The sequence below is a fragment of the Copadichromis virginalis genome, linkage group LG6, assembly GCF_057382275.1.
Source record: "Copadichromis virginalis isolate Kocher_CV1m ecotype Utaka linkage group LG6, C_Virginalis_male_GT1.1, whole genome shotgun sequence".
Taxonomy (NCBI): domain Eukaryota; kingdom Metazoa; phylum Chordata; class Actinopteri; order Cichliformes; family Cichlidae; genus Copadichromis; species Copadichromis virginalis.
Window position 1 is genome coordinate 29159946 of NC_140623.1, and position 121896 is coordinate 29281841.

The window sequence follows — 121896 nt, forward strand, 5'->3', positions numbered from 1 at the left end:
GTTGTGTAAAGCGCTTTGGGGTCCTTAGGGACTAGTAAAGCGCTATACAAATACAGGCCATTTACCAGGCCATTCATGATGCTTAATCGACGTAATCAACCTTAATTTGATGCAGTGTGAAAAAAAAAATGCACAGAAATCAATTATTTTTCAAGAAATATTAAATAGATTCAACATCTTTCTTCAACAAAATTGCAGACTGCACAGATGGTACCTTCCCAAAGGAAAAAGTACTATAGCTTACTAGGGTATATTTATATATATATATATATTAGACTTAATAGTTACTATATACAGTAATTGACTTCTATTCATTTTACATCAAATTAAAACTTTGGGTGTCAGATAATTATTTATTAAAAGCTCGACATTTTAAATGAGAATAAGAAAGAAAAGTATGTCTTTGTGCCCCCTTTTCCCTGTTAATGCCCTATCGGCCCCCCTGGCTAAACTTTGCTAGATCCGCCCCTGCACAGTTACCAGCCGTCAGCTACGTAGAAAAGATCCTCGAGTAGAAAGTAATATTAAATAAATTCTAACAACAGCTGATCAAGCTTAAACGTGCTGCTGTTGTTCAGCCGCTGGTTTCCTCTTTCTGGTGCAAAATGGGCCAAAAGCAAACTAGAGACAGGACTCGCGACAGAAAAGCCGATCAGCTGATCGTTAAGCAGTTTCATGATTGAAGTAGCAGCAGGAGAGGCAAGTTTTGTGAGGTGCTTTCGTGATATTTAATGGATCGGATTACATTTTTTAGTTTTCTCCGATATCCGATCCAGTAATTTAGGTCAGTATCGGACCAATACCGATACGTAATATCGGATCGGTCCATCTCTAGTACAGGTATGAACATAAATCAGTGCTGATGTGACTTAACTTTCACCCACTGTTGTCAAGGGCTCTAAAGCTCGAAAACAGAGCCTACACTAGGTTTGGGACACTAGTTAAATTCTAATTAATTAAATGGTAATTATGAACTATGTGTTCAGTAATGCCAAAATATTTGCCTACCCAATCTTCAAGCTTTTTAAAGAAAATTTCGATGTCACGCTCCCGCGCTGTAGATTTATTGTGAATTTTCAGCTGCCGGGAATAAATGATCACTGCGATTGTTCAGTCCGAACACTTACTGAAAGCTAAATATCGATGTGCTGCCTTTCTCTGAACTTACAGTATTTTGGAGAAAACAAAAGTACCCTCGAGGCTGAAGGGTATAGGTTGTTGTTCAAATACCCCAATCATGTACATTTGCTTTGTACAAGAGCAGGCAAAATAAAACCAAAAAAATCTACAAGTATGATTTCTTTCAGTCTTCGTGAGGAAAACAAACATCTGAGGATGGATCTGGATAAAGTCAGGCATGCTGTCGTTTATTTACCACAATAGAAATCTATTCTCAAGGTTTTCAAGCTGAGGATGTTGAGGGAGACCATTATCCACAGCATTCACAGTTTGAAGAAAAACTATTGCAGAGTCAAAACAAAAAGTCCAGCCCCCAGCTGCTATAATAAAGATTGTCACAGCAAAGCCCTGCAAACAGTGTTTATCGCCAAATGTGGGAAATCTTACAGAAGAGATTTTTTCCAGTGTTTACATCCTGGTGAGAACATCCAGAGAAGAGAAACTGGGTTCCTTGTAGAAAAAGCAAAGGTCCAATATCTTTCTATGTGGAAACAATTGAAAAACAAAAAAGGGAAGCAGTCTTTGCCGTACAGTAAGAGCAGACTTGATGATAGGTAGCTGGCAACCATTGATCTCTCCAAATCAAATGACCGAAAAGATTGTTTGTGATTGCCCAAAAATCAAAGATGTGACCAGCGATTTATTTTAGGAAGACATTGATGGCTTACAGCTATTACAACAGTTTGGCTCTTTAGCAAAAGAGTCCTGATGCTAGAACTGGCCTTCCTGCAGTCCAAACCAGCATTGTGAAACAAAACCATACAAGCCCCCAAACGGTAAAGCTGCTCAAGTCCTGTCACAGAATAATGGGAAAACATTTTCTTTTTCTAAAGTACAGCAGCTGCTCGGATCAGTTCCCAAACACTTACAGCTCGTATGAAAAGAAGAGGTGATGCAGCACAATGACTAAACTTTTGAAGTCCATTTCTGGAATCAAATTCAAAATTCCCATTTCCCTGTCAAAAAATAATCATATCTCCTTTTGCTTTGTTTTCATGTACTTTTCACACATTATAACTTTGTGGGAAACTAAGTTCTGTATCCACTATGTGTGTACACAACAGGTATTCAAAAAGAAATGGCTTTTATGGCCCCATGCTACTATAGCCAAGGTAGAAGTGCCTCCAAGACCGCAGGAAGGGTGTCACAATGCACATCCCGTGTTGTATTTGCATCTATCTTCAAAGCGTTTCTAATGAACAGATCATGTCACAGCCTTCTGGAGGATTTTATTTCTGTTCACCCATAAGCTTCAAGATATCAAAAGCCACAGTTTAACTTCAGCTGAAACGAAGCTGGAAATTTCCTCTGATGTTACTACACAGTGTGGAAAATCTGAAGCTCACGATCACTGGAAGATTAAAAGAGCCCGAGTGACAGAGTGTGTGACAATGCAAATGTTTTAAGATCACTCAAATCTTCTCTCACATTTAATCTTCTCTCGAGCCACTTTAGTTCAAAAGTATTTCTTTCTTTCTTTCTTTTTCAGCTTTTCGGTGTCAAAACGTCTGTATGTCACCTGCCTCCCCCCCATCTATCTAGCTTATGTACACATATGAAACTTGATCTATTTCCAATGAGTGAAGGACTATTACCCTTAATGTTTTTTTAGTTCATAACCAATACCCTGTGACCTTGCAAATGAATATTTTCAAAGGTAATTACCCTCAATCCCTCGAAGTGTGATTAATCATTACAAATGACCCTGAGGAAGTACTGAAATGAACCCGGTATTCATCACATACATAATGTATGCGATCACATTTTAGTCCCCAGCTGAACTTACAGGCAGAGGTGGCAAAAGTACAGACTTCCTTTCTTTAAGTAGAAGTACAGATACCAGGGTTAAAAAAATAAATACTCCCGTAAAAGTTGAAGTAATGAAGCAACTTTTTTATTCAAGTAAAAGAGAAGAAGTATAGGCTCTGAAATGTACTCAAAGCAAGACAGTAAAAGTAGCTCCTCAAAGGACATTTCTAGTAGCAATCTTTGTACAGAGGTAACTGAACCTTGTGTTATATTAACGTAATAATAAAATATTAATACGTAGGAATATAACAATTATTAAAATTTAAATTCTAATTCAAATGAATGTACTTGAATCTGTTATATAGAACACAAGCAGTGAAGCATAATTTTGAAAAATACCTATTTTCTGTTGCCTGCATTGTAGTGGGTGACTTTGCCTCCACACCTAAACAGTAAAATGAGTACAGTTGAGGTTTACAGTGGGATTCAGCAGGTCGGAAAACCCTAAAATCTCTGTAGTGGCTCAGCAGAGAGAAAATAATCACAACTCACAATAATTTCCAATGTGAGCTTCAGTAGATTTTATTTGTGTATAGACTGTGATCAGCTGGCCTGGTGCACTTTGTAGATTTACACAACTGAATTTAACAAGATGTAAGCCGTTTCACAAGTTATCATGGCTGATGTCCATCCTCTACACTGGCACTATACTGTTTATACTACCTTAATATTAGACAGTATACAGTTGCTATAAAATTGGAATCTAAGCATCCTCAGCTTAAATGCAAATTCACCTCTGCTGCACCTGATGTAACCTAACTCTGACCATAAGCACCACAGCCACTGTGAACCAGAGCTTTAGTGTGAATTCACCACATTAATGCAAGCTAACCTCTTTATCCTGCACAAAACTACCCAGTATTTTCATGCAACATTTGAATAACACAAAGTTAGTATAGCTTTGTTTGTTTTTTTCAGGACATTTCCCAAAGTTAAAATAATTTATCAAAACACATCATAGATAAATGACGTATGTGATTAAAATTATGACATCACATGTAAGCAGTCCTTACATTACAATTTAACGTCTCTTCTTCATCTCCCTTCCTGTCTTTCTCATTTTCTCCATTTCTGAGTGAAGTTAGCGTTTGGCTATGAAAAACAGCACCTGGCTCTTTAGCTAGCGACACACTGTGAGACAAACTGTAGACACAAACAGTTTGTGCGTCTGAAATTACCTTCCACTTAAACAAACGTAACTTCCTAATGCTTCCTCCTCTTCTGTAGCGTTAGCTAGATTCTGAAGTACCGCAAACACAACATGGGGACAGCTGCACTCCACCCACTCCTGAGCATAAACGGTATAAATGTTACAACTAGACCAAAAGTAACGAGCCTGTTTTGAAAGGGTAAGAAGTACAGATATTTGTGTTTAAAATGTAGCGAGTTAAAGTAAAAAGTTGTCTAAACAAATAAAAATAAATACTCAAGTAAAGTATAGATACCTAAAAATTATACTTAAGTACAGTAAGGAAGTATCTTTACTTCATTAGTTCCCACCTCTGCTTACATGTACGTTAATCAAGTCATTAATATTTTCTCTGACTGAACAGATTACCTCAAGGTAACTGCTGCCTGTAACATGTTCTGTGTCATTGAGAAATAGCATCATATCTAAGCTAACTACCTGTTTCATGTATGTATGAATGTGAGCCACAGTAAATAATGACTTCTCATATATTTGTACAGTACATTAGACATGTCCTAAATCTTGCTTTTTGAATAATCCACATCACATAGAGTTATAAGCTCCCGATCAAAATCCACGCACTAAATGTCAGATGTGGGGCCATGACCGAGTCGACTCAGAATCAAATTTAGCAAGCAATCATTTTCAAAATGACCACAAGCACACACATAAGAGAGCCCGAATTTTCTGATTGACACTGAAATAACTTGATGAAAAAGTACTGACCTAGTTTTCTCTAAACTAAAGAGGAGCCCATTGGTGCCAAGGAGTTATTGGTGCCAGCATCTATTTGCTGGCATTCGCTCCTTTCATGTTGGCTTTAGCTTCAAGCCTGGCTGCCAGTTGGAAAGGCGTCAGAGGGTCCACATTGTATCAAACAAAGGCTTTCCAATGTTTTCTGTTTGCCCTTCTTGGTATGTTGTTGTGCCCATTAGTAGTATTCACGTAGATGTTATCCTTTAAACTCTCCCTTTGTCTCATCTGTGGCTTCAGACTGAGGCTAATCACTTGCTTTGATTGGGACTAATGATGCTCATCAGGGCTGTTTATAAAGGTTTGGCCCTGAGCGTCTGTGTGTATGAGTGGGTGTGTTGTTGGTGCTTAATGACATGCGGCTTTTCTGACCTCCAGGGAGCCTTTTGGAAAGAAATGCCAGTTGACCAATTACACACACTCTGACCTCATCAAAAGTAGCAGGGTCACCTTGGTTCAATGTCTAACAACGTAAGCTTCCACAGAGAGAAATGGTCTTTGTGGCATAGATTATATCATTTTGTCTTTGTGCATTGTTTATAAATTGTACTGTTATGAGAACAACTATATAAATATATAAACTTATATTCGTATCTTTTGCAAAACTCAAGTTTTTACACTCAACAGCCATTCTATTAGGCACTTCTTGGTAGTAACAGGTTGGGGACGACTTTTGCCTTCAGATCTGTCTTAATCATTCATGGTAGAGATTCATCAAGCTGTAGGAAGGTGTTGGTGTCCTCGGAGATTTTGATTCTTATTAACATGAAAGCATCACACAGTTGCTGCATATTTCTATGATGCAACTCTCCCATTTTATCACATCACAAAGATGCTCTACTGCAATCAGATCTAATGACTGTGGAGGACATCTGAGTCCAGTAAATGCTGTAAGATGTTCAAGAAATCCCTTTGAGATGATCTGAGGTTTGTAAGATTGTGAGTTATCCTGCTGGAAGAAGCCATCATGACGCAGGCAAAGTTTTTCCAGTCTTGTGTTATGTAAGTTTGGTGGTCTGTGCCTCAGTTTCCTGAAAGGAAAGGCACCCCATGTGGCCTCCCTGCTTCAAGGTTCAACTCGTTGTGCATTTAGTAAAGCTGTTCTGCAAACTTGGTAGTAATCAGTGCTTTTTTTTTGTTTGAGTTACAGCTCAAAGCCATCCTACTCTTTCTCCTTCTGCCATGACTCATTTCAGTGTGTTTCATAAGTATCAGTTTCCTAATAATGTGAATTATTCAGCAGAGTATCCATAGTCTGAATCCCTATAAGTTCTTCTGTGCTTGCATATAGACTTTTGCTTTTGAAGGTTATTCAGTCAGCTATCAGATGGCTACCGTAGAGGGTGTTTGTGTATTTGTATTTATGTGTATAGGTGAGAGAGATGCTGTGCACTGTATAAGCAGGCTGAGGTTAACCAGCATCACAAAGGTCCAGCATGTGGAGCTTCTTATCTCTATTCCGACTGATGCATTTGGCCCAGGGGCCAGAGAACAGTCATGCCCCTCACTCTTTTAACACAAACACGCACACTCAAAAATTAGCACACTCATAAATATACATAATGCGCCTACACACATACCTGCCTCACAAGTGATTATCTTGGCTGTGCCTCACTTGGTCCTCTCAAGGCAGGGGGAAAAACACAAACAGGAGGTAAAGTGTGATTATTTAATTCACAGTCAATCCATTTTACTGGGTGTGTTTTTTCTAATGACCTTTTCACTTCAAGCAAAACACAGTCCTATGAGAAGACAGTGCAATTATCATTTCATCTACCAAAACTTATTAGCATAATTAAGTCATTGTTATGGTGCTCCGCAGTCTCTGAGAGCAAAGCAGAGAAAGAAATGTGCTTATGAGTCAAGCTTCAGATCCATTAAAGATCCATGAGCTCAGAGCATCTCATTTGCACAACATGCTTTCATTTCATTTGACCTCTAGGGATCTATTTTTATAAATCATGGATATATGTTTTGTTTTTTTTGTTTTTTTAAAGCGTCAACGCTCACCTTTGCAATGATAAACATTTCGACTTGTCATGTTAGGGAGAGCGCGGATGCAATTAATGACGGCTGGGTTCCATTAAAGGTGCGAGTTTAAAAATAATTTGAAACACTCTAAATTAACTGAAATTGTCAGCAGAATGTGAGGATTTAACAGCAATGATGTTACAGCAAAGACATCTTCATATTTTGCTGCAGAGATATTCAGTGAAATTAGCATGCTACTATGGCCCTTTATGTCATGACTATAGATGTGCATGACTAGTCTACTAGCTGACTATTTGTCACTGTCATCATTAGTCAGATTAAACGACTATTAAGTCTGATGTCAATTGTTACCTAATGCTGGTAAACTGCTGTGTCCTAAATGTTGTTATAATAATAATAATAATAATAATAATAATAATAATAATAATAATACATTTTATTTAGAGGCGCTTTTCAGACCCTCAAGGTCACCTTACAGTAACACGTAAACAATACCATAAAAAACATAAGAAAATGTATATATAGCAAACATGGTAAGATAAAATTTAGACATAAACAGTCATAAAAGTATAAAAACTGAGCAAGGTAAAGACAGATCAGGTGTATGCAATTCTAAATAGATGAGTTTTGAGACGTGATTTAAAAGTGGTGAGACAGTGTGTGGTCCGGAGAGCAAGTGGAAGTGCATTCCAAAGTCTCGGGGCAGAACAACTAAAGGCTCTGAGTCCCATGGTAGTCAGGCGAGCAGGTGGAACTGACAGAAGGGAAGCTGAAGAAGAGCGGAGTGTACGAAGGGGTGAGTATGTATGGAGAAGATCGGATAGATATGGAGGAGCAAAGTTATGAAGCGCTTTGAAAGTGAGAAGCAGGATCTTGAAATTGACACGGAGGTGAATTGGGAGCCAATAGAGCTGTTTAAGAACAGGTGTTATATGTTTAGTGGATCTAGTTCTGGAAATAATACGAGCAGCTGTATTTTGAACTAACTGCAATTTATGGAGGGATTTATGAGGTAGATCATAGAGAAGAGAATTACAGTAATCCAGACGAGATGTGACAAGAACATTGACAAGTATGGCGGTACTGTGTGGTGTGAGTGAGGGACGAAGACGGTTAATATTACGAAGATGAAAGTAGGAAGACCGAGTGATATTATTTATATGTGCTGTGAAGGACAGAGTGCTATCAAGGATGACACCAAGACTCTTAACCTGAGGGGGAGGGTGTGACAACAGAGTTATCAATAGATAATGAAAGACTGGTTGGAACGGTAGTCAGTTTTGATCTGGTGCCTATTAAAATGAATTCTGTTTTATTGCCATTAAGTTTAAGAAAGTTGTGAGTAAACCAGACCTTGATTTCACTTAAACAGTCAGACATGGATGTGGGTGGGAGAGTAGCTGTGGGTTTGGAGGATAGGTAGAGCTTGGTGTCATCTGCGTAGCAGTGAAACTGGATGTTATGCTTCCTAAAAATATTACCTAGGGGTAGGAGATGGATGATAAAAAGTAAAGGACCCAGGACAGAGCCTTGGGGTACACCGGAATTAACTGGAGTAGATACTGATCTGTGAGGGAGTATTTGAACAAACTGCGAGCGGCCAGAGAGATAAGAAGTAAACCAGGCGAGTACTGTACCATCGATGCCAATAGATGCTAATCTGTGAAGGAGCATGCAGTGGGAGATAGTATCAAAAGCTGCTGTAAGGTCAAGGAGAATGAGGATGGATATAAGTCCAGAATCAGCTGCAAGCAGAAGATCATTGGTGATTTTTACTAGGGCTGTTTCTGTACTGTGACATGAACGGAAGCTGGACTATGTCGTCATCTGCCACCAGATGGCGAATCGTTATTGAGAAACGCCATAAATCTGTTAATAAAAGTGTGGCACTTTTATGTCGCAGTTTATTCGTTTTTAATTTGCTGTATTTTAATGATAAGTTTACATTTTTTGTAGTAGCGTGTTTTCATATCATGTTCAACATTGGCTTGCTTTAAGTGTTTTTCTTCTTCCTTGTCTGTCTGGAACATTGATAATGTTTGATGCATGGTGCCGGACATATAAGGCAAAGTTTCAAATGCCTTTTTTATTCGTTTTTGAGATTTTCCATTAAATGGCTCTCTTTAACTTAATTTAACGTAATATCTGAGTGTTTCTTAGTTTTAGACTACTCAGTCTAATTTTTTTCTACGGTTAGTCTAGTAGGATGTTAGTTGCCAGGATCATCCCTAGTCATGACTTATGCCCAAAATGCTGAATTCAAGTATTTTCATTGTGGGTTCCTGCAACTGTTTGTCGGACTAAAAGGAGCTGCTGCCTCAGAACCTTCTGCTGTCTCTATGAGTCATGCTTTATAAATAATTTATGTTCCATTCATAGTAATTATTTTATAATATTTTGCAGTACTCTGACAATGCATCTTAAAACAGCATTGATGTCAGTTTACATTTCAATAACCTAGATCTTACTTTGTGCTTTTCTCCTGAATATTCACTTCTTATATCTGTCAAATCACCATTATTCATACAGTTTGTCGATTATTGATGATCACATTTTGGAGTGCAGCATTTCTTCCTTTACTTTTTTTTTTTTTACCTCTGCTGGTTTTTGAGATTCCTGAGTGGGTCATTATTCATAATCAATGAGCCAAAATTTGTTGTTGAAAGCCTTGGCTCAGTTGTAAATCTTGCGCTGACCATGAGCCTCTTTACTGCCTACATGTGTAATTTACTGGTTATATTAATTGGCCTGGATTATGGAGACTTAAGGAAGGTTTCTTCCCGTGAAGCATATTTATAGCACTGATGTTAGCAGACGCTTAAAACTAGTGGCATGAAGTCAGCAGTAGTGTAAAGAATGTTTAAATAAATTCAGCAAGTAGGTTTTTAGCATAATTATAGTATGATGCATGTGAAATTTACAACCAATATTTAAATAGTTCTACCTGAATACTGAAAGTATTAATGTTAAATGAGCCAAAGTGTTTATGTCTTTAATTTGACAAACCATAATTTTCCTGTAAATGCAGCACACAGAGAGGACCTAATTGATCCAGTTATATGAGAGAATGGTGCATGCATTATTAAGATTTCTTGCTCAGTGGTGGCAGAAGCATAATACAGTATATATTGCAAAAATAATTCAGTGTATCTCTGGGACATTGTTTAATATAAAATAGATTCTACTTATCAAATTCAAATTCAAATTCAAATTTTATTTGTCACGTACACAGTCATACACAGTACGATATGTAGTGAAATGCTTGGACAACTGCTCGTGACCTAAAGAAAACAAAAAAGGAAAAGGCTATGAATAAGATAGGAAATAAATATGAAAAATTTAAAAAGGTAAATTTAACTAGGAAGGAATAAAATATAAATTAAGGTTAAAAATGAAATAACTGTACAACACAAATTTGAATGAAGGGTAAATTTAACTGGGAAGAATAAGATAAAATATATAAATTAAAGTTGAAAATAAAATAACTGTACAACAAAATACACAATATAGAACTATATAAGAATGTATGAAGAAATATAAATAAATATATACACAATAACAGCAGCTGTACAAGTATTAACTGGAAATTAAGAATATAGTGACCAGTGTTGTGCAATCCACATTATGTCTTGTGCAGTGCAAATATGCTTAAAGTGATTTAAGTGATGAAGTGAAAACAATGTCCAGTGTGTGTGTAAGAATTGTATGTGTGGGTCAGTACTGTGTGGTGGTGTGATTGAGAGACTGTATCGCCTGCGGGAAGAAGCTCCTCCTCAGTCTCTCTGTGTTGGTCTTCAGGGAGCGGAATCGCTTTCCTGACCTCAACAGAGAGAACAGTCTGTTGTTGGGATGGCTGAGGTCCTTCACGATCTTCCTGGCCTTGGTCCAGCACCGCCTGCTGTAGATTGAGTGCAGGTCAGGGAGCTCGGAGCGGATGGTGCGCTCAGCTGATTGCACAACCCTCTGTAGAGCTCGTCTGTCCTGCATGGTGCTGTTCCCGAACCAGGTTAAGATGTTTCCCGTCAGGATGCTCTCTATGGTGCAGGAGTAAAAGTTCCTGAGCACCTTGGAGGGCAGTTGGAAGTCTCTCAAGCGTCTGAGGTGGTAGAGACGCTGACGGGCCTTTTTCACCATGGTGTTAATGTGACAGGACCATGACAGGTCCTGCATGATGTGAACTCCGAGGTATTTGAAGCTGTCCACTCTCTCCACTGGGCACTCGTTGATGACAGGGGTCTGGTAGTTCCTCTCCTGCTTAGTGCTGAAGTCCACTATCAGCTCCTTTGTCTTACTGACGTTTAGAAGGAGGTTGTTCCTCTGGCACCAGTTCTCCAGATTCCTAATCTCCTTCAGGTAGGCCGTCTCGTTGTTATCAGAGATCAGGCCCACCACGACGGTGTCGTCAGCAAACTTGATGATGGTGGTGGTATCAATTTTCTTCTACTTGTCCAATTCAGGCTTGCAGTGGGACTGTGTTGAAGCATAAAGTTGTTCATACAAAATATTTACTTTCAACCTCAGAAACTGAAACTGTTTCTGTTGACCCGTGTTGACCCTATTCACCGTTGTATCGATTTGTCATTCTATTGTTGAAGTGGGCACAGAAAGCAAAATAGAAAGCCTTTAAGGTGTCGCGGATAAATACAACAAAATAAAACTAGTACCGGTACCGAAAAAAGAAGATTTATTCATAACACACGTGAAAAGACCCAGGAAAACCGAGTAAACGATAAAAACGATAACAAAATAACGCTGAAAACCGATAAAAACCCTGAAAATTATACATTTCACACCTGAGCCTCAAGTCTCAGCCCGGTACCAAACGACTCACGGACCGGTACTGGTCCGAGGCCCGGGGTTTGGGGACCGCTGACTTAATGTACTGACTTTGCTGTGTTCTAGTCAGCTGCTGCGTTAATTTGATACAGTGTAATTGAATATACAATATTTATATGTAATGAAATTTGATATTGACCTGGTGGAAACTAAAAATAAAAGAGTTGCCTTGACCCATGGGTAATAATAAAGGATTGTTTTTTCAAATAACTTATTAGTCGATCCCATTTGTAATTCATATCCTGCCCTCAATACATAATTTTACACTGCATTATTTAATGATACATGTCAAACAATGCATAAATAAGCAGTAATGAAACAATATTCAGAGCAGTAGTACAAGGAACTGCATAACGTGCCCAGGTGCTTATCGGTTAAAAAAAACAGCACCGTGGACAAAAACGTGAGCTAGTCAACGACAGAAGACAAAAGAGACAAAAGAGTGAACTGGTATTGAGTTTTAGATGTGCATAACATTCAGCTGGAAGGATCATCATTTTTTATATCAACAAGGGGTAGAATTAGAGGTTATTTATGCAAGTTTTCAACCAATTTCAACCAACTGTGCAGCTCTCCTGACCACCAGGTGGTGTTTTAGCACCATTACTCTAACATTTCTGTGGTGAAACTGCGTTTTTTTTTGTGACTTGCAGTTCAAATAATGTACTTACAAGATTAATTACCTATTTTTACAGTCAGTGAACGTGAAGATAAAGATGGAGTGAATTCAATTGAACCTCGGACATTAACCAGGGAGGCTCCGGAACAACAGACATAACATTGTCCAACAATAAGATCATGGTCCCCTTTAGACCCAGCAACACCCGTTGGTAATGGGTAATGATGTTGTGTGTTGCAGTGAGGATTGTTCCGACCTTTACATAGGAGAGGTCAACGAACCACTCCTTAGGTGCACAACATAGGAGAGACATTTCAGCAAGACTCAGTTGTACATCTACACTCTTTCAAGAATGGTAATGTTCACAGTTAAAAGTGAGTTTTTCCTTTGCCAAGTGCCCGCTCATATAGGGTTGTGTGATTATTGAGGTTTCTTTCTAATATTGCAGGATCTCTACCTTAGAATAGAAAGCTGATATTATCCCAGTCACTCATCATCTTTCCTTGTTCCTTCTTGATGTGTGTTGGCTGGATTTCCTTGTCTTCATTGATCTCTGAAAAGAAAGTACTCTTTTCCAAGCCTGACTGCATGCCCTGGTCTGAGTTTGATTCCAATAAACCTGATCATTCATAATAGTTTTGTCCTGCAAATGATTTTTTTCCCTTTAACTACACTTTGTGTAAGCTGATCACCTCCTTAAAAATAATGTAATTCAGCATACTTTACATAATGAGCCTCAAACAGTTGATTTGTATCTGACCTGATTTTAGGGCTGGGCGATATGACCCGAAATTCATATCTCGATATTTTTTAGCTGGATGGCGATATAAGATATATATCTTGATATTGTTTTAAAGCCATAAAGTAAGAACAAAAAGAGAGTTCTTAGTCAAAGCTGTGTCCCAGATGTCACACAGGCACTTTTATTAACATACAGCACAGATGTACATGAAAAAAACTACTCAAAAATAAATTATGAGCATTTATTAAATAATAATGCTCAGTAAATAAAACAAAACTGTTGTTTTTTTGCATAACAAAAAGCTCACAATTGTGCAGTCAAAATGTAAACTAAAAGACGCTGAGCATAATAACATAGACAGATTTCACAGCTGCTCTGTTCCCAACTTCTACTGCGTGACTGACAGCCTGGAGTTTGAAATCCGCTTCGTAACCATGTCTCTGAACAGGTGCCATTTATGGTCCTTTTAAACAATACTGTAATATTACCTTGAAGCACAATACGTATTACTACATGTAGGAGCCATAATTGAATGTTTTGAATTTTGATGATCACTGGGTTTTTATTTGTTTGGTTGTTATGGGAGTCACGTGGGTGCTAGCGGTGACATAAATGGGCATTGTCAGTCTGTCATTCACTGGTTTTGATTTTGACAGAGAGGAGGGCTGGGTAGCCGTAGTTTTTGTTGACCGCTACATTAGAGCCTGTGACGTTGTAAGAGTCTGAATCAGGAGCCGATGACATTACTCTGTAAACTCTCAAAGCACTTTAATAAACAAGCAAACAATTCCACCTCTCGCCTTATTGCGTAGAGTTGACAGCGCGTCAGGCAAATAGGCAGGCTTCATCTCCGGCCTCTAGCGACTGTGGAAGTCGCTACACTACGCGAGGCTCCTTGGTAGCCGTAATGCTCCGACAATCCATCAAGCGGTGCAGCTCCGTAGCTTGAAAGGATTTTAGGCCGTGCAGCCGTTAGCATGGTTAGCTTGTTAGCGTGGTTAGCTCGTTAACACATTGATGCCGTCCAGCCCCACGCACGGGGCGATGCGCAGTAACTCGTTAATGGAGATTTGCTGTGTCCATCTTGTCGCTGCCTGCAGGTGAAGCGATGGGGGAGGAGGGGGAGTTGTGTTCAGTGAAGGAGAGGCGAGGCCGAGTAACGTTGCGTAAACACAAAAGTGGACGAAAGAGCGGCAAACTTGTGGCTCCACAACTATAATTATAACATAACATAGACTATATCGATATAAAGGATATTGTCACATCTTATATCTCATATAAAAATATATCGATTTTTTTTTTTAAAACTCAATATATTGCCCAGTCCTACCTGATTTTACATTGTCTGTTTACACTCTCACATCATAAAAACTGTATATACAGGGAGTGCAGAATTATTAGGCAAATGAGTATTTTGTCCACATCATCCTCTTCATGCATGTTGTCTTACTCCAAGCTGTATAGGCTCGAAAGCCTACTACCAATTAAGCATATTAGGTGATGTGCATCTCTGTAATGAGAAGGGGTGTGGTCTAATGACATCAACACCCTATATCAGGTGTGCATAATTATTAGGCAACGTCCTTTCCTTTGGCAAAATGGGTCAAAAGAAGGACTTGACAGGCTCAGAAAAGTCAAAAATAGTGAGATATCTTGCAGAGGGATGCAGCAGTCTCAAAATTGCAAAGCTTCTGAAGCGTGATCATCGAACAATCAAGCGTTTCATTCTAAATAGTCAACAGGGTCGCAAGAAGCGTGTGGAAAAACCAAGGCGCAAAATAACTGCCCATGAACTGAGAAAAGTCAAGCGTGCAGCTGCCAAGATGCCACTTGCCACCAGTTTGGCCATATTTCAGAGCTGCAACATCACTGGAGTGCCCAAAAGCACAAGGTGTGCAATACTCAGAGACATGGCCAAGGTAAGAAAGGCTGAAAGACGACCACCACTGAACAAGACACACAAGCTGAAACGTCAAGACTGGGCCAAGAAATATCTCAAGACTGATTTTTCTAAGGTTTTATGGACTGATGAAATGAGAGTGAGTCTTGATGGGCCAGATGGATGGGCCCGTGGCTGGATTGGTAAAGGGCAGAGAGCTCCAGTCCGACTCAGACGCCAGCAAGGTGGAGGTGGAGTACTGGTTTGGGCTGGTATCATCAAAGATGAGCTTGTGGGGCCTTTTCGGGTTGAGGATGGAGTCAAGCTCAACTCCCAGTCCTACTGCCAGTTTCTGGAAGACACCTTCTTCAAGCAGTGGTACAGGAAGAAGTCTGCATCCTTCAAGAAAAACATGATTTTCATGCAGGACAATGCTCCATCACACGCGTCCAAGTACTCCACAGCGTGGCTGGCAAGAAAGGGTATAAAAGAAGAAAAACTAATGACATGGCCACCTTGTTCACCTGATCTGAACCCCATTGAGAACCTGTGGTCCATCATCAAATGTGAGATTTACAAGGAGGGAAAACAGTGCACCTCTCTGAACAGTGTCTGGGAGGCTGTGGTTGCTGCTGCACGCAATGTTGATGGTGAACAGATCAAAACACTGACAGAATCCATGGATGGCAGGCTTTTGAGTGTCCTTGCAAAGAAAGGTGGCTATATTGGTCGCCGATTTGTTTTTGTTTTGTTTTTGAATGTCAGAAATGTATATTTGTGAATGTGGAGATGTTATATTGGTTTCACTGGTAAAAATAAGTAATTGAAATGGGTATATATTTGTTTTTTGTTAAGTTGCCTAATAATTATGCACAGTAATGGTCACCTGCACACACAGATATCCCCCTAAAATAGCTAAAACTAAAAACAAACTAAAAACTACTTCCAAAAACATTCAGCTTTGATATTAATGAGTTTTTTGGGTTCATTGAGAACATGGTTGTTGTTCAATAATAAAATTATTCCTCAAAAATACAACTTGCCTAATAATTCTGCACTCCCTGTAATATAAACCCTGTGAGACTCTGAATATAATCTTTAAAAATTAATTAAACTGTGATGCATTTGTGTATTTATTGATAAAATATTAATTCAACCTCAACATAATGAAAATGGAAAATGAACTTGTGAAATTGTGATTAAAACAGTCATAAAACATAACTTATTGTCAATACTTAATTCTATGAAAATCTAATTATTTAGGGATCAGTTGCTCATACACAAGAGATGAGGTACTACAGTTTAAAACCACTACCTCTTAAGTTGGATGCCATGTTTATTATAGCGAATAAACTGAAATTATTTTTAGAAATATTTTCCTTTCACACATGCATCATTAATTTGTGAAAATGTGCAGTTAGCATGCACATGTGTTATCAAGCAGTAGCAAAAACCCCTCAAGTGTGGCATAGTTTAATGTGCAGTATAACCTTCAGTACAGCAACAACAGAGTGTGATATTTGCTGATATGTGTGCCTTAATCAAGCTTGACTGTGTAATTAGGTTATTTTAGTATGTGGAGCATATAAACACATGCCAAAAGAAACCTATAGTCACATGAGAGGAGGGGTTATATAGCAAACAATCCAGGCAGCTCTGACACTTGATGAGATTACAAGAGTACAACGTCAGCAGAAAAAAAAATACTGACACAACCTCAGCAATACTGGAAACACACCTACTTCGCTGCCTGGCAGTCTGCCAATCATTGGGTTCTCCAGCTGACTCCAGATATGGCAGCAGACCTCAAAGATCAAGTCCAGCTGTCAACCAAAGCCTCCCAGCTCAGTGCAACAAGTCATCCAAATTAAACGACAAAATATGTCGTTGGCCCATGCCCTCCAGGACAACACACAGGAACAGCAGCAGAAATCTGTCCAAATCCTTTGCTAAAGTAAAAGTATGTGAGAAGCTGCCACTTTGTCCCACTGTGAATAGTACAGCAACAAATTAATAGCTAAATAGCTAAATATTTTTAGCATCAGTAAAAAAAAAGGCACTTCTTTTTTTTTTTTATGAAATGTTTTATTGTTTCAATACCTTAATAGTAAACATATTTGTTAAAATAGCTTATGTAATTTCTCAAGAAAAAGAAAGATGTCCCTACGTGACTTTGAGTATTACCCTTGGAAATTAAATATTTCCTTCAATAATTTTTAAACCTCAAATCAAACACCTAAGCCCCTCTGACAGAGAAGGAGTCTAGTGTGCTTCACAATCAAGCCCAGTGTTCATTAACCTCTTAATACCGTCTCTGGGTGATACCTAAAATAATTTCAAAAATGTCTGTTATCATTCAGACAACTGACTGCTGAATCTCTGGATTAACACCAGATAACACAGAGCAGCAGTATTTGATGCTCTAGGATAAAAACATGTTAAGAGTACTGCTTCCAGACCAGTCTAGTTTGAATTGACAACATGCCTTAAGTCTGTTCTTGAAAATTATAATTTAGATACATATCTCGAGGCTACATCATGGTGACAGGTGCCCTTGAGATAGGCCTTTATCAGACAGTGGTTGCACTTGTACTTGCAAATATTGATGAGATTGTGTTTAGCCGAGCTACAGGAAGGGTATAAATGTGTCTTGAAGCAAATAAAGGGAAAGAGTGTAGATGTACAAAAGGAGGCAGATTTTTTGTTGTCATTGTTGTTCTTTTGCTTTTGTTTTGAAATTAGATCAGATTAGACTTCAACTGTTTGCAAGGAAATTTGTTTTAGAGGCTACAATAAAAAATCTTCACACCTCATAAATGAAAATATATAGGTCTTTAAGGGGTTTTTGGCAGTGTTTGCTTCGAAAAGCAATGAAAAAAATGAAAGCAAGGTTAGCTGCTTTTGTAGCTAAATCATCGTTAATGTCCAATATGTGAATGTAGCATCAAATAGAACACTTGCCTTCTGACTGACAGCTGCTGAGGCTGAAAATCCCTTTTTCACATTGCTCTTTTCCTACTGTGTCAACACCGAGCTAATACCTCAGTTTTGTGTGCATCAACCTCATGGTCCACCTCCTGTAGATCTATGTTTTATAGTGAAAAAGAAGCGCTTCTTCGTAGTACCTTTATCCTCTGTTTTTTCAATCTAACTGTGCAGGTAGGTCTTAACAGTAGCAGCAAGCACTGCAGGACTGGGGGTTTTTTTGTGTGTTTTTTTACTAGATAAACTATCCTTTTTAGTCTCTAAAATTCTATTTTACAATTCTATTTCAGTAAACTCTCTTGCTGTTGATCACATACATATAGGTTCTCAATAAAAACAGTAAGTATAAACAAATATGTGCATAAAGCCTGAGTACCCTGAATTTGTTCATTCTCTCCTTTACAAATTTCAATCAATGAAGGTCTAGCTGTCTTACAAAGTTTAAACCCACATCTTTGAATTGAATGCTATTACTGTTACTATAACTACTATTACTAATAACAGAATAGAATAGCCCTTTTTTGTCATTGTACATGTACAGCAAAATTGTATGTGTGATTTGCAGGTTAATTGTAAGGTATTTGTTTTTGTGTAGGGTAAGGGCATTTCAACACGTCTTTATATATATATAAAGCATATATATACACACGAGCACACACACGTGCAAATATTGTCCCAAAAAATTTCTTTTTTTCCTTTTTTGGGCAAAAAAACGCCACAAACGTTTCATCAAACACTTTTCTCCGAGCAAATCATCACTTTATGAACTACTTTTAAGCATCAGCTTTTCACATCAAAGGAAATCAAATTCATTCGCAAATGCCCTCATTTCTACCATGGTTTAATTTCAGGTTTTTAAAAAAAAAAGGAAAGAATGCAGAGCTCAGTGTAGCCTACATTCCCACTAAATCCATCAAATTCCTCTTTCATCTGCAGGTTTTTTACTTATAATACTGGTGGCACTCATAACTGTGTGTGTGTGTGTGTGTGTGTGTGTGTGTGTGTGTGTGTGTGTGTGTGTGTGTGTGTGTGTGTGTGTGTGTGTGTGAATAAAAAGATTTCTGTCCGTGAAATTCAACACTACAGATGGAACAACCTTGGGCTACTTTGGTACACCAGATGGTAAAACTTGGGTTTAGTATGGTACATGGTCACTTACAATTAAAATAAATACAAATAGAATCTCATTTAATTGATAGTCTTGAGTAGTAGTGATATCATTTGCTCATCTGTAGGAGATGGATGATGTCAGAAGCTCATCATCATCTAGAAACTCTCATATCGTGTCTTTGTATAGGTATTAAATTGCTAGCAATCAGAGCAATAATAAACAGTTTATGGGTTTGAATCTGCTTGTTTTTACTTGTGTTTACTTATTATTAACAAACAAGAACACAGAGACAAAGACGAGGTCTATTTTTGGTCCTGCTACTGGTAATCCCACTCATGCGTCCATTCTTCCATGTGCTGTTTGTATGATACTGAAAAGCCGTCCTTTCACCACTGATCACATGATATGACTTTGACTCTAACACAACCCATCGCTGTGATATTGACTCATTCTAAGAAAATAACAAAACAAAACAGGAGGTTCTGAAGTTATGACTTTTTAGTGTGCCAAAAAAGAAGGCTGCACTATGTCCTTGATAAATGTTTTGTCTTTTGGTTGCTGCTTCTCGACGTAGCTCAAGGTGCCAGGGTGAGTGGAATACACTGTTTTTTATGGCCTATTCTTTGTCTTCATTTTAAATTAAACATTCCCGCTCTGCCTTATAAATTTCCCCTCACACGCACCGAAGCACTCATGACTTGTACGGAGTTTGCTCATTCTTTGATTTATTCATGGCTTCCTGCTCCTGCGTGGAAAGAAAGGAATGGAAGTAACATCGTTTTGGCATCATTTTTGTCTCATCCCTTGATTTTAGTATCAGTTTCACTCTACTCAGTTTCCAAACACAGCAATGATTTTAGACAATGTGACTAAGTTTCTCCAACCAAGAATGTCATTTGGAAGAGCTCAGTGCATGCACAGCAGAGACAGACTGTTTTATTGTTTGTTTGGGTTTTTTAACAGAAACAGAAATGTTGACAAATGAAAATCAAGATGCCTGATGCCTATACCAGAATGTCCAGGGCCCAGGTTAACGACAACCACCAACAATGCCATTGATGACCAAAAACAATAAGATACAAGGGATAAGGTGGTGACGATACACTGCCTTTTATTTTTTTTAGATTGTGGGACATGCTCAGGTGTCGTTTACATTTAAATGTACATTATGTGATTGCACTGCAGTGTGTATAAGGAAAAGATGAAACCCTGTCTCTGTTTAAACATGGTCTGTGGTTCCAAGTTAAAATATTCTATGGGTAGAGAGGAGAACTAGATTCATTGTGTTAGCTTAATATAGTCACGAGAGTGGGTTCAATTTTCCCATCATTTTCTGACCCTAATGACTAGTCTAGGTGCATTTCCAAAAATAGTGCCTTTTTGTAATATGAAAGAGTCACACGCTGAATCTGTTTCACACCGGATTGGTTTTCTATCTGCCATCTGAACCATATCAGAGTTACAGAGTTTGACTTCATTTCCTTTATAATAAAAATGTGATGAACTATAGTTTAACTTCTCAAATGATACAAGCTTCTCCAGCAAAGCTTGTATGGTCCTTTGTTGTCTTCACTGAGAACAAAAAAAAAAGATGCTGTGAACCTGTCAGGCAAGACACTCAGAGGAATGAGAAAATTCCAAGGGAATTCCCCACCATAGCTGCATAGGAAGCAGATGGGAGGAGGGTAAGGAAGCTGAGAGGAGTCATTTATCTTCATAAGAAGTGCATTCCAGTGGGGTCGGAACAAGCGGAGAAAGAGAGAGTGGGGAATGCAGGGTGGAGTGAGAGGACAGAGAGAGAGATGTTGGTTATCTGCAAATGCTGCAGACTGACATATCTGTGTTAGTCTGTCTGTCTCTGCTGAAGAAAGGTTGCATTTGTTGTCAGCTTGAGGTGCATTTCAGTGCAGATGGGGAGAAAAGGATGTGTGCTTGTGGGGAATAGATGGCGAGTAGCAGTTCAGAATGGGATGCATGGCTGGGGACAGATGGAGTAGGAGGAGGGGGTTCTGGAGTAAAAGACAAGAAGTGAACTTTACCGTCACAACATGCATGCAGTTTTACACCATCTTGGAATCTTGATATTATGCAGAATTATTTTGATAGTTTACTGAAAGTGTACATGGTTGTTCACACTGTGAAATAGAGAAAAAAAATTGTTAACAGAGAAACTGAAGCTGGGAAACTGAATTTAAAGACAGTAGCTAATCTTGCTAACATCACCATGTTATGCTCATATCGTATAATGACCCCCTATGAGCAATCACTTGGTGACAGTGAGAAAGAAAAACTTACTATTTACAGGAAGAAACCTTCAGCAGAACCAGGTTCAGGTATGGGAAGCCATCTACCATGAAACCAATAAAAAGCCATGGATTACCAAAGCTGATCCAAAGGAAAATGTTAAAACATATATAGAGGTCTCGCCTGATGTCATCCACACATTGCTTGAGAGATGTCTGCCATACTGGATGTGTTGCAACCGCTTCTTGTAAGCGGAAAATATATATTTCCTAACTTGTTTGTGATTGGTTTTTGGAAGTTTGACTGTCGCCAGGTAAAATTATTTGCAAATATGGTGCTGTAACAAAAATCTCCTTAAGATTACTTTGTCAGTGAGACAGATTGTCTGCAAACACTAGCTACAGTCCTCCAACATGTTCCAACTTTTACTTGAAGGCAATTGGTCTCTTTTTCACTACTGCTTGGGCCGTTTGTCTGAATGAAAACTATAGGCAACCCCAACAATCTGGTAGCAATCACAAAGAGGTTTTTGCTGACTTTGGCATGCACAAGGTCTCCCTCACAATTGGTTGTTGCCACATGGGCAGAGACTGGTCTCTAGACCTATGTGACTGGGGCTTATCCAATTGACCTTACAGTGTCGCCGTGACTTGATTAATTAAGGTCACATGGTTAGCTGTCAAATGTCTGCAAAACCTCAATACTACAGTGCACCTCGTAGAATTTCACAAGCACACACTCCCATCACTGATGGCAGATTTCTCATCCAGGTGTTCATCTGCTGTTTGGAGAAACACTGAGATTAGTGTCTTGTTCAAGGACACCAGCAAGTTTACAGTTAATGGGCAACCTGCTCACCACCTGAGCCATGGCCACCAGTGGTCAGAGTGATGGAGTGGCTCAGTGAAGGAGGAGCCTTATCGTGTTATATTAAACAGAAAAATCCAGAAGCAAATTACTGAGAAAGATATTAATAACCAGACAGTAGCATATGGTGCTGAAATGAAATGCTCTAACCAGTATTTCTTGGGAAGATGACTCATTCCCGCCAGCTTACGTTTACATTCTCTATCTCTGCTGTAATGAGTGTGACTGAACCACAGTTAAAAAGCATGTGGCTTAAATCCACTAAAAATCTTTACATAACATCTATTGGTTACAGTGTACCAGCCTGAGCAGCATTTTCTGTCATTTTTTTTCTCGAACCAGCACCAAGTGATCTGTTTTCCAATGTAATTTTCTAAATTTCATGTAAGTGGGTATTAAATATCAAGGGCTAAATCCTATGTGTCCACCCTTACAGCAGCTTTTGAAGAACAAGCTCCCATATTTGTGCCTTTCAAACCCAACACTCCCATATGGGAAATGAAGGATCTAGCAGCCGGCCAAAGGGTAATCCCCACCTCCCAGATGACTGGGATATTTAGGCTTACAAGTCTTGAGGCAGTGCTGCTACTCTACCTGGGAAAAGCTTTTTCCTTGCCTGTCAGTTAGCTGCTGTGAGCCTTAGTGACTGCTAAGAAGGAGGGGGCAGACTAATCAGGAGACCATGGGTGATGGGAGACAAGAGCGTGCTCTGAATAAAACCAGGTTCAAAGCCGCTGTGCTCTGCTGTCACAGTCTGGAGAAAGATAGGAGAGGAAGGCATGAGGGAAAGGGAGTCAGTGAGGTTTAGTAAAGGAAATGAATTGAAAAACCAAGAATGGGGAGGGGGAACGAGTGATATAAACAGAGAAGATAAGGAGCGAGAGTCAGGGCGAGAAGATCCCTCATCAGCTCCACCACCTACTCACAGTCTGTTGATAAGAGTTTAATTAAAGATCAGGGAGGGTGAGCAGGCAAAGGAGATGAAAGTAACAAAACATTCATTAGTCGTGCAGCAGGAAGATTTTCCAATAAAAATCGTTTGATATGGACGTGATCTGTAACCCATGATTGCCTACATAGTTTGCACATTCCTGCCCACGACTAGTCAAAACCCTCCTTTTGGACTTTGAAAACAGCAAGCCGAGTAGTGTTGAGCTTTCACCATGAGGATTCATGGAGCTCTTTTGTGTATCTGCCTATTCAATGGAACGCAATCGAATCTTAAATGGCAAAAGATACTTTTGCTCATATTGTAGCATTTGGCTCCATCTTGTGGAGCATTGGGAAAGAAAACAGTCTCTGCTGTGCATTATCTGCAAAAGCCTCATAGACATTCATGCCATCAAGAAGCAGCCCTGTGTTTGTCTCAGTTCAGGAAAAATTAAAGGACTGTCCAAGTCAGCTTTTTTTTTTTTTTTTTTTTTTATCACCGTTTAAATGTTTTTCAAATCTTTGATTTCAATGTTGTGTGTGTATGGGGTTTTTATTAAACTTCCACAAGAGGGAGAAGTTGCTTCAAGTATTCAAGCAGTTCATGGACTCAGTCGGCCAGGTACCATCTCTTCTCCTCAAAAACCAGAGTCTTGCTCTGTTATGTAACTTTACAATGTTTCAAACTTCACACTTCATTAACACCAGAACCATCTGTCAGTGTCAGATTTCAGATTTAGCACATATTCCATTGCACATTATACTATCACTTTGACGAGGGTAGATGTGGTGTATCCACACTGTATCACCTGAGTTCTCACGCACAGCCTCTGTATCTGTCAAAGATAATCAGTGCATGAGTTTTGTTTTGGTTTTTTGGGTTTGTTTTTTTTTTTTTAAATAACCTTTATTCTTCCACTGTTTTGAGAAAACAGTGTAACGACCCTGTCATCTCCACTTGCACTTTCTCTTCCTGTGTTTTCTTTAAGCCTCAGTTTCATTCTCCCATCTGTATAATTACCTTTAAATTACCTTTTCTATCATGCGCTTCCTTACATATGTCCATATGTGTTTATAAAAGTCTGTGACCTCTGTATCGTGTAATTAGGTTCATGTGACCTTAAAGGTGGTATGGGCAGTAATCCCAGCTGTCTGTTTGTGTGCGAAATACCATGCCACCAGACTGCCATGTACCCCGTCATGGCAGAGCAGACTAGTCAGCGGGGAACTTGCTCACTCCTCCTCTTGAAAAAACAAATTCTCTTACTTCGAAACACCTGTCACCACAAACCTTCACTTCACCGAACACACATAAACACACTTCTCCTGCCACCCTTGTACATAGTTTTAGTCGCTGTTCTTTCCTTTGGATGTTTCCTTATTTTCCCACATCAGCCTTTTCTCATAAAGCTGTCACTCATATTATATATTTTATGTATTGTGCTGCCATTAAAAATGCCGCTCAGCCACATGAGAGAAAAATATATATAACAGTATAGGATCATTCAGCAGCTGACATCACTTTGTTTTTTTAGTGAGTGCACTATACTGCATGTTCTATACATTTCATTATTGTTTTTCCCTCAGGGGCATCGGTTACATATAGTTAGTAATGAGTGGTAACGTAACATTTTGGATTATACTTTGCTTGAGAATTTCTATTTTCCACCACTTAAGATATTTTTTAAAATTAATAACAACAACAACATACTATTTTTGAACACTCTGCACTGTCCCAAAGTCTTGAGGAACCCCTCATTTTTTTTAATTTTTTGCTATGAAAATGGTAGTAGTGATCTCTACAATGATTAATCAAAAATAGAGTTTTTATAATTTTAACAAGCAGTTGAAAGGCAATTTTTGTTATGGCCACTTTTATTAGTCAACACAGCCTGAACTTTCTTGGCAATCTTTCCTGTAAGTTCTTTGAGTAGTCTTCAGGAACGGTTCTCCAGGCTTCTCGATTGACATTCAAAGCTCTTCTTTGGATGTTGACTGCCTTTTGTTCCCTTTTCTGCTTCAGTAATGTTGTTTGGGGCTTTGAGGAGGTCAGTCTATGACTAATAGTGTTCCACTGTGTTTTTCTATCCAGGTTTTACTGCATATCTGGGACCAGTGTGTTTGGGATCATTAGTGTTGGGATCACCATGTTGAGAAATGAAGCTGATGCCAATCCAATGTTTTCAGATGGTATTGCATGATGGATAAAAATTTGATGGTACTTTTCTGGGTCCCCAACACCACTGACTAGAATGCAGCCACAAAGCATGACAGAGCCGACTCTTCTGACCTCTTCCATATGTACTGACAATAATTTCAACCAAAAAGTTCAAATTGAGTTTTTAGGCCTGCTTTTAGGTCTTATTTTCTCCCCCACTTGTCCAGTTTCCTCAAATCTTTTAAGGACACACTATCCCAAGAAATGCCAAGTTTGCAAATAATAGCTCTTTAGGAATCAGGCTCTTTGTGCAACAATACTATTTTAGGAGTTAGGTGCATTTTTTATGTTAGAATGATTCATAGATAAATATTAAGCATTCAGGTACAAGGGATGCACTAAAAAACTTTGAAATATCTTTATAAATCCTGGAGAACTAAAGCTCAAGACCACTTCTGCTCCTTGGAAGTGAAATATAAAGAATTGAGGGATGACTCGACACTTTTGTGCCTTTTATGTCCACTTTTATTGAAAGATCTTGGCATACATACTAAGTAAGGTGCTGAAATGAAACAAAGTTAACATTTCTGTAGTAATCTAATAATAAAAAGGCAATATTCTGTTTGTGAAAGTAACAATTCTTCATTGTGAGTTCTTTAATTTTACACTTGAGTATATTTATTCTCTGATATTGTGTTAGTTACAGTAGTTGGTTTTCATTGCCTTCTCAGAACATTTTATTTAATTTTTATCAAACTCTGGGCAGGCCTTTAATCTATATCAACAGTCCCACCAAATGGAAACAACATTGAGGCCTGTGTGCAACATCAGATTTTGAAAATGTTCCAAACTAAGACAACAAATTTGTGCGCTGCAAATTTTTTTCCATTCTTTTGTCCTCTGGTAATCTTCATACAGCACCTCAAATTTATATGGTGCCCCTTTCTAGGTGCTCAGTCTTTCGCTTGAGAGCCCCCTGGGCTTATGTTACATAACGGTATTTAAAGAATGTCATTATGGTGAAACTGTAGTCCACTTCCTCATTAAATTAGAAGGAAATTTTTCCCAGTAGTCACTTAAACTCTATTTTAATCTCAGCTTGGAGAAAGGTTATTTATATCTCCCACATTAAAGTGTTCTGAGTTAAATGAACATTATAATTCTCTGAAGTAAAGATATTTAGAGGGCTAAAATCCTTCAGATGAACCGCCTTTTTTCAGGGTCACTAAGACACAAATACATAAACAAGCAGAAATCAAATAAAACTATAGAACTACTACAAATCCTAATAAAACTTCTCACAGACAGTTTCCTGCATAAAGTGTTTTCCTGTTTAAAAACAGTCCGATCCCCTTCAGCATTAGCTTTCTACCCTCGTCAAAGTGAAGTGTTCATGCTTCTGATTCTCTCTTATTAGGCATCAGTGGAGACGCTGAGAAAAGAAGTAGTCACAGGACTTTCAGACCTCTCCCTGTACCATGACCACCAGAGGATTAAAATAGATGGGCCATGACTTTGTCTCTCTCGTCATACCATTAGAGCTATGACTGACAGTTTCCGGACGTGGTTTCCTTTTATAAAGCAGGAGCCATGACTCCAGTCAGGAAATTTTAACTGGTGTACTCAATGGAAACACTAGTCCAGTTCTGTCCAGTGTCCACCAGCATCCTTCTTTTTAACACTCCATCTCTCTACAGTGTGTTAACAGTTTAAAATCACAAGTAAGGAAACTGTGCCTGTTCAAGATGATTATTCATTTTCAAGATTCAGTTTGTTGACTTGGTGCACCTATAAGATCTGCAGCTTGGGCTCTATGAACTGCTCAACTGAGTGGTGGCACTTTTCTGGGTTGTCAAGTGGGTGCCATCCTTCTTCCGCGTTTCGCTGATAGGAAACAACATCTCCAGAGGGTTCAGTGTTGAATCCAAATGTCCCAGGATTACTCCCAAAACACCGTCTACCCAGATGAGGTGTGTTTTAATGCCTGTGCTCCATACACGATACAAGATTTTCATTGTTATTCTGAAAAAAAGTATATAATCCTGAGTTAATTTAATAATATAAATAAAATAACATATACTGTAAATCAGGATCAGCAAACTGATTCACAAGGCTGCAATCACCACTGGCCAGAATCTGGAGTTGTTTGAGTCAGTGAGGGTCAGGAGGTCAATGAACAAACTGCTTGCCATCATGGACAATCCATCTAACCTACTCCACTCAGCACTAGTGAGGCAGCAGAGCTCCTTCAATCCTGCTGCCATAAAGAGCGCTTCAGGAAATCATTCCTACCATCCTCTGTGAAATTGTACAATACCTCTTCTTGCTGTGACAGGTGTACACACCTGTTAGGCTTGAGATTCCACACATATATTTCTGTATTATACATTCTTGTAGCTCTTTCTCAGGTTTATAGTGTAAACATTTTTTGTTAATTCAATTTGCATTACTCTGTTCAACAATCTCAGCCTCTTACATTTTCTGTACCTTAACCTATTTTGTATTTGTTGTTTTTATCACTGTTGTATTCAATTAAAAAATCTCAGGATGCACCTGTGGCACTTTTACTTTAACTATGTTGTTTATATATTTTAGATTGTTCTATTTTTCTTATTTATGTTGCTGTTAGACAAGAATTTCTCTCGTGGGATCAATAATGTATCCATCTATCTATCTACAGAGTTAAACTGTTGTTAGAATATCTATCTGAACCACAAAGCTGGTTTCAAGAAACCAAACCAAAGTCATAAAGCTGATCTTAGAAACTCCCATTACTGATTTAAGAGTGGTTTGCCACATGGCTTTGTCAGGACTGAAATCAGCTTAATGAGTCACAAAATTTTGGTCGCAAAATGAGTCACCAGGAAGACTCATGATGGGAAGGAACAGGAAACATGCATATCTTCCTTGTTTTGACTCTTCATGCTGTAGCAACTGGATTAAAACATTAGTTGGGAACCACCAAATAGCCATGAGATGTGCAGCTGTGCTCCCAAACTGAAGAGCATTGCTTGTCAAGTGATTGCAAACAACATCTAATATATGTCACATGGTAGGAGCACACCGTGGGATTAAGCAGAAGGGTGGGCACCTACAGCAGTGCTCAGTTTCCACAGGAAAATTTCAGAAGGAAGTGGGTTATTTCTTATACAAATATATTATGTGCAGAGCAGTGTGCAGTGAGATTGTCAGTTCCCATTTTCATAGATTGTGACTATTGTTGTGTACAACTGTACGGCAGGCAAGGCAAGACCCAGACGCAGGACTCAGACACAGGGGAATAAACGAAAGGAGACAACTTTATTTGCTGTAATAAGATACTTGAAAATGCAAACATACAAAATACAAACCCAACCCAGGAGGAAACCAGGAAGCTAGGGAACTTGGGATAAACAAGGGAAACACTGCAAATAGGAACAACCAGACAACAAGCAGAGGGAGAGGGGGAACTAAAATCCACACAGGAGAACGTGAGGATGGGCAACAGGTGGGAACACGGCGCTAATACAGACTAACAGGACAGGGGAAGCAGAACTGAACATACTGTACGCAGGACAGGAGACTGTCCAAATAAAGCAGGGAGTACAATAAACACGGAGATGAAGACTAAGCCACACAGGCTTGACACAGGGACACAGGGAGAAACAGACATGGAGACATGACTGACTGGGAAGACAGAAAGTAAACTCCAAACACGGAGACAAGAGAAAAACAAACGTGAAGACAAGACACAGGAGAAGACACTAAGGGAAAAAACTCACAAGTCACAAAGAACTAAAGGCTAACAGAAACATATACATGACATAAAAATAACCACGAGGAAGAATCACATTGAATATCTGAAAATAAACAGCATAATGTCCAGAAGCTTGGAAACACGGGGTCATACACCCAGTACCATGACACCTATATGTACAAATGCACTGAGAAATGCATCTTAAATTGATACATAAAAATATATTTTAGGGGGAAAAAGCAAAGAAATTAGTTAAAATGTAAAAGTTATAAAAAATTACATAATAATAATTTTTGAGTTTTGTTATTATTTTTGAAAATTAAAGCACAAAGCTTTCATCCCTTTAGCTGGAGGTAAAAAATATTTTGAGTGAGTAGTGATGGTAACGCAAATTTTAAAAAATTAAATCCTCTTTAAAGCCTAAAATTAAATGAGCCTATAAACCAGAACTTTACAAGAATACTTTGACATTCATAGCAGGATCCTAACTTTCAAAACACCTACCTATCACGTTACTTTCTTCTAAAGAGGTCTCTGTTTTAGGACAGGCGTGGCTGGAAACCTGTGGTTAAAGAAAGAAAAAAAAAGATGGCAGCGAAAGAGGAGACCGACCAACATGTGTTACCCTTAAAAAAAAAAATCTTACTTTTAACCTCAGCTTCACCATTCTTTCCAAGCAATCATATCATCATCATTCCCGTGTCAGCACCATGTGGTTAGAAATAATAGAAACAGGCAGTCCACCTGAATTCACAGCGAAAGCAAAACAATCAAAATCTACACTTAAAAACTTTGGAAACACTTATTCTTAGAACATGATGGACACAGACAAAGTCGAGTATTTTCACTCTGCCCCTCATATTATGTTAATGTTTGTTTAATGCACTCCACTTTAATTTTCTGCCCTGGCTTAGAACAAAAAAAGAAGGAATTCCTCCTGCTCCCTTATTTCCCCAAAGGTGGAGGTCTTATTAATGTTGCATGGCTGTCTGGCTCAGCTGAGTGTGTTTACTCAGTGGTAGCAGGAATGTGCTAAGTGTGACTTGAAAGGAGTTGTTACAATTTCATTTTTAACTCATAAAGCAAACAGAGCGCCCCTGAGATTTTTATCAATGGCTCCATTCATTTCAAAACCCGCCCACCAATCAGCAAACTATCCGCTCGGTAGTTTGGGGGGAAAAAAGGATCTGGGCTGTTACCTGCACGCTGATTGGTTAGAAGTACGGAGAGAGGCGGGGTCTTACGTAGTCCATCGGCTATAAATTAGAGTTTAGCTCCTCACCCCTTTAGAAAAAAAGGATAGAAGTCCGAGCTAATGAGAAAAAGAAACTAGAATCTTCATGTGAAATTAATTAAGATCAATAATATTTCCCTCGATTTCTGCTTGAAATTGTTGTTTTAAAATTACTTGTAGGGTTTTTTTGTTTGTTTTTTAACTTTTAAGGATAATCATGACATTTCTCATCTATCTGACTCTACTGACAACAGTCGTCATCACACAGGTAAGATTAAGTATGTGAGTCTACTTAAAGATTAAAAGTACTTGTGACAGTAAAAGTGCCCTTAAACTTTGAGCTACCGAGTCTGAACAGCAAACACTCCTTCATTGAAACAAATTAATCCTCATGAGCCAGCAGCAGATTTTACTGTACTTTATCTCGGTCATGTTTAAAGTAATTAAAAAGAGAGAGAGAGAATGAGAGAAAAGAAAAGAAAACAAACACAATAAGGGGAAATAGAGTGCAAGTGAGTTTAACAGTGGCACTGCACCCCCACTTATATAATGACGAATGTTTTTTTCTGATGAAGTTTGCCTTTCTGGTAATCAGCTTGTCTACTCATGTCTTAGTTTTTTTTAGAGCATAGTAGCATGCTGATTCCTAAAACACTGGAACAAGTTGGCTCTAGTACTGAGCCATGACTCAAATCATGAGCCAGCAGGGGGCTGAGTACAAACCCTGAGTTGTCTAGACACTCGGAGAAGGCTGACCAGCAGTAACTTGACTTACTGTAGAGATTTACTACAATGCTTCATATCTGGATGAATGACCAACAAAATGATGATCTGTCACAAACCCTGGGGTGTCTACAAGATAATAGAAATTCAAACATACATGTGCCAGAGCACATCCACACAATTTGGTATCGTAAGAAATGCTGAAATTGGTAGATTAACAGCCTGCTGATGACAGGCAGTCAGAGGGGATGTGGGAATTTTCTGTTCCAAGTACCAGGAGACTTCTTTACAATTGGGTTATAGATGCAAGCCTGTGGGGTTTATTGTTTTTATTTTTGACTGTTTTATTTTGATAATAATAATAACAGTAATAATGGAAAATGCTACACACACATATACAAGTCGTGTTCTGAGCTTTGTCTGAATATGTGAATCTTTCAGGTGACTGCTCGCTGCCCAGCGGTGTGTGAGTGCCCCGCAGAGCCTCCGGTCTGCCCTCCAGGCGTGAGCGCCGTCTCAGACAGGTGTGGATGCTGCAAGGTGTGTGCTGCACAGCTTAACCAAGATTGCAGCCCTGCGAGGCCTTGCGACCACCACAAAGGGCTGGAGTGTAATTATGGCAATGACGTGACCATGGCCTGGGGCATATGCCGAGGTGAGAAAACAATGAATGCTGGGAGGGAAGAAATCTCAGAGGAGGGGGGGGGGAAGCTACATCTGAAGTATTAAAATACAAGAAAATGTAGTTTATATACTGAGTGTAAAAGAAAAGCCAAAATGGTGCGACAAAGGTCATAAGAGAAGCTTTCTTAGGTTTGTGATTTAGAAACATGGAACCTTGCACAGCAGGAGACATTTTAATGAGTAGTAGATGTTTTATGACAGCAACAGGGGGTTTCAGGGATAAAAATACTCTTTCCTTCTGCACCATGCCGGTGCTGCCCCACAAACTATGAATAGCTGGTTCTTCCATGCCTACGAGACGGGGGGTCTGACTCTTCCTGCTTCTTTGTATCCACTCACTTTTTGATCTCATTTGTCCTGTGGGATTTTTTTAGTGTCCTGTGTCACTGTTGGTGTTGATGAAGTCAGAAGCAGTGAGTAATATGTGTCTTTTCAGCAAAATCGGAGGGACGCACATGTGAGTACAATGGAAGGATCTACCAGAATGGCGAAAGCTTCCGTGCTGGATGTAAACACCAGTGCACCTGCATTGATGGCGCTGTTGGCTGCGCGCCTCTCTGTAGCAACAAGCTGCCACCAGCTTCACCATCCTGCCCCTACCCACGCTTGGTTAGGATACCTGGGCAGTGCTGCTTCACTGTCGACTGCAATAAGGGCACATGGCGCCTTCCACCTAAGCATCAGGTTTGTTACATTGAGTTTGTAAGGAATTTGTGAAACAGTTTGATGATACTGGAGGTAAAAAATCACTGTGGATGAACTTGTTAATTGTGTATTGAATTAAACAATTTGGCCAAAAACTTTTTAAAAACTCAGTTATCAAAAATTATATTTTCTTATTTTGTTTACTATAATTTGGAGTTGCTTTGGCAAACTAATACAAGCCACTGTAGTAAAGCCTCTGGTGCAAGGATGCCGAAACCTTTCTGATTAACAGTATCTGGTTCGCTTGCTGAGAGCAGGTACTGTTATTAAGTGCTTTAAAACACCTAACCCCTTGAAAATCAGGGGTTACGCCCACTGTGGGGAAAAGCACACGAAAGTCAGACACGGTCATGGCAAAGATGAACTGCAACCATCTAATCTTGCGTATCTCTCTGCGCAGGTGCATCCTCCACAACAACACCCGCACAGACCTCGGCTCCATCCTGTGCCGCGCCACCCTGAAAATGACCTGGTCCTAGCCAACCAGCTTACAGACGTCAAACCCAGCAGCTGGCACAGTGAGCGTGGCTACAAACACTTGCCTGGTATGCAAACTGTTTCTCGCAGTGTAGTTCATATTTTAGTAACTTTAAGTACTGCTTATTTACATTGGTTGTATAATATTAAAGATTCTCTATATAGGTAGTTCAATTGTTCTAGGCTGTGTGAATAAGGTGGTAGAAAGGGCTCTTTCTGTCCTCATGCTGAAATATCTTCAGGCCAGACGGTGGTCATGTTATCCCCGGTGGCAGACCAGCACCTTGCATTACCATTCATGTGCAAATGAATGAATGGGTGAATAAGAGGCAACAATTGAAAAGTGTTTCTTAAATCACAAGGTAAAGTTGTTCCATAATGGCAGTACTTTTACTGTACTCTGAGAATATGAGAACAGAGTTTTTCACAATCACAATGTTAGACACAGATGTGCTCACATTTGCCTTTCACAAGAGCAACACTGCAGGAGATCCCAAATTTATCATCTGCTTTGCTCTGATTTGCTATCAGTTACTTATCTGTATTTATATTCTTGGTGACCTTCTATCTTGCTTTTAACAATGAACAAAAGACAATTGGGTAAATAAACCTGACCAGCAGATAAACTATCACTCAATAGTAGTGCTAGATTCAATTTAATTCAGTTCAGGTTTACTTATATAGCACCATTTCACAAAAACAGCTGCCTTGAGGTACTTTATATTGTAAGGTTACAACCCTACTATATTAGATAGAAAGCCCAACAATCGCACAACTCCCTATGAGCAAGCACTTTGTGACACTGGGAAGATAAAACACCCCCATCTGCCACGACCGGCTGGGGATGAATGGAAAGAGAATGAAAAGCCACTAATCACCAAAGCTGATCCAAAAGTGGGGATGAACGTCTGAACCAAATTTCACGGCAGTTTATCTCATAGACATTGACGAGGTACCTGACCTCCAGATCAAGAATCTCTGCTCTAATTGGTGTCATTTTTCTCCCTGCCTTTCACCCACCCTCCGTAACCCTTATACATTCCTCAGTGTGGAGCCCGCTGAAGGAGAACAAGTGTGCAGTACAGACCACCGACTGGTCCCCGTGCTCTCGCAGCTGTGGGATGGGTGTTTCTTCTCGTCTCACCAACAAGAACCCTCAGTGCAAGATGGAGAGACAGACCAGAATCTGCACCATACGGCCGTGTCACAGCCTGGCGGTCCCAGCTAAGGTGAGATGGACTGAGCGTGATCTGAACGAAGGAATGAGACAGACGCAGACAGGGACCATAGTTCAAACAGCCGTATCACTGCCGAGATAACTTGTAATAGCAACTTATCTCTCACGCAGTACTCTGCTGAATTGTGATAACACTTATTATTTAACCTGTATCTGCGTTTGACTCCTCATGCAAAAACAGTACCTTTAATTTTGCTTGAATGAAAAATTAGATGTTCTGGCACTGAGTAAACATGCTCTTAGTGCTAAAGCCATCTTTATCCAGAGCTTAAGAACAGAGATTATCTTAGCGGTACTTTCGGGAAGCTCCACATCCACTGGGAACTGGGCAGTGCTGATTTACTCAGCAGTGTTTTGGTGGCAGCCCGGCGCCTTTTTAAATATAGTCCCCCACCCTCAGCATTCCTGCCAAGCAACTGTCCATAGCTAGGCTCTGTCTGTGTACTCAAGCCCAGGGAAGTTGTGTGTCTATATTAATCCTACACGTTGGACACGGTAAGAACTCTTTTACTCTGCTCCACTGAGTTAAAAGCTCTGCTGCCAAGAGCTGTCATAGGTGTTGGTGTATTTAACAGCAGAGGACACTCAAATGTTGAATAAATATTTAACCTTAAATATAATCACATTTATCTAAAAATAATCCCTCTCTGATTCCCTGCTTTGGAAGTCTAGTCCTCTTAATGTGAAACAGACTATGAGTGTAAAGCTGCTTTAATCTGCCGCTCTGTAAGGCGCAGATGGGGGTATAAATCAGATCTTGTTAGATTATTTATTTATTCATTTATCTTGATTCCAACTAATAATAATCATTATGACCCAGGTTATAACTCTTATCTCTCTGCTTTCATAACTCGATCACAGAAAGGGAAAAGCTGCTCCCCAACTGAGAAAGTCGCAGAGCCAATCCACCTGTCCTATGGGGAATGTGTGAGCATCCGCCTCTACAGGCCCAACTACTGCGGCGTGTGTACGGATGGACGGTGCTGCTCGCCACGTCGCACCCGCACCGTGCCTGTGACCTTTGCGTGCCCGGATGGTGAGCGGTTTCAGAGGCTGTCCATGTTGATCCAGTCATGTAAATGCAGCAGTGATTGCGGCCACCTTAATGAAGTGGCCCTCCCTCCTCAGCACTGGATGTACGGAGACACTCACAAGTTCACAGACTAGAATTGAATTGAGGGTCTTTTTTTTTTTTTTTCTTGCTTGGCTTTTTTTTTTCCTATTTGACTTTAATGTGACGAGGTTTGTTTTCTTAAAGAAGGAAGCCGCTTGAAGATGAGGAGCCATTTTTTTCCTCACCTGGCTCCAAGTGAATGAAGGCCTCAGGCCACCCGCCTCACTGCAGAGACCATAGGCAGGAAGGACTGCCTTGGTATTATTCATCTTAAAGACAACCCATATTATAATATCTGTGACCCTGTGCTCCTGTTCAAACTGATGTGGGACTTGAATTAGAGCCCCGAAATACTCTGAACTTCCTGCATTTCCTAAGTCCTGCTTCAGGATTTGAGACTCTCCAATCAGCCTGAGAGGACAAATGCTACAAAAGCAACAAAGCACTTTATTTAGCACTGAAACTTTGTGAGCAGTGCACAAGAATCTGACAGGACTGCCTTACCCACAGACGGGTGACAAATGAAAGGGGAGGAAAAAGGTGTTGAGCCACTATGTGCTGCCAGCACAGCTTCACTGTGCCTTGAAGTCTCTAATGGTCTGTTGGAGGGATCTTTCTAATCATTTCCCTCATTTGGTAATGGTGACAGAGAGCCCTGTCATATTGGTCCCAAGCCTCTGATTACAATATTGAGATTTAGTGACTGTAAAGCCATGTTATATCATTCATGCCCTGGATATTGTCAACGGGTTAAAGGTGATCACAAGTTTTTAATTTGACCCTTTGCTGCCAGTTTCTTTCATTGTAGGGGCCAAAGATTATAATTTGTCACCCATTTATTAATCTTTAGCTCAACATACTGTAAATACTTCATATCTCCCAGTGCACTGTGACGACTTGCTGACAACCAGCTGAATTAACTTTTGCAGTTTTATGTAGAAACCTAGAGGATGTTATGCAAATGTGGATGACTTGTTTTATTCAAAACAGAAAATCACCATGGTGTTATAGCTATATCTCTCTATATGGCATGATGCCATGTAAAGCACATGAGTGAATTCCCTTGAAACTCACACTGTTAGATAAGAGACATTATCTTTAACTGATAAGAATTCAGGAAGAACTGAATCAGAGCCAATTGCCTTGGTTTAGCATTTAATACAACTTAGATAAATTTATTAGCCAAATAAATGTTTTCTTGATGTTGGATCACAGTGTATTCTGCAAAACACATTTCTTGATTTTGATCCAAGACTGTATACAATCATGTTCTATTATAGATTAAGACACTGTACAGTGTAGCAGTCACCAGTTTTTTGTTGGTCGATCTATGTGATAAAACTGGCTCCTGTGCTCAAGCTTCATGTGACGTTTTATTTTAATTCAACTTTGACGGTTTCAAATTAAGTTTCTCCACAGTGCAACATCACCAGCTGTTTATCAACAGTGGATACCTCCTCAAACTGTGTGATAGCGCCCTCTGCTTGTGGGTATCAATATCTGCAGATGCCAAGCTATGTCTGGGTCACTCCTGTTATAGTTTTATATGTAATGCTAACATCTGACATGCGTTAAATGTTTAAAGCACACAAAGTGAAGTTCATCACCGTCGAATAAGGTATAAAAGTTTATTTCTTTAACCAAAACAATATATCCACAGATTTTTGCTTCTTTTCTTTTCTTTTTTTTTTTAAACAAGGAACACACTAAAACAAACACTCTGCAGCGAGATGACAAAACACGTTTTATCACTATGAACGTGCCTTCACAAATGGTTGGATGGAAACATTAAAATAAATGTTGAAGGTTTCTTTTCTTCCACCAAAACACAGTAACAACAGGGATCACATGATCTTCACTGGAAGGGCGCTTCATTCATCTGGACTGTTCAACTGCAAAGAGACATGAGGTTAACATGAGGTAGAGAAAATTTCTATAATAACTTTATACAGTAGCTATCACACTTGAGTATTTCTACACAGCAGTGATGTAGTATGTGAACATGGCCTGTTATCTGTACATAATTACAGGCTTTCATTTGCAAATGCATGGCTACTTCTTAGTTTAGTTTTAAAGATGAGCTAAAATCTCAAAATGCATTCAGAATTTTAGCAGTCAAGACAACACAATACATACTAAACAATGTTAATCACCACTTCCTGTAATCAAAAGCGTGATACTACGAAAAGGTTCTCCTAGTGATAAAGAAGAAGAAGTGATGTAGAGTGGTGTGACAACTCCTCAGGGGGTGCCACCAACGGCTATACCTCATAGGGAACTCAGCACACCCATCATGATGACTTTTTACTATGCCTTCCTGGAAAGCATCATGACCTTCTCCATTACCTGCTGGTTGGACTCTGTCAGCCTTCAGAACAGGAACAGACTGCAGCACACTGCATCAGTGTGCTCTAAAATCATTGGCCTGCCTGTCAGAACTCTGGCACAGGTTTTCAGCCAGCCGGCCCTTAGACAGGCAGCCAAATTCATCAATGACCCCTCTCACATTCTTCACCCCACATTTCAATGGCTCCCCTCTGGGCGACGCCTCCGCTGCATTTCCTGCAGGACTGAGAGGAGGAGAGCCACCTTTGTCCCCAAAGCCACCCTGCTTTAACTCCAGCCGATAAGACCATTTCCCACACCAGAAACATAAACTACTCTATAAGGCTGGGCCATATCATACCGTTCACGGTAATACCGGTATAACGTTTGGCAAGGATAAGAAAATGAAATATCGCGATAGAATATGAGTAAAGTGCACATGCGCAGTGCCTTTGTTTTCATACGCACATGGCGGAAAAAGCATGACGGCGACAGAGAATGAGAAGAGCGAAAGTGGATCGTTGAATGAAACGAGTTTGTAAAAATGCTGCAACTTCAGTGGCGTGGAACTGGTTTGGCTTTCGTCCTTCAGATACATAACAAAGCCCTTTTTTTGGTAGAGCATGCTAGCGGGCCGTCGTTATTACCGTGTTTTTTGGAAAATACGGCACACTTCAAATCAATCCTTTGAGTTTTCTGAAAATCGACAGTGCCCCTTATAATCCCATGTGCCTTATGTATGAATTCTGGTTGTGTTTACTGACCTCAAAACGATTTTATGTCGTACATGGCGCTCGAAAATCTGTCAAATGTTTTAGTGCGACTTTGCTAAGCTACGAACCCGCACCGCTTGATAGATTGTCGGAGCATTACAGCTATCGTAGGCAGGAGCCTCGCGGAGTGATACGTACTGTGCTTCAACATAATATTACAGTGTTGTGTGTGTGTGTGTGTGTGTGTGTGTGTGTGTGTGTGTGTGTGTGTGTAACCTCTTTTAAGTTTTGTGGATATTATACATGGTTATGCTGAGGATATGTCGGCCAATTTCCACTGGAAATGCCTTTTGGTTAAACTGTCAGCAAGGAATTTGCATTTGCACTGTTGAATTTTTATATAACTTCATAAAAAACAGCTGCTTCTTTAAGTGAAAATACATTGATGGGCTTTTTTTGCACTAATAAAGTTGTGGAGTTGTAAAGTATTTTGTCTAGTTTCAATTACATCGTCAGTTATTATCGCAAATTTTCAAATGTATATCGTGATAAATATTTTTGGTCATATCGTCCTGCTCTACTACTCTAAACTATTTTTATACTGCTGAGACTTTATTCACTTGTAGTCACTTACAGTTATTTATTCACCTTTAGGTCACTTAAATTTTAAAACTGTGTAATTTTAAAACTGTATATATACTGTATATTCTGTTTGCCTGTTTATGCTCTGTCCTTATCTTCAACGTCATGCTGCTCTATTTATCCCCAAGGGGCAATTAAGATACAACAAAGTCTTTCTGACTCTGATTCTGAAGTTCTCAGTAAACAAATACCTGTTGCAGCTAAGGCCTACAGACCAGTCAGGGAGCTCCTGGAAACCTCCCAACACTAAGAAAAAATGTGCATTCCCTGACCGGTTGGCTAGTGGTTGCTGGCTGTCACTAGGTGAAACTGGTCATAAAGAGGTATACAGTGTGACACCAAAATACTTAGTTAATATTATAATACTTGTATAGTTATTAAATGGGCGTCTTTAAGCCAGGTTCATGACGCCTGCAAGCAACAAGATACTTACTGTAGGAAGAAATATCGATTTCTTCTGGTAGCTCTGCTACATTGACCTCGAAGCGGTCTTGAACCTCATTCAGGGTCTTGGCATCACTCTCGTCTGACACAAAGGTGACGGCCAGGCCTTTAGTCCCAAACCTGCCAGCACGGGCCACCTGAACGATACACAAGAAATTTACTGCTACACATGGCCTCAGCTTTAAAGACCAGAAATGGGAGGTTTGGAAATGAAAATATACCAATGTCTCAAATTAAATATTACTCACTCTGTGAAGGTATGTGTCAGAATCCTCTGGCATGTCATAATTGAAGACAATGTTAACTCGTTCAATGTCCATGCCACGGCCGAACAGGTTGGTTGCCACCAAAATCCGCCGCTGGAAGTCTTTGAACTGCTGATATCGGGATAACCTGGCAGGAGTAGAGAAGCAACAGCATCATGAACTGCAGAACTGAATAAGATTATATCCAAAACTAAGAGTTATTAGTCAGTTGGGTCTAGTTTTAGCCTGTCTTTTACAGGTACTAACACTGTCTACAAGCATTTGAGCCTGGGAAAAAAAAAAACGTACACAATGAGGACAGTCTCACGTGACAATAACAAAAAATATGACAAACTTAAAAAAAGAAAAACACTCTTCTTTCTAAAGTGACGCAGCACCAACCTCTCTTCCTGCGCCATGCCCCTATGGATGGCTATAGCAGGGAAGTTCTGCTCCACCAGTAGCTGGGACAGAGCAACACAGCGAGCTACAGACTTCACAAAGATCACCACCTGCGAGGAATATAAAAGAAACTGCTGAGTCTTGCATATTTTCCGATTTGTACTGGAAAAGGCAGACATGGGAGGGTTTAAGAGAGGACAAGACACACAAGTTATTTTAGAAAATAAATTTAAAAAAATTAAAAAAGGATAAAAAACAAAGCTGCATTTGTTAACAATTAGCAAGGATTTAAAACAAATAAAATGGACATAACAGATTCCAACTCCTTTCAAAAGTATTACCACTGATACCTGGTTGAACTCGAGCACATCGAGCAGGTCGAACAGCTTTCGGTTCTTCTCGCTGTCCTTCAACTTGCAGTAATACTGCTGTAGACCATGAAGTGTCAACTTGGTCTCATCATCCACAAACACTTCCATCGGCTACACAGCAAAGGACAGAATGACCAGCATTAGTCTCTCAGACAGATCTACAGATTACCTGGAAAAGGACAATTCTAAACTGCTGAGAGGTTCAATTTGCCTGCTTTATGAGCAAATATGACAAAGGCACCAACAAATGGCCAAAAATAAAAGGAAACTCGACTATTTTCCATTACATTTCTGACGATGAGAAAAAAAAAAAAAACACTGAACATCATTTTAATACTGCTAGCACTCTGCAGGCAGCAACATTTGTAAGTTTAAGGAAATGGAGGTTTTTTTCCATCCTTTTTCAATAAGCTGCTCTCACTGATGACACATTTACTAATTTGCTGCTGCAATCTTCAAACAAAATGCCAGTGGCAGCATTATAGTGCAATAGTAGTGATACAGCACTGTCACCAATGACTTAGCATAAGTAAAATGTAAGGACAAAAGTAGTCTAGATAGTGTTTTCCCTGGAATTTTTTAAGTGTAGGCTTGCTTTGCTGTAGTGCACACTAAGGAACATAATGTTGCGATAGACATTGATGTTTTTGCCATACATGAAGCTGCACAGATATAACGTGTATGGCCACATGTAAACTCACATCCTGCATGAACTTGCGGCACACGGGGCGGATCTCCTTGCTCAGAGTTGCACTGAACATCATAACTTGCTTCTCATGAGGCGTCAGTCGGAAGATTTCCTGGACATCACGTCTCATGTCTTTTGCAAGGAAATAAATGATACATCCAAAATTATATATATATCTATATATGGTGTAATTTCTTAATGATGACCTTTAATAAGCAAAATGTATGTAATCACCATCAGAATTTATCTCAACAATATTTACTTGACACACTCTATCGCCACTCCTACATACTGGTCAAAAACCTTCACCAAGAGTCGACTATAAACAGCTTGGTTCCTCTCACTTACCCAACTGCTCCAGCATCTTATCACACTCATCAAGCACAAAGTGTTTGATGTTCTTCACACTGAGGGTCTTGTTACGAATGAGGGCCAGTGTACGTCCTGGAGTTCCCACAACAATGTGAGGGCAGTTCTTTTTCAGGACTTCCTCATCCTTCTTGATAGCCATGCCACCAAAGAACACTGACACCTTGACAGTGGGCATGTACTTGGAGAAGCGCTCGTACTCTTTGCTGATCTGGAATGCCAACTCTCGTGTGTGGCACATCACGAGGACAGACACCTGCAAGGAAACAACACAGAGGTTTTATCAACGCTTTCATCTTTATATAGCATGTACATTGTTGTTTATCTCATTTGTGTATAATGCTATTACAATATCACAAACTTCCTTTATAAATCCCCCAAATCATGACTACTTTATAATGTGAAAGAGCAAATTAGAAAATACTTAAAAAGATCTTAAAGGCACCGTGCTGGACTAGAAGCTAAAGACATCGGACATGAACTCAAACGCTTCTGGTTCTCATTCAGACAGAGACGTTTTGATTATCTGATTTCATCAAAGCCTGAGTAATTCCAGATTAAAGTTTGCTAATGCTGAACATAACGTCTGTATTGTTTGTAGTCAAAAACACTGGGTGTGTAACACATGCAAATTACAGTAGATAATCATACACCGAAATGTTAACCAACAACACAATCTATAGCAGGGGTGCCCAATCCCAGTCCTCGAGAGCTACCGTCCTGCAGCTTTTAGACGCATCCTTCTTCTGACACACCTGAATCAACTGAATGGCTTGTTATCAGGCCTTTGCCAAACTTGATGGCATGCTGAAGAGGCAATCACACCATTTGATTCAGCTGTGTTGGAGTAGGGATGCATCTAAAAGCTGCAGGATAGTAGAGCTCGAGGACTGGGATTGGGCACCCCTGATCTATAGGCTTGTCTTGGGAGTTCACTTCTACTATTGTAGAAATGTGTTTGAAAATAAATGTGATCAATCAAAAAAAAAAAATTCATATTGATCTGAAAGAAGCCTTTCTTCTTCCTGAACTGTGCTCCCAGAGCATAACAGAGCTACCTGTTCTTTTCGCTGCAGGGGTTAAGGATTCACATCTTTTCTTTAATTTCTTAGCCAACTATGTAACGTCCCATAACAACGCAGAATTAGAGAGCTTGTAAAACTGTAATGACAAACTCACCTGACCATCCACAGGTTCTATCTGCTGCAAGGTGGCTAGCACAAACACTGCTGTCTTTCCCATACCAGACTTGGCCTGACACAGGATATCCATGCCCAGGATAGCTTGAGGGATGCATTCATGTTGAACTGAAAGTAAAACCAATTGGCAATTATACATTTTTCTTTATATACATACTAAGCATGCAGTTACAACATCATAAGAAATCATTTATTATGTGTGGCTGTAGTTCTATGATCAGGATCATGTCCAGGAGTTTATTTGAACTTTAAATAGCCCTGCTATCCACCTTCTGAGGGATGCTCAAAACCACAGTCAACGATGGCACGGAGCAGCTCTGGTTTGAGGAGAAAGTCTCTGAATCCCGAGCTGTGGATGGATACATATGACCCCTTCACCTCCTTTTTATTTGCTGGGGTCCCACTCTCTGGGACTCCCTGAGGCTCCTCATCCTCTTCATAATCCAGAAGTTCATTATCAAGATTATTCTCTGACATCTGTATAAAAGAATGTACAGCAAGGACATTTGTTATAGTAGAGATTATATCTAAGAACCCTCTTTAATATGTGGATTAATAGTTTATGAGAAAGCCAGGAGGTTTTAAAAGTATGAATAAATAAATCAAATGTATATCTTTATACTTTTTACAATTATTAACCAATAAATAAATCATCATTAGACACGTACCTATATAAATAACAGTGTACATAAATTAACAGATGAACAGTGTTAATAACGAATTGTTGACGTGCTAGGCTGATAGAATAATTAAAAAAAATAAGAATAAAAATGCTCAATTAAGTCAAATCTAATCAGCGAATTTAAGGCTGGGGATAGTCAGAATGGACCTCTGTCTGCTCACTGTTTAATGTCTAGTGTAATACAAAGGATAACTATCTCAAGTCAAAATGCAGGTCAGCGTGTGACCCGGTATAAACAATGGAGTCCTTCCCCTTCATTCATACCGGCTAGTTAGCAAGATGGGTCGGCAAACATTTCCATTTATGTAACTCTAATATTGTTAATTACACGGTATTTAAAATATGTGTCTATTTAGAAACAAAATTATCTATTGCACCTAAAGCTAAGCTGTCTATATTAAATCAAAACTGAATCGGAGCGAAGCTAACATGAATTTGCATAGCATGCTAGCTACCGAAGCAACCTTCAAATCAACAAATTTGAGACGGGTGCAAAGCGTTCAAAGCATTTCTTAGTTTTTAAACACGTCTACGCATTTCAGAATGTAATGCAGAAAAAATATGAAGGAACATCAACGTCACCTTGCTATGAAATTTTACACTCCGCGGATTATCGATCTGCGTGAAACTAACGAGCTAGCTAGGAGCTTCTAACGAGCACACACGTATGCTGCGTTCAGGTACAATCTGGATAATGTTTAGCTTTCTGATTCCATTTCCAACATTAATACTTAAATAAAACACTTCGATGGCTGAATTTTCCGGTTCTTCGCCACCTTAACTCTCACGCATGAGCTTACGTACGGTCTATGTTCTTAAGCCAAAAATCATGGTCTTGTCTTTTATACCTATACTTTTTTTTTCATTATTACGGTATTTGGAAGAACACCTGAATGCATCAGCAGAGGGCCGGTGTTGTGCCAAAAAGTGATTGTCTGCCAGTACCGGTATCGATGCTTGTTTTAGTAAAATTATAAAGAAAATGATTATACATACATTACTCTGAAAAGGTCTTCAGGCCCCCCTTCTTTATATTTTGTTAGGAAAATTGAAAATGGGTGCGTCGATCGATTGAAACAGGTAAACATACATGGAGATACAGTATATAAGTTAAAAAAAAAAAAAAGCTTGTACAATTCTAACAAGATTTAAAGTCTGTATTTTGTAAAACCACTACCATGCCAATCAGGTGCTTCACAGATGGTTATGCATGGTAGATTTGACTGATTAAACCTTTCTGCAGTCATAATTCCGTAGAAGAGAGAATATCTCCATCAGCACTAATTGAAATGCAGTCCCAAACCACGACAGAGCCTTCACCGTGTTTTACAAATGGCTATAGGCACTCACTGTTGTGTCTCTGTCCTGACGTCCTTTGTATGATTTGAACGAAAGAATAAAAATATGTATTCCATCAATCCATGATTTTCTAAATTTCTTAGTCTTGAGCTGGAGCTGGTATACTACTGTCCGAGACCACTTTAAGAAACCATATTAAGCATGGCTCATTGAAAACAAAATATGAAGAAATGCACAATGTCTCCAAAATTTTGTACACCAACATCCATAAATGCCAATAATTAGATTTAAAATTAATAATAAAACAAACAAAAAAACCAGTAGGTATCAGTTAAGCTGTATTTGCTGCTTTGGGTATGGAAAAGTGTAGTATCCAATTTGTCCACTTGATGGCAATAAAGTAATTGTCCAGATGATGCACATTATCAATACTGTGCACAGTAAGTCAGTCACCCTTCAAGCCCTGCCTTTAGAGAGTAAGAAAATAAAAGTCAATTAAAATATATCCTGTTATTAAAACACCATCATCGTTTGTTGTATTGTGGCATGTCTCAATATGTTAGGTCACATTTCCATATATAACTGAAATTCAAGATGTGAATGTGAATTTGGGGGGAATAGAGGACACTGAGACAATATTTGAATCTAAATGTTTATCACTTTACATTTGTACAGTCCAATTAATCATAGTTTAACTATAAAGTGACAGTTTTGTTAGTCTATTAAAAACCGGGTGTCTCTTGGAAGGTAAAAATAACAGAAACTAACAAAAATAAAGAAAAGAATACTGGGATTATTTTGATTACGTATTGTGTGTTTGTTCACTTGAGTGTTTCCCTGGAACCAGGTCTGCCTTTCCATAGGCAATGTGCAGAATCTCACACCATGTAATATAATTATTTTTACTTCATACACTATGTACGGACTTTCTGACCACGTCATGATCCACCTAATCCCCGCGTACAGACAGAGGCTGAAGCTCTCCAAACCTGTCGTGAGGACCAAAAAACTGTGGAGCAACGAGGCTGTGGAGGAGCTTCGCACGTGTTTGGAGACCACAGACTGGGACACAATGAAGGCTGCTTCTAACAGCTTGGACAAGTTTACGGACACTGTCACCTCCTATATCCACTTCTGTGAGGACAGCATTGTGCCATCACGCACCAGGGTGAGTTATAACAATGACAAACCCTGGTTTACTCCTAAACTCAAAAAGCTGTGGCTGGAAAAGAGTAAGGCGTTCAGAAGCGGAGACAGGGACTGCTACAGAGAGGCCAAGTACAGGTTCACTAAAGAAGTGGACATTGCTAAACATCAGCACTCTGAGAAGATGCAGCAGCAGATCTCAGAGAATGACTCGGCCTCTGTGTGGAAAGGTTTTAGGAATATTACAAACTACAAGCCTAAAACCCCCCACTCCACTGATGACTTGCTCTTAGCCAACACCCTCAACGACTTCTACTGTCGTTTTGACGAGCCATCAGGCAGCCTTCACACCTCCAACGACCCCAACAATAGAGGCACTTTGGACACTCATTCCCCCACCTCTCCCCCCTCCATAGAGCCATCACCACCTTCAAACTGTTTACCTGCAACACCCGCCCCCTCACCCCACACAAAAGAGGATTTCACACCACCTCCTCCGACCACAACTCTTCATATTCATGAAGCAGATGTGAGGAAGCAGTTTAAGAACCTGAATGCTCGGAAAGCTCCCGGCCCAGACGGTGTGTCTCCTGCCACCCTCAGACACTGTGCAAACGAGCTGGCCCCAGTGTTTTCTGGCATCTTCAACTCCTCACTGCAGGCATGTCATGTGCCTGCCTGCTTCAAGTCCTCTACCATAATCCCTGTCCCCAAGAAACCTAGGATCACTGGACTAAATGACTACAGACCCGTGGCTCTGACATCTGTGGTCATGAAGTCATTTGAGCGCCTAGTTCTCTCCCATCTCAAGACCCTCACGGCCCCCCTCCTGGACCCCCTGCAGTTTGCATATAGAGCCAACAGGTCTGTAGACGACGCCATCAACATGGCCCTACACTTCATCCTGCAGCATCTGGACTCCCCAGGAACCTACGCCAGGATCCTGTTTGTGGACTTCAGCTCTGCCTTCAACACCATCCTTCCAGACCATCTCCGAGGCAAGCTTTCCCAGATGAATGTGCCTGATCCCATCTGCCGGTGGATCACTGACTTCCTGACGGACAGGAAGCAGCACGTGAGGCTGGGAAAGAATGTCTCGGACTCCCGGACCATCAGCACCGGCTCCCCTCAGGGCTGTGTTCTTTCTCCTCTGCTCTTCTCCCTGTACACCAACTGCTGCACCTCCACCCACCAGTCTGTCAAGCTAATCAAGTTCGCAGATGACACCACCGTCATTGGGCTCATCTCGGACGGGGACGAGTCTGCCTACAGGAGGGAGGTTGAACGTCTGGTGTCTTGGTGCAGCCACAACAACCTGGTGCTGAATGCCCAGAAGACAGTGGAGATTATTGTGGACTTCAGGAAGCACACAGCCCCACTCCCCCCCATCATCCTGACTGACACCCCCATCACCTCTGTGGACTCATTCCGCTTCCTGGGTACCACCATCACCCAGGACCTGAAGTGGGAGCCCACCATCACCTCCGTCATCAAGAAAGCCCAGCAGAGGATGTACTTCCTGAGGCAGCTGAAGAAATTCAACCTGCCAACACGGACGATGGTGCAATTCTACACTGCAATCATCGAGTCCATCCTCACCTCCTCCATCACCGTGTGGTACGCTGGAGCCACTATCAGGGACAAACAGAGACTGCAGCGTGTTGTGCGCTCTGCTGAGAAGGTGATTGGCTGCAGACTCCCATCTCTGCAGGACCTGTACACCTCCAGGACTCTGCGGCGTGCAGCCCGGATCTCAGCTGACCCTTCTCACCCTGGACACAGTCTGTTTGACCTGCTCCCCTCAGGCAGGAGGCTCCGGTCCATTCGCACCAGAACCTCTCGCCACAAGAACAGTTTCTTCCCCTCTGCTGTGGGACACATGAACAATAACCACATGACTGTCCCCGCCACTAACACATGACCCTACGCTGTGTCACTGCATCATTTCATGTCTGGCACTGATCACCACCTGCACTCATGTATATATCTTTCTACGTAGCACTCATAATTCTTACTCTCATGTATATATGTCTGGCACTGATCACCACCTGCACTCATGTATATATCTTCTACGTAGCGCTCATAATTCTTATTCTCATGTACATATCTCATGTATATCTCATGCACATATCTTTCTTTCTACATAGCACTTTAATTCTTATTGTCTGCACTGAAGCACCGCAGCAAATTCCTAATGTTGTAAACCTCAACATCTGGCAATAAACCCATTCTGATTCTGATTCTGATTCTGATGTGAAATGTGCGTGTGTTTTTATTGGCAGCATTGGTAGCAAAGCTGTAGCAGAATTCTCAATGGGGCTATTGTGATTCAAAACTGGCAAGTCTCGGCCAAAGATCTGGCCCAGATGATCTAATCTTGGCTCCTTTTTTCCAGCTTTAAATGCTGTATTACTAACCTCATCTTAAAAGCAACTGCACTTTGATCGCCCCCTTTCTTTACTGAGTTTACATTCTCTAATCAGATCTTGATTGAATCACATCTTGATTGATTAGTTCACATAAGTTCACATTAAACTCAGGAAAGTTAAGGTGTTGTTTCTAGAGAAACAACTAGATGTTTCTCTAGTTGTTATTTAACAGAATAACGTCTCCATACAAATCATTAACATCTCAAATACAAACTAGACTAGTCAATACAATAACTAATAGGTTAGTTTAAATGCTACTTACATATGAGTGATGCATCAGCACTTATAACCTCCAGCACATTTAGTTTTGACAGTTTACATTATACTTATTATACTTATTATTATTATTTTTATTATTATTATGCACTCTCACTATCCAGTAACAGGTAGCTGCTTCTGTCGGTTATAAGATAATCAAAAGTATTACCACAAATTAGTTGAAACAATTACATGTTTTTTATTTTTATTTATTTATTTTTTGTCAGATAATGAATAATATCGTTGCCAAATACCGATAAATCCGTTTAACTGACACCGCTCTGTGACACCTGCGGAGCCCGCCTTCTAACAGAATAAAGCTCCTCGGTGATTGGTTGTATACGTTGTCCTTCCACTGGAATCCCGTAATTCGGCCCTGCCATTGGCTCGTGGCGTGTCGCTCTCGCCTCGTTCCGCTGTTTGATTGGTTCGCCTTACCTCGAGCTCAACCTGAAGCCTAAGAACGCCAGCCATTCTGTGTGATTTACTTGCAATGATTGATGCATCCGTTTATACCACATCCCTGCTGAGCCGTTGACTACATCACACGGCTGTCATGGTTATTTCAGTGGACGCCTCCAGAAATATTTTTCTCCTCTAAATTCGGTTCGCACGCGCACGTCCCCTCTCACCGCATGCGCTGCCTCGCGACCAGCGAGCGAGAGACGCGGCGCTTCCTCCCCGGTCGAACGGCGGCAGGAGGATGGCACTGTGCTGGACGGCGTATTTGTCCTCGGTGGTTTATTAAGATTTTAATTAGCCGGTAACACACGTTTGACGTTTACGACAGACCGGCTTGGGAGCGACGCTAAACACACCGCTCCGATTATGGAAAAGGAGTGCAGGTAAGCGTTAACGAATCTTATTTGTTTATTTGACGGTTTTATATTTAAATTAAACATTAGCGTTTTCACGAGCAGTCAGTTGAAGGGCTTGCGAGCTTATTGGTTTATTAAATGCTATGATAACTGAACGGGCCGACATCAGTAGCAGCCGCTGCTTCCAGGGTCTGCTCCATTTGTATCAGTGAAAAAAATCCACTGTACAACATGCCAGCGGAGACGCGGCCCATTCATTAGCACATAAACCATATTTCTTGCTAATGCTTAGCACGCTGCTGGTGTGCCATGTTTATATCGTCTTTTCCTCAATGTCCCGTCCTCGTTTCGTGTCGTTACACAATCATGTTGCCGTAGGAAGCCGGAACATTTGGTGCCGCAAAGCGAGAGGATGATGTGTCATTTTGGCCACAGATGTTGATCCAGCCGAGCCATGAGCCGACTGCAGAGCATGCAGGCCCCTGTAGTCCAGGCATTCTTAAGCAACAGCAGCAGGCCAGGATAATGAGCTGTCATGTCCAAACAAACCAGGCCAGTAGATTACAGGATCTTGGAGTATGAGTTTGCAAGATGGGATTATAGATAGCAGAGGGACTGCTACAAATATCTCCCTCCAGATGTTTACTGTACTGCTCATGCATGCCCTCTAACTACTCATTATAGGTGAATCCGGTTGTTCTTGCTGTATTTATCTAATCAGAGTGGGGTTAACAACTAAATCCCTTGTAATGTGCTTGACTGGCTTTACTGCTCTTACTACAGGCGAGTTAAATAACTCACTACTGACTCATGAGGGCAGATATACTGTATAATTTTAAAAACCCAACTGTAATAACAAAAATAGAGAAAGGGTGGGTCGTTGCCCTGTACCTGTGCATGTGCAATGACAATAAAGTTGAATTCTATTCTATTCTATTAAATACACCACACGCCTCACTAGTCAAGAAATTAAACAATTCTCCACCCTTCTTCCCCCAAGTACTCTTTCTTATCTTTTTTAAGAGGGCAGACAGTCCAAGGATGCTCCATGAATGAGGGCTTGCACTGAGTAATGGGTGAATAATGGGCTTGTCATGTGTTGATGTGAGATTCAGTGAGATAATGTTTATTTTTACCTGTATAATCCACTCACTGTGCAAAAGCCTTCTCACACATTTTGCTGTCAAGGAAACCGGTATCAGATTCTCACATCCTGGTGACCTTGTTTTTAAGCGCAAAGGCCTGAAACTTCATCTTTATCTGATCCAGCAAAGAAATAGAAACAAGTGACTAGTACTCTGTGACATGCAAACACACCCTAGTTCTTCCCAGCCAATCTTTTCCTTTGCGCTCTGCAACTGACACTGCTTCCTCATTATCTGTGTAAGACTGTGGTGAGCAAAAAGGCTCCGGGCAGTGTCTTAAAGATAAACAATCTCAGAGATGTGTGTACACCTTACATGTGTGCATTTGTTTAATGTGTGTAGCAAGAACAAGAGAAGGGCTATCACCTCACAGCTTTGTCAGTGTACTATACAGATTCTGTACATGCTGCCGTCCAGGGTTATTGTTGTCTGCCACTGTGTGTGGTTGTAGGAGAGGACCATCAGTAATAAACAGGAGCCCCATGTGTGTGTGTCCTCACAAGATGGAAAGATTGATTTATTTTTTTTTTCCTCACGCCTGAAACAAGACTGGTCTTTAATGACTGGTCTCAGTAAAGATGTCTCTTCTTTGAAATCTTACGCTAAAGCAAAACATTTGATCTACTATAGTGTCTTAATGCAACAACAGCAGCATAGATTAATAATAAAATAGTGACATTATGATATTTTTTTTATTTTTTTGTTAACAGTTCTATTCATTGATTCAATGGGGAATCATTATTATCATATATGCGCAGTTTCTCTTCAGATGGACTTAATTTTTTTCATGTACAGGACAATGATGTTTTACTCAGTGTTTTACTCCCAAGGTTTAAATGCAGCTTTTCCTCACACTGTAGATGTTTTGTTCGCTGATTAGGTTAGTATGCGGTGCTGTGCAAAAGTCTTGTGTCACTCCTTATCTCTTTATATTTTGCTGGGTAAATTGGGAAGTGGCTGTGGTGAATAATAGAAACATAAATGAAAATGCAGTATATGTTTGCATAATTCTAACAAACTTGAAAGTTGATATTTGATATGGTCACCTTTGTTCATCAACAATGCCTGAACCCTCATACGCTCTTCTTTTGATGTTGGCTGCCTTTTGTTTTGATGATCCCTCACTGCTTCAGTAATGTTGATTTCTGGGCTCTGAGTCACGTGCTACTCCATACTGCCCTTATTTATGTTAGTTTTTGCGGTCCTTCTTTGTTCTGAGTGCACCTTAATTTACTGTTACACACACACACGTTGCATGCAGGGTGGAGCTGACAGAGACAGATGAAGTGAAGAACTGTTAACACGGCTGGTTACAACATCTTACATTCCTGTAAATGTGGTAAAAGCTTCCAAACACGTACTGCCTCTAAGATACAAATGACAGTGACTTTTCTTTGTCGCCACTGTCTTTTAGTCATACCTGCTCACATTGACCACAGTTGCAGTTAAATTGAAACTACGGCAAACATAAAGAAAAGCTGTTGTTGTAGCCAATGTGAAGGGCCTCCAAACTGCCTTCCTTTGCTGTTAGCTAACTATGCTCTGTTGCCGCTGTGTAGTGTAGTAAACAACATGTAGCTCATCATCACCTATATCCGATCCAGCTTTACAAGTAAGGATTGGACTGGTATGTGATCCAAATATCAGATCACGGCATCCCCAGATGCAATCCATGCAAAATGTGATTAAAGTGTAGATTTATGGTATAGTAATAATAACAGAATAGTGTTCCTTTAAAATACTCTGTTTGGACTGATGCTTGGGGTTCCTGCTTGGTTTGCTGGCTGTCTGTGTTTATGGTTGCCTGGCCATTTGCATGGCACTGCACTTCATTTCTTTTGCTGACACATGGAAACAGGGAGCTGCTTGATGACCTGACTGCTGTGGTTCAAGCTCACTATGACTGCAGCTCCTCCTCAGCCCTCCTCTGTCTGGTTTATTGTTCTCTGCAGATTTGTAACTAGATTTGTGTTACCCTGCAGGTTTCACACAGACTGAATTGTGATCTCATTTTCATACTGCTGCTGCACTTGGGATTTATACCAAAATGTAAATTTGACTTATATACCGTAGGGCCATATTTATCAAGGCTTGTGTACATGAAACTATATTCATTCATTCACCTGTTTGAATAGTAATTTGATGTAGCTTCTTTGGCAAAAAGAATACCAAAAGAATATGTTATTGTTATGTTCATGCCTTTGATTACCAGTATTATTTTTTTAAACATGGGGTTTTTCTGTACAAAAGATTGATGCCTTGCAACTGAACAGTTAATGTTTAGCTGTCATTTAAAATTAACACGAGGGAATGATTTACCATAGTATGAACCTATGAGAGTATGATTAAAAAAAGTGAGATACTGACATATTATGAAATCCATGTCATCACATGGGGCTCTTGCTGTTGTATAAAGTATAAAGTGGCACCGTTTGTATTTAAAGCCTTAAATGGTCTACCTATCAGCATATCTACAGGGTAGAAATAGTTATCCAACACAAGTTTTTAAATTAAACACAGCATGCTGTGTTTAAGTTAAAAATTTGTGTTGGATAACTATTTTGCAAACTCGATAAACAAATATTTAGTCCCTTTACATAAGTAAAAGTTGTAATTCTACCTTAGTATCCTTTAGTGCATCTGTTTTCAAATCAAATATATATTTTAAGTTCCTACAGTAAAAACATTCATTAAGAAAAATGGCCCTTTTCAATCTTTATTAGGGGAGCTGAGCAGTCCTATGCTCCCCCTGAGCTTTATTATATTTCCATTTTCCTGAGAGACTTCAGGCAGTTAAAATTTAATTTGAGAAAATTTAACAAAAAAAAAAAAAAAAAGATCAAACAAATACAAATTTCCAGCAGCAAACAGCAGATGTTTGTAATCAGAATGGGTGATTAAACAGCTCGACAACTGATTAGTGCTTCTGACGGCACTGCTGGGAAAGTATGAAATCTTTAAATAATGTAATGAATGCAACAGGAAAGCAAAAATAAGTCAGCGACTGAAAAAGCTTAACCACCAACTGGCTTTAGGCACGCCGTGCCAAGCCGTAAAAACATGCGTTTCCTTCCACCCCAGCCTCACAGCAGGGATGGTTGTACTGAGCTACACATCTGTGATCCTGTGAATCTTTGCGGGCTGGAGTTCAGCTTCACTCCTGTAGTCTGAAACAACTAGAAGCTTCATTTATTGTTGACTTCACACCTTTTCAGATCTTCTTTAGGCTAATGGACAGCTTTCTCCTGCTTCACAACATTAGTGTCAGAGAGGATTCTTTTGTTGTGAAAGCCTTTGAAAGAAGTCATTAGTTTAGCAATCATTGCCTGATTGTCACTGTTCAGTACATAGCTTTTTGTGTTTACCTGTATGGAGAAGAAATAGAGTTAACCATTCAGTTATTCTCGGTCTTACCATCTTGTAGTTCACTTTTGACATTATGGATGTTTTACTTTTTCTTTTTTTTTTTTTTCCAAAATATTGATTAATCTGACCTGTTCAAATCTGATCATTCAGTGGCACAAAAGAGTCAGCTGTGACTTGAAGTCAACAGTAGGTTGTATGGATGGCCATTTCTAGACAATTTCCTGTCACAATGGCACTCAGGGGAACCAAACCTTCTAGAAAGGGATACTAATTACATTTAGAGCAGGAAACCATCAGTCATAGGAAGTGAGCAGGGTCAGTAGACTTTGTGAAGTCTCAAAACAATATTCATTGGCTTTGTTAGTTCATTTTCCCCAAATGTGTCTCCTCCTCATTTACAGTGGGGCAAAAAAGTATTTAGTCAGCCACCGATTGTGCAAGTTCCCCCACCTAAAATGATGACAGAGGTCAGTAATTTGCACCAGAGGTACACTTCAACTGTGAGAGACAGAATGTGAAAAAAAAAATCCATGAATCCACATGGTAGGATTTGTAAAGAATTTATTCGTAAATCAGGGTGGAAAATAAGTATTTGGTCAATAACAAAAATACAACTCAATACTTTGTAACATAACCTTTGTTGGCAATAACAGAGGTCAAACGTTTACTATAGGTCTTTACCAGGTTTGCACACACAGTAGCTGGTATTTTGGCCCATTCCTCCATGCAGATCTTCTCGAGAGCAGTGATGTTTTGGGGCTGTCGCCGAGCAACACGGACTTTCAACTCCCGCCACAGATTTTCTATGGGGTTGAGGTCTGGAGACTGGCTAGGCCACTCCAGGACTTTCAAATGCTTCTTACGGAGCCACTCCTTTGTTGCCCGGGCGGTGTGTTTTGGATCATTGTCATGTTGGAAGACCCAGCCTCGTTTCATCTTCAAAGTTCTCACTGATGGAAGGAGGTTTTGGCTCAAAATCTCACGATACATGGCCCCATTCATTCTGTCTTTAACACGGATCAGTCGTCCTGTCCCCTTGGCAGAAAAACAGCCCCATAGCATGATGTTTCCACCCCCATGCTTCACAGTAGGTATGGTGTTCTTGGGATGCAACTCAGTATTCTTCCTCCTCCAAACACGACGAGTTGAGTTTATACCAAAAAGTTCTACTTTGGTTTCATCTGGACACATGACATTCTCCCAATCCTCTGCTGTATCATCCATGTGCTCTCTGGCAAACTTCAGACGGGCCTGGACATGCACTGGCTTCAGCAGCGGAGCACGTCTGGCACTGTGGGATTTGATCGAGGGAGATTATCAGTGGTCTTGTATGTCTTCCATTTTCTGATGATTGCTCCCACAGTTGATTTTTTCACACCAAGCTGCTTGCCTATTGTAGATTCACTCTTCCCAGTCTGGTGCAGGTCTACAATACTTTTCCTGGTGTCCTTCGAAAGCTCTTTGGTCTTGGCCATGGCGGAGTTTGGAGTCTGACTGTTTGAGGCTGTGGACAGGTGTCTTTTATACAGATGATGAGTTCAAACAGGTGCCATTCATACAGGTAATGAGTGGGGGACAGAAAAGCTTCTTACAGAAGACGTTACAGGTCTGTGAGAGCCAGAGGTTTTCCTTGTTTGAGGTGACCAAATACTTATTTTCCACCCTAATTTACGAATAAATTCTTTACAAATCCTACCATGTGGCTTCATGGATTTTGTTTTTCACATTCTGTCTCTCACAGTTGAAGTGTACCTCTGGTGCAAATTACTGACCTCTGTCATCATTTTAAGTGGGGGAACTTGCACAATCGGTGGCTGACTAAATACTTTTTTGCCCCACTGTATACCTAATACCATAGCATGTTCAAACTTGACAAATCTGGAAAACCTCTGCTGCACTATATGCACATAAACACTCATTGATATATACTGTGCAGTCGATACATGAGAGCTGTTTGGAGCGCAGATTGTCATTACAATACTACTAATGACGGTGGATGATGTCTGCAGGAGTGTCAGGTAGCTGGTGAATATAGACTCAGATTCACTGTTGAATATCTCTAGCAGACGGAAGACAGGATTAGAAAGTATATTGGCTTCACAGATTCAGTGGTAATTAACAACTAGACAAAGCTTTGCCTGGAAGCGGGAGGGAAGCTGGATTTTATGACCTTGACGTCATTTGATTAAAAATCAGTGTACACAGAAGTTAAAAATAGTGACTGAGCTGTGACTTCAGTTATATTCATGAGTTAAATGATCACCCAGAGACAGAGTTTAAAGTAACAGCATGTCTTACTTTTCAGACATTGCACAGAAGTACGCTCCATAGAATGTTAAAATCAAAAATAAGAACATCCCCATCTTACAATGGGATGTTTTGAGCAGTGTGGAGACCAGCAGCAGTCACAAGGATAACGGGTACAGTAGTTGAATAGCGTGCCAGAGAAAAGTCCACGTGTCAGAAGCTAAGCATGAGATCATGTTGGGACAGCGAGGAGGTTAGCAGCTACAGATTAACAAGGGTCATGCTTGTTGTCACAGCAGGAAGACTGTGACAACTTGCTAATTTTTGTGTTTGTTTTTATTTTGTTTTTGTAAATCTTGATATATTTTTTTTAGCTTTGTGTTTTTGTGTTTTTCTTACACCTCCAAGTGTATGTATAATGTAATTCCTCTAAGGAAACTGCGGATCCATCTGTTTATTACTTGATCTCCTAAAGAGATCAAAAGAGAGCATTTTGTTTTTGTCACCCTCCCTATTATAACTGCCTCAGGGTGGATCAGTGTCAAAGTCGAGCCCAGATGGGGACTGTGAAGACTTTTTTTTTTTTTTTAAGCACTAATGTTTTGTTAATCGTAAACATCGTAAAGTAAGGTTCCCATGCAATATATGCATATAACATTGTAAATGCAAATTCATGTTAAATCACGGGGGGTGGTGTGTGTTTGTGTGCAGAGGACAGTCAGAGGGGGAGATAATGGCCCTGTCTGTTTGTGTGGACAGTGAGAGCTCGGAGAGGATGCATTCAAGCATAGACTATGCACAATGCCATAATTGTACACAGTGACGCGGTGGTGGAGAAACTAAACATGTGCATCACACAGTCGTTCACATATTTATCAACAAATCATTATCGAGATAGGATTTTATAAACACAGGTTACAACGAGTGTGGAGAAATGCCACGGCACAACTAAAAACTATCCTTTCATTTGGTGCACACGCATGCTCAGAAAAGCAAATATAAGTGAAATACCATCACCACCACTTATTACCTTAATACTCTCTGTTCTCTGCAGTTCCATGCCCACAATGACATTACTGCAGGCCTGCAGTCATATACAGAACAACAGCCAAGCTCTGAAAATATGGCTTGTTTTGCTTTGCCAGAGACCTTCACAATGTCACTGTGTGTGTGTGTGTGTGTGTGTGTGTGTGTGCGTGCGTGCGTGTGCTTGTGAGTGAGAGAGACAGAATGGGGCAGGGGGACTTTAAATCCTGCATGACTCACACCTTTTACAGTGTGGGTTGACCACAATGACACGGCTGAATAGTCCTTTGTAGTACTGAAAACCTCTCAAACGTCTTCTCTGTTATTCCTAAAAGGCAGTCCCTTTAGAAGATGCTATAATGGCATGTAGAATATTTTTAATGCAGTACATTAACCCAGTTTTCAATTAATCTAAAGACCTCTTTATTAAGTCTTTATGTATTAGTCTAAGCTTGAGTCGTATTGTTTGGTCAGCAATAATTTAAGCCCAGCAGGGCTTAAGCCGAAGGAAAATCTGGCGTGGATATTTGTCCATATCGCTGTAATAATAGCAGTTTGCTGTCCATAAAGAGTCGGCATTGAGACATATATAATTTAAATATTCTATGATATACTTTTGTGTCTTTGGTGCAAAACATCAAAGCTTGGCCAGGATAGTGAACACGAGCCCTCTGTATTCACCTGCTGCTTGCTGGGAAGCGAGAGCCAGAGGCTAAAATGCCGCAGGTATCTTGTAGAGTTATACATTATGTCAATAACCGAGCTCACTTCAGTCTTGCTGCTGGGGTTGAGGCTTAATTGACAAGGCAGTTTCATCAGGTGCTACACCAGTCTGTCAAATGAGTTTCAGAAGAAAAGGCAGATTGACATCATCTTTTGATTGTTACAGCAAATCCTGTTAAATCAAAGTGATTGTATTTCAGATTGGGTTTTTTTGTTTTTTTGAAGAAGCCCTTTTACAAATGTGATTGGTTTCATAGGCTTGTTAATGGCTCTTTTGATTGGGCTGGTTAAGATGCATGAATGTGGGCCTTGTTTCTCCCCATGCACTGTTCAGACAGTTATGCTCCTCTGCTTTCCTCTCCCCTCCTGCAGGCTGTATTTCTGCTTTCCTTGCTGTGTATGTCAGCTTCATGTGCTTCATGTTTTTCAGGCCAATGAATGTTTCTCTTTAATTTTAATGCCCTGTGACAGAGCTGAATTTCTTTATTTCGCTATTTTGGAGTTTTTGGATGTGAAGACAGTTTGATCTGAGTCAGTTAGATATGATAGTTTTAATGAATTCACTACACCGCTGTTGTTCGTTGGGATTAAACTGACTATGAATAGACGGATTATACAGATTATTAGCTGTGTGTGTGTGTGTGTGTGTGTGTGTGTGTGTGTGTGTGTGTGTGTGTGTGTGTGTGTGTGTGTGTGTCACACACATCTATAAAGCAAGCTTGGGAGATCCAGAGGAGTCAACTGTGACCATTTTTAGCCACTTTACAAAGCAGCACTACTGCTAATGTTCTGCACAGACACACTGTGTCAGTCCCTTCATTTCTGCAGCCCAGTCCCACACCACAATATGTAATGTCTCTGTTAGTCCACAATGCAAAACAGTTTATTTTCAGCTTAAAGACCTGCAAACTGTGAGATGCATACCTTTTGGGTTTTTTTGTTGTTGTTTTTGGTTTAGCTTGTTGTAAGGACAAAACTCATCTGACATCCTATCAAAATGCAAAGTGCAGCAGAGTTAATGTTGTGAATGAGTGTCATCTTCTCCTAACCCAGACTAATTAGTTTTTTGGTGCTTTTTAAATGGAGGTTCATTTCCCCACTTGGTACGGTTCATTTGTGCAGATGCAAACAAAGTAATCAAATTTGGGCGCAGACCAAAACAATTGCAGCGAGAACATTTGGAGACAGTGGTGTCAGTCCAGGTCCAAACAAACTCCAGGCACTGAACCCAGTGGCACGCTGCAAGTTTATGCAAACACCTTCTCATAGCCAGTATGTATCTCAGATGTGATAGAGTACCAAGAACATGCGGAATGTAGTAACCAGCCCTAAAATGAACCAAGGGCTCACTAGTCCAAAATTGTCCAGAACACAGCACCTTTTCATGCATTTATTTTTGTTGCTTTTTCTGAGACACATTTGGCCAGTAAATGGACACACCTAGTTTGTAGTGACTCATTTTGTTTTGGAGTTTTCTCTGTGAAAAGAAACTTAATCACAGGAAAAAGCTACAAGTACTCATGTCCTGATTCTAAAAAATTTACAGAGAATTTGGGTTGTCAGATAGTCAAACAAAACGGCAACTAAAATGTAATCTTAAAGTCATGCAAAAATAAATATAATTCTACCACACACGTGCTCTACAAATGTGTAGCATTTGAGTGAAAGTGGGATTTTTACACACATAGAATAGTTTGTATTTGTATATGTGTTGAGTGAGTATTTGCTTTGCTTGTTTTCTTTGATATGGGTAAAGATTTTTACACTGGCCTTCCATAGCCAGATATCTTCAGACATATTAGGATGAAAATGTGGGAAATCCAAGGTCAAAATGTGCTGTCTAAGAGAAGTGGGAATCATTGTTACTGTGATAAAAAGCATTTTGATTTATTGCTTCAAAATAGGACTGTAAAGCAGGCACACTGACCAACACTGCTATTACAAGCTGTCATAAATGTTACATTCACCTGGCCTGCTAAACAGTTTGTATTACAGTCATCTAGCTTAATTGAAAAGGTGTCGACTATTGTACTGTTAAAGGTATTTTGAGCTTAAAATGGCATTCAGCAGTCGCTTTTGTTACTTGTTTTGAACAAGTAAACAAAAGTCTTAGTTTTACATAGCCTTGTATCGAGTAGGTCTGCACATAACGTAGGTGATGAGATTGTGTTACTTTTTTAGCTTATCCCAAATTGGAAGCTTTGTTGAGCTAAGTGTGTTGAGTTTTAGTTTAGTTTAGTTTTTTTCGGTTCAGTTGAATGAACGTTAGCTTTGCCATACTTGGCTAACATCCTCTGTATGTGAGATGAGATCTTACAGTATGTTTGCACTACTCCCCAAGTACTTTACTTTCATATAATATTCCTTACAAATCCCACATGTCACATCTAGAGCTGGGCGATATGAGATTTTTTCATATCACGATATGTTTTTTTCATTTCAGGCGATAACGATATCTATCACGATATAAGCCAAATAACTTGTAAGAATTTGTAAGATTTAAATGTGCTGTTGCTCACAAGTAAAATGTGAAATAATCAGCAGCTTGTTTTTATTTAAATATTTATTTCCCATAATAAGTTCAACAGGGTAGATGTACTTAAGGAACATGAGACTTTTTCAGATAAATAAAGGCAAATATTGCAAACTACACAAAAGGCAGCCGCTAAAGCGTTTAAGTTTCAAAATAGAACAAACGAAACAGACTAAATTGTCAATTCCACTTAGAAACAAAATATTAATTCTAAAAATAAATCTTAGTTTGTTTTACAGAAGAACAGACAAAACTGACTAACTTTTGTCAATATCAAATAAACTGAGAACTAAAAGGAAATTCTCAATCTCTCCTTGTTGTATAGCTGAGCTTTTCAAACAGTTTTAACAGTTACTTTAGTCTGACAAAAGCCGAATGACGAATTAGCGCTTCCAGTCAGAGACTGAGGCTACGTCCACACGTACACGGGTATTTTTGAAAACGGAGATTTTCCGTTTTCGTTTTAAAAAATAATCTCGTCCACACATAAAGGCAGAAATGAAGGAAAACGCTGCTATGAACACGCCAAAGCAGCAGGTGGCGCTAGATTCCTAACCGTGCAGAAATGTTGGCCAATCAGAAGTCTAGAAGCCTCGGTGGGAAAAAGTAAACAAAGCTGGGGCATAGAAGCAGAACCGAGTCGTATGTGTGGAGGGACAGTAACTGTGTGTATATGTAAGCATTTAAACACTGCAGAGAGTAGAATTAACAGTAACAGTATTGTAGAAATTCATTTCACCGAAACAATAACGTGGCGCACAGTGTGACGCATGCACCAGTTTATTGTATTTCCAGACTTGCTTTCGGCACAATTTACAGTGCGCGCTACTCTGTTTTTTGTCAGACTTGAAATAGCCGAAATACCTTCACACTACGGAACTTCTATGGCTCTTCCGTTCGACAATCTCTCCGGCATTGGAACCATCATCTGTTTTCTCTTCGGTCACACTCGGTTGATTTTTCTAGTCGGCACACTCATTTCCTCCATTACCCGCTGGCTGCTTCCCAAACAAACACACGTGCGGCTTGGCACTTGTGCTGTACGTAACAAGTCACGCGACGTGACGCTGCGGCTGTGATTGGTTCAGCTCTGCGCTACTTAATTTGGATTGGCTGACCTTTTTTTTTTTTTTTTTTTTTTTTAAGAGGACAAGAGCGGCGAGGTCTATCGCGATAGCTTAATTTCTCTATCGAGTAAAAGTTATATCGCGATACATATCGTTATCGTTCTATCGCCCAGCTCTAGTCACATCCATATGCTTCATGTTTAAAAAAATAAATATGTCCATGCATCTAATTCAAATGTGGATGATACTTTTCAGATTTTTTTATTTTTTACTTTGCCTGATCCCTGCTTCCACCTTGGGTTTACCAACTTCCTACTGTGCGACTGACGTTACCTCGCTAGAAAAATCATTAAGCTCAATGGCACCATCTGGTGAAGTGAAAAAGTAATTGGTTTTATTATTCTACTGCTGACAAGTTACTTTTTATTTGAAACCATATGATATTGTATCGATATCTGGTGTCTTTGTTTCAACACAGCATCGCCATATGTTATATCATTCGATTGCTGTATCGATTGCTGCTTTTTTTAATTACCCAGGCTAACATTAGCTAGTAAAATATTACGTTTATGCCAAGCTTGTGCTTTGTAAGGTCCTTATCGCTGAAAGTATCAAGCACACAAATGCACATGTAGCTTCTTTTTCTTCTTTTTTTTAATCCTTTATTAAAGAAATTCAACTACAGCTCAAAAAGCATGATTGCATCAACAATCTGCTGAATGATGAAGCCTTTTTTTTCCTCCTGGGAAATCACACCTCGGTTTATCTTATGAAGAATTCAATTAAAAACTGCCCTCAGCAGGGGCGGAGCGTGGGGGTGGCTTACTGGGCTTAAGCCCGGGTTGTTTTGTCAGAGCCAGCCATACTAAGGAGAGCTTAAGTTTGACCAGGTACCAAAGCAAATCATTCGTACCGTACAAATAATGTAAATATGACGGTGAATCACGAAAGATTGATATCAAACTGATCACTTGACCAATATTACGTTACTTGCTCTTCAAGTGAATCAACAAATGGCGAAATGAAAAGCCGAAGAAATGCTTTTTTTTTTTTTAGAGAGTCTTAGCTTACGTGTGTTTATTTCATATTTTCAGTTCTTACCCTCCCCGACTAAATCGGTTTCAGTAATGCACTGAAATATAAGACTGGACATTAGAGGGCTCTTTCAAAGAAAAAACTCAGGTAAATGTTATTTTATATATTATGCTTTGTATGTTGTTCAGTATATTTCTATGCAAAACAAGAGGGATTTCAGTACACAGCAGGATATTCACATTTGTAACCAGATATTTACATACACTTTAGGGAGAAAACATAAAACATTTTTACTGTACAACATTAATTTAGAGTAAACTTTTGTTTTAGATAAATATTGAAATGTCTTTTGAATTAGTTAAATGTCAGAATAAAGAGAGACAGAGCTGTCTATTTGTTATCACTTTCATCAAATTTAGGAGTACATGTACACTAAGTTTATTGTTAATTAATAAGAAAACTGCAGACGATTCCATTCTGAGCTGAAGAAGCTTCTGATAGGTTAGTAGAGTCCATGTGAGTAAATTGGTGGCACACCTGTGGATGCATATAAGGCAAAACACAGAGCCTGTTTCTGTGACATGGGAACATCAAGAGATGTCAACCAAAACACCAGGAAAAGAATTGTGGAGCTCCATAAGTGTGGCTCAATTTTGAATACAATTTGGTGCCATTTACAATTAAGAAACACAGATAGGTTCTCTCTTTACTCTTAAAGTTAACAAATATGTTTTTTATATTTATCAATCTAAAAAAATAAACATTTAGTCTGATTTGATGTTACAATTAAAAAAGTGTTTGTGTTTTTATCTGAAGAGTATGTAAATATCTGGTTTCAACTGTATATTTGATGATTGTCAGCACAAAGAGGAAGAGAGAGGAAGAGAGAGGAGAATGAGGACAGATGGAACAAGAGCAGGTGAGACACACATGTTAGTCAAATGGTTGTTTACCAAAAGTATCACCGTATCATAGGTCCTCATGTATCTCGTACCTAGTGTTTCTTTTTAGGTTTACTATTTTTCAAATTCTATATTTATTAAGTTTTGCAGCTTGTTTGCACAACAAGGCTAAATAATTATATAAACTTTTCTCAATCTAAATAGTGGACTTTGGTAGAATTAAAAAATAAGTGTAGTGGAGGTCTATGATGATATTTAGTGCTACTATCATCTAGTTCTGATTCTGGTTAAATCCTAAGTAGTCCTGATTTTGAACTGTTGTAGTCCTGTTTTAATTCTGGATCAGTTTTGGGTCTGGTTGAATTGGGGTTTAGTCCTCATGTCTTGATACAGCCCCGATTTTGTTCTGCCTTGCTGCTTAATTAAAAAACTATTTTAAGGTGTCCTGCACATGTAAATGGTAAATGGCCTGTATTTATATAGCGCTTTACTAGTCCCTAAGGACCCCAAAGCGCTTTACATATCCAGTCATTCACCCATTCACGCACACATTCACACACTGGTGATGGCAAGCTACATTGTAGCCACAGCCACCCTGGGGCGCACTGACAGAGGCGAGGATGCCGGACACTGGCGCCACCGGGCCCTCTGACCACCACCAGTAGGCAACGGGTGAAGTGTCTTGCCCAAGGACACAACGACCGAGACTGTCCAAGCCGGGGCTCGAACCGGCAACCTTCCGATTACAAGGCGAACTCCCAACTCTTGAGCCACGATCGCCATGTGATATATATTTTTCCCTATATGAAGTCATTCTTTTTTGAACAAAACTCAAAACAGAGCCTATTAATCTTTCAGTCATTTCTAAACTCCCCCCCCCAAAAAAAAAAAAAAAAAAATCCCACATGCATACTACCCTTTAGGTTCTAAGCCCTGGGTGTTTCAAATGTCTGGCTCCGCCTCTGGCCCTCAGCCTTCTGTTCCAAACCAGCGGTGTCAGCTGCTCATAAACTGTGTGAAATCTGAGTTTATCTCTCTGAATTTACTCTGTAATTCATTTGATTTGTTTAATAGTCTGGTTTTAATAAATTCCTCAGCTGCTTGCAGTCATTTTGTGGCACTGTTTCTGAATGTAGATGAATGTGTGACCATGTCTTAGTCCTTCTGAAAGCTGTGCAGTGTGATCTTAACCGAATAACAGTGTAACAAGTAATTTGCAGTAACTTTTTATTGTGATTTTTTTTTTTCTTTTTATATGCTGACAGGTCAATTCTTCCCTCTGATGGAGGAAAAAAAAGTTGTGATTATGTCTGTGTAAACCACATTAGAGCACTCAAATCTGTGATAAAGAGAAAATTAGCTTCATACTTATTGATTTCTGACTCAGAAACTTGATTATTACTATAACTCATTGTTCTACATCAGACTTTCAGCTTCACCTTCTTTATCCTTCATAGAGCAATGACATGAAATTTACACCCCAGGGGCCAAATCAACCCAGTAATAGGTTGCCATCTGGCCCGCAAACAGTTTTCTGTTTTACTAAATGAAACTGACTGAAGAGGATCAAAGCTTTGTTTAATGTTGTCTTAACTCTTTTCAATGTAACCACAGTATTTTTACCTGTAGCTTTAGAATAGATAGAAATGGATTATTAGGTGTGGGTGACATAGCCTCCAAATTATATCACTATATTTCAAGGAAATTCTGATAATATTTCTGACAGTAATGGGAGAAAACATTATTGGAAGCACTTTTTGGTGCTTCCAGCTTACAGGCAGTGGTATTTAGTGGTATTTATTAGTGTGAATAAAAATAAAGGACAGTTTCCATCCTTCTTTTCCAGTGAGTTAATGCCATGTTGACAGAGTACCTGATTCAAAGGGAGAATCTGTTGCTACAAGGCACCAGCAGCAGCAGTACAGTGCAATAGCAGTGACACATTAAATTAAGAACAAAATTAGCCTTCGTACTATTTTCTTTGTAAACTTTAAATCAAATTTGCATAACTGCTAAATACTTTAACAGAAAAGTAACTTAATCATGTAACTCCTGAGGAGTCGGCACAATAGTGTGAAAGTTGAAAAATATGTTGTACCTGGAGTGTTTGATCTTGAGTTGAGCTTGTTAAAAGCTGCTTAAAGCCCACACATGACCAGCTAGCATATAGCTAGCATGTCCGCCTTCATAGACTAGATGTTTTTGATGGTGTGTTTTTTGCCTCAAGTGATGAAACAAGTTTGTTGTTTCCACCTTTAGCAGGAACAGTTTTGTTGCATATTTTGTAAAACGTTGAGCTTTCTTGGAGGTTGTTGTAGTAACTCCCTGCTCCTTTTTTACTAAATTGTCATCAGAGAGTCACACTTAGCTCTCCTTGTTAGTAATGCCTGGTTTATTTTTGTCATTGTGTGCACTAAGGAGCATAAACGCTTGATATCGTTTGATATCATGATATGATACTTTCATATCGCATCATTATACTGGTATTATCAGGCAATATAGTATGGCACCTGTGTATTAACTTATCAAGTTAATAATAATGACATGAACTAAACTATGTTTGGTTTTTATTTATTTAGCCTTTGCTCACATACATTTCTTTTAATTCTTGGCAGGTTTGAGGACCTCTGATCATATAGGCTTGCCTGGTGGCCAATCAGGCAACAGCCAGGCTCACTAAGGAGGGAGACATACAGTGAGACTGGGAGACGTTTTTTTTGAGCACACCAGCACTGCTTTACCCACCTCACGCCAACCTCAGCGTCATGTCTATCCCCAGCGGCAGCCCGGAAAGAGAGGGCTCTGGTGGGGCTCCCCCTCAGCTGGAGTGCCCTTCCTCCCCACCTGGCATGGATCCAGATCCCTCATCGAATGGCAGCCCTGTGCTCAGCCCAGACTCCTCTTCCCACGATGCAGTGCTGTCAGCACCTGCAGCCTCCCCAGCAGACTCCGAGAACTTGAGTCCTGATGAATTAGAGCTGCTAGCCAAACTGGAGGAGCAGAACAGGTAAGATCAGTAGTTGTCATTGTTGTGTTAAGCTTTTAAACTGAAAACACAGCAGTTTTTTAGCTTCAATGTGGCCCAGGATTTATTAACTATTTGACTTTTTTTTTCTTGTATAGGAAGCCAGTCAAATCTAAGTCTTTGTAACAAACCTTGTAGCACCATATCAGACTAAAAAAAAAAAAAAACAACAACTGCGTGAGAGCTGCAAGTTTAATTGCAGTTTTCACAAGAAAATGAAAACTGCATGTTTAAGAACCCTGTTTATGTTTTATGCACTGATTGAGGCATGTGCAAAGTGTTATAGCAGCACAGCATTGTTATCAGAATGCAGTAGTCTCTTTTTGCAGAAAATCTTCCCCAAAAAATCTGCTTCTGCCTTGATTTAACACGGAGATGCCTGAAGAGATTCGCCTGTTCACAGGGAGATGAAGCTGAAAAGACACTAAAGCGTATTGCATGCCAGCAGTTATGACTTCACATTTGGCACACACCACTGAGCACAAGGACAACAGTGAGGATGAACTGCTGTTAGAGTCACCAGGCAAATCTAATAAAAACACTTAAAAAGATTGGCAACTTTGGCCCAAAATAAGCATTTTTTTTTTCCTCTGCAGATTTACTCACTATTACATTGTCAATATCTGCCTCATCTCACCTGAAACTCTGAATGAATGTCTTGGTAATTGAAAAATTGGAAAATTACTATTATGTTCATGCCTGTGAGTGTATGTAAACTTCTTACCACAACTGTAGATACTGTGAAGGAACGAGCTGGTTAGGCATGAAGTCACAGAGCAGTTACAGAAAAAGTAGATTTTATTTTATCTAAAATTGCCAAGAAAACCCAACAAATTTTTACAAAAGTTAAAATATTTTTATGAATCCTTGAAAGAGATCAAATAAATAGCTAAACTCAAGTTGTGTTATATAATCCCCTGTTCAGTGTTGGGAAGGTTACTAAAATGTATTCCACTACAGATTACAGAATACATGCCCCAAAATGTATTTTGTAACGTATTCCGTTACATTACTCAATGAGAGTAACATTCTGAATACTTTGGATTACTTAATAATATATTATCATGCTTTTTACAACTACATGACTGTACTATTGCTGTGTGATTTATTACTATTACTGAAGGCTACTCGCCATACCAATACCAACTAGATTTTTAAATCTTAATATAAAATGAGTAACAGTAGGGTGGACATTAGGTAAGGCTGCACTTTTTGCGGCGATCACAAACTATTCAGCACGTATATAAAACAGGTCCCATAGTAAAGGGACCTCTGGCTAATACGTCGGGTTGCGTGTCGGGCTGGTAACCGAAAACTAGTTTTACTTTCTTGCCTGGGTCAACTTTGCTAGCGAGAGGCAGAGAGAGGCGTTGAAAGGCTGCTCCAACAGAACTTATTGTTTCGGAGAAAAACACGAACACAGTGTACAGTCGAGTCTTAATAGCTTACTTACAACTGGGCTACACTGCCCATGAGGCTACATTCTTTAGGGCTATGCCTGTAACACTCTGCCTATTGCCTTCATATTAAATAATTTTTTGAACAATAATTTTTACAAATATTTTGTCACATCATTATGCGGGCCGCAAGTAGAGGTGACAAGGGCCGCGACATTGAAACACAGGCATTAGAGGCTCTTAATGCGTGTTTTGTTTGGGTTTCCACCAGCGTGGAATTACCAAAAATACAGAGGGGACAGCCTAACATATGAAACAGGAAAAGACTCCTGTGTAATCCCTTTTTTTTTTATTTTTTTTTTTAAAATTAACAAAGTAACCGTATTTGGAATACCACCCTTTAAAATGGTAACTGTAATGGAATACAGTTACTCATATTTTGTATTTTATATACGTATTCCATTACTCCCCAACACTGCCCGTGTTAATATTACAACTAACTGCTCAAACAGAACAGACCCAAAATCAGCTTAAACAAACCAAAGACTGACCCGACAAAGGAGAGATAAAAATACTGCCTCATCCGATCAAATGAGAGACACAAGAAGAACATACACTCTAACAAATGAATTCATTAGAAGGAAACAAACCCAAGAGTTATAGTTATAGTAACTATTGGTTACTTTATATTAACATAAATTAATTAGAACTAAAGTCAAGAGTCCAAGGAAATAGTCCTGCATTCCTGGGCATTCCAGGACGTCAGCAGCTAAACGGACTCCACGGCATACTAAGGTTAAACTGTGTACCACAAATAGAACCAAGGTATTTCAATAAATGCTAAACAATTACGAGAATGATGTGCGATATCAAAGATTGTGTTGTCAAGTTTGTGTTCGTGGAACTCAATTATGATGAGAGGTTCCCTGCAGCAAGGAGCCTTCATGGTGTTACGGCTTCTTTCTAGGATTGTTAAAGTTCACATATGGAACAGAAAGGAAACACACAAAGGTACATCTAGATAGAAATTCGCATTGAAATTACCATTTTTGACATCCAAGTGTAATGGAGTCAGGCATGATGGAAAGTAGGATTTATAGCAAATATAAAACTTTTCTGGTTTTCTGATTAATACAGCTGAATTGTGTAGCCTCTGTTAATAGTCACGATAGCGGGAGGGTCACATGAACCACCATGGGGTTCACTCAAGACCAACTTTATTTAGAGAATAAAATTTTATAATCAAAAAGGATTAAAATAAGATACTTTGCAATTTCTATGTTGTGTGTTACTTCAGGAAGCTCTGTGTTTCAGGATCTATTTTTCCAGGGATAAATTTGAACATTTATTTTCTTGGCTTCAGAGAAAATAATTGTTGTTGTTTTTTTAATTCAAGGTTGAGGTTTAATCTGTGTTAGGTAATGTTTAATCCCACACAACCAGGAGCACTAGCCTTTGCATTGGAATTTGTATTTATAAATGTGTTACCTTAAATAATCCACCACTGCAGAAGGAGTGTTTTCATTAGGCTGTATTTACTGCCATCAAGCTAAAATCCCAAGAAATCACATTGAGAAGAAGAACAACAGTAGCACATTTTCAGCTTCACAGCCAGTCCCAGCAGAATGGTCAGAGTGCTGGACGGAGGTGTAAAGTGACTTAAAAGAAACCGACATTTGAGGTCAAAGTGGACTGAACCTTGGAGTAAAGAGCTGCCCTTCTTAAATCACATCACCTCTGCATTTTGCTGCCCTGCTGTACAGCAGACTCCACAAGGACTTAAAGGAAATCACTCGCCCCAGCCTATATTTGAGTTCGAGTTCTTCCAAATTCAAACTCATAGTTCAGGAGCATTTTAGCTTTAGCTTAGCATATAACCATTAAACGCCCTTCCCACCTAAATAAATGAATAAATAAACCAAGGGGAACATGCCTTGCAGCTGCTGGTGCCTCTCTAAATTTAGCATTTTTTGCAATGTCACATTCTGCCTCTCGCTCTCGCTTATCTTAGCTTAACTCTCCAGTGTGTAACATAAATAAGCTCTCCTGTGTGATCAGTCATAAATTCAGCTTCCTGTTCTCATAATCTGTGTCTTCACGCAGGTTGCTGGAGGCTGATTCCAAGTCCATGCGGTCAATGAGTGGCTCGCGACGCAACAGTGGCTCCTCGCTGGTCTCCAGCTCCTCGGCCTCCTCAAACCTGTCGCACCTGGAGGAAGACACGTGGATCTTATGGGGCCGCATCGTCAACGAATGGGAGGAGTGGAGACGCAAGAAGGACAAACTCCTGAAGGTGAGGGGAGAGTCTGGCACTTGAAGTGGAGAATGAAGTATTTGGAAGGCACATGTGGTTTTTTTCACTGAGAATGAGTCACTGAGTGCGATTCAAAATAAGAACACCAGTAAGGAAATTATGAGCCTCCGCATTTTATTTTTATAGTTGGCGGGTCACATTTCACAAGTCGATTTTCCAATTTGTTTCCTAATGTCTAGTGGCTGGTTGGTCATTTATAGCTTTGCTCACAGACTATGACTGGTTTATTTCTATTCGTGAAGGCACAGTGGGTCTCCTTTTTCTAGCTGTCTGCAAGTGTGCTCAAAAATGTCTCGCAGTGTTACCCTCAAATTCAGCACAAACAAAAACACTATTGGTATGAAGCTGTCTTTTTTGTTTGTTTGTTTTTAATACAGTAAAATACCAATAATCCCCTCTATCTGCCCTCTGCCTCCCATCCCTCTCTTTGTGTCTCTGTGTCCTCCATCACAAAAAGACTAAACCCCCAGGGAAGACAAGACGGATGAGAGAGGACACAATAAAAATGAGTCAGGGGAACCTGGGAGCTCACACAAAAATCTATAAGCAGGCTATAAATGCTGAAAATAGAAAATAGCAATCCATCATAATTTACAACTGAGTGTGATTACAAAACGATGCTAGATTGTCCTTGTAAATATAAATCTGTTAGCGTTTCATATTTGAGTTTGCATTGATGTCTTTTCTTCTGACGTGCTTTAATATCTGTAAAATGACATCTTTCAGTATATAAAGAGGCTGGGTATTAATAATGGATTGCATTTATATAGCGCTTTTTGGGGCCCTCAAAGCGCTTTACAATTCCACTATTCACTCACACACCGGTGGAGGCAAGCTACAGTTGTAGCCACAGCTGCCCTGGGGCAGACTGACAGAAGTGAGGCTGCCATATCGTGGCTCGGCCCCTCTGGCAATCAGCAGTAGGCAGTAGGTGAAGTGTCTTACCCAAGGACACAACAACCGAGACTGTCCGAGCCGGGGCTCGAACCGGCAACAAGACAAACTGCCAACTCTTTGAGCCACGACCGCCCTGTACTCTATTTTAATATAACTCGTTTCACTCTCTCTGTCTTCCAGGAGTTGATCAGAAAGGGCATTCCTCATCATTTCCGGGCCATCGTGTGGCAGCTTCTGGGCAACGCCACAGACATGCCGGTGAAGAACCAGTACTCTGAACTGCTGAAGATGTCCTCCCCCTGTGAGAAGCTAATCCGCAGAGATATCGCCCGCACCTACCCTGAGCACGAGTTCTTCAAAGGCCAGGACAGCCTCGGACAGGAGGTCCTCTTCAATGTCATGAAGGTGAGAACTGCAGCGTTTGATCACCTCAAGGTCTGAATTTATCAGGGGGAGGGGCTTTTTTGTGTTTTTGAAACATGGTTTATCATCTGTAAAAACGGACTTATTTACACTGTGAGCTTTGAAATATGTGTATTGGTCACACTGGAGAAAAAATAAGACCAAACCAAAAATGGTTACAAGCACTAAGCGCTGATTTTGGTTGAGCCGCAGTCTTCAATCACTCTGTAGTGTCACTGTAGCACAACAGATGGATGAACTTTCTGGAATTTCCTTCACTTGCTTTCTTAAATGACACATCTACAAATAAATGTCTGGATAAGAACGACTAATATGGATATGTTGATTTAACAGTGGTGTGAAATTATTGTATTTAGCTATTGTATAAATTTTTTTTTTTAATTCCGACTTTATTTCAGAATGACAGGAAGTGCTGTGTAGTTTTAATGAAACCCTAACATGCAAAACTAAAAGCCATTTTTAAACCTTTAATCTTTCTGCAGCAAATGGAAGGATTTGATTGGCTGTGTCTTTTTGATCAGACTGGGTTTTACCTTCGTAATGTGATTTTTTTGTTCCTGGGGAGAAAAACAAATTGCAGAGACACACAAAAATGTGGAAATATGTTTACTATCATGGAGACAAGCTCGTTTCCTGTCTGCAAATCAGTCGAGCTCCCTTGTAGCTGAGCTGCTCAGGAAATGAAGGGACCTCTGTTGACTTGTTGGTCCTGTCGCTAGGTCTGATTGTCCTGTCACAAATAAAGATGTATTTTTCTAAACATACAGAACATAGTAACTGAAATCTGTTGTGTGTGTGCATCCTTTTTTTCCTTTTTTCAGGCGTACTCTCTGGTGGATCGAGAGGTGGGCTACTGCCAGGGCAGCGCATTCATTGTTGGATTGCTTCTAATGCAGGTAATTGTCAAACGGTGTGCTGCAGGAAACTGAACCATAAGAGAATATTTTTGCTTCAAGGCTCAGCACATTTTATCTGTAAACAATGTCTTTATTATAGCCACAGTTATTTATGTAGCAGGTCTTTGAAAAATTAAACTGCAGTTAATTTGTTTTTTGAGATGGTGTATAATACAGAGTCCAGCACAGTTTGATTTCTAACAATCTTCTCGCCTTCTCCCAGATGCCAGAGGAGGAGGCCTTTTGTGTTTTTGTTCGTCTGATGCAGGAGTATCGCCTGAGGGAGCTCTTCAAGCCCAGCATGGCAGAGCTCGGTCTCTGCATCTACCAGTTTGAATATCTGCTACAGGTAAAGAGGAAGCAGGAGCGTGCATCTAAAAAACGATAAATGTTGCAGTGTGAACGCTCTCCACAAAGGGGCAGCAGATCTTTCTTTTCTTTTTTTGTTTTTTTAATCTCCAGCACATCACTTCCTTTTCAGGTATGTTCTCTTGGGTCTATTTTAGTTTTTTGAGATGTTAACTTTCTTTCCTGTTTTTGTTTTTTGTTAACATTTGCGATTTCAGGAGCAGCTTCCAGAGCTGAATGTCCATTTCCGGTCCCAGAGTTTCCACACTTCCATGTATGCCTCATCCTGGTTCCTCACGCTTTTTCTCACCTTTCTCCCTCTTCCTGTCGCCACACGCATCTTTGATATTTTCATGTATGAGGTAAGAAATATACAAAGCATACAAAATATCAAAAGATCGGTTATAACTGTGGATATGTTCCACCTTACTAATTGTGTTTTTCATTCATATATTCATATATATATATATATATATATATATATATATATATATATATATATATATATATATATATATATATATATATATTATACAATATCTGACCTCTCTGCAGGGCCTAGAGATTATCTTCCGTGTAGGCCTGGCAATCCTGCAGTACAACCAGACTGACCTCATTCAGCTGGACATGGAGGGCATGTCACAGGTACGCAGCTGTAGCTTTGCGGTGCCTTCTGCAGAAATTGTTTTGTGCACAGATTGAGCCATGAGTCAAAGGCTGAACGTCCCACTTTCCTTTTTGCACGCAAGCTTCCTGAGCTACAAATCTAAAGTTATGATCTAATTTGATAAAAATAAGCTGCTCTCGTTTACGTCCATTCAACGTGATTTTATCTGATTGTCTTCTATGAAATGGAACACTGACTTGCTGCTGAATTTTACACTATGTTTGTGTTTAAATTTTGTGTCCGTCAGGCAGCGTCCACAATCTGGATTTACAGCAATTCAGTAGAAAACGTGTCATTTTTTGTTGCTCACTAATAAAAACCTTTTAGATAGGTCAATTTGATCTGGATCTTAATTTCTTATCTTTGATCATTTCTTATCTTTATCTTCCTCACAAAACCTACGGAAAAAACATTAAGTTTGTACCTGTACATTTCCCAGTTTTTTGACTTGCACTGCAAACTTGAATTAATTTGAATACTGTATATGCTTCCAGTTCCTAGAAGTGCATATACATTTTTACGCATGCCAAGTGAGACTGTCATGTCATTAAATCAAAGTATATTAAAATATCTTAGTTTCTTTTTTTGTTTTTGTTTTTTTAAGCAGGAGCTCCTGGCTTGCCTCAAGGCCTTTTGTAAATCTGTGGCTGTTTTTTCTTTACTCATTAAAAAAAAAAAACGAGTCTCTGCATCTTCATTAAATATGAATGACCATCTTTGTCATGTGCGTTTCTCCCTTGGGGTCTGCCAGCATTTCCAGAAGGTGATCCCCCACCAGTTTGACAGCTGCCCAGACAAGCTGATCCTCAGGGCCTACCAGGTCAAATACAACCCCAAGAGGATGAAGAAGTAAGAACGCTCGTTAGTCGGCTAACAAATAGTCAGACTTAAAGCTGGAGAGCCTTTATGTAGACCAGTGAGAGCTTTGTTTGTGTCTTACTAATGCTGAGGTTTCTACACTTAAGCGTGTGCATGGTTGTTGTTGTGCGTTTGTGCTGTTTAGGTAACTTCTGAAAGTTGTTTTTCTGCGCTGTACACCTCAGATCTTTGGCTTTTAAACATTATAGTTAAAAACAAGGAAGATTGAGGTAACATTACGTTTTCTTACTGTTGTATCTTTCTCCTCAGACTTGAGAAAGAATACACCACCATCAAGAACAAAGAAATGGAGGAGCAAATTGAAATTAAGGTGCTTATATCTTGTTTGTTTGTACTGCAATAAAATATTTGAAAAGTGAAGTGAAGCAAACATTTTCCACTTGTCTTCCTTCTCTCTGTGTTCAGAGGCTACGCACAGAAAACAGGCTGCTGAAGCAGAGGATCGAAACCTTGGAGAAGGTGAGATAGGCAGATGTGACTTCAGTTTATCTAAATGCTAATAAACATGAGAACTTCACTGAAATAGAGAAATTGGATGAGGCTGAGCTAACACGCTTCACATTTTGATTCTAGTTAAATTCTGTGTGGTTCGGGGTTGAAATTTACAACTGACGAATATATTGTTATTGGTTTTCTTTCCTGTGTGTGTGTGTGTGTGTGTGTGTGTGTGTGCCCGCCTTTTGTGCTGTTTCAGCACGCTGCTTTTGTTCATATTTTCCTCTTCTGTGAAATTGTTTTCTGAATGATCTCACTGCTGCCTCTTTATTCCCTCACAAACATGTCTGTGTTTGGTATCTCAACTTTTTCTTACGTCCCTCCTTTTGGAATTCATCCTGGTTTTTCTTGTTTTATCCTTCCTGGTGACCCACTGCTTTTCACTCTCTTCATCTCTTTATTTTCATCCTCTTGTTCCTCTCCTTCGTTGCGCTGTAGGAGAGTGCTGCTCTTGCAGACAGACTGATACAGGTAGAGTACTGTAAACCACTTTCCCACTGACCTTGCTGTCCTTTGTCGTACTCACACTCTGCTCCTCTACCGTCCTGCATTGCTTCTCTCCCTCTCCTGTAACAGCATCCTGCCAAAAGTGCATGAAAGCTTTTTGTTTACATCGTATATTTGTCTCTAGCCCACAAGACAATCCTTTAATGCCTGAATGCATGTAGTATTTATCCATGATGGAGACTGATGACGTTGTACAATCCTGCATGAGGCATGTTGAAGTTCAGCTATTACTATCATTCATTTATATTTGAATACCTACAATTAAGGAAAATTTGAATGAAATGTACATTTATTTGCTTTCTTGCTAAACGCTCTAGAAGGTATAGATACGTGATTTGATATTGAATGTGTTTGATTTAATTTGTACAAAATTGTAGAAAAAAATACACCAGAAACTTGTTTTCTTCATGGTCATGCTTGAGATCTAATAATTGTTAAAAGACTGAGACTGAGTTTTAAGTTTTTTATTGCTTTCGGATACAGCCAGGTTAGCTTTCTGTCTGTGTTTCAATTCATCATGCTAAACTGAGCTAGTTGGTTGTTAGCTTTAGCTTTAAAGGACAGATGTAAGAGTGTGAGTGATATCCTCAGGTAGGCGATTTACAAGAAAGCAAATAAATCTCCTTACTAAAATGTTGACTCTCAGTATGACATGAAGCAAAGTTCTCTATAACCATTATATTGTTGTTTTGTCTGGAACCACCCTTTTCCCCCTGCATAGTCTGAATTTGAAAATTGCACTCCACTGACGATTTTAAATGTCATCCTATTTTGGTCACACTATTCCAGGGTCAGGTGACTAGGGCGCAGGAAGCAGAGGAGAACTATGTGATCAAGCGAGAGCTGGCGGTGGTGAGGCAGCAGTGCACCACAGCTAGCGAGAGCCTTGAGAAAGCACAGGACACCATCCGAGAGCTACAACAACAGAGGGTAAAAGAATGAATTAATAAATGAACCAAGATAGCAAGATGAACTGTTTCCCTCCTGCCTACAGTCTTTATTTTGTCCTATATTTAACTTACAGATAGGCTCTGTAAGCTGTGTATTTCCTGATAATGCTTTTACTGTTTGTCAGATTATTTGGACTCAAAATCAGGGCACAAATGTCGCAAACGTTTAAGTGATTTCACTAGAATGCAACACAATTTGATCAGATTTCAATGTCAGTATATCAAAAGGTTTACAACTTTGTCAAGTAACCGAATATATCAAAGTTCACTTTGTTGTCAAAGACACACACACACTCTAGTATGATTGTTAGTATGAGCCAGTCATAGACTGTATATGGAAAAAGGACAAAGCCACTATAGCATCATTTGTGAAGCGCCAAAGTTGCCCATCTGGCTGGCGCCATGTTGGCCAATTGTGGAAAAATTTGGATTGGGAATCTTCCTGGTGACTGATTTCTTAGTCAATTAAACATGGGGTAAAAAATCTGACTAACCGACTAGTCTAAAACCAAGAAACACTCAGATATTAAGTAAATTTGAGAACCGTTTAATGCCAAAAACTAATAACAAAGGCTTTTTAAACACTTAATCAACTTCTTCAACAATGAATCATTCCACTTAACTAGATTAGTCATCTAGTCGACTAGTCGCACACATCCCTAATTTGGATGAGAGAGTGGTGCGCAAACTTGTCAGCTAACTCACGCAAGTTAAATAAAATATAAGTAAAATATATGTATAATTACAAATATACAATTGTTCCAGTACTAACACAGTGGGGAGGTTAAGCTCAGTGAATTAGCAGGAAGCAATTAGCTGAAGCTGGATTGGTACCCGTCAGTCAGTCTTTGCGGCGATGTTTTCAGTTTTCAAACTCAAACGTTGCAGCTTGGTATGAACAGACTGTCAGACTGACTCATAGTAATGGCTCGTTTAAGTTATCCCATGGTGGGAGTGATGTACTAATGCTATATTTTATACAAGCTTGTGGAAAACGGATAAAAAAAAAAACAATTGGGGCCGACTGCGCCTCTCAAATATGGTCAGACTGGTCAGACTAGCGTTGATTTGTTTCCGATATGTTCTTTATGCTGCTTTGATAACAAAGTAGTGAGTCACGCATTTGTATTTTCTCACAAACCTTCAAAGAAAATCGGTGATTAACCCGTGAGCTAACCCCGCAAAGGTGCAAAGCTCAGCACCCAAAAATGAAACCGTTCAAGTTCTGTTTTAGCAAGATGTTTACATACAGATGAGGCACAAAGACTTCTACAGTTTTCACACCATGGAGGTGAGGTGAGGTTTATGAGGTGAAATCTAGTTAGTCTAGCTCTGGAGGAGAGCCAAATAATGTGGAACCTATCACTGTCTAAAAAATACTGTTGGACGCCAGTGAAGCCAGTCTGACTGTTACGGGTGCCATTCAACAAGCTTTTAGTAATGGAAATATAGTTACTCCCAAAGGACAGAACAAAAAGAGATGTGAGCCCCAGCTAAAACAAACAAAGAGGAAGAAGACCATGAACCAATCACACAATGGGCCATCGAATACAGGCTTCTCACTCAAACTAGTCCTGGAAAACTAGAAGAACAGAAACCAAACTGAAAACAGTTCCAGGAGCTCCCGACTCAACCTGTACAGAATAAACAAAGCTATGAAAGCAACAGATTGGTAAAGCTTGTGCTGATGGAGATCTGGTGGGATCCAAGACGCCAATGGCCGACCCTCCTGCTCCACTTTCTCCGGGTTTATATTCATGCAGCAAGCCATCAGCAGCCAACAATAACAATAAATCTGCAAAGAAAGAGGGCGCAGGTTAATCAGGGTGACAATAAAAAACTGGACCAACAGGCTGAGGTCGCACGTAACACTGATGGCGGCTGTAAAGGTTGCACGTGTACATTTTACAGAGCAGCTGTTTGTTGTTTTGAGTTGTTGTACGTGTGATACACAGCCTGATTGAAAGTAATAGTGTGACTATGATTAAATGTTGAAACTTGTTTTGTTAATGTAGCATAGATTATTAAAACGTGGTTTCAGTTAAACACTGAAGGAAAAGCTAATCAAACTGTATTTGGTGCATAGTACTGTAAAGTTAAAAGAAGTGATCCTACATTATAGGATGACTGATTTTTGTTTTTAATTCATTCAAGTTCTGTGAGTCACATGATATTGGAATTATTATACAAATTAGAGTTGGGTGTAATTTAACATGTAATTCAAGTATGAACTGTTTTTGCCTCCCAAAACAGTATAAATAACATATTTTAATATTATTTATTTATTTATTTTTACATATAATATTGTTCAAGGAAAAATATGAAAACTGACTTTCCAAACATTTTTATATGTACGAGAGACTCTGCTTCTCTACTGTGAATTTCTAGTAAATATGATGTTTAGTATAGTATTTAGTATTTAACGCCACATTGGGTTTAACAGAGAACACCCACGTTTGCTTTTCCACATGAGTAAATGTATGCATGTCAGTTTCTGTATGTTCCGCAACCGCTTTACTGACTTACTCAAAAAAAAAAAAAAGTTTTGTGGTCTTTGCCAGTGCTGTTAACCAAAGCTTTGCTCTTAATATTTATAGGTTCAACTCACACCTACCTGTGGGAAGGTGGTGTGAAGAGCAACAGCACGATGTGAAGGGAGCAGATGGTTCACTAAAATTATAATTTGCTTTGCTTTAAAAGAAAAACTCCAGTCACTGATTTTTCTCTAAATGATGTCATTGTTACGTGTGCGTCTATTCCAGCTCAGATTGCTGGTACCCATCACCCACCAGGGTTCACACACCTCCAGACACTCTCAATCTTCTTTGATAACCAAGACTGAGAAGCCAAAAATGACAAATCACGAATCTTGCAGTCACGCTATGTACTTGCCCGATTTCAAGCGTTTGTAATTTGCCTCATTGGAAAGTATTTTTCCACTCAGCTCTCTCTTTTTTTTCTTTTTTTTTTTCTTTGCTGCTTTCATATTCATAGCTTTGCAGTTTCCCCTTGATGTGGTGACATGTTAGTGTACAGTAGCATGCTGACATCACAGACAGCGGGACACAAGTGCACCTTCATGGCAGCTAAATTTAGGTTGTCGGCTGTTTTGAAGGTTGTACACAGACATTTCTAGGCGTAGGTAACATATTTGGATTTTACTCGCTCACTAGTTGCAGTTGAGAATGGATGCTTTTGGTTTATTTTTTAGAAAAGTGTAAGTCTAACGCTGCTGCTGGGAATCACGTCCATTTATTCCCCCACAAATAGCTCGTTGATAGGTCATGTTTCCATCTCTCTGTGGAATTCCTTGTCTCCTGTTTCTTCCTTTTTCAGGAAACTAAATGTAAAAAAAAAGAAAGACAGATACATAACACTACCTTGAGTTTTCACCCCTTGCAAGATTGTGGTAATCTTAGCTGAACTGTTAAACTGGTCTGCAAATGAGAGTGAAATGGAAGCCAAGCTCTGTTCAAAAACCTAATTGTCTCATCAATAAATAAATATCCGTATACAAATACCAGGTAGAAAAGGCTGCTCAACTAAAACTAAAATAAATAAAAGTTGACCTACATTATATCTTTAACACTAGGATGTTTGTTTCAGTACACAGAGCAGTTTGTGAGCAATCTGCAGACCGAGCTGGAGCAGTCGAGGCTCCGCGAGGCCGAACTGCTTGGAGCTCTGAAGGAAATGCAAGACAAGGTGCTCGATCTGGAAAAGGTGAGCTCACAAACATGCCTTTTTTTTTCTTTTTCTTTTTTTTTTGAAACTGTGTGAAAGAGAATAGTGTGAACAGCAAGCAGACAGAAGGCGTGTGATTCTGTGAATGTGGTAAAGTCTGTCTGACCGTTAACCAACCTGTCTAACGTTTAATCCAAACACTCAAACAAATGACAGACACGTTCCATTTCTCAAGCTTTCATTTTCACTTGATGAGGTGTTGGAACACAAACGCTCTGCTGCTTCCCGATGAAGATTTTACTGAAACTTAACTCAAAACTGAACAAACCTTTTGTTTGCTTATACAGCGTCTCAAAGATTGACAAACCTGCTGGTTTGTAGTCAGGAGGTAAACATGCTAATGTGTTTATTAGTGGGTTTTTGCACCACTTTGGTTAGGAGTGAAACAACCTCACAACTGTCTGATGTCTGAACAAAATTTCATATATCAGATAGTTGTATTAATCTATTCCTGTCCCTCTCATACTACATTTAATAAGTCTGTCGACTCCTGGTCGTCAGGATACAGATGCCGCTGATTAGGCATGGTCACATTTAGCAAATGTAATATCTGATCAAAACTGAGGTTTTCATTCAGCAGCGTCACAAAGCAGGTCAGTTGCTACATCGGCCCCCTCGTCACCAATTTCAAATTATCTGCTAAAAAACTTGATTCTGTTTTTGACCAGCATTTGAACGCTTGGCGAGCTAAAGCTGTTTTTCTTATCTAGGAAAAACAACATCTCCTGTAAGTCAATAATTTGAAACTAAACTCCTATGCTTTCCCATGTCTAGATTATTTTATCTCCCATGAATGTGCACCCCTCAGTCTCCTCTGGTCCATCTTCATTTCAGCCAGAAGTTCTCACCACTGCTCACACATCAGCTCTATCATTGCTTTCTTTTAGTCCTGTAAGATTTAGAATTTTAAAATTAGATTACCTACATGCAAAGCCTCATGTGACCAGGCTCGTGTTTAGATATAGCAGATCTGCTGAGACCTTACTCTAGCAGTCAGCTTCTCTTATCATCTGATCAGGGCCCATTTCAGCTGTGGTTCACACCACTGTTTGTATATATTATATATTATATATTAAGATGCATACAATTCTTTAATGTGTGGTTTCGATTCAAGTGTTACAAAAGTAGTTATTGTTTATTATTATTATTATTATTATTATTATTATTATTATTATTATTATTAACAATAACGATAATGATGATAATAATAATAACAATAATGCTGTAGGTACTGTGGTACATTCTGTATTAATCACCAAGGTATATTGTGTTTCACTGAAATCTAATAAGGATTCCCTTCCTCATAAAACCTTTCCCATGTACGTCTTCATATATGCATTAGGCTGCGTGTGTGAATTTGCTAACTTATAACCGTGAAATGTTTACTATCTAGAGGAGCAGTTGCCTGCCAGATGAGAACAACTTGGCGACCCTGCAGGAAGAAGTGAAGCAAATGAAGCTGAGGGAGCTGGAGACGCTGCGCTCATTCAGGGAGATGCAGGAGGCTGTCACTGAGCTGAACCAGCGCTGGCAGGTAAAATGGGAACAGATCTCTCATCTGTTTGGTGGAGTGCATGAGTGCGCATAATGTACCAGCGGCCAGTTACACCTGTCTGCTCTTTCGCAGCATCATATGTCCCGTAGCAGCAGCACTGGTGGTGGGGGCGGGCACTGGAAGGAATCGCCGAAGAAGAACGCCATGAATGAGCTGCAGGACAAACTGATGACGGTTAGGCTGAGGGAGGCTCAAGCCCAGGCGGAGCTCCGAGAGGTTAAACTTAAAGCCCTGCAGCTGGAGAGTCAGGTAGGTGCTGTATAACTACATTGTACTGTCACACTGCAGCAGTGGGCTTGTGAGTCCTTCTCTGATGTATGCACGATTGTGAAGCATAAAAGTTGTCATGTTTGTTTATTTTACACATTTATAAGAATGAATATAACTTGCTGAACTAGGGAAATCAGCCCTGTGGTGTTGGGATATTACATTTTGTTTTGCTTTTTCAATTATGAATGTGCATCGTGCCTGACATGCACATAATGAAAATGAAACAAAGTATAACTGAATCAGAAAAGATTTTATTGTTTGTTAATTGTTAGACCATAGTGCCACTTGTGAGATGTTTTTGTTTTCATTTATTGGGTTTTGTTGTTGTTGTTGTTGTTGTTTCATAAATATAAGAGCTCTACTCTCACCATCTACCATTTAACCTCTTGTTTTAGAACCAGATCCACAGCAAACTGATCGGACGCAACGAGCAGGAACGCTCTGCCCTGCAGGACCGACTCCAGATGGTGGCCAATCAGAACAAAGCTCTGCAGGCCCAGCTCAACGAGATGAAGAGGAAGCAGGCCGAATCAGACTGCAAGGTCTGGATAGTGAAAGGTGGAAAGAGAGGCAGAGGAGCAGATTTAACAGAAAAGAGCAGAGTGACGTGGAGAGCAGGATTTTCTTATTATTATCGCCTCTGTCAGTGCGCCCCAGGGTGGCTGTGGCTACAATGTAGCTTGCCATCACCAGTGTGTGAATGTGTGAATGACTGGATATGTAAAGCGCTTTGGGGTCCTTAGGGACTAGTAAAGCGCTATATAAATACAGGCCATTTACCATTTTATCATTTAAGAATTATTAATAGGAAACTAAAATCTGTAATAGAAAAAGAAACCTTTTGACTGAAGACAAAAAAAAAAGATGCCTGGAACAGAGAAGATAAAAAGATACATGAGAAATGTTGAAAAATGGTCAGAGCATAAATTCTGGGGTTCACATCCTGAAAAAGATCAACAGATGTAATAGAGGAAGTCTAGAATGAAAGATGAATGACACAGCAGGATGTAGAGACAATTTATTGTTCTTTACTATCTCTAATTGAAATCCATTAAAAGGTTGTCATTATAAAGGCTCACTTATTACCCAGAAAATATTGTTTAACTTTTTTTTTTTTCTTCCTGTCAATGTGCTTCCTTCCTCCCTGTGATGCGTGTAGAGTAAAGAGGAGGTGATGGCAGTGCGACTGAGGGAAGCTGACAGTATGGCTGCGATGGCTGAACTCAGGCAGAAGATCGCTGAACTTGAGATTCAGGTGTGTGTGCTCGTGTACTTCAGTGTCTGAGTGCATCCTTGAATAAACATTTGGATCTGTGGTCTTAGCCAGTTAAGTGATCAATGTATTAATCAAAGTGAATTCAGCTTTAACCTTGTGTGTCTGAAATTTGATTTTTAGAAGGAGGAAGGGCTGATCCAGGGCCAGCTGAACCACTCTGACTCCAGACAGTACATCAACCAGCTCCGGGACCAGATTGCCGAGCTCAAGAACGAGGTGAGGCAACCTTCTCCACATAGTCACAGACGAGCAGGCTCACATATTCAAGTCAGCCACTTGTCTGAAATGCTGGGTGCAAACAAAAAAACACCCTATTCGTAGGGTTTTATACTAAAACACAGCAAACCTGTAGCTGTTAAAACTACATACCAATGCAGTATTCACCATGGAAACATGAAACAATAGAAACATTTTTCAAAGCTGCCTGATTTTTTTGTTGTTGTTTTTTTCCACTCCAAATGATTAATTAATTGAATATTTGTCAGAATAATGAGTAGTTTAAACCATTTCATGCTTTGCTATACTGGGAAGAAAAAAAGGAAACAAGTTACGGCAGTTAAAAACATGTAGTGATATTTTAATCCCACTGATGTCAATGTCAGTTCATGGAAGCAGATGTTAGAAGTGGTTACCTGATAAAGATCTTAGACTTAGACTTAGAGAAGCAATTGTCCCTGCCCATCAGTCTGGGGTGGGTTACATCCATTTCCAAAAAAGCTGTCAGTCATTCTACTGTGAGAAATATTATTTACAAGTGGAAAGCATTTATGAGAGTGGCCAGTCTTCCCTGGAGTGGACATCCCAACAAATTCACTTCAAGGTCCGACCGTGCAATGTTCAGACAAATTACAAGAAACCTGAGATACATCTCTTACTCTACAGGCCTCAGTGATCATGTTAAATGTCAACAGTCATGACAGTACAGTTAGAAAAAGACTGAACGAGTACGGCTTGTTTGGAAGGACTACCAGGAGAAACCCTCTTCTCTCTAAAAGGAACATGCCAACATGGCTTAGGTTTAAAATGTTGCTTCAGAGCAAACAAGACTCCTGGAACAATGACATTAGGACAGTCAAGACCAAAGTGGTGGTGTTTTGTCATAATGCACAGCACCACGTTAGGTCAAAACCTAATATCAGCACATATCATATGCATATCAGCACAAACACCTCATATAGACTGTCAAACGTGATAATGGTGGAGGGGCAATTTGCGTTTGTTTTGCAGCCACAGGATGTGGGAACTTTGCAATCACTGAGTCACATGTGAACATCCCTGTATACCAAAGTATTCTAGAGTCAAATGCGAGCCCATTTGTCCATGTTTCCACTGAAGTTTCCACCTAAATTTGGTCATCCAATGGGTCGGTGATCCGAAGCACAGAACATCTAGAAAATCTACAACAAGAAGGCTGAAAAGAAAAGAATCAAAGTGTTTCAATGAGGTCAAAGTCCAGAGCTCAAGCCTTGTGAAATGTTGTGGCATGATCTTATCAGAGATGTGCATAAACAAATGCCCACACACCTCAGTGAATTAAGTAATGAGGAGTGGCCAAAATGTTCCACAAAAACAGATAGTTATACAGAAAATGATTGTTTTCTCTGATTTTTCTGATTTTTATCAGAAATATTTTTTGCTTTTTTATCATGGACAAAAACAGGACATCCAGTCCAGATAAGTTTTCAAGACACCATTAAATAGAAAGAAGCAGAGACAGACTGGAAACCTGGCCGGTGGACTTTTTAACCATACTGAACACAATCATGGAGAGTGAGAGGATGCCTGAGGAATGGGGAGGAAGTGTACTCAAACTGGTTTTCATGCCAAGGGTGATGTGCAGAACTGTAGTAACTATGGAGATAGAGTTGAAGAGCCACACCATGAAGGTGTTGGACACAGTTGCTGAAGCTAGGTTAAGAAGAGAGGTGATCATCAGGCATCAGCAGTATGGCTTTTGATGTGATGTTTGCTTCAAGTGTTGATGGAGTAGGTCAGAGAAGATCAGAAGGAGCTTCGCTCAGGGTCTGTGGATCTAGAGCAGGGGTGTCGAACTCTTGGTCCGTATATTGACGTGAAGAAATATCATGCAATTTGACCCTTGAAGTTACTTTTTTGTTAGGGAGGATTTGTTTGTTATTGAGTGCGATGTTAAAATAAGTTCTTTAAGGTGAGGGTGACAATAGATCATCGAGTGGCTTTGAGATTCTTGTTTTCAATGGTGATGGACAAGCTAACCAATGGGGTCAGGCAGGATTCTCTGTGGACCACGATATTATGTTGCTTGCTACGATGTTGACAAAGGAATTCCAGATATATTAGACAAAGGATGGTAGATGTGGTGTTGCTAGGCAGCAGGAAAGGCAGGCAGGAAGTCCTCAGAGGAGCTTCATGGATGTAGTTAAGGAGGACATGCCAGGCGGTTGGTGTGATGCTAGCGTGAGATGGAGGCAGATGATCCCCTGTGGGGGGCAGCTGGGGGGAAAGAAGAAGACAAAGACAGAGTATTGCCAATAATTAAAAACATTTCTAAAGGAATAATCCAAGCTGATGTCTCTTCCACATTTTAGGAACAAAAGCAGCTAAATTACAAGCACTCAGATTACTAAAATTACTTATTTATTTTTGTCAGCATACTAAAAAAATCTCTGGATATTTACCAAGAATTCATTAAATGCATCCATTCATTATTTCATTAACACGTCACTTACTGTAGACTCAGTCACTTGGTCAGTTAGGTAGCTTTGAAAGGATATGACACCATCCTGGATTTCAGCTACTAAGCTGTGATTGGTCGATTATTTCTTCAACAGGAAAAAAAAAATTCAGACCGGTTTGAATCTTGGCCGCGGTTCGATGCTGTGTTGAAACCTGCGAAAGCATTTAAGCCATTTTTTCATTAGCTATTGATACGTATAAATGTGTGATCATTTATTAGGGGTATAAATGAACAATTTGTTTCACTTTTACTGGCTTTTCAAAATGGCGTGTGACACACAGATGCACATTGTGTGTGTGTGTGTGTGTGTGTGTGTGTGTGTGTGTGTGTGTGTGTGTGTGTGTGTGTGTGTGTGTGTGTGTGTGTGTGTGTGTGTGTGTGTGTGTGTGTGTGTGTGTAAGATGCTCTGCAGCTTGGTAACCACCACAGATGAATCTTGTCATTTATGTACAGTCTCAGAACAGATACCACTTCCACCCCGACACACGCTCAGTTGTTTCAATGTCTTTCTCGTAACAAGAGATCAATTTTCTTCTTAACAGCTGTGTTCTCATTGTTTAGTTCACACTGGACTTTAATTCTGAAAACGGGGGGTCGAAAAGAATACAGAAGCCCTGCTCAATAACTTGTTTTTGGTCTGTTATAGGCTGAGCCCACAGCTCGAGTTCTGCTGATTTTTATGATGTAATTTGACAACATTTAGTGTTATCTTGGGTTCATGAGGATAATCTCCAGCCCTGATTGGAGACAGAAAGTTATCAGTCAGCATACACTTGGGTTTGTTCATTCAGAGAGTGTCTGTGCGTGACTAGGAGGAGGGAGTATGTTTAAACTTCAGAGTGAGGGGGCGTGATGAGACGGCCCTGCCCTTTAGCGCTCCTCTCCTCTTTTCTTCTTGTCACCCCACCACTTTTGATCAAAGCCGTGGTTTTCATAAATGAGACCGAAACTTGCGTGAGTACAGATGAGGAAGCAATGAACCATTTAGAAAAATCTCAGTATAGAGCTGAAAGCGATCATCGTACGATTGAGTCATATTGGCGTTGCTGACACATAATGAGCCATTTTATAAAATGCAGCTGAATTAATTTTACATTTTTACTCGCGCACATTTATTTTGATTCAGGTGGACATTGATTTTTTTGTGAAAGCAAATACTTTTCCATAGCATTTGGAGACTTAATTGTCTGCCAATTTTGATGTTCCTGTTCATATTGAGAGAGACTGGAGAGAATATAACCTATGAAGCCCGGTACCTTCTTATGTTTCTCTGCTGTAGCGTGAAGAGCTCAGACACAGTCAAAATATTTCCACTGGTTAACCACCGGTTTCCCCCTCCCCCCCACCTGCCCGCCCTGCAGCTAGCTTGAGTTTATGATTGGGGGAAAACAAAAACCTCTGAGATTTGTCATGAGTCACTGTGGTACATACAAGGCTAACATGCAAAAGGCATGCATGTGAAAAGTGGTGGCATCGCTGCTGCTCACAAGAAGAACTCTGCACTCTGCTAGTTGGACATCAGCCGCGGAGTAGAAACATGCAAACGCGTCCTTTTATGCTTGTACGTTTCCACAAAGCTACTTTTCTTGTCAACTTGAATAAAATTCAAATCGTACCACCACCTTCACCCTAATGACAGGTGCACGCTCAGATTTAGCTGTAAAGATCCCACAGTCCTATTTGCACATCTTTTAATGGTAAGAAAAAAATGCATCAGTGGGTTTCACAGGGTTTAGGGTTTTTTTTGTTTTTGGTTTTTTTAACACCCAACAACCTGTTTAAAAAAATTCCAATCACCCGACATTTAGTGGCTTTGCAAAGACGTGTCAAACGTATTTAAAAGCATTAAAAACCACTAGGCCTCATGCTACAGTAGTGTTCAGTAACATACACTCATTTGTCCTGTTACTTGCAAAATTCTTAACCTTTTGTCAACAGGTATTTAGGAGGAGAACGTTTAAGATAATACTGTTTATTGCACGGACGTACTGATGAAATTTCTATAAAAAGAAGTTTGCAGGCAGATGGGAGAGAGGTTGTTTTTTTTTCCCTCTGAAATGTAAATACTGTAAATTATATCACTTCAGGGAATTATCTGGGAAGGGATCGGCTTTTGGGAGATGGACTTTGCACATAAACCTTATTGTTTCATCCAAACTGAAGGCATTTTGCTTTTTTTCTGGCTATCGAGTAAGCAAAAAGTCTTTTATGCTGGAGTAAATGAAAATTGCCACCATAATTAATAAATGGTGCTAATTTTTCCCTGGCTCTGCTTAAAACGTTTTTCTGGGGTATTGAGAAAAAATTTCCTTTTTTAGATTTTCCTTCCTCAAAAACATTTTGACCCTTCTTGTTGACGTAATAAAGTATGAAGGACCCAATTCAAGTAATCAGGTTTTAAGAAACAGCTGTGAGTTTGTTAACCCGGCGCTTAAGGAAACTGAGATAACTGAGTTCTCAGAATTAACTAATGGTAACACACTCTGTTTCTAGGTCAGAAAATCCCAGAACGTTGATTAAATTTGAAGTTAAAGTTTGTTAAATGCGCTTCCTGGAATAAAACCCAGAGGTGCTATAGTTAATGTGCCGTGCCACTGCCACTAAATGTGTCACGTCTAACCCCAAAAAGAAAACGTGTAAACTAACGGAAGGAAGCTTGAATTCAGGAACTAAAAACAATCTGGATCAGTAATCAGGGTCCACCAAACTGGTCATAAATGTGTTTTTCTACTGTTAAAAATAATCAGCACCAAATACAAATGCTTTTTCCTGTTTTAATAATGCTGCTCTATATACATCTATGTGAGCCAGTTCAGCATGAACATACGGTCTATATTTCAGTGCAATCAGCGTTTTCACAAGATGTTCTAACAACCTGTACTGGCTGGTGATTTTATCCAGATTAGCTGAGGGTGGGGGGGAAATACATCTGAACCACAGCCAGCCTACCTTTGACTAAAAACCTCCTTCTTTGTTCTCAGATCAGGCAGCTGCGAGGACAGAAGGTGACCCCCAGCTCCAGGGTCACCAGTGGAGGGGGAAGTACCAACTACCAGGATCTCTGCCTGGCCAGCCCCGCCTCCGCTGAGGGGGACTTCCTCAGCTCAGATGAGGACCTCCTTCCCAGCCCACTGCCGGCCACCGCCCTTTACCCCAGTCTTTCTGGCCAATGTCACCCGTCTCCACGCCTCGACAGCGAGGGCAGCACGGACAGCGAGGCAGAAGAGCGGGTGCAGACGCATCCGGACCCACAGCAGCTTTATGGCAGCATTGTGTGCGCCGAGGCACTGGATAACTGAGACCTCGGGAGGGTGCTGAGATCCCCTATGATCTGAAGAGACGCTGGAACTGGGATTGTAGTATCCAGTCAAGTCCTCCTCCTCGGCCTCTCCAGTCTTTATCTTTTACTTGATGCAGACATAGTGGCATTGATTGGACCTGTGCTGATCATCACTACCTGTTGTCTCTGCTCCTCGTTACTGTCTCCAACACCTGTTTCCCACACTGTCGCTCCCTGGCAAAGAGCTTACGTACAGCCTCCCTCCTCATCCCCACGTGTAACTGTGCCACAGACTGTCAAAATACACGTCTATCAAAAACATGAACAAATCACATACGAACAAAATGTACCGCTCGCTGCTCAAAATCTACCACTGGACCTGAATCTGTGACTGTGGCCACGAGTGAAAGACGAGTACACACAGAAGGAAAATCCTTCCTCCCTCTAAGCTGAGTAAGACATATGACGCACTGTATACTCTGGCCACCCCTATACGACTCTTCTCCCTGATTAGTTCAGAGTTAAATACATCCTTATCCTCCCCTTTCGCCCTCATCCATCTTCACTGCCTTTAAAAGAAACTTCTAGCCGCCACCTGTTCATCTCTGTGTTTTAAAAAGAAAAAGAAAAAAAGGAAAGACAAAAAGGAAAAAGAAATTTAAGTGGTGATGATTATACGAAGAAGTGGTCCGGAGCAGGAATACGCACACATCTGTATCAAACTCTACAGGCATATCACGTAAAGGCATTCCTAAATGAACCCTTAGCATACTGAGTACTTGTGCTGCCTGTGTGTGGCCTGCAGAAGGCAAGTGAGTTACACGCACAACCGTTCACGTTCACAGCAACCCACAAAAAGGCAGAAACTCAGTGTTGCCAAATCTTTTTGTTTGGTTTTTTTATGTGTTGTAATTTATTTTGATATTGGTTTTTTTTATATATCTATATGAAACTTGTAGGAGTGTAGACATACTGAAAGAGGCCAAACTTTCTACAACGTCCTTTGTGCCAACTAGAGTCATCTGTCACGGGCTCACTGTGACACACGCCGAGTGCTTCAGAGACAGAAAATGTGCTGCTATGATTTGACTTATTTCCTCCATTATTGTATTTTTTTGTTCTGTTATTTTATTTTATTTTTGTCAGTCTTGTGAGGTTACCATCCAACCTCAAGATTAACTCTATATCAATGTAGATTACTACTTGGAGTAATGTCTAAAAAACTGAATGGTTTAACTTTCTCCCAGAAGCTTTTCAGCTTTTAGCACCAGACTCTGTTGGGAGTACTTCAACATATTGGCAAATGCCTTTATTCCCTGTCAGACTGAGACCGAGATGAGACCACTCTGATATCTGTGTAAAGCTACAACTTGGATGGAGTTGGCTGATTTCATGCACAGCTTTGTTTTTACACTTTTTTGAATGGATTCAAGTAAGACTGTGTAGAGTTTGACGGACACGTTATATTTGCTATTATGGACTAGTTATCAGCAACTCGGCATACTAAACCAAGTAGCTAAGGCTGTAGCTGCTAATAAACTTTTGAGAGTGCTGAAAGTCAGACTTCTTTATATTTGGACAGCCCTGAGCTTATGCTGTGCTAACCAGTTTCCATTACTTAGCCTTCATATTCAAGACAGAAATGAGAGTGATCAAATGATTCCAGGAAACAAAGTAGATAAACCCAAGTAATCTGGCTCTTATCGCTTTCTGACAGCTAAAAGTGTGGGCCAATGACTGCAGAGGGTTGTTTCCTTGGCAAAGGTCAGTGTCTTCACGACAGGAGAGAGCATGGGTAGAAAAACGTTTAACATATCAAACAACATATTCTATTTTAAAAAATGGCTGTAAAATGAATGGAAACATATGAAATATACTGTGTGACAGGAACATATAGATGATATTTAAAGCTGTACTGGAGTGTGTATAGTTTATCAAACAGGGTGTTATATCTACAGAGCAGTGATCTTTGCTTTTTGCACTACAGAGAAAGACACGCCCAGCTTTGTGGCGCTGAGCCGTGAGAGCTGGTGTGGATTCGTGGAGTCGTGGTGGGATCATTTTTCAACATGTGCATTTCTTCAGAGGGACCTTAAAGATAGTCTTTGTCTTGTGTTTCTTCACTCTATGGACCAACTGTCTCTAAATCCTTTAGAGGCTTTCTGCTTCATAACAAAGCATATTTTATGTAATGCAAATCTAAAAAGAGCAGAGCGTTATTGCCATCCTCTCAGAAATTAAGTAATTGGATCTTCCAGTAATGGCCTTCAAAGAACTAAAGAGGATGTCAGTTTGCCCACCATACTGTTGCAAGTAACAGCTTTTTAGTGGTCACTGATGGTTGTGGCAACTGAAATCTCTACCCTGGAATCACTGCTAAGATATTGTCAAACCAAAATGACCGTTGTACAAGCGTTTCAGTTTTACAAATTTGCATCTGCTCTGTTTAGTATGAGAGTTGGACCCTTGTGTGCGTGGCCTGCAGAAGGCAAGTGAGTTACATGACATGATATTTTGCATCATGTCAGACTAAATTTCATGCAGAAGGTCATAATCATCACGATTTCTGGATATATCGGGCCCCCTCTATAGGGATGCTTTGATTTCAGTGCATTTATGTAATGCAATTAGCCCTTTTTTCATTATGGAAGACATAAAAGGCCGTGCTGTAAATGGGAAAAGAAACTCGATCTATTAGAGGCTTAAAATGCGAGCAACCATGAATAATTAGATTTATCAAGAATCACACAGAGGCTATAATTTTCTCAAATAAATGCACGGAATACCCTCATTTTTATGACTGCTTTTCATGGTTTGAGGTTTAAACTGCACTCTTTTAATACATTATCTTACTGCACATTCAGGAGCAGTGTAATAATATAATTAGCTCCTAAAAATATTGGCTGAAAATTATCATCAATTTCCCTTTTTATTGACGATTTTCTGGACATTTTGTGTCAAGTTTGCACCATATTTTGAGGAAAATCTGTCTATTTACTTTCTTCTTCATTAATGCATTAAACATACTTCAAACTAAACTTAAACCTAACCCACCACTATTAAAACCTTTAGGATTTGAGTACAGTTTGTATTCCAGTCCAAAAGAACCCCAAGAAGAAAACACATCAACTAATTGAAGAAAGCTTGAATTCAGGAACTTTCCATAATTAACCAAAAATATGGATCAGTAAATTAGGGTCCCTCAACACATCTGTAAACAGCTGTTCAGTAACGGTGCTTCTGTTCTCACTTCTGTCTGAATTCAGCTCTTACCTACTGTGATGAAGCATTTTGATATGTTTGTAAATCAGTTTTGAATACGGTTCTAGCCTTCATCCTTCATGTTGGTTTTTTAGAATTCCCATCCGTACTTTGGCTCGTCCCGCTAACAGCATTACACATGATGATGGTGATTAAATGTCACGATGTGCCATAAAAGTAGAGAGATTTACACACTTTGTTGCTTTACGTCACACTGTGTTACTCCAGATTCATCATCTTAAAACTGGAACATCCGCCACGTTTTCCCTGATTCGAAGCAGAAAAAGAAATAAGAGGAGAAGATTTTTCTCTTGTCAGATGGTGTCAGTCTGGCCTAGAGTTTCTCAGATTTATGTACTGTATGTGGCGACTGTTTGAGATCCACAGCCGCATCATTCATCATCCATCCTCTCTCTTTCTCTCTCTCTCTTGCAGTTCAGCTGATGTTGTCAAATATATTAAATGACAGTAAAAATTATATAAAATTCCAGTATGATGGGGAAAAATGCATTTCAGTGTTCTGTATCCTACGAATGATACAAAATAAACTTTGACATTGCACCTTTGCAACCGCCTGATTTCTCTTTTAAACTTGTCTTAGTCGCTAACGAGAGATGCATTGTCACCGTGCTGCATAGTGTTGCATAACAAATTGATTGTTGCGTGAGGTTAAAACACGTACACGTACTCTCTTTTCTACTAAAGACATGTTTAGTTTAAAGACTAAAAACATGGCAGACTGAGTGAGAGGGAGGCAGGTGGAAAGGTGAACATGCAGAGCAGGACGAGTTTAAATACCTTGTGAAAGTCATACTATGGAAAATAAACAGGAAATGATAATATGATAAAATCACACTCTGTAACAGTCTTCACTGGTCAAATTAGCATAACAGAATAGTTTTGACTCATTCTGGCCTACATCAGTATTACTAAGTCTGAAACTTCTCGATCTGTTCGTGCAAAAATCGAGTGAAATCTTTATTTATAATAACAAGACTGTAAACACAGATGAGCTTTTACATATGGATTAAAATTCAGGGTTGCATGCTGACGTACGAGTTTAACAGCCTACTCGGTAGCTATGAACTATGAATCACCAGGTTGTTGTTAGTAAGACTTGAGAAAGGGTTTCACACGCAAACGTAGTAAGATTATTACAAAACGGTGATGCAGCCCAGTTCAGGGGAGCATGGTTTGGTCATAAACTGAGCATTTATGAGTAATGTGTGGTATGAGGTTTTGAGATAATGTAGAACAACATGTCAAATTTTGCCAAAGTATTTACAAAGATTAATGTGTGTCTGATTTGCCTTTTTTCCATCCTGCCTCAGAGGGATGCTGAAAACTAGGTAATTCATTTATTATTTATAGGCTGGACTACCAACATAGCAAAATGTGTATGGCCTGAATGTGGCCCACACAATGTGCTTACACATGGCCCACATACCGCAAAGAATGACGGCCCTTTGGTGGCCCAGATCTGGTTTGCCAGAGGTGGCCCACACATGGGCCAGCACAAGGCCAGTTGCAGACACACTGGTGGTCCTGTGCAGGCCCATATGTGGATCACCTCTGGCAAACCTGATCTGGGCCACCAAAGGGCCGTCATTCTTTGCCGGTGGGCCATGGGTAAGTTGTGTGCATCCATGGGCCGGTTGCAGACACACTGCTGGCCCAGAACAGTTTCAGCTCTGGCCCCAGATGTCAGCCTAATGAGTACCTTAATTAAGCCATGTAAAAACAACAAGTGCATAACAGTGCAAAAGTAACATGACGAAACTCTGTTCAGACAGTGAATGGACTGATTCTTATATAACATTTTTCAACTCTCCCAGATTACTCAAAGTGCTCTATACAACATGCCACATTCACCCAACCAGACACTTTCTCTTAACCAAGTGCTTCCTAACTACATTCATACACATTTACACTCACAACATGCAGACTGGAGGAACCAGGGATCGAACCACTAACCTTCAGATCAATAGGTGACCTGCTCTACCAACGTGGGAAAAAAACTTGCAGCAAAGATGAGCCATTAGTTATTATAAATCTCTGCCTCTCTTCAACAGCGTGCCTTTTGTCCTGTCTCCCTCCCATCACCCCCACGGTCGCAGCAGATGACCGCCCCCTCCCTTTATATTGGAGGTTACTTCCAGTATAAAAGGAATTTGTCCTTCTCACTGTTTCCAAGTGCTTGTGTTTCTCTGTATTATTGCAGGGTCTTAAAATATTAAGCGCACTGAGGAAACTGTTATTGTGATTTTGTGCTAATTAAATAAAATAGACTTAGTATCCAAAGGAAATGTGCCAACTGTGTTTAAAAATATTTGGTCAAAACTGCTTCCTGTTATACGACATGGAAACAGTTAAATATGTAGAGCACGCATCCATTTATCCAGGTCACAGGGGCACAGCGGCCTGTTCCAGCTGTGATGGGCCGAGAGGTGGGGTGCACCCTGGATATTCACACCTGCGGCCACTGTCAAAGGAAACCAGAGTACCCACACAGGCACAAGGAGAACATGCTGGTTTCACACGTTAAAGCCTCGGTCACTAATTTCAAATCCAGGTCCTCCGTGCTGTGAGGCGACAGTTCTAACCAGGAGAGTCGCTCCGAGGTCTGCTTTAGTGAAACGTAGGCGGTAATATTTCATTTGTTTATGAAAGTATTTCTCAAAACCTTCCACAGAAATGTATTCACACTTGTCCCTCTTGTGTTTATTTGTCACTGATGTTTTAGCTTAATGATTTCATTAAATTCTATGGAAAGGAATCTGCCGTTGCATCAGCCGAGCTTCTTTATAAGTTTCACCTCACTGGTGTGTTTGGTAACAACACTGTGTCAACACAAGAGTGTCAAAACTTTCCTAAGAACTTTCAGCACAGTCCATCCACTTCCTCTCTGATTTATGCCGGTGTGTTTTTGTGCGACGTGTCATGTATCTGCACATTTTTTTAAAGTAAAACTGGACTGATTTTGCGCTGCTGCTGCTGCTGCGAGTGTTTGTGTGTGTTTTGTCTGAGGAAGCTGTGTGGTTGGAGTGTCAAATCTAAAATACTTCCTCATCCTCTTGTGCTCGCATTAGAGCGACCTTCAGATGTCAGCAGCGTCTCACAGTCCACCTCGGCGGCAGACTGATCGCACATGTGACCGTTTTAACTCCATTTCAGGGGTTCCTGTATTATTTTATGCAAAGTGCGTATGAAGCTCAGAAGTGCTGGGAGGAGAACTTTGGTGAGTATTTACACTTTTATTTCTTTTCTCTTTTTTTGTAGACTTTTTTTTTCTCATTCCAACTCAGGTTAAGTTAGATTTTAAAATAATATATAGAAAAGAAATGAGGTGGATTACTGCAAGCGTTACCTGACTGATTCAGATTATGACTTACTTTAAGAGGCCATGTTTTGTTTTATGCAGCAGACTCAAAAAATGTGGAAAAGTTTCATCTAGAAGTACCTTCTTGTCATTTTATCATCCTTAAAAGAAAGGATCTTAGTCAGGGCAGAGTTAAGCTGGTGGCATGCAAAGCTTTTTGTATGTCAGGCCAGATTTTCTGGTGCAAAGATGTAGAAATAAACCGCTTTCTTCCTTCATCTAGCTGCCCATTCATACCGAAAGTGGCTGCAGCATGTCGACATGTATGTCAGATCTAAATTTTGTCAGACACTTCACAAAACACATTAACATGGGCAGCGGTCCACACCTGTCTGAACACGTCATTTCTTTGTCTAAAAATGCACTGCAGCAGTTGTTTTACTGCAATATGTAGCGGTGTTTTTGTTAATCTCTCATCTAATAAAGAAAATTTGAGGTGAATGACTAAACTTTTAAGTCAGTGCACATATATGTCAACATCAGGCCTCTGAAAGCTTTGTAAGCTCACTTGATGTTAAATCAAAGGCAAAGAGTTAGTTCTCCTTCATCCATAAATCTACCCTGAGCAAAACAAATCATCAGCAAGTCAGCAGCGCAGACCTGATCTTATCTGATTTCCAGAAATTTAAATCAGTTTACTTTGTCTGTAATAACTACATAAGGAAATAACTTTCAGTAGCTAAATATCAATAAAGCGGTGAAATTACATTTACTAAACAGATTTCTGTTACCTGTACTTGAGGATTTGCACCTAGTTTATTTCTATGCATTACTAAAGTTTAGACTGAAATAATTTACTACCCCATTGTTTTTGTCTGATGCTGTTTTTTTAAAGAGTAAGATTGTATATATGAAAAAAACATGAAAAACACCAAAGCGCTGCAGACGTTTTCGCAGAGTTGTCACGTTTCTCTATTCGAGGTGCAAACACGTTAAATTCATTCCATATTTTGCACAGAAAACATAATTGAAGGCTCAAAATTTATTGCAAACTTGTGTGCCAGAAGTTTATTTTTGTTTTTTCCTGTATAATGATCTACACATATTTATCATGCAACATTTAGGAGGGGCCCTCCTGCCCCAGATTGGGAACCCAGTTAGGAAACTACCTAAATGCAGAATATGCTGTTAAAATAAAAATAGCCTTACTTCCGTTGCAATAAAATAACATTTATGAATCTCCGCAGCACTTTTATTTAAAATAAGTCAGGACATGGGGCCGTTTTTCTATAGAACAAGTTATTTTTAAGTACATTTTTGCATTTTACTACTTTTAATACAGGATATTTACTTTTTTTTTTATTGTTCTTCTTATTGCTACCTTTACCCAAGTAACAGATCTGAGGGCTTCTTTCATCACTGTAAACAAGCTTACAAACTTGGGCTTGAGTATCTGGGAAGCTTCTTTCATTTTAAGAATTCACCTACAGCTCCTGGTACTACAGACAGGTGACAGGTTCGAAGAAAAACCAGAACAAAGACTCTCAGTGAGGTGTTTGGCCACCAGATAAGAGCCTGTGCATCCTGGTATTTGTTCTGTAAATCACTTGTACTCTTCTGGAGATATTTATCATCCATCCTTTTACTCATTTACCCATTATATAATAGATATTTGGTATTCTTCATATGTTGATGGTGGTGGTGCTGTCTCAGATGTCGATCCAAGCTCTGCAAGGGCTCTTCAGCTGCTTTGATAACCAGTGAGCACATAGCGTGTGACATTTTTATGCTCATCATGCTTTGAATCAGCGGCGTCTCTCTGGATGGAGGGTTCGTCGTACTAGAACAGACCACATTAGGATAAAGACGATCGCTCCAAATGCTTTGCATTGATTTGCACCTTGAACAGAGCCTTCAGCCGTCCGCTCACTGCTACTTTATTTAACTTGTCACCCATGTGCAAGTCCTATCAGTTAAACCATATTTTTGCTTCATTTGAAAAAAACGATTTTAAAGCTGCAGCGTTTTTTGTTTGTTTGTTTTTTATTCGTGGTGTGATACCTCAGTTTCTGCACAGCATGCACATTTGTGCACTGAGTCATGATTTGTGGTGCTGTTAAGTGACATTTTCACAGCTCTGATATGACTCCGAATGTCTGAAACCACATTTGGAGAAAAGATGATGATGTCAATAAAAAATAATACTATTTCTAGCCTTCAGTGTTAACTAATGAAACAAAACAAAAGGTGTGAGGAGTTTAACTTGTTTTTCTTCAGGAAGCAGAGATCCTCGCTGTCATCTGTGATGGAAAAACTTTGTCCTGTGTGCACAAGAGTAAACCTTAAACAAGCTGGCAAAACTAAGAAGTTCAATAAAGTAGTTAAATAAATTAAAGGGCACCAAAGGTTGCCATTCTAAATGAAGTTGGAGACAAATTAAAGTTAAAAGTTTAGGCACACTTGATAATAGTGGAAGTTTTTTGTTTTGTTTTGGGGGTTTTTAGCATTTTATAGCAAAATAATCACAGCAACAAAACAATATCAGCTGAGTTTTTCAGTGGCTGACAGCGAGCTGAGCTTTCTTCGCTAAACTGAAGGAGGAAATTGTGTTTCTCCCAGACGTGTGCACTCTGGTCCTGGCTCACGTTTCTGCTAAATAACAGTTTCAGATAAATCGTCAGCAGCCCAGTGAGAGGAAAGCTAAACCACAGATGCACCCTTATAGGCACACAGAGTGCAACTCAAGATTCCAGATTGGTATTTACAGATAAACACAGGCTAAAAATCAGGATGACTTCACTTTAAAATGTCTCACTTCCAAACATCACCAATGAGGTCACAGGAATTTTATTTGTTCTGATGAAATTTTAAGAAATTTGAATTTATAAAGAACTCGCTGCGCGCTGGCTTCATGCTCACTCTGTGTTAGTTTCATTTTGTGCATTTGTGCCTCGTAGTTGTTCCTAAAGCTTGTCTCAGTTTATCCACATCCACACCCTCAGGTGTATCTGTGCAATAAGTATTGCACCCCAAATATGCATTTAATGTAACTTTAATGTTTAAAATTATTTACATTTACAGAACATAAAAGGGTGAGAAGCAGCCTCATCAATAATTGTTACATTAATCAATAAATACACATTTTGGGTTGTTTTTTCTGATTTACTTATCAGAAAAACAGTATCTGCTGAACAGTCTAACTCTGTATATGTATTTGACTTTCAAGCAGGAAACTATATAGAAAGTACAGTTCTACTGCCCTCTTTTGGGTATTATAGACACAATGTGTGACCTGTTGGTCATTCACCTTGTTTTATGTCTTTAGTGTAAAATTTTACTGTGTGCATAAAAAACTTACTTTAGTTGCTTTATTTCTTACATCTTTTACAACAGGCTGTTTACATATATTGCATTTGAATTAACTTTATTTTCATTTTCTAGGTACCTTAAAAACAGGATTACAGCAGGAGCAAAAGACCCCGGAGCAATGCCTCGTTCTTTCCTGGTGAAGCGCGGTGGGCTGCACCACCTTCGTCACGTGGCAAGAAGCCCCAGCCCTGGAGCCACTGCAGTAATGTTCAGTGAACTGGAAAAAAGGGCGGGAGCCTGGGACGCATCCCTGGAGTACACCAAACCGAAGACAAACGGTGATAATGCAATCGCCGCTGTGTTATTACAGCAGGACTTAAAGTTCTGTAATGAAAATGGGAGCCGTCACCCATTGAGTCCTCAATCATACGGTGGGTGACAACGTCTTTTGTTTGTTTTAGCTCTCCTAAGACTAAACTTTACACTTTTAAATGTGATCAGCAGCAGCTCTGTTTGGTCCGATAAAAGAACAAGGACCCAACTTTTTTTCCCGTGTTAATTAAAGAAAAAAAACATATTTTTCATATTTTTCAAAAACTGTCTGTCTGCTTTTCTTTTCAGACCACAGTTCTGCTGAGGCCTGCAGTCCTGTCAACGCAAATATTTTTAGCCAAGTGGAGAAAGTTGTTTCTCAGCCTCCCAAACCAGAAGTATTGTCGAGTCTTCAGGTGAGGTCTGGATATCCAGACAAACTGTCCGAACTGAGAGAGTTGGAGCACCATCAGATCCTGAGAGAGACCAGGAGCAGCAGCTGCTCTAAGATCTGCGCTCCGAGGCAGGAGTGCCTACTCTGTGGAAAGGTTACAACAATTTTTTTTATGAAGTTCCTGTTTTTATTTCATTTTGACTTTTTATTTTTAGATTTATTTTCTATGATTTTTACAGAAGTACTATTTCATTGGATTTTATTGCATTTTAGTTTTTTATTATGTACTGGGTATTAGTATATTATTATTATTATTGCTGTTGTTGTTATATTATTATATTTTATTATTATTGTGTAATAATAATATTATTATATATCTATAAAGATATCTTTACTTAAGACAGATTAACAAACATCCACCAGAAGACAAAGACTAAAAAGACATATATCATCAATCAATCAGCATCAGCATAGGGCCGCAAGACATATATCGTAGATTGTGTTTATTGGAGTCATTTTTACAACAAATAAAATATTAAAATGCACAATACAGTTATTTATTTATTACGTTTCATTTTAGAAATGCCTTTTTTCAGTTATTCTGAAGGTGATGCAATTTTTTTGATGGGTAACCTTCCATATATTCATAAAAATCCTCCGAATGTCCTCCAAGAGACCCATGAACCATGAACTAGGCTCAACAATTTCAGTCATGTAAAAGTTTATAGACTGAAGAAACACAATATTAACTAATGAATACATCAGTGCTCCTTAGCTTCCTTTGATTGTTTGAAAAGTCTAACCTCTAATGAGCCATAACTTAAAAATTCCTCATTGATATGTTAAATTGTTGCAACTTGTCTTTGCAGATATTTTCATGTCTGTCAAGTCTGAAAACTCACATATGTAAGAGTCACAGAGGCAGAGCCCGTATGTCAGTGGCACACATCAAGTCCGGCAGGGCTGGTAATGAGCAGGCACCTTGCAGGGGGAAGGTCAGCATCACTTTGCCTTTAAATGCATTATTCTGTTACATCTTTGGATGTAAAATCAACCATTTATTGGGATAGAGCTTTGTCAGATTCATGACTGTCTGCTGTTTTCAGGAGCGGACATTCAGCTGTACGGTGTGTGCAAAAGTGTTCAAGCGCTCCTCCACCCTCTCCACTCACCTGCTCATTCATTCAGACACCCGGCCCTATCCCTGCCAGTACTGCGGCAAACGCTTCCACCAGAAGTCTGACATGAAGAAACACACCTTCATCCACACCGGTGAGTTGGTGCACTCCTGCTCTCAGTAAACCAGTCTGGTGTTTTCTGCTAAAATGAGCACTACTAACATACGTGTGTATATTAGTATCCTTTAAGTTAGTCAGTTTGCCTAATATGAAATCTGGCTCATTAAAATTGGCATAAAAGTCAGACTGTAAAAAGGCTCAGACTACTTCCTGATGATGTTTCCAGCACACGTAAAAGTACAACGTTTTACGTTATTAATGACCTTCAGATCCACTACACAGAGTTAGTACATATGTAATTCCTTTATATGTCTTTTTATTCTCAGGCTCTACTAGAGTAGCGTTGACTTTTTTTAATAATAAAGCTTATATTACATATATATATTCCTGGACTTTGTTGCCACCCTTTCGTTTATCCACTGTCTGAAACAAGCAGTTTTAGCACCATTTTAGCCAGCTTTCTTGTGATTGGCTGCCCCTCAGATGGTGGGTGGGGCTTTCTGTGTTCAAAAGTGTTCATCTTAGATGACGATATCCTCTCTGTTTGATGTCATACACATCGAAGACCAAAAAAAATCTGAGCTCTTTGCCCACAGGGATTATTATAGAGCACACTAAGCTCATTATTATCCACCTTTGTAAAAGCAACAAATATGAAAGAAAGGAAAACATAACAGTTCCCTTTGATAAATCTTTTAACCTTAGATTCTAAACCTGATTGGTTAGTTTTTGTGTCATATCTGGATTCTGAAAGCAAACAATAACAGCGTTCAATTCTCTCTGTTTGTCTGCCAGGGGAGAAGCCCCACGTGTGTCAGATATGTGGCAAAGCATTCAGCCAGAGCTCCAACCTCATCACCCACAGCCGAAAGCACAGGGATGACAGGCCCTACCGCTGCCCACGATGCCTTTACAGCTTCCAGCATAAAGTGGACCTGCGGCAGCACCAGGAGCAACACTGCACCTACCGCTGATTCTGCCCCACTCGAGACTTTAACCTTCTCAACGAAGAGGAACAGGAACTGGGATCTAAATCTTTGACTGTGTTGCTCCCAAGACAGCGTTTAATATTTCATGCAAAGCTGTGTACAGTGTTGGAGGTGTATTATATACCACAGGCATTGTGGTAGGGTGTGTTGAGTCTCAGCAGTGTAGTGAAATGACTTTATTTATGTGAAGGAAAGTACAAAAAACAGTACTGGTTACAACAATACTTTAATAATTTAAATTGTAAATGCAAAATACATCCTCAGTCAGTGCATTTGATTTAACTGATGCTTATTTTTCAGGTGTACTTAGTGATATCGAGCTATTTGTTTTTTGTTTTGTTTCTTTCCACATACTGAGGAATATAGTTGTACAGGAAAAATCACAGCACTGTTAATGCTTCCATCCATCTTCTTTATAGCTTATCCAAAGTCAGAGTCACTATTGTTATATTAGTGATCATTATTATTATTTCAGTTAAGCTGTGTTTAGACTTTAATTCTTGTGGACATGTGGTGTGTTTTCCAGTGTTTTTGTATTAACGGGACACCAAGTATGAGACTCCCACTGATTAATCATTCCTGGTTAGATATTCAGAGTTATTGTTCAAATATTAATAAAAGCAGTGCTGTGTGCAACAAAAGCTGAGCTCTTAATATAGTATAATGTTGTGTATATGTACTCTTAACTTTGTAATAATTAAAAAAAATTGAAGAAGAAAGAAATATTGATAGGGGATTCTTTTGAGTTTATTCGTTTTAAGATTTGCTAAAGTAAGGTGTATCGTCCAAAGACAGGGTCTGATAAACACATCCTACTACATGGAAAAGAGGATAAAGTCTGAATAAGTTAAAGTAGTACAAAGAATTTTACTGATCTCAGTTTGTCCGTCAAGCAGTAATGTTTGATACTACGAGCGTGGTTGGAGCTTTAACTTATCTAAACTAAGGCTTTTAAAGTGCACTTAACTTAGAGGTGAGTAGTATAGCAACAGTTGTAATTTTCTTTGTTGTACTTGATCAAGGTTTTAACAGTTAACTAAAACCAAACTAAAACTAGATGTGCAAAAAAACATTTCGATTAACTTAAAAATAAAAACTAGGCTTTACTTCAATACCTTTGGAAACCTATAATTAAATACAACTAAAATAAAAAAACATAGAGAGGAAATATCCTTAGTTGTAATATTTGTTAGTTTGGTATAATTTTATTAAAACTTGTGTGTCTATTGAGACTGTGGAGACTAACACTGAGCTAATAAAAACTAAAGATAAACACATTGAAACAATAAAAACTAAACTGAAACCAGAAAAAACCCGACCAGGAAACGAACTGAAACGAAACTGAACCAAAAGCAAAAAAATTCTAAATTAAATGAAGATAAAAACCTAAAAGATACAAAACTATGATAACTCTGCACTGGATTCAGGGTAGCATGACTTATCCACCTTAAACATGGCACACTCAATATACAAAGGTCAGCAGTGCTTCCCCCTCTCCTATGTGGCATTGCATAACTGCAAAGGTTACACATTTGTTTTAACTGAAGCCAAGTTATCAAGTTTTTCCTCTTGTACAATTGATCCCACATGAGTCAGAGTGAATCAACATTTCAGCCTGTTTGGGGAAGAAAACTCTGGCATCTGTTCAAATGGTAAAATAATTCATTTAATTTGATTTTACTCAATTGTGTTCAGAAGATTTCTTCACACCACACGTACCCGACTGTTGTGGTAATTTTGTTTTTATTGAAACCGAAAACAAAAAATACAGACAACTTTGTCTAAAGTCATGAATCATCATTTTTGTTCAACTCTTTGAATCAACGCTGACAGCCTGCACTTCAGTCACATACTAATCTGAATTTCAGTGGGGTTGTATACAGAGGCAAAACCACAAAATCTGTTTTTGTCCAGCAAATTATGGACCGAACTGTTTAAAGTAAGTACTTAAAATTAACATGATGTTGTTCATACTTAAGAAGAGATCTTTACCATTTGGTTATGCATGGCATGCAAAGATATTTCAAAATTTACATTAGTATGTTTTAGAAATAGGGCAGTAAATAACGTCTCTGCAAGCCTCCCACTGGTCCTAACATGTGGTCAAAACACCCTCGGTGTTAAATTGTGCAAGAAACAGGAAGTGATGGACGACGACCCTTTGAACTTTTACGATGCTTCTGAAACATGGTTTAAATCCTGGGCAGTTCCTTGTATTTCAAAACTAATGCTTGCAAAAACACTATTAGCAATATTGCCACAGTGATCAGCATGTGTTTACAAATGTTTTCATTTCATTTCATTTTTGAGATTTTTTGAGATTTTCTAGTTAATTAAAAGCACCGAGGCCAAAAGAGAGCGCCGTGTAGCTCAGTGGAGCCTGGAGATGCACCTCTGTTTACACACACACACACACACACAGGCACAAAGTGGACAGTAGTTTGAGTGATTTTGGCCTGGGTTTATTTTCAGGTATGCAAGATTGTGACAAATCCTTTTAGAATGTCATGTTTCTGTCATAGTTATCTCCACCATGGAGGTTATGTTTTTGGTAGCAATCGCATGTGCATCATTCTGTTTCTACACACAATAGTGGAAAACGTTTTGAATGAATTCTGATTCAGCTTTGTAAGAGTGCAGATTGAGGTCATGTTATCAATTTGTTCAAATTTGTCTTAAAGCCACCAAAGTCTTAAAAGTCAACTTCATGATTTATTGGTTGAAAAATAACACAAAAAAACTACAACTTAGAAATGATTCTTACAAGTGTCATGTCTATTATCATATAGAAAGTACTGTGTAAAATTTTAAATATACTACATTTGACCTTTGACTTCTCGTTGAAGGTCAATAGATTGATTCAAAGGTCAAAATGAGACATTTTTAGGTTATTAAAACTGGCTCTTACTGCCATTGTTTGTATTGAAAAAATGGGGAATGATCTATGACAGCGGTCCCCAACCCCCGGGCCACGAGTCGTTTGGTACCGGGCCGCGAGAGTTGAGGCTCGGGTGTGAAATTTATGGTGTTCAGGGTTTTTATCATTAACTCGGTTTCCCTGGGTCTTTTCCCGGGTTGTAGTTGTGCGTCTTATTTTGAAAGAAATATCTACACGTTACCATAGCGACCAGAGAGCATTAAGGGGCAGAGAGGAGGATGTTACTCTCAATGTTGTTGGCGCATTTCAGGAGGACGCTGCTAATAAAGTTACACAATTACACAGTGAATTTGCCTTTATTAATATATTTACAAAATACTACAGTTTTTGTCTTGGCCGTGTCATTTTATTTTGTTGTATTTATCCGCGACACCTTAAAGGCCGGTCCGTGAAAATATTGTCTGACATTAAACCGGTCCGTGGTGCAGAAAAGGTTGGGGACCGCTGATCTATGAGGATTTTAACTATCGCGTTATGTTATATTGGCTTTGTTATTACTTTTTTTTAACCACATAAAGTTGTGTTAAATATGTTTTTCAATTGATTTTTATTACTAAACGGGTGAAATGAATATTACACATGTATTATAGCCACATAAATTATAAAATATATATTAAAAAAACTCTACCTTAATCCTGTCTGGGATATTAAAATGAATTTAAACGGGTCAAATAACAAAAGCCTGCAGTTTTCACTTGCTTTTACTGAACTACAAACATAAAAAACAAAAAACAGGTAACAGCTGACGGCGAGCCACACACACAGGCGCCATCTTGACTATCTGACATCTCAGAGCATATTTATAAAGAAGAAGGAAAATGAATCTAAACAAAATAACAGAGTGTGTAGTTCTAATGCATTTCTGAAATCTAAAAGAAGTCATCTTATCCATATTGTCAGCTAGCCAAACAATCTTTTTCTGTTATAAAGATATCTGAGACCTGCTGGAGTCTCGAGCTACTTTTATTTTTGTTAATAAATGCTTTATAAAGCATAAATAGTCCTCATTTGACATGAGCTCACGCAAAATACTTAATTCACTTGTAACTGCCTGAATTAACCATGAATTACAATATGAAATGACTATTAATGAAACCTTTATCAACACACTCACAAAAAGCTTATAAAACTTTATAAATGCTCAATTAACTGCTTATTAATAACTTACTAATGCTTAATAGTGTGACATTATTATAAAGTGCTATATGACTCACTCAAAACAAAACGATTCATAAACTTCCAAAAACTCAAAGCCCGGGTCCAAAACCTCAGCTTTCATGTCTCCCTGAGCTCAAAGAGAAGGGTTAGCGATATAAAACTCACTAATATGATCTCTGGCTGTGCAGCGCCACCCTCTGGTTAAACTGTGTTTTTGCAAGGGAATACACTGTGCTAGCTGTACCGATCAAATGTATTACTGCGGCTTTGGCTGTACTCTTACCTGTAATTCATTAATGTGTGATATTATGTGCACATTTATTTAAAGCTAGATTTATCTTATGTAAATGTAATCATTACACCTCAAGGTTACTTAGCATATTTGATACATGTGGTATTTTTTGTTTAGTTTTTATAATTTGTTTTGTTCAGTTTTTTTCCTAGTATAAGTAGTTTGAGGTATACTAATACTAATATTAGTAATATTTGTTTGTTTGGCTGGTGAAGGAAGTTCAGTATTAAAACTCTTACTTATTTAGAAACTCCCAGCCCCCAAACAGAGAACGTTGTCTGCCCATGTGAGCACAGAAGTCCAAGGTCTATGTGTGGATGGACTTTGGTTTTCTCCTCTACAGCACACAGAAACAGAACTTTGACACAGACTGGCAAAACTACAGGATTTAATTACACCTCTCACTCTAATAGCAGTGGAGCAGCTTCTGTGTCAAATAAATGATCACAACCCAGATGCCACCTTAGCACCACTGCAATTAAAAACCTTTTATTACTGTTACACAACTCTTAATTAGTGATACAGCATAATGAGCTCTGCCAACACCCTCATTTGTGTCGTGTTTATGTGCTGCTGCTATCCCTCCTGCAGACAGAAATATAGAAGTGTGCTGCATGTACAAGTTCCAGTAAAACTACTGCACCAGTAAGGAAAGCAGATATTGGCTATAAAATCCACCAAGGTCCTTGCGACAGGACAGAGATGTTTTCAGTGTCTCAGAATTAAATGGGATGAATGTAAAATGACGATAAGAAGTGCTCCAAACAAAAAACACTTAACTGAACATATCCAATAACCTGTAAAAGCCCCTGAACAACGCCCCGGATTAATCCAATCTATACACATAATTATGTTTAGTTATTTTTTTTAATACTGTACATAATTCGTTGTTTTATGGTTTTCTCAGATGCACTAATTGGCTTAAACCTGTAGATGGTGCTGATGTCTTCTACAGAGTAACCACGAAAGAATGAAACAGAAACATGTTTAAACAACAGCTGACGTGTTTCAGGGCTGCTGATACTCTTTGATAAATTCTTAATGGTTCAATGAGTCACACTAGGACTCCAAGTCTGTCTTTGAATTTGACACCACATACAGTCCATTCCTAAATTTTGTTTACACATTTTCACTATCCATCCATCCGTTCATTCTCTTCCACTTATCCTTGTCAGGGTCAAGGATGGAAGCTGGAGCCTATCCCAGCTGTCTTAGGGCGAGACGCATTTCCACTAATCAAACAAATGTTAATATTAAACAGATATTAATTTGATTAAATTTTATATTTTATTTATATAGCACCAAATCACAAAAACAGTCACTCCAAGATCCCAACAATGAAATGGCCCCCTTTAAACAAACACTTGGCAACCGTAGGAAGTAGAAACTCCCTTTTAATAGGAAGAAACCTCCGGCAGAACCAGCTTCAGGGAGGGGCAGACGTCTGCCACGACTGGCTGGGGGTGAGGAGAGGAAGACGGGACAAAAGGCATGCTGTTGAAGACAGGCAGAGCTTAATAATAACTAATGATTCATCTCTGCTGTAAGGTTTTTCCATTTGTGGATAATAGCTCTCACTGTGGTTTGCTGGAGTCCCGATGACCTAGAAATAACTTTGTAACTCTTTCCAGACTGGTTACAACTTTGTTTCTCATCTGGTTTGAGTTTCTCTAGATTGTGGCATGATGTGTTGCTCTTTCAGATCCTTTCGCCTACTTTACATAGTCAGACAGCTTCTATTTCCAAGATTTTTTCATTGAACAGGTCTTGCAGTAATCAGGCCCAGGTGTGGCTGATGAGACTGTTTTGTTGCATAATCTTTATCAAAAGCTTTCTCCTGTCACACAGACTGGCGAGCTGTTGGTGCTGATGTCTCTCTGGGTTCACTGTCTCAACAGCTGCACTGTGAAGCCATAGCTACTTTAGTGTTTTCCTCTGGAAAGCTTTTTGCAGCGTTCATATGATGGACTTTACACAGTAAACAATCTGTCAGATCAGGTTATTTATCGTCAGCATGAGGAGAAATGGGTCAGTTTAAAGTGCAGAAGCATGAGAAAACATGCTCATGGGATTCTGTTGGTCCCAGCAAAAGTGAGTGACCTGTTGAAATCAAGTTGCATAGATTTTTACACCTGTGTTTTCTTTTCTTTCTTTTTTTTTCCAAAGAAACACACAATAGACATCGATTTCATTAACGTAATTTCAATAAATACAGAAATTAATTTACCAATGACATTTTGACTGAGGTCTATGACCTCTTAATGGAATAGCATTCATTAAAAATGTTAAACATGCAGCACAAATCTACAGTTTTGGGCCATAAACTAGTCATTCTGAATCAAAAAAGAAAAAGAGACACCCACGAGTGTTACTGTCAGTGTCCTGGGTCAGTGACCCAGTGTTTTGGTTTGTTTCATTATTATTATTATTATGATCAATCTTTGGTTTCATCTTGGTTTATTACTACCAGTGTTTTGGTTTTTTGTATTTTAAGCTCCCTCTGTTCTGTCCAGTTTGTCTCTGTGCCTGTCGTGTGCTTCCTGTTTTACTTTAAAAGTCCATGTCTCATGTCAGTGTTTCTGGTTTTGCTTCCCTTGTCTTGTTAAGTCTGATTTCTCCCAGCTGTGTTACCCTCCTGTCCCCCAGTCTCTGAGTACTCCAGTGTGTATTTAAGCCCTGTGTTTTTCTTGCTCTGTGTCGTGTTGTAGCCTCATTTTGCCTGTCTTCCCAGTCTCTGTAGCACCTAGTTTTTTGGTTTCTTGTTTTCCAGTTCCCCGAGTCCCTGGTTTGTCAGTTCTAGTCACTATACTTCGTCTTTTGTTTTCTGTGTTTCCCACAGAAAACTAAGCTGCACTTTCGGGTAATCTTCCTTCTTTTGGGTCCTGCACTTGGGTCCTGCCACACAGCACATCCTGACCGTTACAGCTGTAATAGTGTCACACAGTGGAAATTTGTATTTATCTTCTATATTGATTTTATTCTGATTTTTAGTGTTTATTTATGAGTGTAATTTTTACTTGCATGGTTTTATTCTGTTTCTATTGCATGGTTTTTAGTGTTTTATTTGACATGGTTTTAATCCACTGTGGCGTGGCAGAGCATGGGATATATTAGTTGATAGGGATCACCTGCTGAGGCATGGGTGTGTCCAGAGGTGGCCTATCAGCTGTTTAAAGACCAATTAAAAGCAGGCTAGTGGAGCACTATGAGGAGAGAGGCCCCCGAAATGAGGAGGAATGTGCGAAGGCCACGTGAAAAGAGGGACCCGCTGCCTGATCGTGGGGGTGCGACACCTAATCAGTGTGACGTGGCGACCCAGTCCTGACAGCAAGGAACGGCAACAGTAGGAGACAACACGTGTTTTTGGCAGCAGGGCAGAGGTGTACCTCTACCTGCATTTGTGAGTAGTGTCTACACTGTCGTTCATTGGGTGCAGTCGTGTTGGGTGAGGGTCGCCATGCATATAAGTCAGGGCAGCTTCCGGGACCATTGTTCTGGCCCCTATTTATTTACAGGGCACTGACACGAGGGGAGCCGTGGTGGCATCGCATGACGGATTCGGGTGCAGAACGCGAGCTGGGATGGGATGTGATGGGCCCAGTGAAGGGACAAGAGGAGGATGAGAGGTTCCTCCTCGTCTGCCTGAGACGAGGCTGGCATGGACTCCGCTCTGGAGAAGAAATTCCTGGCCTGCTGGTGGACCCATAATGAACGTGTGGCATAATTACATCAGGGGATTCTTATGAATGTAGAAAATTGTATTTTTACGGGTTTTAGAATTGTTTTTAGTCTTCATGGGGATTTTGGTATACTGACAATATTTTATTACATACATTTTTAAGAGTTGTTGTTGTTGTTGTTATTGTTATTATTATTATTATTGTTATTATTATTATTATTATTATTATTATTATTATTATTATCACTGTTATTATTGTTATTATTATTATTATCATTGTTATTATTATTATTATTTTCTGCTTCCTGGCCTGGAAATGAACTGTTTCTGATCAGACCTCCCACCATCTCTGTGCCTTGGGTTTCTGACTGGCTTGCTCCCTCCTTGTATTCAAGAACCATCCTCTTTTGTATTACATTCTGGCGCGACTGCTTCAGTATCTGCGTTACAATAGAACAAAACTGACATTTTTAATACGCAGTCACATTAAACACTATTCGACCGTCTCTTTGTTCGTCTCTCTTTAGTGTGTCCGCTTCCTGCAAAATTCAAACAGAATGGAAAATTTTGTTTTGTGAAGACATTTTTTTTTTTACTTTCAGACAATTAACAATAACATGATCGGACATGTACTCATAGCACTAATATGTAGCAAAGGTGTATTTTATCATCATCCTCAGTAACGAGTGTTTGTTCCTTATTGGTTTTTCCTGAAAGAAAGAGAAATCTTATTCTCTTGAACTGTTGCTTTTGAGTGCACTAATTTTTATTTGTAACTACATTTACAAATGAATAGCATATATTTTTCTCGAGTTTTAAGGTATCGGCAAGCAGTACTTGAGTAGTTAATACGAAGCATTGCGTACAAAGCAACATTTGTATTTAGCATTATTTGGAATGGATCGTAATGTGAAGCATTATTTGCCTGTTGAAACCTCCCATCTGAGCCTGCGAGTAGGAACAGTAGGACACGTACTGGCCACACCGTGAGTACTGATAATTAAGACTGTTTATCCACCCATATATCACCCAGAGGACTGATAAATAACATTCATTTGATTGATAATTGGGTGGATAAACATACTGACCAGCTGATTAATAGGTATAGTACATCATGGTACCACTTTGTATGCTGGATCTAAGCAGAATTCATTTCTTTCTGCACTGAACTATGCAAATTTTAAATGTGACCTCTACATTAATAAGATAGAATGATCCAGAGTATAAGACATTTCCAAAAGTAGTGATGAACCTTTGATGACAGAATGCTGCCTGTCCTCTTATTCGCTGAAATGCTCCCAGGTTCTTATTTCTGAAAAGAAGGCGTCTCCAGGGCAGGCGGTGTAGTTCACCACCTGTCTGTGGCCATGGATGATGAAATTGGAAACCAGTCCTCCTCCGTGTAAAGCACATTGGACAAGTCGATGACGTAGCAGGTCCATGGCATAGCGAGATGGCAGGGTGGCAGTGTAGTTACCGATGATTGACACGCCATACCCAATGGCATTGTGTCCCCTGGTGTGAGTGCCGAGATGATGCCAACCCCTACCCTCATAAACGTAGCCGTCAGACCCAACCACAAAGCTGAAAGTGCAAAAATATGAGAGCAGGTGATCAATGGATGAGGTGGATGGTTCCTAGTCTGCAGACAAATAGAGCGAAATGCTGAGAATTTATTCCAGCATATGTGATGAATTTTCAGCAATACAGCGTTTTAACAGCATTCCTGAAAATTCTCCCGCTAATAACATAGATATGAAATATGGCTACTTAAATGAATGTTTTGGCATTTTAGGAATTTTCTGTTGTAGTTTTTTTTTTTTTTTTCCGAATCACCACTCCCATGTTCATTTCCTACCACTTCAAGCACCTGTAAATCTTACAATTTACAAAAATAAAAGTATAAAAACAAGAATTTGTTCAATTAGAAGAATTATTTTTGACAGAATATGACCAGAATTTGACATTTTTACAGGAAAGGCAAACTATAGTGATTAGTTTCAAAGGTCGCTAAAGAGTAGGCAGCACCTGTCTACAGCAGATCCATATTTTGAGGCAGTGACAGTTGTATACATCTGTTGTATACAACTAACAAACACTGCAACAACGTGTAAAAATACATTTCCCTAGATTTCCAATGATTCCTTTAAAGTTTTGTTACCTGTATCCGATGTCAGCCCACCCACGGTCCTCCTGGTGGAAACGCTGCATGGACCTCATGTCACGAGAACAGCTTGGGAAGGATAAGCAGGGTGATGATGGCTCATAAGTATGATGAATGTACAGATACTGGAGGGGAAGAGAGAGCGGGATAGGTGTACCTCGGTGGGGCTTTGCCCCCCACTGACAGCGAGGGATGATTTGAGGGCAGTCTGTGGGTAGGAGGAGACAAGGTGAGGATTAGGAAAGTAATAACACTCCAGACCTTGATAGGCTGCAACAGAACATATGGGCTAGTGTCTAAAAAAAGGTCTTTGTGACAGCTCGGAAATAATGACTCAGTTTGTCCAGCATCAATGAGCTTATTACTTAAACAAGCTTGTTTTTCCAACTGTTTAAGCCCAGTGTAGTGCACACAACATCTTTCTTTAAGGTCTAAAATCTGTCAGTGTTTTTACCAGATGACTGCTTGTGGTTGGTGCAGTTTTTTGGAAATGGAGCTTTGACCTTTGAAACATCCGAAACGTGGGAGTGATGTTTGAAAAACTGATTACAGTTTATAGATTATGAATATAGCAGAGACCTGCCAGAACTGTTCTGACAAATGTGGGGCATTTTCAAAAGTGAAATTTGCTTAGAAAGAGGATGGCATAATGTTTGCACCAGGAAGGACTGTGCAGTAAGTCCTTTAGAATAATCTCATGAAATTGTTGTCCACACACTTAATTTTATCAGAGCCAAAAGTCTGAATAATTTGCAAACTTACAGAACTTACATTTCCCACACCAGAAGCAAGGCAGCTAAGCCAAGCATGGACGAATTCCTTTGTAATAACATTTGACTGAATGTGGAAAAACTGAAACATACTTCTTTCAGTCTGTTTTGTAAATGGACTGAAATGTTGAATGTTAACATTTCCAGAATGAACTTGAGCTTCCATGACTAAAAAATTGAATGGTTTGTGTCTTTTTATTTATTTTAAAGTTGAGCCTTTAAAGTATAAAATATCAATGGATCACAGGACCAAGATGACTGAAAACTAAAAAAATACTATAAAAGAAATACCTCTTCCTCTATGAGGCCTAACTATTTAACGGTGGATTTAATCCAGTCTCCACGGGCATAGTGATCACAACATGCAATTGCAGTTAAAAACTTCATAATGAGTTTCATAATAATGTTGGTAAAAGCCTTGCACTATTTCAGTGCTGGCTTTCACTTCAAATTGAGTTTTTTTCGACTGGCCGGCAGCCAAAATACACAAATGTTAACTGAAGTTAAAGATAGTTAAGTAAAAAATATGTTTGAATTTACAAGGTTTTTACGAGTTCATGGTGAGATTACTGTTTAACCTAGTGTGACGTTATCCTCTTTAGATCCTTATCAAAAATATTTGTCTCATAAACAAAAATTTAATTCTGATTATTTTAACTGCAAAGTTTGATGAAAACATCCAGGTTCACTAGACTCTTGCACAAACGAATGATTAAATGTCTTCATTCATAGCTCACCCCAGTACTTCTTGACAAATGTCTCCAATCCATCTTTCACCGCCTTTCCCACCCCAGTGTCCATAGAAATCCATTCTGTCTTCTCCAGTTTCCAGACCAACGCTAGTGTCTCCATCACCTGGCTGTGAAGATCAACAGACTCTAGGATGGATCTAGAGAGCTCCCTCCTCCTTGGGCTAATCTGACTGCTCACAGCATCCATGCCCTGCCCCTCACTCAGAGTAAAATTGTAGTATCCTCTCAGAATCTCACTGAGGGCCTGTGGCTGTTCAGATGCAGTTAAATTGCTGAGGTCTGTGCCCAGTATAAGGCCATCCATGCCCCCATTGATCATGGCATCGGTGGCTAGAGTGGCAGGCTGAGACAGTTTGAACACCCTGGGGTGCTCCACGTTGTCCCAGCACCCGTCAGGCCCCAAACGGTGAGATGGTGGGAAGTCCTGGAGGCTGAGAAATGATAAGCCCAGTGTCCTGCCGAAGGTGAGAGGGAAGATCCCAGCTGCTGCCACCTCTTCCATCTTGGCGTTCAGTCCTGATTCAATTCCTAGTAATAAGGGTACAAGCGCCACCGTAGTTCCATCTCTTGTGAGAACCACCCCTCGTTCTTCTCCATGGTCCGTCACAATGTGGTGGATGGCCTTATCAAAAAAGCTGAAGGATGAGGTGTTGAGAATGGCCGTCTCCAGGAGGTCAGCATCGCTGAGATTATTGGAAGCGCCCAAGAAATGGATGGTCATCACGTCATCATGGCCTGCAGTCCTCCGCAAGGCCCTGACCAGAGCCAGCGGGGGCAGACCAGGGTTGGAGTGTTCAACCTGCTGCACGGCTTGAATAAAGCCTTCCATGTTACGCAGGTGGACGCCTGACAACAACACAAGCCGAGAAAAGTGCATTAATCCCTCAGTGAATGAAATGTTCAGTTACTTCAGAATGAAACAGTGGTCCTTGCTCAATATTAGTGTAAAGCCGGTTTAGCAAACCATTCATTTATCTGTCTTAACAGCTTATGCAATTTACAGGCAGAGTCTGTCTGAAGTGATATAGAGTTCACATCAGCTAAGTTATGAACTGGGGATTAAAGAAGGTGGAAACTGATAGCACGACAAGAGGTTGTTGCCCTATAACTAGCATGACTTCCTCAAATGCTATACAGATGGGAAAGAACTATACCAACACTGAGAGAATGAGTGGAGGAGCTCAAACATACAGCTGAAGCAATGTACATTTAAGATCAGGCATTAGACACACTTCCATAGTATACTGAGTTTGTGCTACCAAATACAGTATATGTCTTTGTCTTACTCTTTTAAGACCTATATTTTGGGAACAGTTGAATAGCCTTTCTAATTGATCAGTTAATAACCCAATACTTAAAGAAAGAGGGAAAGCTTTTTTTTTTAGTTTGAGAAAGAAAGGAAAGAGAGAAAATTCCCGATTACAGATAACAAGGAACAAGTGAGTCAAAACACATCAGGTTGCCCAAAGAGAAAATATTCCTTATCAACATGCCAAGCAGGTACACTGTGGCCTGTAATGGAAATTCTAATGCAAGATAACTGAATGCTTGCATGTTTTAAATAACTGCGCTTACCTGTCGGCCTGCTGTAGACAGTAACAAGGTAAAATAAAGTCAGAAGAAAAAATGTGAGTCCACAGAAAGCCATTCTGCATCTCCCGGTTAGTGCTTCTTAAATCGTTTTATTGTTTTATTTTTATTCTTGCAAAACAAATGAACCTAAACAGTGAAATTGAAAGAATCTCTGCAATAATCCAAAATGTGTGGGGCTCCCTCACTTGTCTAGGTGTATTTAAGTAGGTGTACGTGCATGACAGCAGTGCTCTGTCTCAGAGGGAAGAGTACTCTCTGTACACAGATGGCCCCAAATATTGATTTAACCTACAGCACATCAAAGAGCAAAATTTCTCTTCCATTTATTTCAGCTTTCATCACAAATTTATTTTATTATTATTATTATTATATTATTATTATTATTATTATTATATTATTTATGTTTCACTTTTTTTTTTACTTCATGCAGTTTCCTTTGTATATGCCTGGACAAAAACAATAGAAGCGAGGGATAAAGTCAGTTATGGTTAATGTTTACAGTCCCCTGTAATATGTACGTCTGATATGTGCTCACCTGTGCCGGGAAACAGCTTAGTCACATGAACAAACAAGTAGACGTGGACTTGGTGGCAAAAAACAACACAAGCTGATTTGGTTTGTATTGTATGGTTATTCATACAATCATGTTGCTCGCTGCTCGCATAAAGGAGAAATCAACAATATTCAACATTTGGACACCACGGCGCCAGCTGCTAGGCCCAAGGCTGGAGCCCACCAAAACAACTCCCTGATAACGACTGTGTGATGACTATTCTTCCCATCCCATGAAGGACACCTGGATCGGCTGGAGGACTGTTTACTTAGCCTGATACAGCGAAGGACACTGTCTCAGCTGAACTATGGACACGCACACACATACACTGATAAGCACGCACTCATCCCCCTCCCTTCCAAACGCCTTCGATGCTTGTTCCTGCGGGGGAAGGCAGCGGGTCTGCGTGCCGCGCTGAAATGATAGCATGGTGCAGGACGACTGCTGTGTTCCTTCGAATCACCCCCCACCCCCCTATCCATCCCCTGTGGCTTGTCATGTGCTCTGATGTTGTGATGTGGACATTAATGTGCTCTCTGTGCAGAGGAGTTTTTTTGTTTCCTGTTCTCATGCTGTCCTCCCATAGGTTGCCCAGCGTGTGAAGAGGTCTCTTTTTTTCCTCTTGTACTTTTCCCAATGTTGTGTAATTTTTTCAGTGTTATTCTCCCAACGCTGCCGGTCTCCGACTGTATTCCCTTGTGTTGTCTTGTTGTTGTGTGTGTAAGTCGGGGGGGGTCCTATTCCTCTGTGGGGCAACCTGCATATGGCCAATAAAGCATTCATTCATTCATTCATTCATGTACATTTAGGTTTGTTAAACCAAAATCTTGAATTAACTTTCTAATTTTGATTGACTACAAGTCACACACACACACACACACACACACACACACACACACACACACACACACACACACACACACACACACACTTTGCAGTCAAATTAGCTAGCTACCCCGCCGAAAAGCAATAAATAAATCCCTCGTGGACTTCGTGGACTCCGTAGCTGTGAATCGATCGGTGAGGTCATGTGACAAGTTACGTTTTTAATAAACAGGAAGTACTCAAACCTTAACAACTCAGGTGTAGGAAGTGATCGGGTGAGTGTTGATTATAGTCTTAAAGAAAGCTGAGTTGAAAGATACTAATTTTAATAACTGAATAATTTTCGTAAATGTCATATTTGTGTTTCTCGCGTGCCTGTAGCACCTTGGTTAGCATTAGCAGTTAGCCTGTAGTTAGTTGCAGCCTCACTAACAATAATAATCTCCTCGGTGTTTCCTCTTACAGCTGTCCGTTAAATCATAATGGAGGCTCGCTTCACCAGAGGCAAGTCAGCTATTCTCGAGAGGCCTTTGAGCCGGCCGAAAACCGAGGTGAGCGTGAGCGCCTTCACCCTGCTCTTCTCAGAGGTGGTGCAGTACTGCCAGAGCCGTGTGTACTCGGTGTCCGAGCTGCAGGCTCGCCTAGCGGAGCTGGGGCAGCGAGTGGGAGGCAGCCTACTGGACGTGCTAGTGCTGAGGGAGAAAAACGGCAAGAGGGAGACCAAAGTGCTAAACATACTGCTGTTCATCAAGGTATACTGTGTGTGTGTCAGGATTTCATTCAGACCGCTCACAAAGATCTTCCTCACTAACTAATAATAACTTTGCAATGATGAATATTAAAATCAAGCATATATTAGTGTAAATACAGCTCCACATAATACTTGCTGTGAATGCAGAACATCAGCAGTAGGGATGGGTATCGTTTAGGTTTTATCCGATTCCAGTGCCAAACCGGTACTTTTGAAACTGTGCCGGTGCTTAAACTGTGCTCGAACCGGTGCTTAAAGAATCAAGAACACAAACTTTGTCCAAAAACCTCTCATGTTTAGCTGGGGGTTTTTTTTGTAAAAAGATAACAATGTTAGCCTTTTCTGCAGCTATAGGGCATATATGGTATCACTCTTGGCTGGAAGCAGTGCTTAAACAATGAAAAAAACACAAACTTTGTCCAAAAACCTCTCATGTTTAGCTGTTTTCCACTTTTTCTTTGGTCATTTTAGCCTTTTTGGCCAGGGTGAAGGGAGTATCTGCCATCAAAAAGGAGACAGCCGCATGTAACTACGACGGTGTTTGCTAGTTCACCTTACATGCATTAATTTAATAACGTGGTTAGCCTACACAATGTAAATTACACACGAACAACATTAAGCTACTCGCCCAGAGAAGAACAGCTGCTGCTGCCATCATCATCCGTCATCATTTCTGCTACACTGGCAGGGCTAGGGGCCAGGACTCTACTCTTCGGGTTCTTGCTAACTCCGGGTCCGAGGCACCACTTCCCGCAGTAGATGTACTCGATGTGAGGTCTCACAACAAGCTATCAAATACGACGCATTTCTCAGCTTTTAAAAAAAACGCTATGCGTCGCCAGGTTCGTCGTCAGATTCGAGGTGTTACCTCCTTTGCACAGTATCAGCTTAAAGCACTTGTTGCAGGCTGCTGAGTTTGCATCTTTTGCTGACTGTTTGCAGACTGTCTTTGTGTTTGCTGATTCAGCAAAACCTAAAACTCCAGTCTGAGATGAGGGATATCATAATGTTACACCAGGTGATCATTTGAGTTCATATGTAAATATATTCATTAATCTGCTTAGTTCAGGCTCAGTGCTGAATTTTAATTGCTCATGAGATGACTGCATGTTAGAGCTCTGAAAGATTAAAACTGTTCATTACTGTCTGTCCCATGTTGCGTAACAGACACATGGAAATTACATTAGTTTTTGCATAAACAAAGGTAAAATAGATCTTGGCACTATTTAAATGACTAATTTTGCCATTTTCTTTTAAATTTTTATCTCAGTTGTGTTATCTTTGTTATGCCTCTACCTTTAGCTGCAGAAAAAAGTCATTGCCTGTCACTTTGCACACTTTCTCCCAAAGCAAATAAAGTAATTTTTTTTGGATTGCACTAGAGATGGCACGATACCACTTTTTTATGTCCGATACCGATACCGATATCATAAATTTGGATATCTGCCGATACCGATATGAATCCGATATAGTGTTTTTTAATCAACAAAACTGTTTTTTAAAATATCTTGCTGCATTTTGCAAGTCTGCAAGTTCATACTCAAGTTTAAAACAACAACTACACTAAAGCTATTCTGTTATACCTGTATGCAAAAAAAAAAATTTCATAGTTCAGCAATACTGATCAATCTAATAAACTTAAACCTACACCATCCTCCCTATTCTGGTATTTTAAAGAGTACTTAGCGTAAATATTAAGCAACCTAACTAATAGGGTTCCAACTCCCAGCAACAACAAAAATAAATAAATAAAAAATAGGGAACCACCCCTCACGCTCCACCTCATGATGCTTAATCGACGTAATCAACCTTAATTTGATGCAGTGTGAAAAAAAAATGCACAGAAATCAATTATTTTTCAAGAAATATTAAATAGATTCAACATCTTTCTTCAACAGAATTGCAGACTGCACAGATGGTGCCTTCCCAAAGTAAAAAGTACTATAGCTTACTAGGGTATATATTAGACTTAATAGTCACTATATACAGTAATTGACTTCTATTCATTTTACATCAAATTAAAACTTTGGGTGTCAGATAATTATTTATTAAAAGCTCGACATTTTAAATGAGAATAAGAAAGAAAAGTATGTCTTTGTGCCCCCTTTTCCCTGTTCATGCCCTATCGGCCCCCCTGGCTAAACTTTGCTAGATCCGCCCCTGCACAGTTACCAGCGTCAGCTACATAAAAAAAGATCCTGGTGTAGAAAGAAATATTAAATAAATTCTAACAACAGCTGATCAAGCTTAAACGTTCTGCTGTTGTTCAGCCGCTGGTTTCCTCTTTCTGGTGCAAAGTGGACCAAAAACAAACCAGAGAGGCGGACTCGCGACAGAAAAGCCGATCAGCTGATCATTTAAGCAGTTTCATGATTGAAGTAGCAGCCGGAGAGCGAGAGGCAGTCGCTTGTTAAGCTTAACGTGGGAATGCTTTACAAACATTCAGAGATGGACTTACACACTTGCTTTACTTCTCTCGGGGATAACTTTGTCGGAGATGAAATGCCAGGTTGCTAGCGAAGCTCTGCATGCTATCCAGACCACCGACAGGTCCGGCATGCCACAGCTGCTCTATCACGTGATGCATACTGCTCCGACTGCTAACGTTCTGAGGTGAGTTACAGCGTGTTGCAAGTTTTGTGAGGTGCTTTCGTGATATTTAATGGATCGGATTACATTTTTTATTTTTCTCCGATATCCGATCCAGTAATTTAGGTCAGTATCGGACCGATACCGATACGTAATATCGGATCGGTCCATCTCTAGATTGCACATGTTTTGTGCATCCCCTGTCATCCTGTCATTTTCTTTGTCCTTCTCAGGTATCTGTGTGGAGAGCACTCTTTGGTAAGGAAGCAGACAAGCTTGAGCAAGCCAACGACGATGACAAGACTTACTACATCATAGAGAAGGAGCCCCTCGTCAACACCTACATCTCTGTTCCCAAGGAGAACAGCACCTTAAACTGCGCGGCCTTCACGGGAGGGATCATAGAGGCCATTCTCACCCACAGCGGCTTTACTGCCAAGGTCACCGTCCACTGGCACAAGGGCACCACGCTCATGATAAAGTTCGATGAGGCTGTCATCGCTAGAGACAAAGTACTGGAAGGAAGATAGGAGGGAGTTGGATAAATGGCTGGAGACTTGTCGTCATTATGGATTCTCAGGATTCAAGTGGTATTAAAATTCACGTTCAACTATAAAACGAGTTCTTTATGTTAGAGAAGCAGGATTAACAAAGCTGTGAAGAACATGACTTTACAGCCTTTCAGTGGAGGTTGAGATTTGGGAGGAGTTCAGAATGTAAACAAAACACTACAAGCTCTTTATTTAAAGCCTTTGTTGCTCTAGTGCTCTTAAAAAAGGGGTTTTGTTTTACCGCACAATGTAGACCGACATCAGCAGCTCCCAAACCAAACAGCTGATAGAAAATGTCCCATTTCCTCATATTAGCTAAAGTTAGTGACTGAATCTGTGTTGGCAGGCCTGATGTCAGCACAGGTGTCCACATGTTTGTACTGCAGGGTCACCGCAATGCTGCTACCTCGACCTATTCAAGAGGTGAGGCAGCGGCTTTGCGGTTAGCATGTGTTTATGCTAAATAATGTTTGTACATGCATTTTGTTATTATAAAATATAAGTAAATGTATAAGAAAATGTTTGGGAATGGATGTTTTTTTCTGTCTTTTTTTTATTTTTTACTTTTTGGTATTTATAAAAGAAACTGTGGTGGTTTCACCAGAAACTAGAAAATTCAGTATTGGTAAACCAGGGAGGGGCAGTGAGTCATTTGTCTCAGAAAGAAAATAAAAGCACTGCTCTTGTTTCTTAAACTCACAAATATGAAAGTAAATGCTGTGCTGTGAAAAAAGCATTGACCCATTTCCTTATTTCTTCATTTCTCCTCATTTCTCTTTTTTTTTTTTTTTTTTTTTTTTTGCATATTTGTCACATGTTCGTCACAAAATGTAATAATTTAAAAAAAAAATCGTATTTAATTGGGTTATATTTGTTATATTAAATTTTTAAAAATTTGATGATCGCAAACATGCCAGCATGACAAAAGTATCGCTGCACCATCGAGAGCATCCTGACCAACTGTATAACAGTCTGGTACGGGAACTGCTCTGCCTCGGACCGGAAGGCGTTGCAGAGGGTCGTGAAAACTGCCCAGCGCATCGCCGGAGCACCACTTCCTGCCATAAAAGACATCTACAGGAAGCGGTGTCTGAAAAGGGCTGGGAAAATCATCAAAGACCCCAGTCACCCATCACATGGACTCTTCACCCTCCTGCCCTCTGGGAGGCGCCACAGGAGCCTCCGGACTAAGACCACCAGGTACCGGAACAGCTTCTTCCCCACAGCTCCTGACTCCTGAACTCTGCCTCCTGACATCTGACCCACGTTAAACTCATGGACTGAACATACACACACCCACAATGGACAACTGTACCCTCAAACACAATAATAACATGGACTGAACCACCACTCACAACCACTAGCACTTTATATAGCCTCTGTAGAAACTATCTACACCCTCACTTATCTTAACTGCACTACTGTATAGCTCTGTGTAAATAATCATTCTGTACATTCGATAATCTTTAATCCTACAACTGTTTACAACTTGCATAGTTCCCATTTCTGTATAGCTGTATATCCCAGATTCTGTAAAGTTATT

At 39.7% G+C, this 121896-nt stretch overlaps 6 protein-coding genes across 10 annotated transcripts; 4 read left to right on the top strand and 2 right to left on the bottom strand.

The window, feature by feature from the left end:
• Positions 1-30335: 30335 nt before the first annotated feature.
• On the top strand, positions 30336-36891 carry LOC146708030 (CCN family member 1-like). The gene is made up of 6 exons (XM_085459722.1): positions 30336-30531; positions 31428-31641; positions 32107-32354; positions 32776-32920; positions 33900-34081; positions 34951-36891. Exons 1-6 carry the CDS (start codon positions 30481-30483, stop codon positions 35254-35256), a joined length of 1146 nt encoding a protein of 381 aa, XP_085315848.1. The 5' UTR covers positions 30336-30480; the 3' UTR covers positions 35257-36891.
• LOC146708031 (ATP-dependent RNA helicase DDX39A-like) lies at positions 36818-43976 on the bottom strand. The gene is made up of 10 exons (XM_085459721.1): positions 43866-43976; positions 42871-43078; positions 42582-42709; positions 41382-41658; positions 41047-41165; positions 40325-40456; positions 39975-40084; positions 39576-39720; positions 39317-39464; positions 36818-37095 (listed from the first exon to the last, which is right to left on the bottom strand). Exons 2-10 carry the CDS (start codon positions 43076-43078, stop codon positions 37079-37081), a joined length of 1284 nt encoding a protein of 427 aa, XP_085315847.1. The 5' UTR covers positions 43866-43976; the 3' UTR covers positions 36818-37078.
• A 4844-nt stretch (positions 43977-48820) lies between these two features.
• evi5l (ecotropic viral integration site 5 like) lies at positions 48821-92743 on the top strand. 5 transcript variants are annotated; one of them, XM_085459726.1, is made up of 22 exons: positions 48821-49260; positions 62435-62522; positions 63237-63294; positions 65893-66284; positions 69803-69992; positions 71091-71315; positions 72155-72229; positions 72453-72578; positions 72796-72939; positions 73133-73222; positions 73996-74093; positions 74373-74433; positions 74529-74582; positions 75057-75089; positions 75915-76055; positions 79682-79798; positions 81213-81353; positions 81447-81623; positions 82040-82186; positions 82804-82899; positions 83041-83136; positions 88618-92743. In XM_085459726.1, exons 4-22 carry the CDS (start codon positions 66043-66045, stop codon positions 88933-88935), a joined length of 2571 nt encoding a protein of 856 aa, XP_085315852.1. In that variant the 5' UTR covers positions 48821-49260; positions 62435-62522; positions 63237-63294; positions 65893-66042; the 3' UTR covers positions 88936-92743. The 5 variants fall into 5 exon arrangements, with proteins under 5 accessions (XP_085315852.1, XP_085315851.1, XP_085315850.1 ...); XM_085459725.1 differs by lacking the exon at positions 62435-62522; XM_085459724.1 differs by lacking the exons at positions 62435-62522; positions 63237-63294.
• A 2535-nt stretch (positions 92744-95278) lies between these two features.
• Positions 95279-102445, top strand: LOC146708033 (uncharacterized). The gene is made up of 6 exons (XM_085460912.1): positions 95279-95415; positions 98938-99236; positions 99427-99665; positions 100381-100506; positions 100618-100783; positions 101545-102445. The coding sequence occupies exons 2-6, from the start codon at positions 98984-98986 to the stop codon at positions 101721-101723; spliced, it is 963 nt and encodes a 320-aa protein (XP_085317038.1). The 5' UTR covers positions 95279-95415; positions 98938-98983; the 3' UTR covers positions 101724-102445.
• Positions 102446-110060: 7615 nt separating this feature from the next.
• LOC146708034 (N-acetylmuramoyl-L-alanine amidase-like) lies at positions 110061-115310 on the bottom strand. Its single transcript, XM_085459729.1, has 4 exons — positions 115067-115310; positions 113477-114337; positions 111967-112177; positions 110061-111389 (listed from the first exon to the last, which is right to left on the bottom strand). Exons 1-4 carry the CDS (start codon positions 115137-115139, stop codon positions 111086-111088), a joined length of 1449 nt encoding a protein of 482 aa, XP_085315855.1. The 5' UTR covers positions 115140-115310; the 3' UTR covers positions 110061-111085.
• Positions 115311-116653: 1343 nt separating this feature from the next.
• trappc5 (trafficking protein particle complex subunit 5) lies at positions 116654-121089 on the top strand. The gene is made up of 3 exons (XM_085459730.1): positions 116654-116737; positions 116928-117214; positions 120036-121089. Exons 2-3 carry the CDS (start codon positions 116945-116947, stop codon positions 120330-120332), a joined length of 567 nt encoding a protein of 188 aa, XP_085315856.1. The 5' UTR covers positions 116654-116737; positions 116928-116944; the 3' UTR covers positions 120333-121089.
• Positions 121090-121896: the final 807 nt, after the last annotated feature.

Bases quoted from the DNA above. Each gene is read 5' to 3' on its own strand.
- trappc5 (XM_085459730.1), top strand. From the start codon at position 116,945: ATGGAGGCTCGCTTCACCAGAGGCAAGTCAGCTATTCTCGAGAGGCCT. The intron at 117,215-120,035 runs GTATACTGTGTG...TGTCCTTCTCAG, and splicing joins ACATACTGCTGTTCATCAAG to GTATCTGTGTGGAGAGCACT.
- evi5l (XM_085459726.1), top strand. From the start codon at position 66,043: ATGTCTATCCCCAGCGGCAGCCCGGAAAGAGAGGGCTCTGGTGGGGCT. The intron at 74,434-74,528 runs GTGCTTATATCT...CTCTGTGTTCAG, and splicing joins AGGAGCAAATTGAAATTAAG to AGGCTACGCACAGAAAACAG. The intron at 82,900-83,040 runs GTGTGTGTGCTC...TTTGATTTTTAG, and splicing joins TCGCTGAACTTGAGATTCAG to AAGGAGGAAGGGCTGATCCA.
- LOC146708034 (XM_085459729.1), bottom strand. From the start codon at position 115,139: ATGGCTTTCTGTGGACTCACATTTTTTCTTCTGACTTTATTTTACCTT. The intron at 114,338-115,066 runs GTAAGCGCAGTT...TGTTGTTGTCAG, and splicing joins TGTCTACAGCAGGCCGACAG to GCGTCCACCTGCGTAACATG. The intron at 111,390-111,966 runs GTAACAAAACTT...TTGCACTTTCAG, and splicing joins TGGGCTGACATCGGATACAG to CTTTGTGGTTGGGTCTGACG.
- LOC146708031 (XM_085459721.1), bottom strand. From the start codon at position 43,078: ATGTCAGAGAATAATCTTGATAATGAACTTCTGGATTATGAAGAGGAT. The intron at 41,166-41,381 runs GTAAGTGAGAGG...TCCTTGCAAAAG, and splicing joins TAAGATGCTGGAGCAGTTGG to ACATGAGACGTGATGTCCAG. The intron at 39,465-39,575 runs GTGAGTAATATT...TGTATCGTTCAG, and splicing joins CTGACACATACCTTCACAGA to GTGGCCCGTGCTGGCAGGTT.
- LOC146708033 (XM_085460912.1), top strand. From the start codon at position 98,984: ATGCCTCGTTCTTTCCTGGTGAAGCGCGGTGGGCTGCACCACCTTCGT. The intron at 99,237-99,426 runs GTGGGTGACAAC...TTTTCTTTTCAG, and splicing joins ATTGAGTCCTCAATCATACG to ACCACAGTTCTGCTGAGGCC. The intron at 100,784-101,544 runs GTGAGTTGGTGC...TTTGTCTGCCAG, and splicing joins ACACACCTTCATCCACACCG to GGGAGAAGCCCCACGTGTGT.
- LOC146708030 (XM_085459722.1), top strand. From the start codon at position 30,481: ATGACATTTCTCATCTATCTGACTCTACTGACAACAGTCGTCATCACA. The intron at 30,532-31,427 runs GTAAGATTAAGT...TGAATCTTTCAG, and splicing joins CAACAGTCGTCATCACACAG to GTGACTGCTCGCTGCCCAGC. The intron at 34,082-34,950 runs GTGAGATGGACT...ACTCGATCACAG, and splicing joins GCCTGGCGGTCCCAGCTAAG to AAAGGGAAAAGCTGCTCCCC.